Source organism: Chenopodium album, chromosome 13 (assembly GCF_948465745.1).
Source record: "Chenopodium album chromosome 13, dcCheAlbu1.1, whole genome shotgun sequence".
NCBI classification, from domain to species: Eukaryota; Viridiplantae; Streptophyta; class Magnoliopsida; order Caryophyllales; family Amaranthaceae; genus Chenopodium; species Chenopodium album.
In genome coordinates this window covers 7,551,032-7,694,141 of record NC_137846.1, presented here as the reverse complement: position 1 = coordinate 7,694,141, position 143,110 = coordinate 7,551,032, and the positions used below count along the sequence as shown (strand labels likewise).

The following is a 143,110-nucleotide window of genomic DNA, read 5'->3' as shown; positions in this document are numbered from 1 at the left end:
GATGAAGATGAAGTGTTTAATGAAAGAGTTAAGAAAAATTGTATAATAAACAACAAAAAATGTAAAACGACATGTGGCACTTTGAGTTGAAAAAGAAGATATGGAAGTGTAATAGAATGATGACACGTTTTTTTTGGTTTGCTTTTTTATAGACTAAGTATAGAAGTATAGATTAATAATTAAAATAAATAAAATAAGAAAATAGAGGCAAGGGCGAAGAATACAAAACATTCCATATGACAAAGTAATATGAATTATTAATACTATAATAAATATCGATTGTTTCGACATTTCGTATCTGTATTTAAATATAAATTGATGGCACAAATGCATACTCAACATATTGGCACTATATAAAATCCTACCACAAAAATAAAATTGATATGTGGTTCTCTGAATTCTATCAAGTAAAAAGTTTACTTGTAATAGCCATAAGAATTTGTTTAATTTTAATGAAATTGTTAGCTAGCTGTTCATGCAAACTTTTATTGTTTATTTGGCTCCTCTATTATCTGATCAACTTCTACTTTACGAAGTGATGCGCAATTAGTGGTGGTAAACGAAGGTCAATATGCATGATTAATTTCTAAAGAAGTGCTAATTAATTAAATTTTCTTCCCGTTAATTATGGAACAGCATTAATCTTCCTCATCATAACATGCAACAAATGCATTTCATAACTTATCCAAACATATCTTAATAATTAACAATTACATACTTAGAAGAGGAGTTTGGATCAATGAAATCAAACTATGTAACATATTATATACATTTTATGCAGGCATATCAACCACATGAAAAGCTATATTATTTCCATTAAATATATAGACATGCAAAATTTTCAATCATTTGGATCAAGATAACAATAAATATATATTAATAATAATAACTCAAGATCTCTAGGTTGCTTCAAATCATATAATAACTATTTTATTTAAAAGGAGAGGGACCAAAATTAATTATAAGATGGATGTATTGTGAACAAAAAGTTCTTTATCCGTTAATATATAATATAATGGAGCAATTTATAAGCAAGCAAGTTAGATGGATATATGGATATCATGCATAGCCGCATAGGTCTTCATGAAAAAGTTCGGTTACTTGAATGTGCCCTTTCAAGCCTCTCAAAGGGATAAAATTATTTGTAATAATGTGATGGATAAACCAAGGAACAAAATAAAAAGTTAAATGAAACAACATACTCAATCATTATTCAACTATATATATATGATGACGAAGTTTTAAATTTTGAATGTATAAGCTAGTAATTTTATTAAATATATATATACTCGTAAGTTAGAGTCGGTTGAAGATTAGAGATCCTCACTATCTTTAGGTACGTTAAGTTGTTTAATTACTTTTTTTTAAAAAAAGTTCTCCTAAAAGTTAGAATCATAAATATAATAACAAAAACATTATTTCTGAAAATTGGAATTATATACTCAGTTATTTATTAATAACTATGGGTTATGTACCGATGTGAATGGTTTTTACAACATCATCACATACATACATGTGTTATCATATCTAATATGCAATGATAATGAATTATGGATCGATCAAAATATATATTCAATTATAAAATTTAAAGAAGAAAATCAATACGATATTACTGGAGATAAATAAACATTATACTAAGGGTCTGTTCACTTCAACTTAATTTAAGTCCAGTTCAGTTCTGTTCTGTTCACTTCTCCTCCTAATTTCCTTCTCTCATAAAATATTCATTTCGGCTCAATTCATATTTTAGTTTAGTTCACTTCAGTAAATATGAACATGCCCAATATATATGTTAAAAAAAAATACTACCTCCGATTTTTATTATTTAATTTGCAATTTTGGAATATTTTATATTTCACAAATAATACCCCAAAGTTGCAAATAATAAAAGTCGGAGGTAGTATATGTTCTTCTCACCAAACTACATGCTTGAATTAATTGAAGTTTATAGGATGATAATACCTAAATATTACAAAAAAACTTATGTGAACCTGGTTCACAATAATATTATTTTGGACCCGAAATTCTACACGTGCACAACTGGCTTTGTATTGAACATAGTGACCCTAATAAGTTGACCCTTATGAGGTTTTGATGATGATGTCTATAATTGAGTAAACTTCCATCTAATAAGGATTTTCTAGTGTTGTGATGTTTGCAGGTCAAGCAAATTCTGGGAGTTGAAGTAAGAACTGAAACAGAGGAACTTTATAAGATCCAAGATAACAAGTAAAGTCAGAAGAAGAGTTTCAGAAAGCAGTTCTGTGAATTCACCTGATGGAATTACAAGGAGTTCCCTAACAGGAACTTATCAACGGGTTGTAACGACCTGGTTCCAGTGTAATGCTGGAACATTGCCCCGAGATCCAGAATATATCAAGACTACAGGATTCCAGAACAAGAGTTTCAGAGAAGCAACATGAAAACGGAGAAATAGAAGTATATTGCTCTAGGATTCATGTAAGTATGTTAGACATAAAAGTCGGTCTGAAACAAGTTTATATAGAACCAAGGTGAACTTCAAACAGTCAATGAAATTAGAGTTACTGACTTGTCAGGAACTCAGAGACTGTCAGAGTTCCGAACCTAATAAGAACTTAAGTATGCACGTCTTTAAAAGTCGGTTTAATGATATATATATTTACCTAATACGTGCATATCTTTTAGGGATTTGGTTTTACTGAATAAAGGTATTTATTTTCTAGTAAATCCCTTTTGGAAAAAGATAACTTTGTTTAGAAAGTATTTTTTAAACAAAAAGATAAGATTGGAATAAAATTTGATTTTATGTTAATTATATCTTTATTGTCAGTGACATATTTTATTCTTAACAAAAAGATATATTTTCGGAAAACTTATTTTCAGAAAATATCTTTTAAACTTATCTTTTCATAAAACCTATCTTTTTCAAGATGAAATGAATAATTCGAGTGTACTATAAATATGCTCAAATGTATTCATTCAAAGTTGAGGCTGATGAAGTGTAGTGGTCGTGCTTAATGGTTTTATCCTTCACCATGAAGCTAAGTCAGTCCTCCTGGTCAAAGTTCCTATCAGGTTTTGGTTACAGTACGTCCAGTGAGTTCCAGACAGATCTCGAGTGTCCAACATATTAGTTTTATCTCTTTATATTCATATATATGTATTTAGAGTTATTCAATGAGATCTTGTAATGGGAAAAAGGGTTTGAGTATTTTTGGTATTGGGGTGTGATGAGTTTGAAGTCTCTAAAATTCGTCTAGGAGTTTGAAAGTCTCTAAAATTCGAGTGGTATCTGTGAGTGCACAGTGAGTGAGCTTCAGGTGTGAAGCTGAGTGTAGGCACTCCGAGAGTGCTGAGTGAACCTAAGTGGGACTTAGGTTGGGTAGGATAGGGTCCTATCATGTAGCAAGTGTCCGCGGAGGAATTGTGAGAAAGGTCCGTGTATAATAGGATGTAACTAGGTGTTTTGCCCTATTATAGTGAAATGTTTGTGTTGAAAATCCCTTGGTGGGTCGAGGTTTTACTTCCAGTTGGGCCCTAGAAGGTTTCCTTGTAAAATCTACTTTGCACTCTTTAAGTTCCTAACTATAACTGTTTTATATTCCGCGAAAATTAGGCACTAGGAACTTACTACAATTCACCCCTGTTTTTGTAGTATATCATCTGAAATAACATTAAATATAGTAATCTTAATTTTAACATAGAAACCTTTAATAAAATTTGTGTGATTTTTAATATTGTTGCAAACTTGAAGTATGATGTTATGATCCTAATTTTAACCTAGTGACCTATATTATTCATATTTTTTTTTTTTTGAGGAAAACCTATATTATTCATATTGACCATTATTTTAAAATTTTCATTAAAATAAATTAATCTCTTATGACCTTAATAAAAACACAATCACTTTTATTTTAACATAATGACCAATATTTTAACATAGTGGCCTTTTTTTTTTAATTAATAAAATGACCATACTAACTCTACTATAAGTGGTCTACAATAAATTAATGCGAACCAGGTCTATTTAAGAGTTTTACTAAATATTATAGTCAAACCTCATCTTTATTTCCCTTTTTTATTAATTAGAAAAAAAAGAGCTCATCATTTTCCCCTTTAAAAGTGATACGAGCATAAATGAACATAGTACTCACTTCTTTAAATGTAAATTATTCCTCCTAAGTTCCAACTACGACACATTAGCATCACAAACATCATTCTCCACTAAGCTAAGCCACTCACTAACATTGTTGTTGACAGCATTTACCGACAATCACATTCATTAAAAACTTTACACTAAATTTTTTCTTCAATAAGAAAGTTAGAATGTGTATGGAACAACTCAAGTGACAAATATTGGTGCTAAAAAACCTACTTGTATTTATATGTCACACACACAAACAAAAACACGTCTCTATTACTTGTATGTTGTATTCATCAATGTTCACTGCACTACTGCACTAAAAAGGCATGCACAAAAGTCAAAAACATTAGGCTACTTTTAAGGAGGACAGATTTATCTTAGATTTGCATCAAAACTGAATATAACGCATGGACAATAATATGCAAAATCTCAATTATTTTGCACTTGGAATTGTGAATCTTGTCAGATCAAATCAAAATAGATCAAATTACTCATATGAAAAACGATGCTTGTTTATAGAAACTAGAATAGAAATTTGAAGAGTAAATCAAGAACATTTGTAGCCTAACGATGCTTGTTTTGTGCACTTAAAAGACAACCTAATCAACAATAAATAACACAAGCATAGTTTATATTGGAAGATAATTAAGGTTACTAATAAAACTTACTCCATAAATTACAAACTCAAACAATAAACAGTAAAGAAAACATGATCTATCTTCATAAATTAAAGAATACCACCAATACTGGCAATACTACTAGTCATAATGAAATAATATAGAGTAAAAGGACATACGAAGTTTTATTTATACTTGAATATAACTATATCTAAACATGTAGTTCAAACTCAAATACAAGTAACATATAAAAAAACTCCAACAAATTCAAATAATAGGTTGTCATCTCTAACTTATTTTTTGGGAGCAAGAAGAACTTTATTAAAAATAATACCTTTTCACAAATTAGCAAACTCAGTTACATACACATGTCATCAAATGAGAGTAAGGGTCTATTCTCTTCAGCTTAATTTCAGTTCAGTTTAGTTCAGCTCCAATCACTTTAGTTCAGTTCTTAATTTTCTTCTCTCATAAACAATCCAATTCAACTCACTTCAATTCAGTTCAGTTCAGCTCAACTCACTTCAATAAATCAAAACAGGCCCTAAAGGGAATAGAGTAATTAAGGAATTTCCCTACTCCCAGAGTCCCAATTTCTCAAGTATAAGTAGTTGGTGTGTTTTAAACTTATAATATCAAAGTCACAAGGTGAGTTTCTCCATCTACTCCATCAAACTTGCGTAATTAAGTTATCATTTGTATCTGCATCATGAGCAATGTGCCAACGTAAGTACTTTTTGCACATGTACACCCGAATACACCATCTAATTTGGCGAGAGCAAGCCTCAAGGAGGTTAATATTTTGTAAGCACCACAAATCAACAATAGTAGCAATGTAAGTACTTAACTATTGTCCCTCGAAATTACTGTGAACTTTAGATTTTTGGTTGTATATGGAAAAGCTAGGCATCCAGATTCGCGTGAGACATGACCTTAGTAATAAACATGGTTGATTTGCACCTAAAAAATCTCCTTAGATTTTGTAGATAAAGGAAATTATGTTCAGTGAAAAAACAATTTTTAGGATAAAAAAGCGAGAAAACAAAAGCAATTAAGTGAATAAATCAAAGAAAAGGCAAAACTAATTTCTGACTCCAATAATGCACTACGTATGTGTTACATAACTTACATTTTCGTACAATGGCTGGCTTGCTATAAGTTGGTATGTTAAATGAATTAATATGAATATATGATACAAGTTTTCCAAAACATCTTTGCACTAGTGCAAGTCTTTGTGATTAATAATCTAAACAACTAAGACATCTAATCACCTAAAATTCTATAAATTAAAGACTATGTATCGGCCATGTTATGGTATGTCTAATTAATACAAGAATATTATCACAAGTAAAATGACCTTTTTTTTTTATTTCTTTTATTTATAGTACGTTAAACAAGGTAAGTAACCTCTCTACATTATACTCAAGTACTATTTCTTCTCTATCTCAATCCTCTAACGTGGACAACTTACATGTGAACTACAATGTGGTAGTTTTCAACATCAGTGTTGATTATACCAGTCAGTTGGTCATGGCGATTAACATGTGACATGTGAATTTATCATAAAATGTTAAACTAGATCCATATTTAGAAATAAATTAACTTTTATAATAACTGAACCCTAAGAATTGCATATATCATTACCTTATTAGTTAAATAAATTTGTGTATTCTTTTTTTGGTATATATTCACCCTTGACTCCCCTTAAATTGCTAAATATTAAGCTTACATAAATTAGGGCATATAATGCTAAGCCTAATATACCTTACCTTAGCTTTATGATGGGCATACCCTTAACCACGCAAGGCACGAGTAAAATGGTCCAAAACAGACATGCAATACGTCAATGAGACTAATAATAAATAAAAATATAGTTAGTTGTTGACGACTTGTTATGGGTTGGCTGGAATCCTAGCTAGTAGAACTACAAGCCTAACTCCCTATAATCTACTACATAAGTTACACAAACTTACAATTCTTCACATAATTCAATATTACGGTGTTCTTATTGTAACGAGTCAGATCGTCAATGACCGCGACTTTTACGCGTCTTACTATCTTTGTCACCACATTAACAAATTAAACTAACTGTTTTCACATAACTACGTACATTAATTAGTCAGAGCTAGTCTTGGAAAAAGTTATACCATTAAACAAGATTAGAGAGTCAATAACTCATTTTATATCATATTATTATATGATCATTAGACTAGCTTAGTAGCCTTTGCTATGTAGCCATTTAGGTGGTCAACATTGGTGTGTGCCCCAATTGAGAGATGTTACTATTGTTACTTTTAATACTGGAATGTTTGCACATGTTGGTTAATTGAATAGGGGAGTAATTGTTTATTAAAATATATGCATAATATTACACGTTATATAAATATTCAATTCTTTTGTAGGTACAGTAAAACTATAAAATTGTACTCGTAGATGATATCATGTTGATACCAACAAAAAAATTTACTCTGTATTAATCGATCCAACTATCTCCGATGAGTTTTAGGATGAAATCCTACTAGCTAGCTAGATATTGTATTCCATTGTCCACCGTTAAAACCCAATGCATGGCAACAAGTAAGGGTCTAGGGACTAAATCATAAAAAGGGTAATCACACCGACCTCCTAAATTCCCAACCTTGTGTAGTGGGGTTCATTTTCTGAAGTGAAACATGCTCATATTTTACATACACATTCAATGCACACAACGTACTATTTTCATACTTATGATGAGATAGAGCACATATCTTTTTCTTCCTATTAATGTATTCAACTATATACTCTATATCATATGAAGAAATCACACGGTTTTATCCGTTTATATAGATCTTGACCACCATCCCCAATTAAATGATGGGGTTATATGGTAATATGGGCAGAATAATTGAACTTGATTGTGTCTCATTAACTAGCACTTGTACTATCAACTAGAAGTCTAAAGCCATTTCATTTTCAAAGAAAGATATTTAATTATGTTATGTTGGTTTTTCAATTACTTCTCACCACATGTTTCATCAATCCCTATAGTTTGTCTAATATAATAATTGGCCATTTATTAAATATAATTAAATCTTAAACATTTTCCATAGTATCCGTCCTTGGCTTGTTGTATCCTCAATAAATAATTCCAAGATTGTAATGGAATGTGGAGATGTAGATACATACCTTAACAGTCAAAGATATATACCTTAATTTTTTAGGTATCTAAATCCATTAGTATACTCCTTCAATCAATAATTCATAATCATATATTATATATAATACACAGTATTATTTATTCTATGGTATCTTTACACTGAATTTTAAATTAATAGTCGTGAACTTATCGATTTAAACTTATTGGTCTTGACCTTGACGTAATCAAACTCATTAATCGTGAACTTAATATCTGTCTTATCTAAATAATTAATTGAGAAAAATAAAGGCTCAAGGTCGGTATTGGAAACAATTAATGTAGGTATTCACCTGGTTTCATTTTTTATTATCGTTTATATATGTGTCTAACATTAAAGTGTTTCATATTTCGTCTAGTATCGACATGTTTGCGTTGTTAGAATTTATGGGTATTGAGACAACATGATAGAAGTATTACAATTAATTCTAAATAAAAGGAATTTCCACAAGGCCACAAGCTAGAGACAAACGTGTACATTTATAGATCTTAAAACTTCATTATAAAGTGCATATTTTTATACGTAGAATGTTATGTGAATCGCATCAAAAATATCAAGCAAAGCAAATCGTTTTGATTTTCAGAGACGCAGGAAAATCTTCAATGTGTCACTACAAACTGGAAAAATCTTCCATTTGTCGTATAATACTACAATATAATATAACACTCAAAGCTAACGTAATTATGGGCCCAAAAAATTCGACTGTCTTCATCAATAAGTAATCAAAAAAATATTGATAAAATTATCACCTATAATCATTGAGCACTTGAGAGGTTATCGATAAATGTTCAATTAATAATAGAATTAGATCAATTAATTAATCCAATATTATCCGTAATTAAGAACTATTTTCTGTCAATATCTTATAAAATAAAAGCATATACTATAAATGAAGATTACATTTTAAATAGGTTTTTTTTTTTTTTTGGAGGGACATTTTAAATAGGTTGTGAGATAATGACTTTTGACTAGTGTATTTATCAAATTATGTACCTTATGTTGCTACTAATTAGCCATGTGTCATGTATATGGTGGATATTTCACACAAACATTACATTACAAATAAACATATAATTCCAAATTATCACCCAAAGTTTTGTAGTCCTTTTTTTTTTTTTTTTGTGTCGGAAGGATGGCTAATGTTTAAATTAAGATTCCTTGCCAGGCTTTTTTATTTTTCTTTTTCTTTTTCTTTTTCTTTTTGGGTATTAATCTGATTTTGTTGGCCAAACAAAGATCAGCCACAAGTTTTCAAGTCAAGTTTGTTTATAAACAAGATAATTATATGACAAAATCATTTCGTTTTAATGATACTCTTATATACATTATTATAATTCGTATTTAACTTGGTATCAGAGCTAATATTAAAATATATACGTAGTATATAAATTTGGCTAGCTCGGTTAAAAAATTGGAATACAAGATTCAATTCGATAAGGGGAGTCAATAACGTAAGATTTTATTCTATTAAGCTAAAATGAATTCGAAATTATTTGAGCTGAATTAAAATAAATCTAAGAGATTGCATTACATTCCCTTCATCATCTCAAGTTAATCATCACAATTTCCTTTTACATATTTATTAATTTGATATATAATCTTATAATTCCTTCGTTTATTTTAGTTATAATGTTTCAACTTTTACGCTACCTCACACACTATGCTTAGATTATTGTATTAATGATTATATTTAAGTAAAAGTATATTCGTAGGAGATGTTGTATAAGTGTTAATGTATACTTTAAAAAATATTAACTATTACGAGTATTATTTTTACTTATTGGTAATAAGTATTATTCATGGTTGAATTCATGCGTTGACAAACGTAAAAATAAAAAGTTACAACTGAAATAAATGAACAAGCCTGTTAATCTGTTATGAGCACGACCACTTAAATTTTATAATATTTATACTCACAATCAAATATTAGGATTATTCAAACGTAAAAAGTCATCATCTTACCTCATCACTTCGATTAATATACACATTTTTTTTATTTTTTGAACAGGAAGTAATAATATCATTAAATAATAGCCATACGGCATCTACAATAATAAAGATCTGTAAACCACATATTCAGAGAAAATATCATAACTTTTACAATCAAAATCATAACTAATTTGCATATTTGGCATAGCTCATACTCTACCGCTTCAAGCTTGACGCGAGCAATGATTTTCGATATCTTTGCATCTTTCCAAGTTGAGACCTCCGCAATCTGCGTTGATGTTTTGATCGACCGGTTGATGACAAATCCCAGACCCATTGGAATCCAAATCACCTTCCCAATTATTATAAGAACCCTAAAAATAAAATTCTCATCCATGAATGAGAATCAAAATCCCAGAAAATTGGGACAAACTCTCACAAATGGAGAGAACAAAACAAAACAAACAAACCAAAACAAAAAAACTAAATTGAATTAAAGAAAAAGGGTCGGAAATAATCTAATTTTCGAAGAAATTAGACTATTTCCGGCCTAAACGGCCAAGAAAACTAAAACCCTAGAAGAGATAAAAGAGAGGAGAGAAGAGAGAAAAAATAAAAAGTCTAATATACACATTTTTAAATATACTTATTTTTTTAAAACCTAATACAAAAATGTAAAAGCTTATCATTCACCCTAAATAAAAGTGCAACATAAAATTATTAAAAAAAAAAAAAAAGTTAATTTAAGCAAATATTTTTTTTAAAAAAAAATGGAGAAACAAGTCAGCAACAACTTACAAAAGCTTAATGTGGAGACTAATTAAAATGAAACAAAGTACATGAGAATTCTTCCACACAAGAATTTATACACTACTAAAATTCGCGGATATTACGACTGTTTACTTGCGACTGGCCAAAAAACGGTCGCAATAAATATTATTTGCGACCGTTTATTAGCCCGTCGTAAATTTAATTAATTGCGACCGTTTTTTAATAAATTGCGGCCGTTGTAACGGTCGTTAAAATTATTAGAATTTATTTTTTTTTTCAAAATAATTACGACCGTTCTAAACAGTCGTAAAGACGGTCGTAACATTTTAATTTGTTTTTTTTGTTTCGCTGAATCCTAAACTAAAAGAAAGTCGGGCTTTCTTATTTTCAAAGGGGAAGTTTGAAGCAGAGAAGAAGGGGGAAGAGGGAGAACACGGTCGCTGCTCCGCCGTTGTTCTCACTGACCACCTTACTCCGGCCACCGACGCTACACACAGGTATGCCGTTCTATTTTTTTTTTGTTTTTGATTTTATTAGTTTAGTTAATTAGTTCGAAAACCCTAACTTTGGGTCTCAATTAGTTCAAAAACCGAACTGAAGCGGTCGCTGCTCCGAAGGTGTTCCCACCGGTGACTTGACTCCGGCCGTCGACGCTACACAGGTATGTCATTTTAATTTTGTTTTTTTTCTTTTAATTTTATTAGGGTCGTTATTTTGTGCGAAAACCCTAACTTAGGGTCGCAAATCAACACCACGCAGGCCCACCGTCGCCGGATTCCCCTCCTGCTCTTCCCTCCTTTGTTTTCCGACGGCGGTACTCAGGTAAGTCGATGTTAATTTTTTTTTTTTTTGAATTTCAGTTTAATTGAGGGAAAACCCTAAAATTTGGGTAAAAAATTTCTCCTTCGCAGGCCTACCGTCGCCGGTGTCCTCTTCTGTCTTAGCCTCCTCCGTTAGCTGTCCACCGTACTCCAGGTAATTCATGCAATTTGGTTTTTTTTTTTTTAATTTAGTTAATTTGGGCAAAAACCCTAAATTTGGGTCACAAATCAACTCCTTCGCAGGCCCATCGTCGCCGGTTTCCTCTTCTATCCTACCCTCCTCCGTTTTCCGTCCATTATACTCAGGTAAGTGGCTGATTTTTTTCTTTTCTTTTTTTTTTTTTTGAAATTTAGTTAATTTATGCCAAACTCTGAATTTAGTGGATGGTTTTGTGCATTTTCACATGTAAAATTACATTGGCCATTTCAATTAGTTTTCAGCATTTAAATTAGTTTTCTCCATTTAAAATTGGTGGATGGTTTTGTACATTTTCACTTGTAAAACTCTAAAGTACCTTGGCCATTTAAATTAGTTTCCTGCATTTTCACATATAAATGTATGTAGTGGGTAAAAAATTAAAGTATATTTGGATGTATTTTGATTGGAATATATAGACATTTTGTTGGTATGAACTCATGTGTTAGCTAATTTCTGTTTCCGTTTAAAAAAAGGATTCTTATAGAATTGTTTTAGCTTATCGAAATTATTTACATGATGATAATCCTTTATTAAAATGGAGAAATGTGAAGTGGGGACAAATGTATTATGCGTTTCTATGGCTTTTTTTTATTTTTTTTATTTATTATTAATTATTTTAAAAATATATGTGTTTATATGAGGGGTTTGTGATAATTTTGATGAGTAAAAAGTTGAAAGCTTGTGAAATCGACATATATATGGTTAAATCTCTTAATAAAGAATAATATTTATAACATCAACTTTCCCGTTCAAGTCATGATAAGGACCTTTGGATATCATTTCGATTCTAATTGTATCTTATGCCATTATTGTAATGAATACAAGTTCAGTGTGTATGATTAATGTGAGATGTTTTCATAGTGTTGTAGATTTTGTAACCATGAAAAGGAAAGAGCGTTGGTGGATGTATGATAGATACGATGGCCGTAATACCCGTAAACTTAGGCAAGAGTTTGTGGATGGTGTTGAACAATTCATACGGTTCTGTGAAGCTCATCCTGAGAGCCCGGGCGTAGATGAAGTAAGATGCCCTTGTCTGTTATGTAAGAATAGACGTCTTCATGATGCAAACACAGTAAAACTCCATTTGTTCAAAAAGGGGTTTATACCTGATTACTATGACTGGGTTTCTCATGGTGAAGGGTTTCCTACATCAAGTGTAGAGCAACCAAATACGTACCGTGAGATGGTTCTCGATGCTCTTGGGAGTAATCATGAACCATCGGGTGACGATAGTACTAGTGGTTCAGATGAAGAGCCAAATGCTCAAGCAAAAGCATTTCAAGAGCTTTTAATGGCTGCCGAGCAACCACTGTACGAAGGTAGCTCCATGTCTGTGCTAGAAATGGCATCTCGAATTGTATCTTTGAAATCGGAATACAATTTGCCCCATAGGTGTGTTGATGGGTTTGCATCATTACTAAATGAAGCGATTCCCGACAATAATAAGATGGGAAAAACATTCTACGATACAAAGAAGATTCTTAACGGACTTGAGCTTCCGCATGAGAAGATTCACGCATGCCCAAAGGGTTGTATGTTATTTTGGAAATCTTAGTTTATATCAAAAACAAAGAAAATGGGTAAGTTAGAAGGTCATTTAAGCCATTTTAGCTTAGTTACGACCCTATAGCCTTGTGTATGCATGGAAATGTCTATGATTAAGCAATTTGAACCTATAAACATGTTTAATATGCTGAATTTGAGATGTTTGATTGATAAAATCTTAGTTTATATCAAAAACAAAGAAAATGGGTAAGTTAGAAGGTCATTTAAGCCATTTTAGCCTAGTTATGACCCTATACCCTTGTATATGCATGGAAATGTCTATGATTAATCAATTTGAACCTATAAACATGTTTAATATGCTGAATTTGAGATGTTTGATTGATAAAATCTTAGTTTATATCAAAAACAAAGAAAATGGGTAAGTTAGAAGGTCATTTAAGCCATTTTTGCCTAGTTATGACCCTATACCCTTGTATATGCATGGAAATGTCTATGATTAAGCAATTTGAACCTATAAACATGTTTAATATGCTGAATATGATTTGTCTTGATTACAGGATGCCTACCAAAAGAAGCTTGACGAGTCTTCCACTCAAGGGTCACAACCGGACCCTAACCAGCTATACTGGGAGGTTGTTGGTGGTAGGAAAAAGGGTGTAGTGAAGGGCCTAGGTGCAAGCGCTAGTTTGTTTTACAGCCCCTCTTCTGAGAAAAGCTCGCAATCGTACAATCCTTCTATAGCTTCACAGTTGGAGGAACGTGTGCAAGCCGAGGTTGCCGAGCGAATAGAGGAGGCGAAAGTGCAGATGCAAACACAGATGGAGGCACAGTTTGCTATGCAGTTGCATGAAGCATTGAAGAAGGAGCGGGAGGAGGCGGCAATTGAGAGTAAGCGAATGATGGAGACGATGTTGCAGAACTTGTTCTCTAACTGTTCAGGTTGTCCTTCATTTCAGCTTCGTAGGGAAGATGACCCGGACATGAGTGGTGGTGGGGTTGGTCAACACACTCCAGTTTCGTAGTTTATTTGTTCATATAGCTCTTAGTTTAGTATTGTTCATATAGGCCTTAGCTTTTTTTTGGGGATATAGGCCTTAGCTTCTTTTTGGGATATAGGCCTTAGCTTTTTTTTGGGGATATAAGCCTTAGCTTTTTTTTGGGATATAGGCCTTAGCTTTTTTTTGGGGGGAACATAGTCCTTAACTTAGTATTATATTGTGCATATTGGCCTTATCTATTTTTGAAAGAACATAGGCCATTACTAATTCATATAGGCCTAACTTAGTTTTTAGTTTACCTTATAAAACTATTACTAACTAATTACTATTATTATTAACTTGACCATTGTTATTGTAAATATTGTTCAAAGTTGGACTTATTAGTATGAATTATGCGTTTTAATTTAATTATTTTTAAATTTATGAAATATAAAAACAGGTTATAGGTTCAGGTTAGGATGGCAACGTAAAATCAAATGGTATTAAAATTATAATTTTTGATGGTAATAATAACAGGTTAGAGCTTAAGCTTCCCTATAATTGCGACCGTCATACGCCTATCGCAAATACAAAAAATTGCGACCGTCAAAAGCCTGTCGCAAATACCAAAAATTGCGACCGTCAAAAGCCTGTCGCAAATACCAAAAATTGCGACCGTCATACGCCTGTCGCAAAATATCAGAAATTGCGACCGTCATAAGCCTGTCGCAAATACCAAAAATTGCGACCGTCACAGACCTGTCGCAAAATATCAGAAATTGCGACCGTCATAAGCCTGTCGCAAATACCAAAAATTGCGACCGTCACAGACCTGTCGCAAAATATCAGAAATTGCGACCGTCACTGACCGGTCGCAAATATCAGAAATTGCGACCGTCACTGACCGGTCGCAAATATCAGAAATTGCGACCGTCACTGACCGGTCGCAAATATCAGAAATTGCAACAACTAATTAACCAGTCGTTGAAAATACAGAAAACGGTCGCAAAAAAAATTGCGACCGCCATTCTGTCGCAAATTTGTTTTTTTGCGACCATCAAAATAACGACCGGCGTCTTGCGACCGTTGACGGTCGCAATTTCTGTTTGCGACCGTTTTTCCACATATTTGCGACCGGATGTAGCGGTCGCAAAAACACGTTTTTTTAGTAGTGATATATACAAGAAAATAAGGAATTAGGGTTATACCAATTTTTTCTTAAAAAAAGGAATTATTTCTCTCAATCTTTACCCAACACTAGGAATCATCTAATCTAAGTCAATGATCGAGGTGATACATTTGAAAATTGAAGCTCCATTAGATTTCGTGTCCCTCCCTCTAGCTCCCCCACCCTAATAAAGGGTGTTGAAACTTTCTTGTGATGTTGATATATAATTTACAAATTACCCTTTTGATACTTATATTCTTATGAATTTTCGATAGTGATGTACGAAATTGAATATAATATGTACTTATGTTGTTATATACATATTGATAATTTATTAAATATTAATGATGATAACAACATTGCATTATCACATCTTAAACTTAATTTAATTTTAACATAGTTGACCCTATGCCCCTTAATCATGATGTAGGCTTTTAGTTTTAATTTTTTTTTAAAAAGGTAATTAGTCATTTAGTTGTATCAGCCAATAGTATAGTAAGTTATCCACTACTTATATTTTTGAAAAAAAGTTAGCCACTAATTAATGGGCAATGCAATTCTTTTTTTTTTCTTTTTTTTTTTTTATAAAAAACGATGCAATGGAGGAAAAAAAAAAGAACAATTTCCATAACGTTTCATATAGCTAAAAGCACGATGGTTTAAAAGAATGAGGGATAGTTCGAGTGATTAAAGCTTCTTTTTCGATTCAAGCCTTCAAGGTAATCTTGAAATCAATTCTCATCACTCGCCCTTTTGACTCCTTAAACACCAAAAAATATAAACACATTTACATAATATGTAGGTCAAATAGCCCACTAGGATTAATTTATTTATGTTAATCATCCTTATTTTATTTGCCGATGTGGGATACTTCAAACATATATTTCATAATAATATGGAGTATCTCTTTAAAACTCTTCTTACTTGTATTCCTTCAAGCCAGAAAAAGTACATTCATAACAAGGGCAAATTTGATACCCTTAAAAGTCAAATAAAATTATTTAATATAATAACTTAGACTATGTTCGTTTTACCTTGCTTCTTATTTACTGAACTAAAATTAAATTATTGTTGCTAAACATAGATATCTTTACTAATCAAAATAAACCGAATATCTATTTTGTTCTGTAAAGTTTTACGTATTTTTTAATAAAATGAACTTATTTTTGCTAAATTTAACTTACTTTTTAATGAAGTGAACTTATTTTACATAATTTAATTTAATTTAATTTATTGAAATGTTATTTGCATAATCTATTAACTATTACTAAAACAGAAGTTACTGACGTCACCATACCCATGTGTCGCTTTCTCAATAAAAAAATTTCCGCCTAAATACAATGATGATGTTATTTTTTTTTTTTAAATTTTTTTTTATAGAGCTATCATATTTAACAGTTTTTAAATTTAAATATTGAAAGCTTCTACAATATTACAACTAAAACCTACTCGTATCAATTTATCGTAGGAAATTGAAACAATTTTAAATAGCACACTAATAAATGACCTCCTATATTGAAATATGAATGAGACAATGTTGAACAGATACTATATCATAATTTTGATGAAAATAAAAAAATTTAAAATTACAAAATACACGTAATTTTTATTTATATTCATGTATAATAACAATTTATTTTTAAAATGTACAAATTTAAAATAGATTTTATATAAACCTTGCATCGCACGGGTTCTAACTTAGTGTGTAAAAAATCATACCTAAATACAAGTACTTTCTTTTAAAAGTAAACATGTTTTTTTGAAGATTTATAAAAAGTAAACGTAGAAGTAAATATTGCATCGCACGGGTTCTAACTTAATGTGTAAAAAATCATACCTAAATACAAGTACTTTCTTTTAAAAGTAAACATGTTTTTTTGAAGATTTATAAAAAGTAAACGTAGAAGTAAATATTGTTAGAATTAAGTCAAAATATATTTCGTATTTAGTGTGATGAGCTGATGACCATTTCAAAGTCTTGTTGCTACATAATGACAAATTCCACATACTATACTCTGTTTTGTTGTCAACATTTTTTTAACTGTGCTTCCGTCACCTACTCACCTCACATTGATTTAAGTCTGTAACAATATTTACTATTATTAGTAACCTACTTACCAAACCTTCATTCCGTTAAATCACTTTAATCACAGTTAATGAGAACCACTCAATAATTGTAATTAAAATCTATATTAACGTTCAAATTAAGTACACCTTTTTGACGACTTAGATAGAAATTATGATAGCACAACTTTTTCAAGTCGCAAGGTGACAAGAGCTTATACACGTATATCGTTACTTTTTTTTTGTAAGGATACACTTATTAGACTCTAACTAATTACAGAGTACTTAAATTCAAGAGTCGAAAATTTACAATTAAGTGAAAGAACTTTTTACTGATTGATCCAAACACTTGTTGGTACGTACCAACTACATACTTGTATTGATATCATGATGTGCTTATACATCGCGTCCGTTTTGTAGTTTTGCTCTCTCTCTCTTTCTCTCTCTTTTCCTCAATAAAACATCCAGAAACAAAAACATAATAAGAGGGGAAACAAGATATGGACTCCTGTGATCCATTTCTTCCTTCATTTTCTGGAAATATCCCTTCTTCCCACTTTTTTCTCTTCAAATTTCACCAAATTTGCTCACTTCTTCATCACCTGCATCAACTTCCTGCTCTTTGATCTCTGTTTTCTCTCTCTTCACCCACAAATTGGAACTTGGAACAAACAGAATTGAGGGTAATTTATAGAAAGGTGTCTAATTTACTGTCAACAAAACTTACTATTTTTATCACTTGCTCTTATTTATTACTTTTTATGGAAATTTTCTCTTCTTGGTATAGTTAAGAATTATGGGTTTTGATTTTTTGAATTTCCAATTTTCATGGAGAAAGTTGGTGTCTTTTTTACATTAATTTTCTGGGCTTTAATAATGATGGGATTGAGAATTTAAGGGTATGTTTTTAAGATGGATTAACTGGGTCCCTTCTGCAATCTGGGTATTTGTTTATTTATTACTCTTAATAGAAAGATGGAGCTTTGTTTTGATCATAACTTTTATGCTTCCCCTTTGTTCAAAGTAGTAATATTTAATTATTATAAGCTTTTAATTTAAGTTAAAGATATAGTTTTCATCTCATGAATCACTAATATTAGAAATGTAATGATTCAGAATATATATATTTTTTTTAATTGTTATGTGGTTCTAGTGAATTTTCTGACAAATATTGGAATTCCATGTAAGATTCAATATTCTTAAACTTTTCTTTGAAAAAACACTTTACTCTCTTCTAGATTTATCTTCATTCTAAACCCAAAAAACCAAAAGAACCTTATTATAAATTGTTTGTGATTCTTATCTTTTTAGTTCAGAATCACATTTCTTCCAACTTTGAATTATGCAATATATACTATGCTTTACTTGATGGGTCATTATAAGTAGCAAGAATCACTTAATTTTAATTGGTGGATGTTGTTGTTACTCATTATTGCAGGAAAATAATAGAAATGGGTACTTGGTCATCAATGTTTAATGGGTTAGCAAGATCATTGTCAATTAAGAAAGTGAAGAATTCAGGAAATGGAGTTGTAGGTAGGGAAACTGCAGAGTCCATGGCAAAGGATGCTAAGAAGAATGATATGATATTAAGATCATCAGGCATTGTTAATGTCGAGGGTTCGAAGAATTTCGCCTCAGTGTTCACCAAGAAAGGTCAAAAAGGTGTTAATCAAGATTGTTGCATAGTTTGGGAGGTATACATCACTTGAACATATCATACATTTTATTAAAAGTATATGTTATTGTATTATGAAGTTATTGTATGAATTATGAGCACTTAAATGATTAGTGTTGGTATCCTTATGATTGGAGGGTATATGTTTATCGTGTACAAGATTAGGTTGTTTGATGTTGGATGGTTTTATTCTCTATGTTGGGAAGAAATGAATTGGTGAATATTGTCAATGATTAGTTATAATATCATATTATAGACTAAAATAAGCTAAGGATTGGTTTAATTTGTGTCCATGACAGGAATTTGGATGTCAACCCGACATGATTTTTTGTGGCATTTTTGATGGACATGGTCCTTGGGGTCATTTTGTTGCGAAGACAGTGAGGGAATCGATGCCACCATCGTTGTTATGCAATTGGCAAGAGGCTCTTGCTCAAATGGTGCTTGATCCGGATTTTGATATGGAGGTAGAGAAGAAGATGAATTGGTTCAATATTTGGAAGCAATCCTATTTGAGGGCATGTGCTACTATTGATCAAGAACTTGAGCAACATAGAAGAATTGATGCATACTATAGTGGAACAACCGCCCTTTCAATTGTGAAACAGGTACTTTATTTCTTTCTACCTTCTAATGGCTGAGACTGTACGATTAGTTTGTCTGTAATCAGCTAATCAAGTATGGATTACATAGCGTAAATAAAAGATAGCTTGCATTCATTATTTCATTTGTCTATTATTTTAGACGCTTACATGGTTAAAAGGAAGATAGCTTGGATTTGTTTGATCATATTCTTTTGGCTTAGATGCTTAAATGATAGAAAGGGATTTATGACTACATACTTCGAACTTTGACCAATTCTCAAAGTTGTTTCCTAAAGCTTGCAAATTATGTTCAAGCACTGATTAGGCTGAGTAAGAAGGTAGAAGTGATGAATAATTCTGCAATGAACTGTTAAACAGGATGTGGCTCAATCTTGAGATTCAAGAGTGGCTATATCAGTAAGCCAATTCCATCCGGGGCCCAAAGGAAGGGTTTGATTCTCATTCATGTGAGCTTCAGCCTTCGAAATTTTCACCTTAGGTTGCGCTCTCTCCTTTGCCGATGAAAAACGTTTCATGTTTTGATCTTTTTGCATGTTTGCAGTCACGTTTCTACACGAGTCAGCTCCTATGGTTTCCACGGTTATAGTTCGTTTGTGGTCCTGTAGTCTGTAGTTGTGTGAAGATATCATGTGCACAGTTCTATCATTTTCATTGCTTGGGATCATCTCTTCCAGGCCATGTCCCTGCATTTGAAAAAGCTATGGAAATCATTTTAGTGGAGGGTCCTACTTAGAGAGTTAAAGTTAATCACTCCTGAGAATGATGAATGGATATTATAGTTTTTGATAAACCATCAATTTGTGGCCCATAACAAATTCTTCTCAGCCTCAAATTCTCGCCTATTGTGGGTTTCGCTTTCAGTATATCTAATGAGAATCTTGTCTGTTATAACAAGTTTACAGACATATAACTTTATGAATAATCTACTTCAATATACTTAACAAGCCATCATATTTAAAAACAATGTGCTAAAGAGGGCGTCATTGGATTTCGAATGCTTAGTTAGTAGATTGGCTAATGATGCCCATCATTTTTGTGGACTTTGGGGGATTAGACTTCACCAGTCTTTTTTGTAGCATGCGGAATCTGAGGCAGATTATGTACTTTTCCCACTAATTACTCTTATTAAATCTGTATGATTATATTAATACATATATGTGACCATTAGAGGACAAATTGCTTGTTCATTTTGTCATAGGTTTCTTTTATAATGGTGATGGCTTATAGAATTGACATGAACTGACAAACAGAATTAGTGTTGGATTAGGTACCTCCCGTACATTCTTCTTTGTCGTGAATAACTGAATATAATAGGAAAGTTAAATTCGGTGATCAGTTTAATAGCAACTTGTTTAAGTTAGTGACTTCCACTTAAATTTTTTGGACTATCTAGTCTGTCAACATATTGTCTCTGTTAAGGGTAGGAGCTAAAAAATGTAGCAGGATGCTGCTTTCCTAGTCAAATTGATCTTTGTAAAAGAAATGCACCTTGCTGATCAGATATTCTGTGATAGGCTGGAATTTTATGAAACTTATACTTCAAAGACTCATTTAAATTCTTCAACTAATTAATATAACAATGTGGTCAATGTGTGAAAAGGCTTTTATGATCGAAAATCGTTTTAATCATGGATACTGATTTTAATTTTTCACATTGTTTCTCTTTGCCAGGGTGACAAAATTATCATTGCTAATGTTGGAGACTCTCGTGCTGTATTGGGTACTACTTCAGATGACGGTGACTTGGAAGCTGTACAGCTAACTATCGATTTCAAGCCCAATTTGCCTCGTGAGTATACCATAATCTCTGACCTCCTGCCATAGTGAAACTCAGGAGTAGTTAATTTTAACTACACGTCAAATCTTCAACGCATCCTGTTTATGCTATCATAATTTTTGGATTCTTATGCTCTGATATTTACTAACAGAGGAAGCTGAGCGAATAATGCAATGTAATGGACGAGTATTCTGCTTACATGATGAGCCTGGAGTACATAGGGTGTGGCTGCCTGACGAGGAGGTGCCCGGGCTAGCAATGTCTAGAGCTTTTGGAGATTATTGCATCAAGGATTTTGGCCTTATATCTGTGCCTGAAGTAACACAAAGGAATATTACCAGCGAAGACCAGTTCATTGTGCTGGCTACTGATGGGGTATGTGCATGTACTTTCTGAGTTTATTTAATACACCACTTGCACATTAGATAATAATATGCTTCTAGTACAGTATTATTTATTTGCTTCCGTAGTGAAGTCTTATAAATTCTCTAATGTGTTTGATTGGTGCATTAGTTAACACGTAAGCTACACTCGTCCAAATTAGATGATATACTTTGTATTAAATTGGAATCTTGTGCTCCAGATTATTTAAACTTTGAAAGGGCAATGAAACAACAAACACTTGAATACAATGACTCATGATTTATGTCTGATATGCAAGTATGTAACTCGTAAGCTTTACGACTTTCTTAAGTGATAGATACGAACATACGATCACTTTAGTCAGCCAATTGCCCTTCTCAAACTTTAGGAATTGTACAGCCTCTCTTTTTTTTTTTTGGAGTTTTCTTATAAGCATTTAGAATCTGAATGAGTCATCTTCATTGATATCAAAAGGGGGGATAGAATTCTGTACCTGAATTTTGTAGGTCTTATTGTCGACTTGTCGTGGCTTTGTTAAACTTGTTTAAAATGTTCTATGCTTAGAAGAAAAATCTGTTAGCTAGATTTAAGTTTTTCTTTATTGTTCGAGGGTATACTTTATAAAAACTTGCTCTAAAATACATTTCAAACACGTAGTATAATAAGCTGTAACAAAGTTAGCTAAGTAATCACGGAGCTGATTAAATTTGTCATTGTTGGTAATACCGTTGATTCCTTTATGTTCTGGTTCCGTGTTATATAATTGTGGAGGACAAGTTAGGCTTAAATCCTCTGTCTCTATGAATTAATATAGTGCAAAACATTGACAATGAATGTGTCACTTTTTATGCACCAGGTATGGGACGTGGTTTCTAATCAAGAGGTAGTACAAATTATATCTTCAAGCCCTAATCGAGGCAAGGCCGCTAAGAAATTGGTAGATCATGCAGTCCGAGAATGGAAACGAAAACGACGAGGGATAGCGATGGATGATATCTCAGCAGTTTGCCTCTTTTTCCACTCTTCACCCCAATAACTCAAAAAGCCTAACCTGCTGTATTCATTGAATAGAAAGAGATAATTGTGGGCGAAAAAAGGCAAAAGTTTGGAAAAAATCACACAGCTTTGTAATGTATGTGTCAATTGTGCTGTGGTTGATCAGTAAAATGCGTGATTCTGTGAATGTCAAAATTCTCTTATGTGCATCTTATCTTTCTTTGTGCATCTTTCTTTCTGTGGCTTCGGTTGATATTCGATTCATTGGCTTCGACCTTCAAAGGGCATTTTTTGGGGGGAAGCAGATGGAAAGTATATAGATTTGAATGATTGAGAATGAATGCAAAATTTCACTTGTGAATTACAAAATCAATGCGATATCAAATGTAATGGCGACTCCTTGAGAAGTTCAAATTTTCCACTAGTAACTCGAAAATTTGATATGAACATTTTTACTTGGACGAGACAATATTAATTCCATCAATTTGTAAGTTGTAAGTGTTGTTACTTGTTAGTACACTTAATGGCCTCTGCTTTTCCAAGCACAATCGGTGTTGAGCTTAAGATAGCTTCGTGTAGTTGGCTGCCAACCTATGCAATTCACAGATTCAATCTTTTACTTCCCTTTACACAAGACAAAACAAAAGAGCTTCAGAATGCTATAATTCAGACTACGTTCATTAAAAAAATATTCGAGTAATAAGGCGAGTGAGTTCCCTTAATAATAAACATTCTTACGTACTAGTTTGATGGTAATATGGTATGAACATCGAAATTATGCCAGTGATTGATAAAATTACCTTCTCCAAAATCAGAAATACATCTGGAGTACCCCAATGGCCCAAAACATCGAATTGCCAGAGCTGAAGTAAATTGAAACAAATTAAATTTGTTGAAGAAAGTGGCTAGAGTGATAAAGATGTAAAAGATCTAAAGGAAAAAATAAAATGAAAGAATCCCACATCGAAGAGTGAGAAGAGTAGGACACCAGAGTACTTGTTTAAATTCTGTTATTGACAAGTTAGTAAGATTTAACCCGTCCTGTCAGGGGTGCGTGGCGACTCGTTGATGAACGCCTAGTGATGGCGGGTCGTGCCGACACCACCTAACGAACACACAATAATTAAGGCGAGTGAGTTCCCTGCCCTACTTTCGGCAGGTCTTACCCGTCAATTTTTGGAAGCTCCGTAAAGGAGTTTACCACCCCAACTATTTCTAACCTTAAATTTGACTAGTTTTTGGGTGATAAATTTAAAAAAAAAAAAAAAAAACTACCAATATTTTTCATGTTCAGAATACACAGGTTCTTGCATAGAGAATTGTTTTAATCCTGCCATGTAATATAAATTCAATTTTTATACAAAAATATTTCTGAAAAAACAAAAATCAGAAACACCAATCTTATAAACGAAATTATTTTTAGTTGATAAGTAAATCTTTTTTGCCTTTACATATACTTGTTTAATTAAAAAAAAATTAATATTTGTTTTCAATATTTTCATGGTACAAGTTTCACCATTCTATTATATGGTAAAAAAAATCTTAAACAAGGAATAGTAAGCAATCTAAGCATGTAAGTTGGAACCAAAGGAACACAGTGAAATGGTATAAGAAGAATAGAACCACTCAAATCCTTTTTTGGTTAGTTGGTTGAGTAACATAAAGTAAACTGACACACCAAAAATGAAAAATTTAAAACAAAACAAAAACTAGTTATTCAATATTTCATCTCTTTCTTTAAAGTTTTTACTGATATTGGTCTATTGAATAGCTTGTTCTCAAAATAAAGATTTTAATTTTGTAAGCAACAAACTTACATATCATATATATTATAAAATGTGGGAAAATACAAAAATAATTTCCTTCCCATATTGGCCACATATGACATCTTGAGGCTAAAAGTTGTAAGTTGATTTTAATATGGTCCAGTAAAGCATCCATGTGGAATACTTTCATCACTGGCTTTTGTGTAACTTCAGGAGCTGCAAGAACCACACTGACGTATGACCATTCTGGCTACGAATGATCGAATGAAGTCCTTTCCAGATCAATATGGCTTGCATGCTTTTAGAGTCGAACAACCTAAATGATCATAGTTATCCGACAAAGAATGCAGATTGCATTCTCACTCTTTTCAAATTGTACAAAATGATTCCTAATCCTGCAAAAGCATGAATGATTTGCCCACTCAGAGCATGACCATAAAGATGGTATATCGATCACAATATTACATAATTACTTGTAAAGCCCCAGATTACCAAACACAGTAAATTGCTAATCAATGCTCATTGCTTCTGCACTCCCGCTCGGATCTTGTGGACCAACCTTCTGCTCTTCAGACTGATTTTTCATCTCTTCGACTAGACTCCTCTGTTCATCTTCAATTGTCACCTGCAACTCATCCACCTAAACAATATACAAATAGTCAATAAGATGTTATATCCCTTCTAATCTTCTTCAATCAATTGCATTGCAGCATTGCACTAACAGGGTGCAGAACATCTATAATCCCCTTTAACGTATACAAAGGGCAAAAAGTCCTTTACCTAAGGCCAACTCTAGTTTGGTTCACTAAGGAGTAAGGGTGTATTGAAAATTTTGTCTGGTGTTAGTTACCTAAATTGTTAAGCAAGCTCCACATAACTATGATGAACTGACATCCATTATCAACATAAATGACATGACTGAGGGAAAACAAGTAATACAGCAGTCCCTCAAAGGGGAAAAAAAGGGTAATACAGCAGATTTAAAACATACCACTTGTAATAACAGAGCAAACTGTTTCTTGCGAAGTTCCAGCATCCTTGTACTAGCCATATCTTCTGCTTCCAAGGCAGCTATCTCTTTCTCAAGTTCAGCTATCATCTTCTCTGTTTCTGACCTAGGGGGCTGTGTGGCAATTAGTTTTCGTATCGTCTCACACTCCTCCTTGTGCTTTCTCTCAATCTTGCTGGCTTCAAGTTCTTTCTTTAGGTTTTCTATTTCTGCATGAACCTGAAGAATCTGGCTATTAATCTCATCATTCAACTCGTTGAAATGCTCTTTTTCCCTCACATTTGCATCAACAACTGCTTTGCTTTTCAATAATGGGATCTCGAAAGTGGTAAGCTCCTGCAAAAAGGTCTTCGCAAGTCTCTCACAATCATTGTAATTATCTGCATTCTTCTCAACCTCAACGACAAAGGCAGTAAATTTCTTTTGTAGCTTCTTCAATGGAGGTTCACCTCTTGTTGTGGTTGTGCGAGTGAGAAGCCTGTGCTTTATAATTGCGTCGTCTTCATGAGGACCAAAAGCATAGTGAGCAGCCATTGCCTCTCCCTTGCCAACGACCCTTCTTCCTTTCAGCATTGAAAAAGCTGGTAGCAACATAAATGTTAAAAAGATGCATATACAAAGCCATTAGGCGTGAAGATATAACAGGCTCGGGCTGGAAAGCATTTTTAGCCAAGGGAAGACAATTTAAATTATTGCAGCAAATATCTAGCAGGTTGCATAGAACTAGGATATAAATACAAATCAGCTACGGCCTGCAAAAAGTTGAGGAAACAGAAGAAACATTTCCATTTGTTTATCCATTATCATTTATCTCTTATGTCTTTCCTAAGCTCTGGTAGAGAAGCATGGAGTAATAAGCTAACATCTAATAAGAAAATCTATCTACATAGCACAATATGCATAGTTCAAAGACCCCTTTTCACATTTAAATTGACATTACGAGAAGGAGAGTATTTCATAAGGTTAAGCTCAAATATACAAGGCATCCTCAAATTTTGACAATTAAACTGAGGATTCCTAGTAAGAGCCTGAGGGCAGGCTAATAGGCTATCCCAACAGAACTTTTCTATAACACAAGTATAACAGTAAAAAGAAGATGACCCCAAATCACTATAAAAGAGGAGTACGCTTAACATCCCTGCAAAATTAGAGCTCAAGTCCATACATGAACTTCGATGGAGTTGTTCGAATGTGACTTGACCTTGAGCAAATTTTTAAGTAACCACGCTCTTTTTACACAGCCTCTCCATCAGCTCAAATGCTCAATCAATATCCAATCAGAAATTGGTAAGCTGGCATCATTCTAATTCAGTTCTCAGCATAAGGAAAGGGAAAAGATTTTTTTTTCAGAGAAAATAATACTACCTTTTTAACCTTTTTTATTTTCCATAATCTACTCTACTGAAACACAGGGGTATAAGTTCCAAAACAAATATTGGTGTGATCAACTGATGTAGGCTTTACAGTTTAGACCCTCAGCGATGACGACAATACCTGACAAACTATTTTAAATTAAAAAGCATAGATGGTATCACTCCTATAAGAAAGATGAGGGGATAATGGAAGCATCAAAAGAAGCCAAGAGAGGCCCAAGATGACCGAGAAGGAGAGAGTTAAAAAAATCTCATGAAGAAAGCAATATATAGAAGGGAATGGTGGAAGAGAACTTATGTGGATGACAGGTTCATGCAGCCAGCCCTATCGATTGGGGAAGTAAGCTTTCATTTTGTTGTTGCGTCATTCCCCAAAATCCCCCTACTTAATGAATAGGTTGAAGATGACCTTGATTTGACAACAAAATGTGAGAAGCTGTGTGATATGATCCAATATCAAAGGATGAACCCCCACTTGTGAAACTACTCTCCAAGAACTTCAAATAATTCAGATCATATTAGCAGTTAGATCAATGTGTATCATATTGTGGATAGGTTCTGAATTTCACCTAAGACTGCAGTTTGTATAGAAGCTACTTTTCCATACCCCTTGTAAAATGTGCGAGATCTATATTTTATAGCAAAATCCCAAGGCCTCAGACCTCACAGAGGCACAGAGCTCTTAAAAAGGTTGAAGCTTGAGCACAGTCAATGTAGATAGCTTGTAAAAATGGAAAGCAAAGGGAGAAAAGAGCGAAAAATTAATGCTCATGCACTAAGTAAAGATGCTAGTGTCCCTTAATTAGGCTTTCATATAGTAGTTGACAAGCCATCATCCACTTTTCCTCATAGGGAAGGAAACAACAAATAGAAGAAAATGGAAGAAGAGAACTTGGACGACAACGGGAGATAGATTATTGGTTCATGCAGCCAACCCCATCTATTTGAGAATAAATCTTTGATTTTGTTTTGTATCAATCCCACCCCCTCCTGGCAAATGGGAAGAATAGGTCGAAGATAACTCTAATTTGACCCATAATCAATGGATGAGCCCAAACTTGTTAGACTACTCCAAGAGCTTCAACTATATAAGATCAGGACAGCAGAATAAGCTCACAGCAACCTCTCCACAGTATGACACACTGATTTAATTATTAAGGAAATTGTGAATTTCAACTAAGACAGTTCACAGAATTCGTCTGTGGACTCTGTTTGGATGAAACCTACTTTTCCATACCCTTATCCAAGATAAAAAGGCTGAAGTTTGAGCACACTCGGTGTAGATAGCTTGGAAAGCAAAGGGAGAGAAGACAGAAAAATCAATGCCCATGCTTTAAGTATAGACGCTATTCTCCCTTGATTTTCATATATCATTTGACAAGCCATCATCGACTTTTCCTCATTGATCTTGAATGACATAGACAACTATTCATAAAAGGGAGATAGCTCCTGCCTCAAACCTTACCTTTACTGTAACGGAAATTATTTCAGGTATCTTTAGGAATATCAAAATTTACAATGACATGAAAATGACTGAATTGTTATGGTGCTAATTAACAATTGACAACATTCTTGCACTTTCTCCAATCTCAATAACAAAATTGCTACTTTCTCCAACCAAATTAGATAAATTCTCAATAATTATCTCACCCAAAATCAAGCTTAAACCCTAACCCCCAAATATGAGTTTCTCCCTAAATGATAAAGAGTTCTGCAACACATTAGCAACCAAATTTGATTCAATTAGAAAATTATGCTTGAAAATTCACATAAATTCAGGAAAAAAAATCCAATTTCATCGTTCCATCCTAACATATAAGGCAAATTTGATTCAAATATCAAATTAGGCTCGAAAAGTCACAAAATTTTCTTATTTAGCAGCAAAATGGGTCTACTGAAGAACCTTAAATTGACTAAACTGACAAATAAAATTAACGATAAACCCTAGATTGTGAACATGACATTCGATGATTACCCAAAATAAATAAATAAATAAATAAAATAATAATAATAATGATAATCTGACCTTTAAAACTGCTTCAGTGGAGGATAGTAATACCAGAAGTCGCCTCAATTGAGAAGGTGAAGTGCGCTTCAACTGGAAACTGATATAGAGTGAAAACGAGGAAACCAGAGAAACGTTTTCGGTTCTAATTTCGTTTAGGAGAGGAACGTGTTTGTTGGGTTCATGGGTTGCTAAGTGTCGAGGTGACTTATTTTTTTGAGTTTTAACGCTAAGTCTCGGGGTGATATCATTATTTGGAGTTTTAAGACTTAAATTTAGCCCCAAATCTTAAGAGTTGGGGTGACATCATCATTTTGAATTTTAAGACTTATGTTTCTCATTTTTCTTCTAAAATCTCAAGCAAGTCTCAAGTTGAGTCTTGAAATTCCAAGACTCGACTTAAGACTTGAGATTGGGACCCACTTCAACCACCTCACTTTTTTTTATTATCTTTTTTTTTTTTACACTTTTCTATATATAATATGTCAAATATTTAAGTGTTAGGGTTAAAGTGATAAATTTGTGCAAGTCTTAGTGAGTTTTAACAAGAATTTGATGACATCATTTTCAATGGGGACCACAAAAAATAATGTCATATTCAAGTCTTAAGACTTAAGGTGACATCATCATCTTGAGACCCACTTCACCCACCTCACTTTTATTTTTATTATCCTTTTTTTTTTTTTTACACTTTTCTACCTATAATATGTCATATATTTGAGTCTTAGGGATAAAGTGATAAATTTGTGCAAGTCTTAGTGAGTCTTAAGAAGAATTTGATGACATCATTTTCAATTATGTTTAACACTTTTCTCATTTTTCTCTTAAATCTCAAGCAAGTCTCAAATTGAATCTTGAAATTCTAAGACTCAACTTAAGACTTGAGATTGGGACCCACCTCACTTTTATTTTTATTATCCTTTTTTATATACTTTTCTACATATAATATGTCATATATTTGAGTTTTAGGGATAAAGTGATAAATTTGTGCAAGTATTGGTGAGTCTTAAGAAGAATTTGATGATATCATTTTCAATGGGAACCATAAAAAATGATGTCACATCCAAATCTTAAGACTTTGGGCTAAACTTGTTCTAAGTGTGTAATTGTGGCGTGTGTGGAAAAGAGTAAAGTTAGGCCCTGTTCACTTCACCTTAAAAAAATAATATTAAGTAAAAATAATTTCAGTTCAGTAAAAATAAGTACACTTTAGTAAAATTAATTTCAGTTTAGTAAAAATCATTTCAATTCGGTAAAAATAAGTTCAGTTTAGTAAAATTCAGTTTTCTTAAAGAGGATTTATAATAGAAAATCAATAAACATAATTTTAGTTTAGAAAAAATAATTTCAGTTCAGTAAAATTAATTTCAATTAAATAAAAATAATTTAATTTCAGCAAATATAATTTTGTTTCTCTAAATAATTTCATTTCAGCAAAAATAAGGTGAAGTGAACGGGGCCTTAGTGAAAAATATAAATGGGAAATCACGGACTAAAATGTGAGTGGAAGAAATATTATAAAATGAGAGTTGAGTCATAAACTCATATGCCCTGTTCACTTCATCTTAAAAAATTAATATTCAGTAAAAATAATTTAATTTCAGTAAATAAGTTTTGTTTAGTAAAATTAATTTCAGTTCATTAAAAATAATTTCAGTTTAGTAAAATTAATTTCAGTTCAGTAAAAATAATTTCAGTTTAGTAAAAATTAGTAATTTTAAAGAAAAAATATAAAATAATCGGTAAAAATAATTTCAGTTCAGTAAAATTAATTTCAGTTCAGTCAAATTAATTTCAGTTCAGTAAAAATAATTTAATTTCAGCAAAAATAATTTCAATTCAGTAAAATAATTTCAGTTCAGCAAAAATAAGGTGAAGTGAACAGGACCATAATGTATGATGTGAGTGGGATTTCTAAATTTGGAAATGAAACACTTAAAAAAAACGGTCACTTTTGAAAATCAAGACACTTAAAAACAACAGAGGGAGTATTTTGCAAAATATATGGAAATAAATGGAATTAGTGAGTTACTTAGAGGTCGTTTGGTTAGTATAAAAAGTGAAAAATTCCCATGAACTTTTAAGTTATAGGAATTAAATTCCATAATCAAATTCGTGGGAATTTCTTAAAGTTGTTTGGTTAGTAAGTAAGAAGGGAAGTAAACTTACCTAAATACCTAGAGGGGACTAAGTCTTTTTCTATATCTTATGGGAACTGAAATTCTTAGGAAGTTCTCGTTCCCCCCATTTCACCAAATTTTATTCAACCAAACAACTAATACTCATTTTTGCAATATCTGATAACTCTAAATTCATATGTTTTTGATGTAAACCAAACAACACCTCAGTTGTGCATTATGTTAGGCGTGTGAATATGGAGTTATGCATCCTTAATTAGTTATACCTTTGTTTGTCATGCCTATATGGCTATACAAGACTTTTTATTATAGTTGGATTTACTTGGATTGAATTGAATACAAGTTTACATTCTCCTTTCACTCTTTCTATATTATAACTTCAACACCAAAAGACACTAATTTTCATTGATCTGTACAACATTTATAATTGACAATTAACGACAAAAAATATATTTGAAAAAATCAAACAAGATTTAACGACTAAGGAAGAACTACGAATCCAACTATAAAAATATAACAATTCAACACATTCTTGATTCATAAAATATAACAATTCAACATATTCTTAATTCATACACCTTTATAAGTGGATCCATTGTCGCCTCGCAATTTTGGGAGGAAGTAAATACCTATGACAATTTCAATTCAAATCTGAATCTGAGTAATCAACATCAATCGTAGCCCTGCATAGCCTGAGACAATTCCAAGTGCAAAGAAATAAAACCTTGTTTCCTAAGAGATCCAAAAAAACTTTGTGTTTTGAATGACAAAACCCTTTATCTCAAGGGAGCAAGCAAGTTCCTAGTCGAGGAACCATTATTATAAGCTAAAAAAAAACAAAAAAAAAAAAAAAAAAACCTTTTTTTTATTAAAAAAAAAAAAAAAAAAAAAAAAAAAAAAAAAACCTAAGATTAAGGCTTTTGTTCCACCGCTAAGATCCGATTGAAACCTCTTTAAAAATTTACAATAGAACCTAGGGTGTAGACGATAAAGTGTTATAAAGGTTTTTTCCAAATAGGAGTGGGACCCTCCTATTGTCTTTATATTTTAAGGTGAAATCACTTGATACTAAATAAATGAATACTTGCCTTCATAAATGTAGGTTTGTTTCGTATTACTTCGGATGTGTTTGGAACATATCAGTTTATTGGGCAAAATTAGCTTATTTGGCCAATATTAATTTTATCAAATAACCTATTTTGGACAGTTTGGTAGAAAGCTGATTCAAGTAGCTTATCCCATTAAATAGGCTTTTTCATTAGCTTACTCAACATCTTAAGGTGAAATTAAACTTATATTCATTTAATCTAAAACTCTATTTTCATTACCTACCCCATAATTAACTTATTGGTCATTTTTCATGCTTAAACAACTTTTAGCAATCAACTATATACTTACCATTATACTTTATACAATCAATTAATAAAACTTAATACAATTATATAGCCAAAGCCCATTAACACAATAGTTTCAGCTTTAAGCTTTTTACCAAGCACAACTTTCATCGTATTTTCTTTTATTTCAAAAGAAAAAGAAAATAGGTTTATATGAAATAAAATTATATATGTTAATATAAAATAATTCAAATTTTACCAAGCTCAGCTTTTATAAAGGAAATGATAGCACCTTCCAACCATGAGGTTGAAAATTCAATCCCCAACGACAAATTGGGTGGTGAAATTCCTTACCTTCACCCCTCTCTCCCAAATTGTCTAGCCGGGTTGATCCGTAACGGTTTTCCATTCAGTAGGGCCCTTCATCATATATGAGTACAAAATAATTAATTAAATTAAGATCATATAAAGTATAAACACAAATTATTCTTTCATTAGTTAAAACAAAAAAATATGGACCACTCAAATGAACAAATGGGGATTACTTATAGTGAATTTGGGTTACCTTTATGAATAAGGAGTTACTCTTACAGATTAATGTGTTTATTCATACAAATAAATAAAAAAAACACTTATAAATTATTGTGGCCAACTGGCCACACGTTATAAGACTTATCTAAAATAAAAATAAGTGTAATCAAGTGAGCCAAAACATAGCCTTATTCTTCCATTCATTTTTTATCGAATCATTATTGATTTTGTTATTTGCTAACGTAAGTTAGATACAAAATACTCCTTTTTTTTAATGTCTTATTTTGACAAGCATATTTGTTAATGTAAAACTTTGACTAATGAATTTTTTAATTATCAATAAAACATAAATTATAATCAATTACACGTGTTGATAATCTTGATGATTTGATGTGCAGTGTGAATCGAATCGCTAAAAGTTCTTATTAATGAGATAAGATTGCATAATATGATAGGATTAGATTTGAGGATTTATTGTGAATGTATCCACAACACACATCTATTTAACGCGTATAATTGAAAAGACAAAATATCACGAGAAGTTAAAAAGTGAGAGTAAGAAAAAACACGAGAATCACAATTGTGTATACACATAGCAGTTAAATAATTGAAAAATTGTACATAAATCACATCTAAAATACCTAAATTTGATTTTACCCTAGTTTATTTATTTATTAATTTATTTAAGGGATCTTGCTAATGAACGCCCCCGTGGAGTTGGATAAGCATTTAAAATACTACCTAAAGTGATATTAATTTGGAAAAGCATGACAAAATCACGCGTCGATCGGTGTAATTAATGTTATTTTTAATTTTATCTTTCTAATTTTAGCTGGATTATCCAACGCCCCCGGGGCGTTCATTAATTTTTGCCTTGTTTATAATAACCCCCATAAATTAAATAAAGTCAAATTTCACCACCTATTTGAAGGAATTATGTATTCGATAAATGCAATTACTAGATATATCAAGGATCACTATTATTGAGATAATAAGTTCATTCTCTTGGGTCGTCATTGTCTATTGCTATATTATGATAAATGATCTTTGAGCTAGTCAAATAGTCCAAAGCCTTCTAGAATGGATCCTATAAGGTCACATAACAAGGATATTGGGTTAAACAAGTTAGAAACCCATTAATGGGACTCGTGAGGATATGACTAACCATGAATAGGATTGGGCTAGAATAGTTATATTAGAGTTAGGATTTTGGGCTTGACATGGAATCTTATTTAGTGATGTGATCTATAAATAAGATCCATGCCTAGGGTTGCCATTAAGTCACAGTTAACTTACAGTGAATTGGACATCAAGGCAACCAATCCTAAAAACCCTAAAGCTCACTCTCTCTCCTCACGCACGCCCCTCCCCCCTCGCCGTCCGTACACACGGCCACCACCCCTTGATGGCGCGTGGTGCCTCGTGGTGGTGGTTCTTGGCTGGTTCATTCCTCTACTCTCCGTAGAAGGTTGATTGGAAGCATTCAGTCACGACTAATAGCATTAGTGGAGGTTTAATCCGTACTCGTGGACCAAGTGGAGGAATCACGCTTGAGGTTCTTTGATTCCTTGTTCGATCATACGTGGAATCACGCTTCAAAGGTATAATTACTTATTCTTTATGTGTTATGCAATGTTCTTGTTTGATAGATGCTTATGAATATGATTCATGTAATTCCGCTTATAGTATCTATATTCCTACACTATTAACTAAAAAATATCAATTTTTGTGTCGAAACATGGTCTATTAAGGTTTTGTGAATCACAAATCGATGCTAATTTATTTTTATTGTATAAATCATAAAATGTGGTCAAAGTTATTTATTTTTTACCACATGAAGGATAAGTGAGACAAACTTTATGAAACAAGGTATTATACATAATTGCAGTTGTAAATAAAGATATGATTAGGACAAATAACATTGTATTAATAGAGGAGTATAAATTTATTTAGAAATTTTAATAATTGCATCATTGATAAAAGAAAACAAATCAAGTAAATTAAGTAACAAAATCAATTTCTTCAAAAAAAAAAAAAAAAAAAGTAACAAAATCAACAGAAATGGAAATAAAACGGATCAGATTAGATACGCTGAACCTAGAATTAACTATTTTCACATATTAAAAGAAAATTAAAATATAAGAAATAAAAAAAATCAGTGTCGTAAAATTCACTTTCCCACGCTATATTCAACTCAACTCAAAATACCACGAGAAATACAAAAAAAACCGTATTTATCGCGAAACAAGAGGAGTAAAAAATGGACGTTAACAACGAATATTCAACTCTAATTGAGTTAGTGGTTTGGAATCCGGTTTACTTTTTCTCACATCACACGCAATGATAACCAAATGAACTTATCACTTTCCACTAATCACGTTATCATATAAGCACACTCACTTATCACTCTGCAAAAAAAGCATCGAAGATAGCAAGAGAGAGAGTAGAAAGAGAAACACAAAACCTTTATCTTACTTTCTCTCTCCTCCGCTCTTGTTCTAAATAAATAGTCCTCAATTTTTTTCATTTATTTTTTGAGTAGCCTTCTTTTTCAAGCTTTTGAAACCCTAGAAATTCTCGAACTTCGAGCCTCCAAAATATAAACCCTAGAAATTTCCAACTTTAATTTGCTTAAAATCTTTCTCCCTCTTCTATTTCTCTGCTCAATTCATTCATGCTCTGAGGATAATTTTCTCTCTCTAGATTTTTTTTCCTCTGGTTCTGATCTGAATTTGGGGGTTTTTGATTTTAGGGGAAATTAAAGAAATTTGATCTGTTAATTTGATCTGAATTTCTGGATTATTTCGGGGATAAAATGTCGTCGTTAAGCCGGGAATTGGTGTTTCTTATACTCCAATTCCTTGAAGAAGAGAAATTCAAGGAGTCCGTTCACAGGTATTTTTTTATTTTTTTAATTATTTTAATTTTTCTCTGTCCTAATATTTTTTTTTTAAAAAAAATTATGGTTTTTTTTTTTTTTTTTTTGTTTTCTTATTATTATTTTTTTTAATTACATGCGGAGAATTTATCCGAAGGAAGGTAATTTTAATTTTTTATTTTAATTTTTTTATTTTTTTTGGTAAATATAAAAAAATGGGGAGCCGTTGGAGGTCAATTTTTGAATTTTTGTGATGTTAGGGTTTTGATGAGAATGATTGAATAATTGTTGATGATTTTATGTTAATTCCATTTGCTTATTTTATATTGTATCATTTAATTTGTGAATTAATTTTAATTTGGTGATTGGGGGTAGGCTTGAGCAAGAGTCAGGATTTTTCTTCAATATGAAATACTTTGAGGAGAAAGTGCAAGCAGGGGAGTGGGATGAGGTTGAAAAGTATTTGTCTGGGTTTACCAAAGTGGATGACAACAGATATTCAATGAAGATATTCTTTGAGATTAGGAAGCAGAAGTATCTCGAAGCTCTTGACCGGTATGTTTGATTTCGGTTTTGGTTTCGTTTTCGTCGAGTTTGATTGATTTGTTGTCATTGTATGGAAGGAGTGAAATTGGTATTAAAATTGTGGTGTTTGTTTGAATTTGTTAGGCAAGATAAGTCCAAGGCGGTTGAGATACTAGTTGGTGATTTGAAAGTATTTTCGACATTCAACGAAGAGCTCTACAAGGAAATCACACAACTTTTAACTCTAACTAACTTCAGGTATACTTTACAAACCCCACAATAGTTCGTTTTAATGCTTTATAGGATATAGCACATGTGGACAACTGATAGACTGTTTTGTGCCCTTGACTTGTGTCTTTTGGCCTATGGAAAATTAGTAAATGAACATTGGGGTATTCTCCGGTGACGTGGAAATAATGTAAGGATTGATTTTTGTGTATCCTTTGAATTGTTTCAATGTCAATTGGGAGAAGGATATTGTATTAGTTAGGAAAATTGTTGCTGGGCTTATGTAATGATACGTTTAAGAGGGCCAATAGACCTTTCCTGTACATGCTCTTGGCTTGGTGTCTCGTTGGGCCTTTTGAAAATTAGTGCTCCTGACGTGGTCCACTGTATACTTTAATATCTTGCCACGTCTGTTGGATGAATCTCACATGTATCTAATTTCAGATGTTTTATCTAATGGAGGAATCCATCATGCAAGACCTTGTCCCCCAAAGCAAGTGGTCACAAGAGCTGTAGTAATAGTTTATCGAGTTATTGCTCCCTGGTGACATGGTAATAATTTGAGGATCAATCCTTGTATCCTTTAAATTTTTACCATGCCAGTTGGGAATAGAAAATATTGCATGCACCGGGGATCTATTGTGCAAGACCTCAACTCCCAAAGTGGAGTGGTCACAAGAGCTGTAGTATTAGTTTGGCAAATAAGTGTTACCTGCTGATGTGGTAATAATTTAGTTCTCGTCACGTCAGTTGGGAGTAGGAAATTTTGTTTGCTCCTGATTTCAAATGTTTTATCTAATGGGGAGATAACCATGAAAAATAATTCTAGTGTGCGATGTGATCTGCAGTCTTCTTTGATTGCCTTTTATAAAATTGTTACAGTACTTAGAACTTTTTTGGATACCTCAGGGAAAATGAGCAGCTTTCAAAGTATGGTGACACCAAAACTGCTCGTAACATTATGTTGGTAGAGCTTAAAAAGCTGATAGAAGCAAACCCGCTTTTCCGTGACAAGCTGGTGTTCCCGACTCTGAGATCGTCAAGACTGCGTACACTAATTAATCAAAGGTAAAAGGCCCTGCTATCAGTTTGTTTGTCTGTTGAATGGTTTTATGTTCATGGTGATATTTATGTTTATAGATTCTGTCATATACGGCAATTGCTAGAGTGACTTATTATGTCTCAGTCTCTTCAAACTTCAGATAAGGCCAATATCTGTGGGATGGCAATCATAAATCTACTATTTACTTTTTAAAATAAATGATTGAAGTGTATTTGTTTGAATTGCTGAAAATTATGAAAAGCACATAAAATAAATGGAAAAGATTAGGGTAAGGAATAGTGTTATCTCTTGTCGAAAAGGAATAGTGTTATCTAAATTGCTCTCACTCACCTAGTCACCCCCCATGAACTGGATTCTTAATTTAGTCTTCCTTACCTGAAACTTCAATTATCTTGAACCACATAACTGTAGAAGAAAATTTAAAATTAGAAGGATCAGTATTTAGAAAAGCACACCTAAGGCGCGTCTAGGCACTAGGGAGTTAGGGCAGAGTGCTTTTTTTTCCCCTCTAGGCTAGAAGTATTCAAATACCTAGTTGTCATGTATATTCTTAAAATGACTTGATCTATTTGGTATCTGATTGTCATGTATGACTGCATTAGTTGTATCAAATCAGATTTGGTATATATGTTTACTGATTTTTTAACTTTCTGATTTGTGCAGCTTGAATTGGCAGCATCAGCTTTGTAAGAATCCCAGACCAAACCCTGATATCAAGACATTATTCACTGATCATACGTGCACTCCTCCAAATGGAGCTGTTGCACCTGCTCCTGTAACTCTTCCAGTTGCTGCTGTTGCAAAGCCTGCTGCTTATACACAGCTAGGAGCTCATGGTGTATGTTGTCTACACTCATTTGCTAGTTTTTTTTTTTTTTTTTTTTTTTTTTTTTTTTTTAAAGTTTGCTGAATACTGTCAAAAATGTATGAATCTCAATTATGATGTCTTATTTTATGTTGCAGCCATTCCAGCCTACACCCGCAGCTGCTGCAGCTAATGCTAATGCTTTGGCTGGTTGGATGGCAAATGCTGCTGCATCCTCTTCTGTCCAAGCTGCAGTGGTGACTGCATCATCCATTCCTGTGCCCCCAAATCAAGGTGGGTACTGATGTATTAAGCTGTTTGTGAACATTTACTTGTAATTATAATTGAGGCCGGTGAAATTGGTTAAGAGGCTTCCTGTGTAGTTGTTCGTAACTATAGCGGCACCTAATGTAATTGGGGAACTCCCTAACATCTATTTTAGCTTAATGGTGGCTTTGTTTAATAGAGGGGGGGGGGGGGGGGGGAAGCTGATGGCGTTAAAAAGGAGCTTAATTACTCGTTTGTATCTAAATATTTCTTCTTTACTTATGTCAGCTTCTTCGTAGACTTTTTTTTCTTTTTTACCTGAGCTATATATTTATATATGTATTTTTTTTGTGTTAGTCCCAATCCATAAAAGGCCAAGAACACCGCCTACAACACTTGGCATGGTTGATTATCAGAATCCCGATCACGAACAGCTGATGAAACGTCTTCGTCCTGCACAATCTGTGGAGGAGGTAACTGTTCTGTTGTGGATTAATTTTTCATGTTGGTTCGAATGTTAAGTATGTTTATCGACAGTGCAGTTACTGAATTTTCTTTGTTTTATTTTTCAGGTTACATATCCAACACCCCGCCAACAAGCTTCTTGGTCTGTGGATGACCTCCCAAGAATGGTGGCCTTTACTTTGCACCAAGGCTCTACTGTGACAAGCATGGATTTCCATCCTTCTCATCCCACATTGCTGCTTGGTATGAAGGCTATTCAACTATTGTAGTTCCATATGTGCACTTTGTTTTCATGTCTTGTGCTAACTTTGATGTTTGGATTAGTTGGTTCATCTAGCGCGGAAATTACTCTTTGGGAGGTTGCGTCACGTGAGAAATTGGTGTCAAAGCCTTTCAAAGTTTGGGAAATGGCTTCATGCTCTTTACAATTCCAGGTTAATCTATCACCTTGTAGTAATATTCTTGTTCTTAATATTTGTCTCTCTCTCTCTCTCTCTCTCTCTCTCTCGCACTACTTTTTTCTGGACATAGAACACTTGTGACTGCATGCTCTTGTAGCTGAACCAGCCCAGTCTGTAGGCCTAATGATTGTTAATTTTTACAGGCTGCCTTTGTCAAAGATGTAATATCAGTCAGCCGAGTTGCATGGAGTCCTGATGGAAACTATCTGGGTATGTCTGCTAGCTTATTTTTGTTTTTGTAAAATTTTTTTTTCTTGCTGCTGCTGCTGTTTCTTCTTCTTCTTTTTTTTTTTAAAAAATATTTTTTTTTACAATTTTTGCTCCCGTATCCATCATATATGGTCTTCATTGTTGCAGGAGCTGCCTTTAGTAAGCACCTGATCCATTTATATGCTTATTCTGGACCAAATGATCTTCGACAACAGATGGAGGTGACTGAAGTGTTATCTTGCTCGTTTAAGTTGAACTCTGAACATCAAACCTGACCAATATATCCTTATGCTTGCAGATTGATGCCCATATCGGTGGGGTGAATGATCTAGCTTTTGCTTATCCTAACAAGCAACTTTGTGTCCTAACATGTGGAGATGATAAGATTATTAAGGTAAGAATGGAGTAGGTTTTTAATATTCAGGTTCAATTTCACATGCTGGTGATGATGTTTTTATACTCTTTCTTACTAATGCTTCTATCAAACAGGTTTGGGATTTATCAGGAAGAAAGTTATTCAATCTTGAAGGCCATGAAGCACCTGTTTACTCAATATGCCCTCATCACAAGGAGAACATTCAGGTATCTAACCAATAGCCCTGAAATTGATAGTTGTGATACATACAATAGACGTGATGTTTGGGTCTAAACTGTACCTTCTTTTCTATTAGTAAATTATGAATTGATCTGATTGATGATGAGCTGTGAACTATGCTCATGCTTCCTGTTAGTAAATTAGTAGATTATTAAATCTTGAAGACACTATCCTGCTTCCTGTTCTTGTAACACTATGCTCATTTGCTTCTGTTCCTTCTCAGTTCATTTTTTCAACTGCATTTGACGGGAAGATTAAAGCTTGGCTGTATGATAATACGGGGTCTAAAGTTGACTATGATGCTCCTGGACACTGGTGTACTACAATGCTTTACAGTGCTGATGGAACTAGGTATGGATAAATTTGTGAAATTTGTCTTGTAAAAAGGATTCAGTCCATTAAGATTCCTAATTTTAGTATCTCAGACATAGCATGGAGTTGATGCCATGTGATGTTTTTACCTACACCTGTTTTATTGTATTGCAGATTATTTTCATGTGGAACTAGTAAAGATGGAGAATCTTTCCTGGTTGAGTGGAATGAGAGTGAAGGGGCAATAAAAAGGACATACACTGGATTTAGAAGGAAATCAAATGGCGTTGTGCAATTTGACACAACACAAAATCATTTTCTAGCTGCAGGTGAAGATCATCAGATAAAGTTTTGGGACATGGATAATGTCGGTGTACTCGCTCAAACAGATGCAGAGGGAGGGCTTCCGGTTAGTATATTTGGATTTGTCTATATATCATGGGAAAGTCCCCTCTTCCCAGAAGTAGGATGTAGTGCTGTTGCTTACGTTATGATTTGAAATGCGTTTCAGAATCTTCCACGGTTGAGATTCAACAAGGAAGGGAACCTTCTTGCTGTTTCCACTGCAGATAATGGAATCAAAATTCTCGCAACTGCAGCTGGTCTTCGTTTATTGAGGACTGTAGAAGCCCCACAATTTGAAGCATTGAGGACACCTATTGAAGCTGCTGCTATCAAGGTAACCTTAAATGATTTAAATTTATTCAGGAGCAATTATTAGTAGCTGTCTAAATCTTATTATATTTCTGATCTCTTTTTGTAATGCCTCAAGGCCAAGATCACTAAACTTGCTAAGAATATAAGATTAACCATGTATGTTTCTGTGCTTGTCCTCCTAACTCTCATATGTGTTTGTCTCAATTTTCTGCAATGATTCATGAACATTCTAACAATTGTGGTGAGTGCTTTTGGAATTGTTGGTTTTGATGTAGCATGTGCTACTGAGCATAATTGTATCTGAGCAACCTTGGACAAAAAATAAACCTTTGTAAAGAAGGCCCTCCCATTTCATCGTACCTGGATTTTCTTCTCTATTCACGTTCCTTTGCATCATTGTATTTTAGCTTAGTTTTGGATTCCCTTTTTCTTCAGAATGGAAACATGGAAAAGGCTAGGATGGCCGAAGATGCAATAGAGACTAAAATCAAGCCTTGGCAGTTGGCTGAAATCGTGGAGCCTGTTCAGTGTAGGCTGGTGACTTTACCAGAAAGCATGGACAGTTTCAGCAAGGTTTGTTGATCGACTCTTTAAAATCTTATGCTATGCACAGAATTTCTCTTTCTTATCTGAATGTTGCTTGCCTCTAGGTTGCTCGACTTCTTTACACCAATAATGGTATTGGGGTTTTGGCGCTTGGTTCAAATGGTATCCAGAAAATCTGGAAGTGGAGTCGCAGTGAGCAAAACCCTAGCGGGAAGGTAATGGATTAGTAGAAGTTTCTGTTTTCATCAAATATGTTTTTGAAATTTTGAATGAACTGTTGCTAAAATTGTTGAGTTTCAATTTTCAATAGGCTACTGCCAGTGTGGTTCCGCAACATTGGCAACCAAGCAGCGGTCTTCTTATGACTAATGATGTCCCAGGTGTCAATGCTGAAGAAGCTGTACCATGTATAGCACTTTCGAAAAATGATTCATACGTAATGTCGGCCGCTGGTGGAAAGGTGTCATTGTTTAACATGATGACATTCAAGGTATTTATATTTATGATTATGTAAAGTATGCCTGCTGTTCAGCTTTATTATGGCCTTCATGGGCAACTAATTATTTTGCACTTTCAGGTCATGACAACATTCATGCCTCCTCCGCCTGCCTCAACCTTCTTGGCATTTCATCCCCAAGACAACAACATCATAGCAATTGGAATGGAGGACTCAACCATTCACATATACAATGTTAGAGTAGACGAGGTAATAATTTTCAATTGCAAAGTAAGTTCTTTATAGTGTTTTCTTATATTAGTATGCCATCTATTTAAGGTTTTTTCTACCTCTTAATTTCAGGTTAAATCAAAATTGAAGGGTCATGTGAAGCGCATAAGTGGTTTAGCATTTTCAACCAGTCTTGGTATCCTGGTATCATCTGGTGCTGATGCTCAGGTAGGCAATATTCGATCTCTTTTGGGTAGTGGAAATGATATATTGATATAGACTAAGAGTGTTTACAAATGAAGTAGCCAGGTCACCAGTGAAGAATATTTACTTGGGTTGTATGGTGTAGTTGTTCCTTAGAATTATTATTTCTTTATGTTTTTTTCTTTCCGATTTGGGCATTAGATGGCAGTGGCTCTCTATAGGTAGTTTGGATAACAATTGTTATAACTAAGAAAATTGCTCCATTCCTAGTACGTTAAATACCAAGTGTTGAAATTTTATTTACTTATTTTTTGAATAATTTATTTATTGTTTTTATGAAGCATTCATAGGCAGTCAATCTCTCTGTGTATGAGGTTCAATTGCTTTCAGATGACAATATGTTAACCTGATCCTGTTGATGTATGCTATAACTTATAATAAAGTGTCTTTTTCACTATTATAATGGTGGATATATGACTACAGCTGTGTGTCTGGAGCATTGATGCCTGGGAGAAAAAGAAGACTGTCACAATACAACTTCCAGCGGGTAAGGCAGCTACTGGTGATACACGAGTCCAGTTTCACTCTGACCAGACCCGTTTGCTAGTGTTCCATGAAACCCAGCTAGCAATATATGATGCCTCTAAAATGGAATGCATTAGACAGGTATAACAGAGTGGTTTAACTGTATTGTGCTTTGAGGTTGAGATTATGAAAGATCAGTTGTGATTCTTCTATGCCATCTTAAATTGCAGTGGGTCCCCCAGGATGCATTGTCTGCACCAATATCCTATGCAGCATACTCGTGCAATAGTATGATAGTTTATGCTTCCTTTTGTGATGGCAACATTGGAGTATTTGATGCGGACACTTTGAAACTTAGATGCCGCGTGGGCCCTTCAGCATACCTTTCTCAGGCTCAATTGAATGGGTGAGTTAAAAGACTTTACCATCTGTGATGTTGAACATTATATTTCGTTATATGGATACAATAATGTATTATTTAGTTAAAAATATAATCCATATGATCAAATTCTGACTTTTGCAATTCTCTTAATTAGTACCTGAACTATTGTTTCTGTTTATCTTGAGAGGGTCAATAACACGATAAAGTCCTGAAGTTTTAGCCTGTTGTGCACTTGAGTTTATTCTATTTCTAGGGTATGTGGTAATTTTTCTCAATTATTCAGTGAAAGACAAACCAAGTACCTGAGACGTTGACATATGGCAATGCTGCTTTGTTTTGAGTTGCTGACCACAAGGGTTATGTGGGTGATGTAGATTTTATATTTATATTAGTCTCATCTAATCTGTCTCTACCTTGTTTTAGGAGCCAAGCTGTTTATGCGCTAGTGGTAGCTGCCCACCCACAAGAACCCTTTCAGATTGCTGTAGGGTTGAGTGATGGAACCGTTAAAGTGATGGAGCCAGCCGAGTCAGAAGGCAAGTGGGGAGTGTCTCCACCTGCCGATAATGGGTTGCTAAATGGCAGAACGGCCTCATCGTCTGCTACAAGCAGCCACACTCCAGATCAAATACAAAGATGAAGCTCTCCAGAAAATCCTGTCTGTACATTGTTGAAATTCTTTATTTAGTGCACTAGTTTACTACAGTTTAGTGAGTAGACTCTAGGATTGTGATCTTCAGATAATGTTTTCTCAGCAAGGATAAAGACACACAATGTTTAGACAGAATTGGTTAGAGAGGTGCATTCTTGTATCATTATCTCTTGTCCAATTGAAATTGAACTGGGCTCTGTATTTTAGAAAATTGTATATGAGTTCTTCTGTCTTGATGACATTGTATTACTAGAAGATTTACAGATGCTTCGAGCAATTGCTCTGCAAGGAAATGAATCGTTTATCAAGCAGTATTATAAGCATGTATTTCTTTTGTGTTAGCTTGGGGTGATGTGAATCTCGGGCCAAAGAAGTTCCTTTCAGTCTGAAGGCGAAAGTTCCTTATGGTAGTCTGCTACAGCATTCAACTGATTTGGAGTTTTGGACCATAATCTTACGACTGTACTTTTTTTTTTTTTTTTGAAGAACCATAATCTTACTATTTGGACTTGTAAAAAAACAATAAACAATAATCTCAAGTATTGTTGTTTTGTTCTGAAAAAAAACTACATAGTAGTTGAAATTGTATAGGTTCAGTCGTTCAGAACTTTTTTTTTCTTTTTAATATTTTTTCTCTTTCATGCCAAACCGAATCAGGGTCCATTTGGTATTGTTGTAGTTTTCTATTTTTTTTTTGGTTTTTTAAGATATATTTGATTTAATGAATTAAAAATTGCCAAATCATTAAAATTATGATAATTTTGAAGGATCTTGCTAACCAGCGCCCTGGAGCGTTAGATAAGGAATAATTATATTGGTTGAAATGGTATTAAGTTAGAAATGCATGACAAAATCACGCATAGTTCGGTGTAATTAATGTTAATTTTACTCTAATATTTTCACTTGTAATTATCTTATCTAACGCTCCGGGGGCACTCATTAGCTTTTGCCAATTTTGAAAACTAATAATATGAATGTGAAAACAACTTAGGGGATAAGGCTTTCTTACTTATTACAATTTGAATTTTACTCACTTAAAAAGGGTAATTTATGAATAAAACGTAAATAATTTTGATATATATATTTTAAAGTACCTTTTATTTATGTTGAGGAAATATATTTATTTTTAGGGATCTTTTGATTATTAAGCTTAATTTTAGAATGGTTGTACACTCGATTTTTCAAAAAGTTTATGTTCCAACAATCACGAGTTCATGACTATCATGTGCTCTTTAATCTCCATGACTCCTCCCTACAATTTTCCTTAAATTACATCGTTATGACTATTGCGATTCATACGAAACATTGCGACTTAGCGAGTATTTTGTACGTATATATATATTTTATACACACGAGGTATATTTTGAACTGCCCAAAAAGTGAATCGGGTCGAATCATTGTATAACCCGACACCAGTAAATCGCACCTCCCTTCTTCATACTTAATCCAGGTTAGAGTCAGAAAGACCAAAAAAGTGGGGAAGAAAGGCTTTTGCTCGTCTCCGAGCTAAGCTCAAATCTAGGGTTAGGGTTTACGAATCGACCTTCAAAATTCAACAATGGCGAATCGTACGGATCCTCTAGCGAAGAGCATAAGAGGTACAAATCCACAGAATTTGGTCGAAAAGATAGTTCGAACGAAGATCTACCAAAACACCTACTGGAAAGAACAATGCTTCGGTCTCACCGCCGAAACTCTCGTCGACAAAGCTATGGAGCTCGACCATATCGGCGGCACGTATGGCGGTAATCGTAAACCTACTCCGTTCATGTGTCTTGTTATGAAGATGCTCCAAATTCAACCTGAGAAAGATATCGTCGTCGAGTTTATTAAAAATGAAGATTATAAGTAAATCTCGATTCTCTAATTTGATTCGTTTTTTGCTAATTTGAAGAAATTATGTGTGTTTTTTGAGGTTGAAAGGAGCCGATAGTTTACATAATTATGAATTATACTGTTAATTTAGTAGCATGTGATGGTTGATATTTTGTTGCAACTATAAATTTGAATTGTGTTCTGAATTTCTGGGTTAATTTATGGTTAAGTGGGTGGTTGGGAAAATTTATGGATGCAGGGGGTGTGATGTTAAATTGTTAATGTGTATATGTTTATTTCATGGTTCAATGTTGAGTGTGGTTATTGTAAATGTAGGTATGTGAGGATACTCGGGGCGTTCTATTTACGCCTTACTGGAACGGATTCTGATATCTATTTGTATTTAGAGCCTCTGTACAATGACTATCGGAAGCTGCGGATGAAGAAACCGGATGGGCGTAAGTTATTTGTTGTCCATATTCATATTAGGTTTCTGCTTACACTATCAGTCTGGGTTTTGGCTAATCTATTTGTTTGGCAACAGAGTTCTTGTTGACTCATGTGGACGAGTTCATAGACGAGCTTCTGACTAAAGACTATTCATGTGACATTGCCATGCCTCGCATCAAGAAAAGGTGACATTCTCTTTACTTGATTGTTTAATTGAGCTCTCTTTTTGAGTAATGAAAGGCTCAATGTATATTTTTAACATGCATAGTAGGCTTTGTCAGTTTATTATTGTTGTTTTGATAATTTGTAGGATGTTACGGACTTATGGAGTACTAGTTTGTGTCCATGCGATGCTGATTGAATCCTTGTAATTGTTTTGATCAATTCTTGGTTAACCTAATATTGATTTCCCAATCTTGTGCCTAAATGATGTCGCTGATACACTGCCTAAAATTTTGACAACTAGGAATAAATAATAGTTCTATGTCTTGTGGCCTTATGGGTAGTAAGAATGACAAATTCATACTAGAAGAAAGGCTGTGAAACTCATTTTGAGAAGGGATAATTGGTTCTTGAAGTGCCCATGACTAGTGATAAGGAGCCTCGTTCAGATGTGTTTTGGGGATTCAATTAGATGCAAAAGCTGTCAGCTCGCATAGTGATTTTTTTTTAGAGGTAAGGATAAGGCCCTACCAAGCCAAAACCTCTCATAGGTCAATCTGATTTGGTCTAGCAGGCAAGGCCCCTTAGGAGTTAGGAGTAGGGGGTGGGGTGGGGGAACACGGAGTCCCCTAGTTGGATTTGATCATACAATCTCATGGTAGATGCAAATCTTTCCACTAATCCAAGCCTTGCTTGGTTCTTATTAGTGAATAGTAACGGGCTTTTGATGAAGATAATATAAACATATAGCGATTTAATTTTTGAAAGAGAGGGTACATTGAGCTGATTAACAGATGATACAGGCTAACAAGTAACAAACTAACAACTATTAATGTCTGGCAGATTTGATTGTGTAAATTAGTTGAATTTCTTGTCAGAATTGTATAATACTTCGTAATATATAATGTATATTTGTTGCAACTTACAAAACTTTTGGTGTGTTCAAACTTGTAATTATTCTGTATCGATTATCCCAGAGTATATGAATTTATTATGGATTTAAATATCACCGATAACCGTTTTGTTTTTAAATCAATTGCGTTTTTATTCCTTGAAAGAAAATTGCTATCTTATGTTGTATGTGTTTGTATATGTTCTGCACTTCGCGTTAGCACATGTCCTGTTTTATTCTCAGAGGTCTTTTGGTTTGTATAGGATAGTACCTAACTCATCAGTTCCTGACGAACAGATGGAATCTTGAGAATGTTGGTGCTCTGGAACCCAGAAGAAGTGCCCTGGAAGATGATTTTGAAGAGGAGGAAGAAAAAGAAGAAGATGAGATGGATGTAGATGTTGATGAACATGAAAAGGTTGAAGTATCCTTCCTCATCTGAATCATCTGTTTCAAATGACTCTTTATTTATTCCTTTTCTTACTCAGTTGTTTCTGTTACTGTTCAACAGGATTATCGCGGTAGGAGTCCTGTGAGAGATAGGGATAGGAGGCGTGATAGTCACAGATACAGGTTTGTACTTGAGACATTATTTAAGTTGTCTTGTCTCTGACAGACTAGTCATGTTATTCCAATATTTCTTATTACTAGTAAATTTACTCATGCTAAGATTCTCTGTTCGATGCTGCAATATGATGTCTTTTCAATCAACTTGTTTTAGCTGCAAATTAAAATCACTTCCTTTGCAGCCATCTTAATATTGTGGAAATATTAATTTCACTGTAGTATATTACATATTTCTGATGTATCCATCTTTATGGATATTGGAATATTTATGTTGTCCATTTGATATTATTGCATGTAGATTATTTGTGTCCCAAGACTAAGTTGTGTCTTAAGTTCCCTATTCTTTTATGCATCATCTTTTTGTGCAACATGTGCTTTACTACTCTCATGCGGAAGCTGCTCTCCACTTTAAGTCACAACTCACTAATTACACACTAATCACACACTCACAACCGTATAGATCGGTAGAATAAATTAAACTCTGTGGAATCTTCATGGTAATCAATGTCATGCTGAGGTTTAGAGCAGCTTCCAAAAGTAAAATATGATGATCCTGCCAGGTTTCTCTGCATTGGCAGTGTGCAGTTGAGAAGTATGATGGGTCATACATACTTAAAAATGTATTTTTCATCCTCATTTGTCTGGTAAACAAAGATACTACTGTTTTGATCTCTTCTCCAACTGTAATATATGAGTTACAGACTAAAGAATCAGTGATGCTCACAATCTTGTTTTTGTTCTTTAGGGATAGGGACTATGACCGTGATTATGATCGTGACTATGATAGAGAACGTGGAAGAGGGCGAGATAGAGACCGAGATAGGGATAGGGACCGAGATAGAGATCGGGACAGGGATAGGGATCGAGACCGAGATCGTTATCGCATTAAAGATGAAAAGGATTATGGCCGTGATAGGGATAGGCGTGACAGGGATCGTGGTAGGCGGAGGAGCCGCTCAAGAAGCCGGAGTAGGAGTAAGGATCGCAAGGACCGTGAGGGTTACCGTAAGAAGCATGGTAGGAGTCCCAGCCCTAGAAGGCACGGAGATGAGGATAATGGTGCACGTGAGGAATCAAAGAAGACGAAGAAGAAGAAAGAGAAGGAGAAGGAAAAGAAGGATGATGGCACAGACCATCCTGATCCAGAAATTGCTGAAGCAAACAAGCTTCGAGCTAAACTTGGGTTGAAACCATTGAAGTTATAGATACATATGATTGTAAATGTATGTATCCATACTTTCTTTGTCAATGGTTGATTGTATAACCCATTTTTTAAATGTTTATACTTGGTATGATTTCTGTTTCAATTGGCTATCATCAATTTATACAGAGTATAACCCTGTTTTCGGTCAGCCCAAAGTGTTGCACATTGCATTTGATGCTATTGAGAAAGACCGCATTCTTTTAGACTGGAGTAATTATCTGCACTCAGCTGTTTCATGACACTACAGTAATTTATCTGACTTGTCTGGCAGTTTCATGCTGAAATTCATTCGCTAGTTTTTGATGCAGTCTTACTCATCAAAGCTGTGATTCAAGACAAATTCATAATATGAATGATAGCAGCTTCAATTTCATAATAACACTACAGTTATAACATACGAAGTAGAAAACAACATGAATTACCACTAATTTTATGCATATGAAAGATCAAAGCTAAGGATAATACTTCGTATTTCCCATAACAATCACTGGAAGAATTAACCTTCTACTGTCAGGCAAAATCTTCAGGAACCAGAACACCATTTTTGTCGTACTGAAGGCTACCATGAAGAGGCCTACACTTCTCTCCCATCAGTATTTTCTTCTTGCAAAGCTCGAATCGTTTCTCGGCCCTCCCTCGTTCTCTGATCTTCACCTTTATAATCCTTTTGATCTTCAACCCTCCTTTTGCCTCCACCTTCTTCTCCCCTTTATTTCTCACAGATTTCACCTTATTTATCCTCTCACCATTTACTGTAAGGCTTGCAACATCACCAGCACCACACTTACAATTTTTTGATGTATTAGCAGCACTAGTAGGAACCTCTTTCAAACTCGATTTTTTCGAGCCTTGCTTATCCAATTCACGAGGTTCATGATCCTCGCATTGGTTATCTTGATCCCGTCGTGTGTTGTTCCTAAACAAGATAGACATCTTGGAGGTTACTCGTTTAACAGGCGGTATAAGCTGCATGAGTTTATTCTTTTTTTGAAAAAACTTGTTAATCCTCTTGAATTTTTCTACCTTGATCTCACCATTCTTGGCACCAGAATCTTTGAGATATATGCTGCCACCAATATTGCTCGAACCCGACATGGAACGACGGTGGCTCGGCTTCCTCCTGTGGAGAGTCTTGAGGAAAAACTTTGGCATGAAGCTGATACTCTTTTGGTGGTTTGGAATGGTAGAAATACTGCGAGAATGTGAAAGAACTTTTGGATTTGATGGGGTTTTTCTGTGGCTTTTGAAGAGATTTTGTACCATTTTATTCAAACTAATTATGAAATTAAATTTTAAATAGATAAGAAATTGAGGAATTTTAGCCTAGAAGAAGGGAGTTTATGGGTTGAAATGTGGGAGTGGTGAAGATAGTGGGTGTGACTAAATGGTAGTCATTATTTTGCAGTTTTGGATTGCAGTAACTTCTTGTTTATGACTACAAAAATTAAGAAAAAAAATGCTAACTTATGACGAAATCAGATAGGATTTGACTTAGTAACATAAATTAAATCTGAAGATACTACTTTATTGTGATACTTGATTTTGTGCCTAGTTTGGATTCAGAATTGATTGACCATAGTGGGTTATAAGGTAATTTTAATACTTTGTTGATACTTTCCCATAAATGTTTAATTACACCTGTGGAAAAAGGAGATATATAATTTTTGACAAGTTCATGAAGATAGTCCACTTTTAAAAATTAGTTCATACTCCGTATAGGTATAATCGAGGAAAAATAACTATTCAATATTAATTCCCAATAAAAGAGATTTTAATCTGAAGGGAAGGAGGAATATTTCATTAATTAATGGATAAATAATTCATGAGTACATAAGGGGAAAGCTCGGGTGGACTGTCATCTGTCTTACAATGGTTTACCAATACTTATTCATGACCAAAGGACACTAATTAAGCAACAATAATTAAAATAATAGGTGAAAATGCATCTTCATTTTATAGTTTCAAAATGATTTAAAAAAGGTGTCAAATGAAAAAAAAATCATTAAATTAATTTATTAATTAGGTGCTATTGTATCTCTAAGTATACTTAGATGCATAATACCTACAAATTAACAAAACATTAAGCATATGTAATAGGAGAACCAAACTAGACAAGAACCACGAAATCAACAAATTAGAGGTAATCATCAAGTATGAGTATGAATGTATGATACATCCTTTTAGTTTTACATGATACTAGTTGAGATTGGTTTGCTATTATTTGTGTCGTGTAATTATCTTTTTGTTATTAGTCTTATATTTATGCCCCAAACAATCTAATTGGGGTCAAGCAAACCTTTTTCACCTTTTTCAATTTGATCGACAACAAAAGATAAATTTCATTACATTCAAGTCATACAATTAATACATACATTGCCTAAGTATCAAAATTCTATCCTAACAAGAGCATACCTAAACATTAAAATTAAATTTATGGAGACAAGGTATGTGTGTACCATGAAAGAAATCAATGTCATAGCTTTCTACTGTCAATTGAAAGAAATCAATGCCATAGCTTTCTACTGTCAATTGTATGAAGACCAATGCACTCAATGCTACAATTATCTTGAAATTATAATCCGATTTATAAATTTAAGTAGATCTTGAACAACATGGACATATATGATGACACAAACTTCCGGCGACTCAATTCAAAATATGTACCAAAAAAGAGAGATTAGATAACAAAAACAATATCAAGTATTTCTTTATTGAAATTGAAGGGAGCATTTAAGCAAATGAGAGATAAAGAGAAATAGTCTTAAAATATACTTTTCAATAGATCAAGTGGTTAAAGCTCCCCTCCCGATTTCAGGTAATCTTGGGATCGATTTTCATCGCTCACTCTTGTGACTCTCTCAACACCAAAAAAAAAGAAAAAGAAAAATAAAAATATTTTCCTCAATTATTCATTGAATATCACTAATTTGCATATTCAATAATATGAAGTATTATATACACACATATAATATAATGCATATTTAACAAAAGTACATCAACTTCTTAATAATGCATTCAAGTCAATTCCTTTGTAGTTCTAATACAAAGTACGAGTTTAACTTTTTGGTATACTAGGGTATCCTACGCGCGCGATGCGCGCGAAAAAGTTAGCTCTTGCATAGAAGTTGTATTAGTGAGTAGTTACACCTTTGGTTTGGGTGGTAGATCTGGTAGTTTTAATACGTACTATTTAGTTATGTGCCTATATAGTGGTTTTGTAGAAATATAAAAAAGCCACCAAAATCTTAAATGATAATTATTGTTTAAAACCCTCAAAAGTTTGGCAGTGTTATTTCAAAATTATCATTAAATAATATTTAATTGATTTGCATCCCTTCATATCTTAATCTAGTTTAGAACTCTTAATTGATTTGCATGATTCAATACTTAACGTATTTTTCTTCATACGATTTTTTTGTGAGCTTGGTCATACGGAGTAATAATATGTGAAATGTTCGTAGTAGCTAAAAACTTAATAATGTAAGTTCAATGTTCTACAACCATCTAATATCTATATCGATATCTAATAATAAAGCAATAACCACTTAGTTATATTTTTCCTCTTAAATTCTCTCCATATTTAATACATTTTTTTTTCTATCATCGATTTCCTTCGATTTTAGGATTTTAAAGTTATTTATACCTCTTGATAACATCTGCTCAAATATCATTATTTAATATGAATGTCATTTAAATTCCACGTTGTTTACGTGCGTACCATCAAATAATGTACAATTAAAAAGCTAATAAACAATAACAATATTTGTAATAATTAAAGGACAACAAAATTGTAAATAAGAAGAGCAACCACGAAGGAGTAAAAATAAATCATCTCGTGGTAATAAACAAAGTCTTCGTAAAAAGGCACTACAAGTTTTTGTTAAAAAAACTTTGTATTAATTGATGGTATGTTTGATGAAAAAAAAACCTAATTAAATATATTAATGAGAGTAAACATATTAATGAGGGTAAAAAAGTAAATATACATTTTTTACACAATTTTATACATATTTTTAAGGGTATATTTGGTAGCACACTATTTCTAAGAGTTATTTTCTACTTTTTATAAGGTAGGGATGTAAAAGGCAAACACTTTTGTATATATCCGATGTACAGTAATATTACTATATATCGGGGTAACTTTTGTTGAATTTAGGGTAACTTTTACACTTTTTTGGATAATTTTTTATCAATAAAGCATAATAACTTTTATTTATATATAGGGTAACTTTAATTTATTAAAGGGTAACTTTTGATCCTTTAAAGATAACTTTGTAGCGGATGTACAATATAATATTGTACATCCGATTTTTTTAAATGTTTGTGTATAAAAGGTAAGAGAATTAAAATAGGTTGTGTAATTTATTTATTTGTTTTGGATTGAATTAATTAATTTATTTATTTTAAAAATCATAGATAATTAATTGTACTCCTATTATTATTATTATTTTTTTTTTGAAAAAACTTGTACTCCTATTTTAATTCTGTGAAGAACTTGCCAAAAAAAAAAAACACATGAACTCATTGAAAATTACTCTCTTTTTTTTTTAAAAAAAAGACGAAAAGTACTCCTATTATAATTACTTTTACTCCTATTATAATTCTGTGAAAAACTTGCCAAAAAAAAAAAACTAGAATTATCTTTAAAAACCACTTGCCAAAAAAAAACCTTTCAAAGTTACTAGTAGTGTATATAAACCCGAATATTCACAAAACGGGTCGAAATTTCCTGTGGTATAGGAAAACTTAAACGGGCCGAACAATTAGTGTTAGGCCGCTCTCTTCTCGTTCATCATCCTCCTCAGTAGCCCGCGTAACCCTAACACACACTCTCTTTCTCTCTCCTCTTTCCGCCACTCACCACTCACTTTCTCTCTCCTCTTTTCCGGCGAAACTGCTGCCGGAGACACCCCGCCGCGGCAACAAGCTTTAGGTAAGTTTCATATATGTTTTTATGATTTTGCATTGTTTTGTAGGTTTTTTTATTTTTATGTTTTTGATTTTGTTGATGTTTGTCTATATTCATCAAGATAAGTTTGTTAAACGCATAAATTTCTATTTTGGTTGAGTTTTGAATGTTTTCTGTGTTTTGCATGTGATGAATTGAGGAAAGTGTTTAAAAATCTGATTTTTTTATTTTTATTTTTTATTTTTTATTTTTAATATAGGATTGTAAATTGTGGGTTAATTAAGAAATTGTGGGTTAAATCGACTGATTTTTGTGGTCTAGGGTTTTTATTTTTCAATTTTGATTAGTGGAACAATTTCGTTGTGTAGACCATATTAATTGACAGGATAAGTTAGCTTGAAGAATATTAATTTTAGTTTTTAAAGATTTAATCTTTTGATTGTTGCACTCTGAATCAATCTCTTAGTCTGTTTGTCGTGCATTGTCTTCCCCACTATTCGATTGTTTCTGGCTCTGTGATCTTTCTCGATACGATATCTAGTTCACCTTATCTGTGGTTCTGTGACATTGTTTAGTCTCATTACTTGATTATCAAGGATTGATTGATTGCCTGAAATTTCGAGTATGTCACCTCTATTTGTCCGCTGGTTCGTAATGTCGTGTTAATTTCATTCTTTTGCTTTGTTGAATTTCAATTTAGTGTTTGATGTAAATTCGCCATCTGATTATATTTTGCTTGTGCTGAAGTTTTGATCCGAATTATAATATTTTAGATGTTTTTCATAGAGACTTTATTTGTCACGTTAATGGAAGAAAATATGAAACAGCTTTTATTAATTTATTTTTGCTTACAATACAAGTACATAATCTTGTGACAATATAAAATTAATCATCTGTTTGGGACTTCGGCTTTTGTGAGAATGAGTGTGTATCATTGTATCTATATGATAGATCACCTAATAATCCGCTGTGGTGTCCTATGTAAATTGTTTTACTGGTGATGGACTTAGAGTCGAGTGATAAATGTTGGTGGAGCTTCACCCACCCTGAATGACCTCTATCCATCTTTGGGTACCTAATCTAAATCATGCCGAAGGAGAGAGATTATTTTGAGGGCATACATTTTGCACTGTAGATGTTTAAATTATCTCCTTTGTAAATACTCATGATCATAAGTTTTCTTCTGTATTCATTGCAAATAGTTTCTAGTGCAGAGGAAGGTACCTGTTGATCAACATGTCTACCTTTGCGAAACCAGAAAACGCTTTGAAGCGAGCAGAAGGTTGGTAACAATTTTTCCTGTTTTATATTATTTTTCAAGCCTTTTCACTTCACCCCCCCCCCCCCCCCCCCCCCCCCCCCCGCGCTTATTTTCTTTGACATGTGCCACTTATAGATGTAGCCGATACTCAAATGCTTCTTTGTTACACGTACTTGTGAATTTAGCGTACGTTTGGTTGACTTATATATGGAAATAATTTTATAGGAAGTAGATATATGTGCAATTATTTGGTTGACATTTACATAAGAAGTGTTCGTATATGTTCCTATGTTTAACCCCACAAAATTTGGCAATTTCAAGGAAGTAAATAATAATCATGGGAAGTTTTCAAAAAAAATAAAAATAATAATAGTCATGGGAAGGTGTAAAATTTATCTGTGGATGTCTGATGTATTTGCTGTTTTCTTTGTTCTCATATTCTCTATAACATTCATTTCATGCAGAGCTGATTAATGTTGGTCAGAAGCAAGATGCCCTACAAGCGCTTCATGACCTTATTACCTCCAAGAGGTACAGAGCATGGCAGAAGACGTTGGAAAAAATTATGTTTAAATACATAGACCTTTGTGTGGAAATGAGGAAGGGTAGGTATGCCAAAGATGGTTTAATACAATACCGCATTGTGTGCCAACAAGTGAATGTGAACTCTTTAGAGGAAGTAATCAAGCATTTCATGCACTTGTCAACTGAGAGGGCTGAGGCTGCTCGTAATCAAGCTCAAGAATTAGAAGAAGTACTTGATGTTGATGATCTTGAGGCAGATAAGCGGCCTGAGGATTTAATGCTAAGCTATGTTAGTGGAGAGAAGGGAAAAGACAGGTCTGATCGTGAACTTGTTACACCATGGTTCAAATTTCTGTGGGAGACATACAGAACTGTTTTGGAAATATTACGTAACAATTCAAAATTGGAGAATCTTTATGCTGTAAGTGTCCTATTAATATTTTTCATATATTTACAAAGTCAATATTGTTGTATGCTTTCCTTGTTTTGCAACATACTTTATTTTCCTTGGCTATGTTATATATGGGCTTTGGACTGTTTGGAGATTTGAATATATCTTATGCTTGGATGGGATTATAAGAGTCTTGTTTGTAGATCTTATCAAGTTGACAAGGGGTATATTTGCTTAGACTCTTGATCAATCTTTAATTCTGAGAATGCAGTCAAAACTAGTTGAGTGTAATAAAGTTGGCTTTTATCCAAAAATAAGAGGATGTCATTGATTTTTATTCATGATTATTAGTAGGCATTCCATGTTGTGCTCTATTTGGCTTTAAAATGCTGCAGTCGTCATGGAAGATAGATTGTGATTTGTATGTATTATGTAAACTACTTTGGCTCTAAAATTTGCTCTATTCTTTTGCAGATGACAGCACATCGTGCTTTTCAATTCTGCAAGCAATACAAACGTACCACAGAATTCCGTAGACTCTGTGAAATAATTAGGAACCATTTGTCAAATCTTAATAAATACAAAGACCAACGAGACAGGCCTGATCTGACAGCACCAGAAAGCTTGCAATTGTATCTGGACACAAGATTTGAGCAACTTAAAATTGCCACGGAACTTGAACTTTGGCAGGTAAGACAGGCCAATCCAATTTTTTTTTTTTTTCAAGCACCTATTTCTTTTAGAATTATATGCCTGCTTTTCCAACTCACAAATTAACGTGGTCAATTTTAAACACGCACATGTTTCTGTCCCTTAAAACATGCTCTCCATTTATCTGTGACTGCTGATGTGAATTATAAGGTTGATAATGTGGAAAGGCAGTTGATGATTTTTGCTGTCATCATCAACAGGCTACTGCCTCTGTAGGGTGCTGTTATCAAGGTGAGGTAACAGAGGGTCAGATGTATGCTAGTTCTGCAACTATGGAGAGATTTTTTTATATTTAGATCTACAACGGATGATGTCTACTTCACAATGCACAAGAAGCGCATAGAGTTTAAGGATTCCTTTTGATGTAGTTCATTATGATACACAGCTGAAAATTGACTCTTAAAGTTAGAGCCATACTACTCAGTGCTGATAGTGTTAATATTTTTCTTGCTATCAGGGGTGTAGTTGTCTGTTACAAATTTTTCTTTGCTCCCCTGACATGTGATCTCATTAATCTTTTATTGTAGATAAATCATTTTTCTGATTAAGCTTTTGTTTTGCATTCCAGGAAGCATTTCGTTCAGTTGAAGATATCCATGGCTTAATGTGCATGGTTAAGAAGACCCCGAAACCTTCTTTGATGGTCGTTTACTATGCCAAGCTCACTGAAATATTTTGGATTTCTGGAAGCCATTTGTATCATGCATATGCTTGGCTGAAGCTTTTCTTACTTCAAAAGAACTTCAATAAGAACTTGAGCCAGAAGGATTTGCAGACGATAGCATCATCTGTGGTTTTGGCTGCCCTCTCTGTTCCTCCGTATGACCATACACGTGGTGCATCTCATGTTGAACTTGAAAATGAGAAAGAGAGGAATATGAGAATGTCCAATCTTATTAATTTTAATCTTGATCCCAAACCTGAGAGCAGAGAAGTGGTAAATAGTTTGTTTATCCATTAGTTTATATTGTTTGTGATTAATGTGTTTAATCCACCTTTTGCCATTCTGATAGTTCTATTTTCCTTTTGCGTAAATAGTTTGTTTATCCATTAGTTTATATTGTTTGTGATTAATGTGTTTAATCCACCTTTTGCCATTCTGATAGTTCTATTTTCCTTTTGCCATTCTGATAGTTTTTTTTTTTTTTTTTTTTTAAAACTTTGACAGCTATCACGCTCAGCTCTTCTTTTGGAACTGGTAAGATTCCCAACTGATCATTGTTGAAGATAACTAGTGCTGAAAACTTAAGTGAGGGTTCTAGGCAGTAATTTGGTCTTTTTCACATCATCTTATTTCTTTTATCTTATTTTGTAATTGGCAGGTCTCTAAAGGTGTTATGTCTTGTGTCCTTCCGGAAGTGAAAGACCTTTATCATCTTCTAGAGCATGAGTTTCTTCCCTTGGATTTGTCTCTGAAAGTTCAGCCCTTGCTGAACAAAATATCTAAGATTGGTGGGAAACTTGCCTCAGCTTCTTCTGTACCAGAAGTGCAATTGTCAAAGTATGTTCTTTCCTTGGAAAAGCTAGCTACCCTGAGGTTGCTACAGCAGGTGCACTGTTTATAATCCTTTTGTATCTCTGCCATGTGTATTTTGTAATTGTATCTTAGCACACTTTGTCAGAGCAACCCTCAGTGTTATTAATATCCTACTTTTGGCATTCCAGGCTTCCCAAGTTTACCAGACAATGACCATTGAGAGTTTGTCCCAGATGGTTCCATTTTTTGATTTTTCTGTGGTGGAAAAGATTTCAGTTGATGCTGTGAAACATAAGTTCTTAACCATGAAGGTTGACCATATAAATGGTGCTGTTTCATTTAGTATTTTGGTAAGCTCTTGGGTCCAGCATTTATGCATTGTGTCTATTAGCTATTGCTTTGTTATAAAGCTTGTCTAATTATATTCTGATGTAAATACAATTTACTATTTACTCCTTTTTCCATCTTTTATTCTGTCCTCTCTTGGATTGTATATTTTGTTGTGCACTCGTGCGCGTGCACACACACACACACACACAGGTATTTATGTGTGTATTTTATTCCTGTATTTTATTTGGGGGTGGGTGGGTGTTTGTGAATAATCAGGTTTAGAATTTTGCTGAAGTACATTATTTCTAAAGATTTGTTGTCGTCTTTCAAGGGAGAATCTATATATGCATAGAGCAGTTTTTTCTGACTGGCTTTCATTTGATTCATTTGATGAATCATCTTTAAGAGACGTTTAATATATGTTATTTCAACTAGTGTTTTTGTTCTAACTCTGTTGCTGAATTGAAAATTCCTTTTAGTGTGTATAGCAAGTACAGATGCTTTTCTCTTGGGTTATTTTTCAACCATCATGTACTTCCTGTTTGAGGCCTTTAAGCTGTCTAACATTCAGATTTATCAGATGTTCTTTTATGTTCTTTACCCCAGTTAAGATTAAGGTGTCCAGATTACAAGGGTCACTAGGTAAAGTTGATTAACTGATCATGGTGTTTAATGCAGGATCTTGAATCTGATACATTGAGAAATCACCTTACAGCGCTTGCTGAATCATTGAATAAAGCAAGGTCTATGATATATCCTCCCTTAAATAAAGCATCAAAAATTGGAGATACTTTACCTGGTTTAGCTGAGATTGTGGAGAAGGAACACAAGAAGCTTCTTGCTCGTAAAACAATTATTGAACAGCGCAAAGAGGAACAAGAACGCCAACTTTTGGAGAAGGTTTGTCCATTACTTGCTTTACCTTTTAATGGGGTACTTTTATTGATTTAGAGACTTGACTTCTTTGTTGTCTGTAAAGGAACGTGAGGAAGAGTTGAAGAGAATGCAGCAACAGAAAAATAATGAAGAAGCTGAACAGAAAAGGCTTGCTATCGAAATTGAGAAGAGAAAACTTCAACGCATCCAAAAGGAAATCGAAGAGCGTGAGATGGAAGAAGCCAAAGCTCTACTTAATGAAAAGTTTTCAAAAAATAAGAAGAAGCCAATCATAGAAGGGGTGAGTGCTGTGTTCTGAAAATATATTTTGATTTTGCTGGAAGGTTAGTGCTCCAATTGTGTGTTATGTGTGTAATTTCAGGATAAGATGACAAAACAAGCATTGTTGGAGTTGGCTCTGAATGAGCAGCTGAGGGAGAAACAAGAAATGGAGAAAAAGCTGCAGAAGTTGAGCAAGCAGATGGATTATCTTGAGAGAGCTAAGAGGGAGGAGGCAGCTCCTTTAATAGAAGCTGCATATCAACAACGCTTGGTTGAGGAACAGCTTCTGCATGAGCGTGAGCAACAGGTACACCTAAAATTCTCTTAATTACTTGGTACTGTATTATGTAGATCACCCACTGACCCACTACTTAGAAATAACTGCTCAGAGCTAACAGGTTCTCCTTTCTAAACTTATTATGATTTGGGTCTGAGTATGGTAAATCAGTTGTGAAAAGATGTGTCTGAATTTGAGTGGCATTCTCATCATTTTAAATAGAAATGTATGAAAGACAGTTTTACTTGAAACTCAAATATATGGTTTTGGAGTATGTTTGACGTTTAAATATTTGGCATTTAAGAATTCAAGATATTTATTGAAATATTGTCTGTTTAGTGCAAATTTTGGCTTTTTTATTCGAGTAGTGACTATATTTTGTTAACATAAAGTGAGGTGTTGTATTGGTATATTATTACGTTTTTGCTCTCATTCTGCCTACTAATTGTATTTGGGAATACTGTACACGACTCGCCTTAACGTATGGTTTAATCTTGCCTTAATCTATCACTGTTTGTCATTTTCACATATATGAAATAATTTTGTTGCTCTCTTTATTTTTCTAAAATACTGCTTTTTTAAGTACTCTAAAAATTTGGGATTTATGGGGTTAGAAATTTGAGGTTTGTAGAGCGTCTTAGAGCAATTATCAAAAGTAACAGAGCCTTGTGTGATACACAGTAACTAAGAATAAAAAAATTGGACTGAAAGAGCACAGTTAAATTTCTGTCCCATACTGTACTAAAACTTTATTGCTTGCTCAAAGTGCATGTGCTGTTTATTCCTCATTTAAAATAACCTAACCAGTTAAATATTACTTTTCAGCTTGAGGTTGAGCTCAGCAGACAACGCCACGATGGAGACCTTCAGGAAAAGAATAGATTAGCTCGTGTGATGGAAAACAAGGTTAGCAGCTCATATCCCGAGGGGATGCGATTACTTTATTTGTTCTCTGCTTGTTATCAAACACATATTAAGTAGATCTATGTTGGTTTTGCTCTTCCTCCCTAGATATCGTTAAAATAGATAAGTGGGTTCTTGTCTTTATTGGCCAAGGTTATATTAGGTATATGGTTGTGTCTCACCATCCATCTTATTTTCAGAGGATTTTCCAAGAAAGAGTGGTGATTCGTCGCCAATCTGAATTTGAAAGATTGAGACAAGAACGGGCAGAGCGTTATAACCAAATTCGCCAGTCACGTAGACAAGAAAGGGTAGCCAAGCGGAAGATGATTTTTTATTTGAGATCAGAAGAGGAAAGATTGAACAAGCTGCTTGAAGAGGAAGAAGCACGGAAGCATGAAGGTAGGCTTACATCCTCTTCTTCAGTTCACTTCTGGCTTCAGTTTTCTCTCAGCTTATGACCCTAGGATTTTTTGCTAACCTTGGACCTTGTCTATATATTTAATTTGATGACCAGTTACTTATTATATATTTACCATTTTGGTGTTCAAACCTGCAGAGGCTGAGAGAAGAAGAAAGGAATTAGCTGAGCGCCAAGCTAAGCTGGATGAAATAGCTGAGAAGCAACGGCAACGAGAGCGGGAACTTGAAGAAAAAGAGAGGCTGAGAAGACAGCAGATCCTTGCTGGTGAGGCTGCTCGGTCTTCTGAGACTACTCCTCTTGCCAGGCCCCAGGCAGTGGCTGCACCTGCTGCTGCAGCAGCTGCTGCCCCTGCCCCTGCCCCTGCTGGTCAAGCACCTGGAAAATATGTTCCTAGGCACTTGAGGGAGAAAGCTGCTGGGTCTACCCCAGCTCTGTCCACTGATAAATGGCGATCTGATGATCGTCGTGGTTTTGGTGGGGGTGGTTCAAGGCCCACTTGGTGATGAGTGCCGTGTTTAAGCTGTTGCGGTGTTGGTCATCAACTAGTCCTTAGGGTTCGTTCATAAGATCTCTGACCCCTGCTGCTGCAATTAGATAGTCCAGACAGCGCATGGTTTTGTGCCTTTGTATACTTTTTGTGGCAAGTGGCTATTTCTCAGAGTTAATTTCAATTTTGGTTATATTTTTCGTATTTATGCTGCTAGTCATGAGTTAGTAGATTGTTTAGAGGGATGTTGCTGCTACTGTGAAATGGAATTTTGTTGAAATTTCTCGAGGCATTTCTTATAATTGATCTTCATAATTTTTCTTTGGGCTTTTGTTTGCCTACTTGTCGAGGATGAAGGACTTCTGAATATTTGAGCATTGTATACTTTGAATAACAGATTCTTTATTGCTTGTGCTTAGCATCAAAATATGAAGTCATTCTCAGATGTGTTCGGTTTTGTTACTGCATCTTTAGCTTTTGGTGCTTAGTTTTTCCTTGTGTACCAATCATAATATGCAGTTGAAGAAAGTTTGATAAAGCGCAAATAATGTAACATTGTAACACTATGTTGACTTATGTATTTTGACACAAAGTTGGTTGGATTTGTTTCAAATGCAACATATTATGCAGAAATCAAAATGTTTAAACCAACAAGTAAGACTACTAGGTGAAAATAATTCATATATGTTTTTTTGTTCATTTTAAAATCTTAAAATGAGCAAGGAAATATAAAATGAGTAAAAACCCAGCTTGAGTGCACCTACGTTTGTATGCATCCAGGTGTATATAAAAGGTTATGAACTTCTGACTAGTAGAGGCTTGTTATATTCGCCTATTTGATCAATACGACCAGACCTTTGCAATTCAATTCTTATTTCCCATTTCCTCCATTTTTGTTTTTTCTTTGTATCAATCTAACAACTATGCAAAATGCTACTGGTCGGCCCGAGTTAGGAAGTGGAGAGGAGGGCAATTGAATTCTCACCCCAAAGTGCCTCTTAATGGGGTATTATCACCTAAACCTTTTGATTGTGAGATAACAAACCTTACAAAAGCTCATTAGTGATTACTAGATTTACTAGTGGTCCATAGTAAATACTCCGTAGAGCATTAAGTGATAAAACGCAGCGCTTCACTTATTTAAAGAACAATGCGCCGCGTGTTGGCGGTGAAGGTAAACCCTGGTTAAACCCTCGACTATTCTCCATTTTCGATCTTTGTGTTTGAGTTTGATAACAATGTCTTCCCTTGCTGCCAAATTTGCAAACCAAATTACATCCTCTGCAAGATCGACTTCTGCTCTCCGTAAGTTTATTTTCTCTCTCTTCCTCATTTTCTGTAATCTTTGAATCATTTTATCATCAAGTGTTTATCTTTTGATCTTTTCTATTGCAATACTAAGAATGGTCTTTGATTGGAGCGTTTTAGTTGCAAAAAATTGTTAATTGGTCATATGGGTTTTGATTTAATTCAATAATTAGCTTGAATTTCTCAAAATATTTGATGGTTAATCATATAATTAGAAATAGGAGTACATTTTCTCAGAGGCATTTTATAAAATGGGTGGTGTGCATTGTGCAATGCGTGATTTAACGCTTTTGTGAATGTTTTTTATGAATTGGGGGTGTGTAATTATTGTAAATGACTAGTGTCTGGAGTTCAAAGAAGCTCGAAGCTATGTTACTCGACGGTGTCGCTTGATGGTGATAATGATGGTGCAAAGAACAGTGGAACAGATGATTTCCATGATGATTTTATTCCTGAGAAGCGAGAATCGATACCGCAAGGCGTAGATCCCAAAAGGGGTTGGAATTTCAGGGGTGTTCATAAGGTGATTCACTAGTTATTAGAAGGCATTGAAACAAGTTATATTTCTGTAATGCTTGGAAGGTTGAGGTGTTGTTAGATAAATGGTTTTGACTCATGTTGTTAATCAGGCAATCATATGTGGGAAAGTTCGTCAAAGCCCTGTGCAGAAGCTCTTACGAAGTGGAAGAACCTTGACCATCTTTAATGTTGGAACAGGCGGCTTATGGGACCATAGAGTAATGGGTGCAAAAGACTTGCCAAAGCCAGCCCAATGGCATCGTGTCGTTGTCCATAATGAAATGCTTGGTGCCTATGCTGTTCAGCAACTTGTGAAAAAGTATGTTTGTGTAACTTTAGGTGTATAATTTACTCCATTGTATATGTCTATGATGTTACTAATTTGTTGGGGATTGTTGCAGCTCTTCAGTTTATGTTGAGGGTGACATTGAAATTCGAGTTTACAATAAAGGCATCACTGGCGAAGTTGTGAGAATGCCAGAAATTTGTGTTCGCAATGATGGTATGTCTTTTGTTATGCATTTATTTTTGTATTATCAGTTTGAAATACATCCTTTAATAGACTCCTATTTGGTTATTGCACTATCCTTTTTCTTTGCTTTACATTTATTTTATGCTGGTAAACTGGTTGTGTTTGGTTGGGTAGAAAATGAATATGTTGAACTCCCAAACCTGTACATATGTTTTGAAATACTGAAATAGTTGACTCAACTCAACCTATGATTATTCAACTCATATTTGTACCGTTAGTTTTGAAATTTAAATATAGAAAGTACTATATGGACCAAAATTTATGGAGTAAGTTGTACGTAAAAAGCAAACATGTTAGCAGTTTCTTAAAACCATGATCTATCTTTACCATTTGGCATAGCTTTTTTTGGCCAACTTTCACATTGACCCTTGTTGTACTTTTGGGTGCTTATGTAGTTACGGTATATATCTTAGTGAGTTAAAGTAGGTTATTTTCCAGTAGGAATCGTCCACTCTAACCTGACCCATTGAGTTGAACTGTCTTTTTATGTCCACTTGATTATGACTTGTATCATTGCAAAGCTGCTGCTATCATGTTTGGTTTTGGGTTAATTCTGTTTGCTCTACCTGTTATAACCACTGATTGATGTTTCATCTGGCTGCTGCCCCTGTCTTGCACATCCTATAGATTTATCTAGGAACCATTCATTACTCATTATTATGAATTTGTGATGGTGTGTCAAATGCAGTTCTTGGGATGTTCTGCAATCATAAGTACAGGAACTTATTTTATATCTTACGTCAGGAATCATTTGATTTAGCTATGGGTGAGAAACTGAGAATGTTCAGAAAGGGTACCATTTGGTAGAGAATACCTTGTATTTGTTAGTGATTTTAAATCTACGGAGTATAATAAACTGAAATGTTAGATATATATGACATTTGTATATTTGACTTTTGGATAGAAAATTCTAAATCTTGCATAAGAGTGGTGCCTGCTTAATGTTCGAAGAACTTATAAAACATAGGACTAGAGAGTGATTCTTACTTATTATCTACTAGTGAGCTGCGAGCCTTGTGAAGCCAACAGTGGTTGAATAGAAAGTATGGCATCCTGATCCCTGACATTTGTACCAACCCAATATAAACACAAACCCAAAAAGCTATGCTGTATCTTAGGTGGACTTTGTGCAATACCTGGAGCCCTCAATTGTCTTTACTTTTTGTTTTGTTTTCAACCCAATCCATTCAATTATCAACACATACATCCTCCAACAATCCAACTTGACCTCTCTTATATAAAAACCTATGGGCTATGGCCGTTCTTTTTCTCTTGATTGCTTGTCCACTGATATAAACAATAAGCTAAAGTTTATTATTATCTATGTTCATGTGTGCTCAGGCATTTAGATTATGGCTTTGTTGGAGGGTGTCATGTTTCTAAACAACTAGATTATTGTTCCCTCTGTAATTTTTTTTTTCAGTTTATTTTTCAAACTTTAGAAAGGAGCTTTTTGCCATATCACAAATTGCTAGTTGTGAATTATTATGCTGCAGAATGCATTTTGCCTTCTAAGACATGCTTATCTTCCAGAGTCTTATGCTACTTTTCACAGACTGCTTCCTTGTACAAGATATATATTGAACAGTCTAGCAAAATACTTATCTTTCTTCTGCTTTTGTCTGAATTTGTTAGGTAAGGTTCGACTCATAAAGCCTGGAGAAAGTACTACCAGTATTCCCTTTGAAGAACTGCGTAAGTTTTGCTCTTACTGTGTTTCGAGTAGCAGCAAGCCAGCAAGCAATGAAATAGTATTCATCTGCTGATTTATCTCTAATTGACAGCTGTTTCTTTAATTTAATATTCTTACCATGCATGTCTTCGCGTTTGCAGGGGAAGGATTGCAGTGATGTCAAATTATTTACTGATTGTAGAAATATGACATCTTCATCTTGGAGCTTCGCCTCTTGTAAGATATATGTATGTGCGCTTTAATTGAATATCTTGCAACTTCTGGAGAGAATTGTTCGAATTGCAATTTGCTAAAGAAGCACTCTCCAACATGGAATATTATTTTGTGCTCTACATTATTGAAGTATTTTAGTGTATCTGTCTACCACCCTAAATTATGCTCTTTTTCTTTCGATTCGCATTAGTTGTATTACTTGTATAATCCTGCCATTTTTTTTGAATGTTCGGTTGCTGGATGTCCGAGAAACAAAGTGGTTTAGTTTTATGATGATGATGATTAATATTACGCTAATTATAAGATACACTATGGTGCACCTTAAATTGTGTGCACCACCAATGAATTGACGCCACGTACTTAGTAGTTGCCAGCTGTAGCTTTCTTCTTTCAAATTCTCAACGTTCTTCCCTTTTCTATTTCATGTGTTCTTTCCTTTTTTTTTTTTTTTTTTTTTTTGGCAATAACTTTCCTTTTTCAATTATTCCTAATTTCTCAATTCCTTTTCTTCAATTTTTCTTCTTAAACTTTCCTGATTTTAAATCATCATACATAATTTCTCTCTCTCCTCTATTTTTCTCTCTTCGTTTTCATTGAATGTGATTATCACCATTGTTGATTCCTCTGTTTTGATTGAATTTGTCTGGAATTAACTTCGTTGTAAAAGAAAATTCAACTAATGAAATAGGATCGAGAGTAAAAACCTTGCATTTAATTTAATAGTTTGACTGGTTTTGTCCCGGGGAAGATGATTATGATTGGACGTTGGACGGAGTAGTTGAGGCGAAATAGGTGGCGGTGGATTTTAGCTATATGAGGAGATTGATTCAGGAAGAAATTAAATAGGAAAAGTATATCTAACTTGCAGAGTATGTGGAGCTTCATTCATGGTGAACATGTGTAACTTGGAGAGAGAAAGTAATGAAGTTAATGTATAATTGTATATATCCTCATATAGTCAAATCTGACTTACTTTGGTTAACTTTTATTTTTTTTTTTTTTAAAAAAAAAAAAAAAAAAAAACTAAGCTTGGTATCAGTTAAACAATCACGCATAATTTTCAATACATGAACCCCTTTTATTTAGTTCATGTGTATAGAATCGATCATTTTCTCATTTTATTATGAACATTGTTGTATTCGTTTATATTTTGGTAATTTTGAACATTTTTGTTAAAAATATGAACATATGATACATATCCTTTGAAAATAAATTTTTACCGTTACATATTTTGGAATTTTGAACATCTTCATTATAATTCTGAACTGATACATTTCTTATGAATATTTTTTTAGATCTATGAACATTATGAACATCTTAATTATAATTCTGAACATATATTTCGGAATTATGAACATCTTAATTATGAAGATTGGTTATTAACATTTTTTTTTATTATTATTATTTTTTTCAGCGAGTAAAGAAGAAATCTATTCTAACTCAATAAAGAAACGAGTCAGAACTGATAAAAAAGCCTTTTGAGCTATAATGGTTATGATTTTTGATTTGAACTTCTAATGTAATTTCATGAACATATGTTACTTATTTATGAACGTACATTACTTATTTATGAACATATGGTTACTTAATTTTATTTTATTTATTTTTTTTTTTAAAAAATAAGTGGTTAAGAATTTGTAATATTTTTTGTTATTAATTAGGTATATGAACCTATGTTACATTGGTTTTGAACATATATTCTATATACGAGTGCTAAATAATTTTATACAAGTAGATACGAAGTCTGGAGTATTAAGTTTGAACATTCTACTTTCATAAATTGAACAATAAATTTTTTTTAAATTAACATAATAGATATATTTTCTTATTAGTTGTTATTAAGAACATATGATAAATGGACATATTACTACACCCGTATAATAACTTTTTTCTCACCAAGATACTAATAACTCCTTGTATAATAGGCTAATAGATTCAAATAAAAAACAAAAGTGGTAATATATTACTATATATGTAGATAGCTGGTTTGTATGAGGTGAAAGATTTATAGACAAACTCGTACTTTAAAATATGTAAAATAATAATATAGATATTTGGCATACAACATACAAGTGACAAATAAATATTAAGTACAACATAATCAAAATCAACTAATAATAAGAAATTTAATATGAACGAAGAACCATGAAAATAAACCTAGGTATATATAATGTTGAAAATGAATATGACAAATAATGAACAATTAGAGTACAATTTATGAACATATTTTGTCACATGCATATATAGTACATGAACAATTAGAGTACAATTTATGAACATATTTTGTCACAATTCGATGCCCTTATTATATTGGATTTTTAGCTAGCAACACAGCTCATATTTCGTAACCTTGCCTCCTTTTTTCTCCAATTCATTTTATTCATTCATGTACCGCCCATACAAAATTGATAGGGTGAGCCTTTTTGGATGTAGAATATTTCACATTTGAGCACGAACTCATCAAAACAACTGTATAATATGAGCAACAAGCATAAGAATATCAACAATAAGTATTTAGAATGAACAAATTAAACAACATTAATTAATATGAACAATAAGCATAAAAATACGAACATAAGCATTAGAATATGAACAATATGCATTAGAATATGAACAAACAACACAATATGAATAAAAAGCATAAGAATATGAACAATGAACAATAAGTCAATAATAAGACTACGAACAAAAACTTTCTTCAAAAAAAAAGACTACGATAAAAAAACTTAGATTATGAACAACAAGCATAAAAATATGAGCAGTAAAAATAAGAATATGAACAAACAATATAATAATATCAATTGAGCATGAAAATATGAATTGAAGAATTAAGATATATGAACAAACAACATATAATGCGAACAACGAGCATAAAAATATGCCAATAAGAATAAGAACATACATCATATTAAGTAAATGCATATTTTTATTTAGTAAATGAACATAATATGAAAATAAAAATGAAAAAAAATTACATAAAGATTTTATCTCTGAGATGGTTGTGAAGACTTTACTAAAGGTTGAGCAGCATTTTGAGCAGTGTATCCAAGTGCAAAAGTTGTTTGAGGTTGTTCAATGTTTTTTGATTGGAGTTCAGAAGTTTTTGTAGGTGATTTAATGGATTTTGTAGGGGGTTTCCCGTTTTCTTTTTTTTGGTGCAAGAGAGGGCAAGGCCTGAAACAAAGAAGAAAAATACGGGGTTCCCTGTTTTCTGATTGGGGTTCAGAAGCCTTTGAAGTGGGTTCATTGTTTTCGGTGGCTTATCAGAAAACTTTGGTGGCTTTTCACTTGATTCTGGTGGCTTATCAGAAGTTTTAGAGGGTTTTCCTGTTTCTTCTAGTGGCATATCAGAAGTTTCAAGGGGCTTTTCTATTTCTTCTGGTGGCTTATCAGAAGTTTTAGGAGGCTTTTTAGTTGCTTCTGGTTGCTTCTCAGAAGTTTTAGGGGGCTTTTCAGTTGCTTCTCAGAAGTTTTAGGGGGCTTTTCAGTTTCTTTTAGGGGCTGTTCTATGGCTTCTGGTTACTGGTCAGATGTCTTTGAAGGCTGAGCAAATGTTTGTTGTGGTAGTTCAAATGTTTGTGGGGGTAGTTCAGATGTTTGTGGGGGTAGTTCAAATGTCCTTGGACTGTTAATAAAAAAATAAACATAATGAAAAACAATGAACACCCAAACAAATTTTAACTTCATAAAGCAGAAACTATATGAGCATAAAGCACATTGAATATGAACATAAAACATAAAATATACGAAAACAAATATTGAAGTGGGGGTTGTTCAATGTTCTTTAGGGGGTGTTCAATGATTATTTTGTGTTGTTCAGAAGTTTTTTTGAGGATGTGCAGTAGTTGGTCTGATTATTAAATATTAAACAAAAAAATAAGGAAATACACAACATTCAAATAAATTATTATTTCATACCAAAATACTTAATATAATTTATATACAAATTATTACTTCATAAAGCACATATATATGGACATAAAAGACAACGTATATGAACATCAAACATGAATTATATGATAAAAAATATACCCGTTTCTGGACATTCTGAAATTTCTTTGTTTAATTCTTCCAATAGTTTTTAATCAACAATTGGACTTTTCTTAAATATACCATCTAGTTGCTTTTTTTTTTTTTTTTTTGTGCTCTGACCTTGAACATTTTACTAATTGTACTGTTAAAAAAATTTAGGGTTTAATTAAGTAATCAATTCTAAAAATTAACAATTTAAGATAAAATTGCGATTTTGAACAATAAATTACTTACATATCACCATTTTCTTCAGTAGATACTTTCGATTTTCTACCAAAAAAATGAAAGAAAAAAATTAAAACAACAATTAGTAGTAGAAGATAGTTTCAATTTTAAAATTTGTTGATTTATAGCATAATCATAGCAAATTCAAAGAAGTTTAAGTAATATTCACCTTTTCGAAGGAGTTTTCTTGTTTTCTTCATCTTTAGCCATGGCGAAATGGTGCAGTTTTTAGAGAGAGAAAAATGGTGAAAGGAGAGAGAAAATAAAATGGATTAAATGAGGAAGGTTTTTAATTTATGAGAGGAGAGAGGAATTTTTTAAAATAATTAAAAAAAATAAAAAAGGCTGTTGGAGATAGAAGGAAATTTTATTTTCATTAAAAAAAACTTTCTGTTGGGCGTGGATTCATGTGCGCATGTGGGCTTCTTCTGTTGGGTGGTGGATTGGGCCTGGTGCACCTATTTCTAGGTGCACCAAGGTGCATGTAATACTAATTGCTTAATATTATTAAACTAAATGGTTAAGATCAGGGCCGTTTCTGAGATTTCGGAGGCTCGGGGCAAACTAATATATTGGGGCCCTATAAACAAAAGTGCATAACTATAATTTTGTTTAATATATGAAGAAAAATTATTTTTTAATACGGGTATTTTGAACAAATTGTCTAATTTAATTAGTTCATCTATTTAAAAAGAAAACCTTATAAAAATCGAATTACTACCTCCATTAAATTACTAAATTTTTTTGACACTTTGGAATACGTATCCAAAGTCGGTAAAAATTATTTACCATAATTTCTCATTATTGTATACTTTTATATATAATTATGTGGGATCTTGTTAGACGTGTCTCGATTTATATTTTTCAAATATTGAATTATAATAATTTTTTTCAAGTACGAAATTAGATAATTAATGGTTTAATATCGCTATAGAGTCTGTGTAAATAGCAAGTGTACAAAAATTTCGAAAACGAAGGTATGTATTATATCATTAGTATTATAATACATGAATTCATGAAATACAAGAAATCATTCACTCTATGTAGATACGTCAATAGATTACAAATTTGTTGAAATCTATAACGAGTACCTTTTTCAAATGAAAGCGTTTTGTGTGAGACTGGACTCACGCGAGACCGGGCTATTAATCAAAAGGGCGCGGGCCTGAGATACCCGACCTAAGCCTGGCCATTTTATAAAATGTGTGAATTTTTTATCATTTATCCTTTTCCTCAAATTTCGAGTGCCTCATTTTCTATCAAAATTGCGAACGCATTAATTTCGCGAAACTAAGAACTCCATTTACTCAAATTTCAGAGCATTCAAATCTTCAAATTTCAGAAAATTGAAATCACAAAAATGGAGAAATCAAACAACAGAATGATAATTGAAGAAGAATCTGATTCACCTATAGAATCAATTTCGAGCTCAATTACTACTGAAAAAGGTACAATTTATTTCAATTTAATTTCATAATTTTAGATCATATTTAATTTCAGATTGTATTTAATTTCAGATTATACTTAATTTCAGATCATATTTAGTTCATAATCAATTTCGAGTTTATAAATTTTCGCAAAGAATTAATTCAATTTTGGATGCAATTTAAATTTGCATTCAATCAATTTCGACTTATAATTTGCATGCAATGTTAATTTAATTTTAGATCGTATTTAATTTCGAGTTAATTTCGACTTATAATTTGCAACCAGGCTAATTTCTTTTCAGATCGTTGTTAATTTCGACTTATAATGAATGAATGCAGCAGATAATGTAATTATAGAAGAGAACACCAATCAAGAAAGAGATGATGAAGAAAAAGATGAAGATGCTGCAAATAAAATAGGTATGTTTGTTTGAAAATTATAAATATTAGAAGATTTATGAAGTGTTAAAATAATCTAAGTCCTGAGTAAAGCATATCAATTAATGAGCAATATTATCTTAAACCTGATTAAAAATAATTAGATTCCTGAGTAAAATATTGTAATACCTAACATAAATTATCTAATTCCTCATTAAAACATGCAAATTCCTGAGACTTTGACTTTCAAAAAAACAGTTTAATTCCTGAGAAAAATATTTTAATGCTTACAAAAATAGAGTAATACTTGACATATATAATGTAATTCCTGACTAAAAGATAAATGAAGAACAATGCGTTTAGGGTAAGAATAAATGACTCTCAACCAACTATATTAAATATTTTACCTGCTCAACCAACTAATAATTAAATGCTCTGTGATTATAATGATGTTATTGCTGAAAATAGTATAACTATAATTCCTGATATGTAAAATCTAATTTCTGACTGTATATCTTTAATTCCTTACAAACTATCTAAATTGATATATTTCTTGAGTTAAATATTCTAATTCCTGACTGAAATTTATAATTTCTTACACCAAAAATATTTTAATTCCTGACTTTTGTATAATTTATATTTACTTTTGCTGCAGATTATTACAAATATGACAAGGATGAAAACATAAGTAGATGTTTAGCAGGTTATACAGTATCAAACTATAATGATGGATATTTTTTATACAAAGCTCATTCAAGATCTGTTGGTTTCAGCGTCAGAAAATCAACAAAGAGAAGAGATAATAATGATTTACTGTATGAGTTTTATTTTAGATGTTCTAAGGAAGGACAGACGAAGGGTAAAATGAAGATTGCGGGTGAATAAAATTCAGTAGAAATACCCATATTGGGTAAAACTGATGAAAGAAAGAGAAAAGAAAGGGAAGTAAATGAGACAAGAACTGGATGCAAAGCTCATATTCGTTTCAAGAAAAATGCAGAAGGTAGATTTGCTGTTCTTACACATGAGTTGGAACATAATCATGAATTGGTAATAACAGTTCAACGACATCATCTAAGATCAAAAAGGCAAATATCAGCTCTAATAGGTGAGCTAATTGAGAGCATGATTGAGAGTGGTATTCAACCAATGGATGCTTATAATTATATAAGCAATGAAGCTGGAGGAGAAGAATGTGTAGGTCATACTAAGAGAGATCACCTTAACTATGTATCAAGGGTGAAAATGAGTATGGTTGAAGGTGGAGACATGCAGAATGTATTAGACACCCTTCAAGAAAGAGCAGATCAAGATCCTTCATTCTTTTATAGACTGAAATTTGGAGAAGAAAATAATGTTGTGAGCTATTTTTGGCGTGACTCTCAAATGCTTGAAGATTTCAAAGCTTATGGTGATGTTTTAATCTTCGATACAACATACTGAACAAACAAATATGGGTTGATATGTGCTCCATTTGTTGGTATAAACAATCACTGGAGAACAACAATGTTTGGATGTGCATTCATAACTGATGAAAAGACTGAAACATTTGTTTGGTTGCTTTCAATTTTCAAAAAATCAATGTGTGGAATTGAACCAAAATCAATTTGCACTGATCAAGATCTTGCAATGAGCAACGCCATACCAGAGGTAAGCAGTTTTAGCTTCATAATATTTGTGTTGTATAATTTAATATGTGATTTGTATTCTATAATTTAATGTAGGTTAATTCCTGACAAAATAATATAATTCCTTTGAAAAATAATGCAATAACTGACTAAGATATTAATGACGGATTTAAATTTATTAATTCCTGACTTCAAACTTTTTAATCATGATGAAGGCAATCTTATTCCTGATAATAAAGTTTTATATCCTGACAAAAGTAATCTAATACCTGAATGAAACTATCTTATTATCAATTTAAAATGTATTTACTTACAAAAATAAATATATTTCTGACATATATTCTTTAATTCCTGACAATTATAGATTAACTCCTGCCCTACATAATTGAATACCTGAATAAAATGTTATGCCTGACTAAAATCGACGAATGCCTAACATGAACGAAATTATATCTGACTAATAATATCTAATTCCTGATTAAGATAATCTTATTTCCGAGTTAAAAATGTTAAATCCAAAAATCTAATTATTCACAACCAATCTAAATAAACTCTAAAACTATTTAATTCCTGACTAAAATATAGTTATAGCTGACAAAAATAGATCAATACCTGACAAGAATTATCTAATATCTGACTATAAAATACTAATATCTGACTTAAATATTATAATCTTTAACAAAAATACAACAAAAATAATTTCTGACAAATATAATTTAACTCCTTCCCTAAATAATCTAATACCTGACTAAAAGGATAATAATACTGAAATAAATAATATTATTCCTGATTAATATATATTTAGTTACAAAAATAAGTTAATTTCTGGTTAAATTAGTATAATTCCTGACTAAAATGTACTTATTCCTCATTATATTCATCTAATTTCTAACTGAAAGAATTTTATTCCTAGTTGTGGTAATTTTTTTCTTGAGAAAAATAATATAACATAGTCCAATTGAGGGGTGTTTTTCCATTCACCAACATTATGAACAAAAAAGAATAAACAATAAAAAGATACAAAATATAAACCAAAACCAAAACAAAAAATTAAGTCAAAATCAGTACTTCAATTTCTTCATTTCATTAATGATTGTCAAATAAGTACATTAACACTTTGTCATACTGGTGACATTGTTTTACAAAAGCAAAAGAACAATGTCACACTAAACTATGACAAGAGCAAAAGATTCCATGCATTAATTACTTAGAGTCAGTTACTATACAAAAGACTGCCCTCTAGTTAAGCAAAAACAAACTCACAGGGCAATTAACCTAGCACTATCTACATCACTACTCTAGTCTAATCTTCTTCTGCTGCCCACCAGGTTGAATAGCTTCCTCCCTCTTCCTTTTCTTACTCCACATATCTTCTTCATTCCTAAATAGCCATCGCAAACCATCCAGAAACTCAGCCCAATCCTGAACCATTGAATTATGGAAGCCATACCCATTATGCATCATAATAACAGTTGCAATCCACCCCCTTTCACTGGCTGTCTAGCTCTAACAACATGAGGAATCCAGGATTTCCAAAACCACAGATCATTCCGGTGCTTACACACGCAATTACACATCGCTTGGGCTCGAGGGGCGCACTTAGGAAATATATACATACATAAGATTTCAGGAATAGATAAAGCATGTGGGCATCCTCTAGAGCAGCCATGTAGTGAGGGTCGTCTACTGGATCCATTTAAACTAACAAAACACCCAACAATCATGGTGTTAACACAACCACAATTTAAAATAATTCAAACCAAAAAATACTCTGTTTTCAAAAATACTAACAACGAACATAAACCAATTTTAAGCATCTTCACAAATTATAGCACTTTATGTACGACTTCACAAATAACAAAATACATAAAATCCACACATTATAACACTTTGTGTACGACTTCACAAAAAAACTGATGATCAACATAGCATTCTAAATCCTACAATACCAATAATATTTTCAACTTAATTTCAATATTAAAACAATAAAAATAACAGAGAAAACAATGTACCTTGCAATTTATTTGAATTCGAATAAAAATTGAATAATAAGCTACTAAATCTCCTTTGTTGAAGCTCTGGAAATGGATGGTTTTTTTAATGAACAGAAGAGAAATATGGAAGGGTGGATAGATTTTTTTGGGAAATTAATTTTTTAATACTTTACTTAAATCAATTATTATTGCGCGCTTTTCCAAGTAATTTTATTCTAAATCAATCAATTCATCATTTCCTGGCTTTTAATTTGTCCACGTATTGTACTTAGCCCTAATACAAAATATTGTAATATAAGAAATTTAGTGTAATCTAATTTCTGACAAAAATAAACCATTACATGAAAAATTAAATCTAATTCCTGACTAAAATATACTAATTTTTGACCAAAGAGTATTATAGTCTGACTATTATAATTTAATTCCTGAAAAAAAGACAATACATGACTAAAGTAGTATAATTCATAAATCAAACATACCAATTTAAACATAAAATAATATATACTAACAAAGCAAAATTAAATTAAAATACGATACTAAATAAATACTAAGTAATGTATAGACTATAGATTTCATATATTTCATAATCAATTCAGCGAAATGAGGAAATATATCATAAAATATAATATCTTGGTGTTTAAGTTTTAATTGTTCCCCTATAAATCATAACAATTGCTGATTAATATTATCTTATTCCTGACCTATATTATGTTAAACCTGATTAAAAAATCTATTTAATTCCTGACCTATATAATGTTAAACTTAAAAATGTTAAATGTAAAACTCTAACTCTAAGACTCTTTAATTCCTGACTAAATTATTATTATGCCTGACAAAAATAGATTAATAACTGACATGAGTTATCTAATATATGACTAAGACTCTTTAATTCCTGACTAAAATATTGTTATGCCTGACAAAAATAGATTAATACCTGACATGAGTTATCTAATATCTGACTATAAAATGCTAATATTTGACTTAGATTGTCTAATTTATGACTAAAAATTGCTAATTCCCGATCAATATAATTTAATTCCTGATCATAATAATCATATTTCTGATTTAAAAATGTTAAAAAGTGAAGAAAATAATCAAATTGTTCTATCATTGTTGCAGGTGTATCCAAATTCAAGACATAGACTGTGTCTATGGCATTTACAAAAGAATTTTGTATCACACTTTGGAATTCTAAAAACAATCCTGAATTCAAGAATATGTTTCACAAGTGCTTAAGTGGCTGTGATTCAAAATCTGAATTTGAAGATTGCTGGAACAAGATGGTTCAAAAGCATGGATTAGAAAAAAAAGAATGGTTTGATAGGTTATTTGGGATACGAGAAAAATGGTGCACAGCATTGAGCAAGGATATTTTCTCTGCTGGAATTCTTTCATCTCAAAGAGTAGAAGTAACAAACAGAGCAATTCATTTAAGGCAAACAGAACCACTAAACTTTTGGAGTTCTTTCACATATTTGAAGCTACTGTGAGAAGATGGAGAAGCACTGAAAAGAGTGACAACTTTAGATGTACTACTGAGAAACCAAAAACAACAACAAAAATATTAAAACATGCTGCTGAAGTTTATACTTTAAACTTATACAAGGATTTTAAGTTGGAATTTGACACAAGTCTAGGAGCATATGCAAGAGAAAAGCCAACTTCAATGCAATATGTCAAATTCTTTGATGTTTCTCTTGAAGAAGATTATAAGCACACCTATCAAGTCATACATCACTGTCAAAACAATGAGTTTCTGTGTTCTTGTATGTGCTTCACAGAGACCGGATTGCTGTGCTTTCACATCCTCAAGATAATGCAAATGTACATCATACATGCTATACCAGAGAGATACGTTCTGAAACGTTGGACAAAGCTTGCTAAATCAATGATATGGGATGAGAATGAATAAGGTACGTACATACTTTGTTATTTTAAAATTTATTATTTGTTAATTAAATACAAAATAAAAGTATTATTATTCCTAATTATAAGAACTTATTCCCGACAAATATTATGTTATTCCTGACAAATATAGTCTTTTTCCTGAAACAAATATTGTTACTTCTAATAAAACAATTTAATTATGACAAACATAATCTTATACCTGATACAAATATTATTATTTCTGATAAATATAAACTTATTTATTACAAACATAATCTTAACAAATAAACTTATACATTAATACCATTTTCTGCTTCAGTAGGAACCCTCTCATTACCATCAGCATTAAAAACTCTAATGTAAAAATTTGAATCATTATCATGACAAATATCTAGTCTTTCTCCTTCAACAATATTATTGGATGATACAAAACTTGTCCATGCATCATCAATAAAACAACCACCACAAGTTCCTGTATTTTGTGGTACGCTTAATACTCTAACCTCCCAAAATTTGTCATTATTCCCACGATAGACTCTAACTGGACCTGTGAATTTTAAAAGAAAACCTTTCCAATCTGCAGGAAGTGGCTGAAATTAAAAAAAAAAAAAACACACAAAAAAGAATGAAAACATTAAATATTTACTAAGACACAAAACAAATGTATAAGTATAAAGCTTAATGTATTTACCAAACTAAGCCGATAAATTGATCTGAACTTAACAGAACATTTTGCCAAATTTTCATAAAAATCAGCCATTGTCTTCAAGATTGTGTAAAAGAACAAAAATATAACTTAATGCAAATTTAAAGATATAAGAGTCAACCTTATATAGAAACAATAGAGGTTGTTAATTTAAGTCTTTTTATAGAAAAAACTTGATTTAAACAGCCTTTAAATAGAAAATAGTTATGTATGAACAGAAATAATTAACATGTAATTTAACAGAAGAAATGTTGACTTTTGTCTGTTTTTATGACTTTTTCATGATGCAATAAATTACTTTGAAATAATATGACTTTTTCAGTTTTTTCAGATTTGTATGACTTTTTGAAGTTGCAATTAAATTCTTTTTCAGTTTTATATGACTTTTCCATGACTTTAGTTAAATTTGTATGACTTTTTCATAATGAAATATATTAAATTTTCATATTTTTATAACTTTTCATGATGCAAAAACACTTATGGCCCAGGAGAAAACAATATTGTTATTCCTGACCAAACATATCTTATTCCTGACATTATAATTTTATTCCTGATATATATATTGTAATTACTGACAATTATAATATTATTCCTAATATTTATTTATTTATTCCTGACTAATATTATCTTATGACAAAAATGTAGTAATTTTTTTTTTTTTTTTTTTTTTTTTTTTTTTTTTTTTTTTGGTTTTAGGAAATGCAACTACGGATCATTCATTAATAAACACTCCTTGAAGGCAATCAATAACAAAGAATTTCTACAACCTTGTAACAATATGTCAAGGGAACGAAGAAGCAACAAAATTATGTGACGTTGCTTTGGAACAAATGTACAAATCTTTAAGAACAGTGTTCCAAACAAATGAAGAAAAAATTCGTGAACTTGATGAAGAACAAGAGAGAAGGAATGCTGTAAAAGATCCAAAACGACCAAAAACAAAAGGAAGGCTGAAGAAAAACAAAAGAATTAGAGGACATTTTGAAAGAAGAATTACAACAACTAGAGATCCAAATGAGTTTGGTATCAAAACTCTAAATCCACAACTCATTTAATATTGAGACATTCATCAAATAATTTTTATTCATTAAAAATATTTGTAAAAAATATTATATTTTCTTTAGGTATATTTTGATTTTAATATTTTATATTTATAATCAAAATTAAGTTTTGATAAATTTTATTATTCTTGACAGAATTAATCTAATTTCTGAACAAAATAATGCTATTCCTGACTAATATGATTTATTCCCTGATAAAAATCACTTATTTCTTGAATACTATCTCCTAACTGTCTTTTGTTTTTCCTGATAAAATTAATCTAACTTATACAAAAACAAGCATGTATACCTAACTGATAATATTAAAGAAAAGAAAATATATACATATATAAATAACTGTAAAAACAAAATTTATCAACCAAAACAAACCTAATATTTAACTACAAAAAGGAAATATATATGTAAAATAAAATTATCTAACTATTGTCTATGTTTTCTTGTTCTTCCATTTCCTTTAGTTTCTGCTGCTCCAACTTGTATCTTCTCTCTTTTTCTTTCTCTATAGCAGCTTTTTGCTTCTGATATTGAGCCTCAAGCTTCTTCCTTGCAGGCTGAGCTTTGAAAATTTTGTCTTTGGTAATAGAGAAGGCAATGCAATCATTCCACAATTTCTTGCGTAAAAAATTATCTTCTCTATTAACCAAATCATAACCTATTCATCATCTATACAACTTCCGATTTTGCTTCTGCAAATTTATACAAAAATAAGAACACTAAAAAATAATTAGTATAATCACAACAAATATCAAAAAAAAAAAAAAAAACCACTTACAAGTTTTAAATCAAGAAGTCCTCCATCTAGTCCAGTGTACTTTTGCATACACATTAATGCAAAAAGCCCACAATCATAATTTTCTATGCTCATCTTCCAAGAAAAAGATGGAGTATGCCATGGCAAATTAGTAACCTTTTTTGCTAATGGATGTTCATTCTTTTGCAAATAAATAGAAACAGCTCTAATCTTTAATATATATATATATATATATATATATATATATATATATATATATATATATATATATATATAAGCATCTAAAAGTGTAATTTTCAATAAACAGAATGAGATAGTTAGTTTACAAAACCTTACCAAATATTTATCTATTCCATTCAAATGACTTCGATCAATATCGGTCCTGTTATTTATCCAATCTATACGTGGAGTTATACCAGAAATAAAATTGAAAACCATCAGAGTATAATGATTATTGTACCAAATGGGAAAGGTTATCTACAAAATAAAAAAACAAAATAAGTTAAACTATTATATCTTATAGACCAATACCTGATATAATTCATCTAATATCTGACTAAAACTTCCTAATTTCTGACTTTTAGATTTTTATGCCCGACTAAATACAACGTTATATGAGATGAATTATCTAATACCTGACTAAAGCATGATAATTCCTGAATAATAATATCTAATTCCTGATTATAATAATCTAATTCCTGAATAAATATTGTAATGTTTGATTCCTGACCTATATTATGTTAAACTACAAAATCTTAAATCCAAAACTCTAACTCTAAGACTGTTTAATTCCTGAATAAAATATTATTATGCTTGACAAAAATAGATTAATACCTGACATAAGTTATCTAATATCTGACTATAAAATGTTAATATCTGAGTTAGATGTTATAATCCCTTACAAAAATACACCACCTGACTTAGATTGTCAAATTCATGACTAAAACTTTCTAATTCCTGATCAATATAATTTAATTCCTGATTATAATAATCATATTTCTGACTTAAATTGTTATGCCTGAAAAAATACAACAATACCTGAGATGGATTCTCTAATATCTGACTAAAGCATAGTAATTCCTGACTAATAATATCTTATTCCTGATCATAATAATCTAATTCCTGACTAAATATTGTAATGTTTGATTCCTGACCTATATTATGTTAAATTTAAAAATGTTAAATCCAAACTCTAACTCTAAGACTGTTTAATTCCCGAAGAAAATATTGTTATACATGACAAAAATAGATTAATACCTGTCTATAAAAGCTAGTACCTGAAAATAAAAATATATTACCTGAGTAAAACAAGAAATAAAGTTAAAAACTTACCAACTCTACTTCAGCTATTTTGAACGTTGGAAATCGTTTAACCCACTTATCAATGGAAACATAAACATCTTGAGCATCATGTTTTTTCAATTCTAAATCAAGCTCCTTTTTTGTCAACTGATCCCTAAACTTTGCATATTCTTCTGGATCATTTTCCAAAGAATTCAAATTTTTTCCTGTTCTTTGATGTACTTGACTTGTTTTTTTTTTATATTTTTCTCTCTTTGTTATATATCTCTGTATAGTCTCCTACAATACAAAAAATTAAAAAATACATTACGTTATATAAATAAAAATTCCAAAGATAATAAGTAAAGAAAAAGAAAAAACATACAGCAACTCCAGTATGAAAAACAAATTTTTTGTACTGAAAAATATCTCTGTCAGTTATTTTGCTCTCTTCAATATTCAGCACAGAAGCCCAAGCATCATGAATTGCACTATTAACCTAGACAGAGGGATGCAGTGAACAGAACTCCTCTTTTACCAAAATAATATCGCTTTGGGAAATATCTTCAGTGGTAAATTAACAGATAACAATACCAGTATCTTCCACATACCGGCTGTTGTTACGCGACTTAACTCCCTCGTCTTCTCCTATAGGATCTAACTCTTTCTCCTCGTCATATTGCCTAAAAAAGAGAAAGTCACACATATATCTTTCATGCTCACTTAAATTTTTCAGATGCAGAGGCTTATTTTCCTGCAAATCCTAGAGATAAGAATTTCTCGATTTTGAATCGGAATCTTATCAATAGGGGGATATACCCAATCTGAATCACCAGCTGCTTCCAAATTAGCCTACAATTCCAAATGCTGTTTATCTATTAAATATTGCCATCTCTCAACCCTTTTTTCAGCATATGTATCAGCAGCAATAAAGGTAGTTTCAGGTGGATCATTTGCACCAGTAGAAATTTTGTCTACATCAATTAACTGAACGTGTGTTTTAGGAGGCTGAATTCCTATTTCCATAAGCTAATCTTGAGACAAATCAACAGCAGTCGGAGGAGTAGGAGTTTAATCTATTAGAATTAGGTCAGCATTAGGAGCAGTAGGAGATTTTAAAACTGCAGTTGGAACAGATTCCTTTGCAATAGATTCCCTTGCAACATATTTACTTCTCAATAAATCTAAAACTGTAGTTGTACCTCTAGGCTGAGCTTCCTGCATTAAATATAAAATGTATTAAAATCAAACAAAAGTAATCTAAATACAAACAATAATAACCTATACTAATATAATATGAATCCTGAATTAAAAATTCTTATTACTGACAAAGGTAATCTAATAGTTGAATGAATACATCTTTTTCCTGATAAAAAATGTATTTCTTTTAAAAATAAGTTAATTTCTGATCAAAAAAAGTTATAATTCCTGACTAAAGTATTCTTATTACAAGTAAAAATAATCTAATATCTGACAAGAACAACTTTATTCCTGATTGAAATAATTTACTTCCTAACAAAAATAATTTAATTCCTGCCCAAACTGATCTAAAACCTGCCTAAAATATTCTTATTCCTGATATATTTAATCTAATTTCTAACCCAACCAATTTTATTGCTTTCAGACATATTTTAATTCCTGACAAAAATATTTAAATTGCTGACAAAACTTATATAATAAATGACAAAAATAATCTAATTCCTGACAATAACAAACAAACAAATTTATGATAAAATGAATTTTATTCATAACAAAATAAATCTAATTTCTAACCAATATATTTTAATTGATGAAAAAAATAACATAAAAAATTATCTGATGCACCTCATCAATAGGTAAATGATGTTCTTCTGTAACTTTACTATGTATTACATCATCAGATTTAGTAAAAATCTGAAAACATATGTATAACAGAAATAAAAAATATATACATTTATTTATATAAAATATCAAATTAAATACAATAATTATTTTAATAAATTATTCAAATAAAATACAGATATTAGACCTTAGATGTGATGTCATCATCCTTGTCATTTTTTCTTTCTTTTTCATTAGTTACTGGAACTTCTTCTTCAGTAACTTCAGCATTTTGTTCTTGGGATGGTAGTAAAGATGATTGAGGAGAAGGAGGAGTAGGAGTAATTAATTGAAACTTTGGCATAGAATCAGCTCCCGTGGAAAAACTCTTACCTTCTTGCACAACCCTAGCTTAATTATCATTCAAACCAGCAGAATAAAATTCATTGAATCCCCTGGCTTTCCTTGGTGTTCTAGGAGGTGATGTTGAAGTTTCTAATGATCCTGTAACCAGCTCATGACCAACCATGGTTGTAGAACCAAGAACACCCTCCCCACCAACTGAGCTAACCATATTTTCTGATGGTGATGTGTCAGGTTCAGAATATACAGCAGCAGCTTCTACACCAACTAAAACAGCAACATCAGTTCCTTTGTCAATAGCTGCAGCTTCTACACCAACTGAAACAACAACATTAGTTCCTTGGTGAATAGTCAAGACGTTGCCTTCATCTGTATTTTTCTCTGGTATATCTTCAGGCATACCACTTTCAGGTATATCAGTTTCTTCTTCTACATTGAATTCTTTTACTTTATTAGCATCCTCTAAATTATCTCTTTCAGGTATATCTTGACTTTGGTCTTTCTCCAAATCAAGATCAGCAATTACATTATTCACCTATATAAAATCAACATTAATATCAAACACAAATCTTAAATTAATTTCATATATAAAATGATGATAAAGGTAATTAAACTTACAATTTCATCAGGCTTAGGCTTAGGCTTAAGATCAAAATTATCCAAATCAGTGGCTAACTTTTTGCTCTGCATAGCACCTAACACTATTTCATCAATTTTTGCTAAGAACTGAGGATTGGAATATACATCATCTTCTCCTTGAGATTGAGATTCTTGTGAAGTTTTTATTGCTTCATCCTAATAGCAAAGTGAATTTAGTTCTCTGATACGATCTTCAAGTCACAGCCAAATTTCATCATTTTCTTCTTCACAGCCTAATAAAAAATAGATTAAAGAGTGAATGAGTAAATATAATAAAATATCCTACCTACAAGTGAATTACAACATTTTAATTCCTGATAAAAGTAATATAATTTCTGACTAAAACAATATTATTCCTGAATGAGATAACTTATTTCCTGACTAAAAAAATTCATTCTTGACTAAAATTATCATATTCCTGACTAACATTTTGTTATTCCTGATAAAAGTAATCTAATTTCTGACTGAAATAATGTTATTCCTAATTGAGATATAACTTATTTCCTGATTAAAATAATTTCATTCCTGACCAAAATTCTCATATTTCTGACCAAAATTCTCATATTCCTAATAAAAGTAATCTAATTTCTGACTGACAATATTAATGCTGATTGAGATAATTTATTTCCTGATATTAAATTTCTTACTCCTGATAAAACTAAACTAATTTCTGACTGCAATTAATCCTCATTCTTATTATATTCTATTATATTAATCACTTAATTCCTAACAAAAAGAGTTAGTACATAACAGCAGGTTATTCAGTATGAATTCTTGAATAAAAAACTTTACAAAATTAATAAAAAGATGAGATTTTAAACTTACATCAATATCCATTTAATCAATCTCATCATTAGTGGGGTACTTTTTAGGAATCCTGTACATTACATATCTAGCTTTGTCATCTTCAACTTTCAAATCAATGGTAGCAGATTGTACACCCTGACCTTCCTTATTTTCACCAGAATCTTCATCACTAGTATCTTCAAGTTTAAACTCAATGCTATCCAACTGAAAAGATTTTAGAAGCTCTTGTTCACTTTTCCCAGCATACTGTAGTGGTAATGTCTGAGGATACAATTTCACAGTACCGTAATTGATATTTTCAGCAACGGCTTTAATCCTCTTATTCAGACTTTCACAAGACCAATTCATTACAAATGGCTTCCTATCTAAAGTGGTCCCAAACTCAAACTTTTGCAAAAATTCAATTACAAATGCAACCAGACAACCATTTACTTGTTTTGATTTAGTTTTCAATACCTCTCCCGCCTTCTTCTTCAAAACAAAAGCCTGAAAGTCTGCTATTGAATCACATAACCAATCCATCACATAACCAGCCCAGTTGTAAGTCTTTATGAAACGTACATCTTCCAAAGACTTGATGATGTTAAAATTGGGGGACTTATCACCAATTGGAGCCAAAAAATTAGATACAACAAACATAACAAAGAGTCTCTTGAATTCATAACCTCCCTCTCTATATTTCTCAAACAATGTTTGATAAGTAAGAAAATTGACGTATGTCTTCTTCTTCTTACTTTGAACTGCTCTTTGAAAACCTTTTTCAGATTCATCACCAGTTTTCCTCTTCTTTTTCTTGTTAGTTTCAGAGTCACTTCCTTTTTCCAATTCATCTTCTATATCCAAACACAAAAACTTCCTCCACTCTAACTTCAAACTGTCATCAGGATTAAATCCTTTACTGTTTTTTGAAATCTCTTTCATAGCTAGATCAGTATAAGGAATACCCAAAACATCAGCAATATCAGAACTATCAACATGTGAATTGCATGTTCCTTTTTACAACCAATCACATTTATTGCCTTAGGATTATAATGAGTTACTATATAACCGTACAACTGATGGCTAATATTATCCTTCAAATTCATATGAAGCAATCCACCAAAATACATCCTTCTTTTGCTTATCACTTAAATCTTCCAGAATTTGACAAAGATGATTAGGAACAGATTTATTACCAAGCTCTAAGTCTGAAAATCATCTTCAGTAAGAGAACTGAAAAATTGAAAAGTAAAAAATGACATTAAAATTGAGAGCTATATGAAACATTCTTATTCATGATAATAATTATGTTATTCCTGAACTTAGTAATCTTATTTCTGAGCATAAATATCTTTTTTCTGACAAAAATAAACTCATTTTTGACCAAAATAATCTTATTCCTGATGAAAAAATTATTATTCCTAACTAATGTAATGTGTCACATATATATCTTATTGCTGATAAAAGTAATCTTATTTCGGATTGAAGAAATATTATTCCTTACCGATGTAATTTAAATACTGACAAAAAGAAATTAATTTCTGACCAAAAAAACCTAAATGCTGACAAACATAAACTATTATCAAAATAAAATAATCAAATTCAAGACAAGCTAATTTGCATATATATGATTTATCACAGAATAATAAGGTAATTTCTGATAGAAAAAATAAAATTCCTGACAAAGTAATTGTAAATCCTGACAAAAATAATGTATTATCAAATTACAATATAATAACCAGATATGGTATGTTTCCCAAGAAAAAAGATTCTATATAAAACAACAAGTACATAATGCTATGTCTTTTTGCGAATTAAATAGAAACAAAATTTCATACCTAACAGGTAGACTTCGTTTAAAACCAGGTTTAGGACCACGCTTCTTCAATGGAGGTTTTGAATCAACCCTACAGAACGAAATAATAACTTATAAAAATGGATTTTAAAAAAAACAGTATAACCTAAAAATAACTGAAATATAATAAACCTTTCAGCCATTGCAACTGTCTTCTGCTGTTTTCGTGCTTGTTTACTTCGTTTAACATAAACTTTGAAAGAAGAAGAATCTTAATCGACGGAATGTCAGCCATTAATGGAGTCGAAAATGATGAAAGTTAGGGTTTATATAAAAGAAGTAAAAATTAAATACATGCAAATAAAATTAAAGATGGAAAATGAAGTAGTGATCCGAATAATTCGGAAACGTGAAGTTAAGTCGATAGTAATGGAGTGTAACTGATGAAAATGGAGTGAGAATGCAGAAAACGTGGGTGAGAAGACGAAGGAGAAAGGCGGGACGTTGGGTTTGGGTTTTTTATTTTTTTTTGAAAAAAAAAACATGGTTATTTAAAGATCGGGCCGCGCGCGGGCTGAATTTTAAATAAACAGGCCGAGTAATAGAACGGACTCACATACACAATATTTTTTGTTTTCAAATTTACCATATTACCAATATTTTGGGTGCAATTGTATTAAAAATAAAAGAAAGTTAAGTATAGTAGCTACAATAGTAAAATAATTAACTTACCAAATTAGTATATGAATAGAACTACAATTAATTTGTGGATTAAGTTAATTATAAAGTTCAAATATTTAGAAAATATGTTGTAGTAGTCCGTATCTAATTTTTATGGGTCTTACTTAGAGATAGAAAAAAAAGGTGTGGTTATCTAAGCTTTGAATCCGTGACATCAGGGGTAAGTTTAGCTTTCACAAAATGCATCTACCACCAAGCTACAGAAACATTAGTGCTGATATATGGATCCTATATGATTTATATCCATTTATGATTCTTTGTTTTGGGACCCTGGGCAGCCGCCTCGGTTGCCCCGGCTCAGATACGGGCCTGGTTAAGATGTTACGATTATTAATAGTTAGTGACTTGTTTGCAATTTTAAATAATCCCTAGCTATTAGCTTAGCCATTGAAGCTGAAAAATGCAATTAGTTTGGTCAAGCAAATTAGTTTTGAATTAGCTTGGGAAAAAATTTGCCAAAAAATAAAAGAATATGTAAAATGAAATATAAAAAAGTTAATAAAGTAAGTGGGGTACATTTAAATAGTAAGCTAATAGCTAGCCATTAGAGTTCAAAGTTGCAAAAATGACAATTAGCTTAAAAGGCTTATGTGGCATGGCAAGTCAAGTAGAAAAAATTTACAATTTTATTGGAAATTCGTTTTTTTTTTTTTTTTTGGTCATTTGTCAACAACATTTTATGTATTTGATGCATTTTTTTTTTTTTCATATTTGTTAATGACACATTGAACAAAATTATATCTAATTATAAATGAGTTAAGAATATAAATAGTTCATTTTATGATATTCAATAAGACAATTCTAATAAATATGACAATTGTTTATAAAATATAAATCACAAAAATTAGTCAAATTAAAGTTTGTGATTAGTGTAAAATGTTTATAGTCAATAAAAAAGAACCAACGAAGTATTTTAGTATACATTTTTTGTTTAATGAAAACAGTTAAAATTTCAACTATATTACAAATACTCTGTAATATGTCCATTTAAGTATCTAACTCAGTAAAGTTGGCAAGTTATAAAAAGTGTTAATTTGGGTAATGGGCCAGGCTCACTAGAGTCGGGTTTGATCTAGTCTAAGTTTGAGTCATGCTAAATTAAGGGAAAAAAAAAGTCATGCTAAATTATTGGGCCCATATAAGTCGAGATATGATTGAGTTAATTTTGACACCTTAATATTGAATGATTTCTATGCTGAAATTTTGATATATTTCCCTTTTTGAAATTGTTTGGTTTGACACAAACTTTCATAAGTGGGCAATGTGGCTAGCCACATCGTGTGGCCAACCACATTTTTTTAAAAGAATAGTCGGGGTTAATACCGGGTCAGTCAAGGGTTACTCTCACGATCAGAGGTTACTTGGTCTAGGGTTACTCGGTCGATCAGGGGTTACTTGATCAGTCATGAGTTAGTTGGTCAGAGATTACTTGATCAGGGGTTATTTGTGTGTTAGCTGGCCACACACACGACGTGGCCAGCCACACAAAAGTTGTTGTTTGTTTGAACATCTAAGGTAATAAATCATGATGATTTTGTTTTATTTTAAAAAAGGTAATAAATCATGATGTGTTAAAATAAAAAAGTAATAAATCATGAAAATTAAGGATAATCAAGATTTGGATATCAAAAGGCCAACTTTTCTCTTCAAGTATTGTTACATTTAGAGTACTGAGTGTCCAACTCTATACATTAAAATGTTACCCCCCACCCATTATATACTGTCTATTTTCATCTATACAACCTTTAATTCGGACATTTGACCATCAATCAATATCTTTAATTTTACAATAACTATAATTATTAATAGTTGATAGAAGTTTTATAAAACTACACATTGAGACATCTTTCGAAAAGAGAGAAAAAAAACCTACACATTGACACAATTCTAGTTAATTACCAACACATCAATTTTTTTTTTTTTTTTTTTTTTTTTTTTTTTTTTTTTTTTGTACAAGTATATATCTTAATGAGAAATTTTGGTCAGTTTATTATGTACCTCATACAAAAAACATTTTCATGTCATCATGTGATATGTTGTGACGATTATTTCAATTTTCCGCATTATTATACTTTCGTATTAATGATTTTAATGTGCTTTAGTACATAATCAAAAATATTGATGATTAAAGTTATGTTTTAAGACGTTGTAAATAGAATAACTACTCGCATACTCGTATTATATTACTATGGGCCAAAGAGTATTATATATCTATTTATTTAATTATTTATTCATTTATTACTAAATTTATATTATATAAAAAATTATTTAGTTATTAAAATTTCTCACTTTTAAAAATTGGCCTATGAAAACAATGCTTTACCCTCCATCCAACATTCCAACCTCTATATATACCCTTTACTCTCTAGGGCAAAACACACTCACAAATAAAACCTCCCTAAATTTTTAGGGCCGAAAAAAAAAAATGGCTAGGAAAAAGCTGAAGCTTGAGTATATAACCAATGACTCAGCAAGAAAGGCAACCTTCAAGAAGAGGAAGAAGGGTCTTCTAAAGAAGTTGACCGAGCTTACCACCTTATGTGCGGTGGAAGGTTGTTTACTTATTCACAGCCCTTATGCTGCACGTACCGAGGCATGGCCAAGCCGGTCTGAGGCACGTCGCGTGCTTGAGAGGTTCAAGGACCTCTCCCCGGAGGATCAGGAGAAGAGAATGTTGGACCAAGAGGCGTATCTAAGGCAAAGGATCGCGAAAGCCAAGCAACTTTTGGAGAAGCTAAGGAAAGATAACAAGGAGAAAGAGATCACTCAACTCATGTATGAGTGTGTGAATGGTGTAAGAAACCTTGGAGAATTGAATTTGGAGGATAGGAAAGATGTTGTGTTGATGGCTAAGAAGATGTTAGAGGAGGTTGATGAAGAAATTGAAATTAAAAGCCTTGAGATTCATGAAGGAATTGATAATAATTGATTAGTATGCATGAATGTTTAATTAATTATTTGAGGGAAAATGCTTGTAATAGGGATCCACATCTATTTTCTTTGTTATGTGATTTACTCACAACTTGTTTGTTATGTGATTTTAATTTATATGCAAGGTCCCTATTAATTAAATATGCAAGGATTGGAGTATGATACTAAAAATTATGAACCATTTATAAGATTTTTAATTTGTAGTGGTTTTATTCTTTTAATAAGTTTTCATCTTGCTCTCAATTTTATTTCATGCTCAAAATTATAGATTTTTTTTTTAGTGTCAATGTAAAATATAATCTAAAGGGTATACAAATTGGCAATATGGGTGTAGAATTAATTTTTTTAAAATCCGTGATTCTAAGATGAACTCAACACATATATAACAGTATCGTTGGTGGAAGTAAGGGAATGACCATTTTATAAGAGAAGGAAATTTGGAGCTGAATTGAACTGAACTGATTGGAGTTGAACTGAACTGAACTAAAATTAAGCTAAGTGAACAGGCCCTAAGTTGTTACTTTAGGGGATGTCCGATCCCAAAAAAAAAAAAAAAAAAAAACAATAACAAAAGAAACCTATCATACAATATGAAAGTTAAAAATTGGTTTATCAATAATTCATGGTGAAAATTTTGTAGTAGAAATGTTTTCCGAACACAGATTTTATGAGTATGAAAGTGAGCTCAAATGCGAGTTACATTTGGAGATCGATTCTCTCAACTAGGGAGTTAATTTCCAAGGGAGCTGTTAATATTGGGGGTGGGGGTGAGGGTGAGGGTGAGGGTGAGGGTGTGGGGGGGGGGGGGGGGGTGTCATACTATTGACACTTTGAAGGATCATTGGGTTTTTCTCTCTCTTTTGATTTTATTTTACCACTATTAAAAATTTAAAAATTAAATTTCACCACCAACTAACGTATTTTATCCGTTTCCTTTTTTTTTTTTCTTAATAATTATTCTATTAAACCTAATTATTGAGTAATAAAATCTCATAATTTAGGAAAACAAAGATTAGGAAACCTAGCTAGCTAAAAGCCAGCAATTACTTTCAATAAGTATTATCTAATACAGAGAACATATGTAGCTACATACATTGAATTAATACTTTCAAAGTTTCAATCTACCTCGGTCCTCACTTATCCTTAAACAAAAGACTCATTTACCTTTTGCCCAAGTTTTTAGGATAGTAAATTATAAATAATAAGACGGTGCGATTTGGTTGATTAAAGATGAATATATTGATTAAAAGTGAATTTAAAAGAAAGCATATTGTAGAGTTTGATTGATTTAAAGTGAATAATCAAATTAATATAGGTGATACAAGATTTTTAATAATTAGGGATAAAACCTTTTTGATGAAACGAGACTTCTAATTATTTGAGGTATTAAAGATCCAATATACGCCATTTAAAGCTTCAATCATTTCCCCTATATAAGAGATTACCGAATATCACTCAAACGGTATAAAAAATAATTCATCTCTCAATTATTAACATTACTATTATTGTTAATATTCATATTATTTATATTTACTTAATTAGACTATAAAAGTTGGCCAATGAATATAACCCTAATCCCTCCAAACCTCTATATATACCTCTTAAGTCCTAGAGCAACACACTCACAAATACTCCTCTTACTTTGGTTAACACCCAAAACCTCCCTAGAGTTCTAGAGAAGAAAGATGCTTGATCAGGAGAAATACCTGAAGCAAAGGATCGCGAAAGCAGAACAAGTGTTGGAGAAGCTGAAGAAAATTAACAGGGAGAAGGAGATTACCAACATCATGTATGAGTGTCTTAATGGGACAAGGACCCTTGAAGGGCTGAATTTGGAGGATACCATGGATCTTTGTATGCTGGCTCGTAAGTTTACAAAGGAGATTAATGAGAGGATTGCTAGCCTTGAGAAGAATGCAGGAGATAATTGATTTGTATGCTTGCTTATCATATTAATCACTTTTATGAATAAATATGTTCCTATTATTGTTGCTTCTAATGTAAGATCTACATTAATCAATCAGTCACAACTTGTTTGTGATGTGATTTTTATTTAGTTGTTCACATTAAGCATCTATTCAACCAGAAACTATGATGAATTTCAGTTGATTGATCTATTTTGTTTCTGCTGTTTTATTTTAGATATTGTCAGTGTAATCTCAATTAAAAACTAGTTTCCCCCTAAAATTCCAGTCCCTGTGTCCCTAATTGTTTGTTTCATTTGACTTTTTACGATTTTGGACACAAGTATAAAAACGCACCTATCTCTATTTTCATAAGCGAAGAAATTACTTTATGAAACTTGATATTTCCTACGTTTTTTTTTAAGTTGACATGTTTTGACTTTGACACTATTCACAAATCCTATTTTGACTACCTTTGTAACTAAAAAAAAAAACAAATGAAATATTGATTCAATATAAAATTAGACGAATCCAACAATATACCACATGACCATTTTATCTCGTATAGATTAATGAATATAAAATTGAAGTTATTAATCTATACTTACATGAAGCCAACAAATAGGGACAAAGGGAGCAATAAGCTTGTATTATGTCACAAAAAATAACAAATATAGACAAAAATCATCAACTTAAAAAGATATTGTAATATCAATCAAGAAATAAAGCATACAATTACAAATTAGAACTAAATACACTAAAACATTAAGTAATTGTAATTATTGACCAACTCAATCACATGCTGGGTAAGAGAAATTACACCAATAAATAACCAATCAATCAAATCTCACTTCTATGTATTTTTTCATTGTTCTAAAAAACTACAGCAAAAGAAAAATCATACCGAAAGGATGGATCACAAGTCTATCTGACTGATAAAAGGATTAACAGGTTGTTAAAACAGCAAGAGGGACAACAATACTATGATGAGCATTGAGCCATGGACGCATATGTAGGCTCAATGTTCAGTCAGCAAAAACCTCAATAAGAAACAGAGCACAACAGAGAAAAATATTACTCAAACGACAAAGAAACATCAGACACCTCAATTACTGGACTGGTAAAGCCGCATATTAGAAGCGCCAGGCCTTAGGAGGCTACAAGCTTTAATTCCAAAAGATCAGTGCATCTTTCAAAAATTCTGATGCAGGAAATTTACAAGCCTCAAACTGCAATACTCTTTACTTGATAAAGACAGAGAGCAAATAATAAGCATAAATAATATCTGCAAAGCTTTCATCTTTGAACCTAGCTAAGCACTAGAGAATGCAGGTTATATTATTTAAATATCATTATAAATTCCATAACCAGTAAATCAGACCCTAACCATACAATCATACATCACAGTTTTCATGTCTTAAAAAAATTTCGTAGTAAAGCCTTGTCAGAATCACAGAGAGCATGATTTGAGAGTAAGTTGACAAATAAAGAAGAAGTATGAGCATCGGCTGCAAAGTTCTTGCTTCTCATGGTGGAGACTAGTTCCAAAGCCTTGCTTATATTCTTGCCGTAGATAGATCCTTTAATAATAGTGTTGTAGGTACACTCATTAGGTGAACATCCATTGTCCTCCATTTCCTCTACAAGTTTAGTAGCTTTATCCAGCAAACCCTCTCTGCAATATCCTTTTATAATTATATTGTAACTAAATACATCGGGCTGTAAGCAATTTGTTGGCAGAGAAGTGAAAATATCCACCGCTTCTCTAAGGCGGTTAGCTTCACACAAACCATCCATTAGGATACTGTATGTAACAATATTAGGGACCACTCCTGTATTCTCCATTTGCTTTAGTGTTGAAATCGCCTCGTCAATTTGTCCATTCTTACACATGCCGTCAAGTAATGAATTAAAAGTTATTACATCTGGCTTTTTTTTTTTTTTTTTTTTTTTTTTTTTTTTTTTTGAGGAAACATATATTGAAAAATTTAATCTAATTACTCTACACCATTTATGCAATGTGGTTATCAAAATTAAAATAAAAACCTCTACTACTCACTAAAATTATATTTTAAAGAAGTTGATTACAGAATACTAATTATCCTAAAGTAATATAAAATCAACTAAATTTTCATATTATGCCGGTCAAAGTGTGTCAACAAAGTTTAAGGACAAATGTATATCAGTTCATATATGGGTACTAACCTAAGCTAATATTTTCATTTTCTTATATAAAAACTCATATCTTATATATATATATATATATATATATATATATATATATATATATATATATATATATATATATATATATATATATATATATATATATATATATATATATATATGTATGTATATGTGTGTATGTGTGTGTGTGTGAGAACCAAGGTGAATAATAGGAACTAAGAACCAATCTTAGCCTTTGATCGCACTTAATCTGATGGCTCACGTTTCACCCGCATTCATTAATGGCTCGTAATTTTGCGATTTTTGTGACTTTTTCCCAGTTTTTTTAACTTTTAAGGCAATTTCATTTAATTTATGACTTATTTCATTTACTTTTACTAACTTTTTATTTACTTTTTAGAAATAAAACTGGAAAATACTTTACAAAGTTGAAATATTACGAAAATGCCATTAATGACACGGAAAACATGTGAGCCATCCGATTAACATGATTTAAGGGCCTAGATTAGTTCCTAGTTCTTTATTATAGCCTTGGTTCTCATTATAACTTGATTATATACATATATATATATATATATATATATTATATTTAATTCAATAACATTTATGCATTTGATATTGGTATAAATTAAAATTCAAGTTATTTTGTTACAAATATTTTTTTTGAATAAATTATTGTTGAATTAACACCATTCTTTATAATTTTTGTTGTAAAGTTTAATTATGACCGTGCATGGCACGGGACTTAACCTAGTTGGATTATAATAAAGTAAAAATTTAGACAAATCTAAACATGGTCCCAAAGGTATAAGTTGTCATAAGAGAGAGCATGTATAATGTCAAAATCTTAATGGTGCAAGCCAAATAGAGTAGTGATGTGAGGAAGCGATGTGAGCATCAGTGGCATACCTTTTGCTTCTCATAGCTGAAATTTTTTCCATGGAGGCGGATGCACAATGCTTCGTGCATCCCTTTTTTTTTAAAAAAAAAAGGCGGAATGAACATTTAGTTATTCAGTAAAGAACATACAGTTGTTTTGTAAAGAACATATAACTATTTTATAAAGAACATCACATATAGTTGTATTGTAATGAACATACGGTTGTTTTGTAAAAAACATATAGCTATTTTGTAAAAAAAAAAAACCCCGACTTTATGTTCTTTATATATATCTAAAGAACATTCATAATATTAAAATGAACATGATAATTAGAGGTGATCAATTTCGGCCTGGCCCGAAAATAGGGCAGGTCTGGACAAGCCTAAAAATGCATTTTTAGTTAAAAATTCAAACCCAACCCGAAAAAAGCTCGAAAAGCCCTCAACATTTTCCGGGTTTGGGCACGAGATATTATGTTAAGGTCCTGCCCGACCCGAATTTTTGATCACCTCTAATGATAATATAATGTAATCAACATTATTTTTTTTATTGAATCACCATAATCTAAAGACAAAATTCAAAGAACATTTCAAAATAAACAATTAACATTATGTCACAAATAAAAGTACATTATACTGACAATCAAAGAACATGAAGATAAAGAACATTATTTAACAGCATATTATATTCTTTACAATTCTATAACATGTTTTTTTTCACTTTAACTGAATGTTCTTTACATTTCTATACAATGTTCTTTACAATTCTATAACATGTTCTTTTCAATTTAACTAAATGTTCTTTCCGCTTTTTTTTTTTTTTTTTTTTTTTGGAAGGGATGCACCATGCGGATCGTGTATGCGCCAGCAGAAACCTTGCTAATACCCTTGGCTTTCAAAAACCCCCTGACAGATAATTAGATTGTATGTACATTCATCTGGAGGATATCCATACTCCTCCATTCTCCCTACCAATTCAATGGTGTCGTTCAGAAAACCATTTTCACAAAGTCCTTTGACAACTATATTATAAGTATAGACAGTTGGCAGTAAGCGCTTCTCTGTGAGCAGGGGCGGATCTATTCATGTGCATGGTGAGTCACGTGACTCACCAGCAAAAAAAAAAAAAAAAAAAAAAAAAAAAAAAAAAAAAAAAAACCTCCTATCTGAGATAGGCGGTCTCTTTGCTACTGGTATTGCTGTCGCCTACCTGAGTTAGCACTTTTCATATTTTTTTTTAAATATCAAAAAGACCTGTTATTCAGATAACCGGTCTCTTTTCTGCTAACATTGAATTTGAATATTTGTTGCGCTGCTTTCTTTTTTCATTAAAGAGACTAATTAAGTGATCAATTATTGATGGTGACTCACCAGTTCGAAAAAAATAGAATTGTACGGAGTGAAAAGAACATGTTATAGAATTGTAAACAGGTCCCTTAAGTTATTCACTTTTTTTTTTTTTTTTTTTTTTTTTTTTTTTTGTACTCCGTATAATTTTTTTAATAATTCTTGTTTATATTTATGCAACCAATTTTAATATTTTCCCATAAAGCTTATCAATTAAGTAAAAAATCATAAAGTTAATTTATGTAATAATTTTATAATACCATTTGTTTGTAACATGTTATTTATTTGGAGTACGTACTTTCGACTTGTAAGATTGAATTTTTAAGTACTATTGTACTATGGATTTTTATGTCCTATTTTTGGATTGAAATCATTTTGGTGAAATATATTTTTTATATATACACAATTTTTGGATTGAAACAAGTGATCAATTATTGATGGTGACTCACCAATTTGAAAATCCTGGATCCGCTACTGTTTGTGAGAGATGAGAAAGTATACAAAGCTTCTTGAAGTTACCCTGCTTCACACAAGCCATCAATTAGGATATTAAAAGCCTTGAGGTTAATGAAGGAATTGATAATAATTGATTAGTATGCATGAATGTTTAATTAATTATTTAGGGGCAAAATTATTATGATTATTTTAATAGGGATCCACATCTATCTTGTTTGTTGTGTGATTTATTCACAACTTGTTTGTCAAAAAAAAAGAAAAAAAAAACTTGTTTGTTATTTGATTTTAATTTGTATGCAATGTCCCTATTATTAATTAAATATGTATGGATTGGAGTATGATACTAAAAAATTATGAACTATTTATAAGATTTTAGTGGTTTTATACTTTTATGTGTTCATCTTGCTCTCAATTTTATTTCATAGGCGTATGATGCTTGAAAATTATGACCGCAATTTATTTCATGATCGAATTAAAGATCTTTTTTGGTGTCAATGTAGAATATGATCTAAATAAAGGGTATACAAATTGACAATATGGATCTTTGTTTGTTTCATTTGACTTTTTACGATTTTTTTTTTTTTTTTTTTTTTTTTTTTTACAACAGCAAATCACAAAACAACTAAGTGACAAAGCTATAAAGACTAATTCTACAAGAGTTTGCTAGATCGTGGGCCTTTTCTACCTGGTCCCTTCCTACCTTCCAGACAACACACGTCCTAAAAGCAGAAGCCAACTTCTGGATGTCCCTGATAGTCCACAAAATACTGACATCCGCTGATTGCTGATTACCAAGAATATGAACTAGAATTGAGGAATCAGAAAGCAAGAAGATACTAGGAAAACCTTTTGAAGTCGCCCATCTTACAGCCATCAAGCAAGCAAGCGCCTCCGCATGTAAAGTCGAGACCGCTTTGCAAAAATGACCTCCCCCATCTTGGAAAACATTACCATCCAAAGAAAAAGCCCAGCCTATCCCTGCATTGCCAGTTCCTTTCTTCCAAGAATCATCAAAAAGAATTGTTACCCCTTGTGTTGTGATCGATATATGGAGTAGATTATAGACCTCTATCCCCAAAGAGGCGTAGGAAAACCCCAGGGGTCCACTGTTCGCATTGTCTATCGCATGGGAGTCACTACCCTGTTTATCACGGAAAACATCAAGCTCCTCCATAGCCCTACCCATATGTTGCAGCCATACATCACCATCACCATCTTCCCCTCGGAAGACCCGGCCATTCCTGGTTATCCATAGGCACCACAGGATCACTATCATCGTGGTGATCCTATTGCTATGAATGTCATCCTCGCTATAAAAAAAAGCAGGATATAACTCTGAATCCATTGTCGCACAGGAGTAGATTCAGCAAGATTTAAGTTGAAAATAAGGGAACAATTGTTCCATGCGAACTGTGCCACTTCACACTCTCTAAATAGGTGTTGGAAGTCCTCTTCCTTCGCTCCACAGAATTCACATTCCATCTGAACTGGAATCCCCTTGTGGTGGAGATTGGCTTTGACTGCCAACCCATTCAAGAGCAGTTTCCAAAGGAAGAGGCTCCACTTTGGAGGGATATTTAACCTCCAAAGAATCTTCCGCACCTCCTTATACACAGAATGATAAGACTCCTTGACTTTCAACCCCTATAGAAATGCATACCCTGTCTTAGTTGTGTACCTTCCTGACTTATGATGAGGCCAATATAATAAGTCTTCACTCTGGTCATTTGACAATTCCATGCTTAAAATTTCCCTAGCACTTTCCCACTCAAAACTTGTCCTTACTAAGGGAATATCCCATCTTCTAGGACCATTGAGTAGGAAATCACTTACAAGACCCGCACCCACACCACTCAAAGGTTGGTTGGAAGCCATGACCGGTACCTTTCCATTGACCCACCTCATATTAGCAGACTTGATCCTTTCCCCAGAACCGACCTTTCAGGCAAACCCCTCAACCAAACTGTTAGCCACTGAGAACAAACCTCTCCTCCCCCAAGAAGGCGAAGGACCTAGCTTTAAACCCTTCCGGCCTGTAGTCAGAGAACTACCTTCTCTTTAATAAAGCACCCTCGAGGCCAACAGTTGAGGGTTGCAGTGCATTCTCTGGACTTGTCTAAATAACATTGCCTTGTTTAACGTACTCATTGATCTAATCCCCAAACCACCCATCCCCTTTGGTAGATGAAGAATGTCCTTCTTTATCCAATGCATTCCCTTTTCCCAATTTGAAGCCCAGAAGAACCTTGCGATGATGGAGTCGATTGCATTTGCCGTTGAAGCAGGTAATTTGAAGCACTTCATCACATGAGAGGAAATACTAATAAGGACAGAATTGATTAAAACGAGTTTAGCTGATTGTGAGATCCTGGCTGAGCTCCACTGCAAAATTCTGCTAGCAACCTTATCTACCAGAAAACGAAAATTATCCGCTCTTCTACTTGTGAAATCAACAGGGGCCCCCAAATAAGTCCCCAAGTTTTCTTTCTGTTCCATTTTCAGGATGTCTTTGAAACATTGTCGCTCCTGACTTGTAGTCGACGGACTAAAACGTATGAAAGATTTTTGAAGATTAAGTTGTTGACCTGATACCTTTTCAAAACGCCTTAGTAAGTCAGCTAAGTGGCTGCAAGAAGAAGACGTGGCCTTAAAGAAGATCATCGCATCATCTGCAAAAAACAAATGGGAGATAGATGGAGAACGTCTTGTTACTTTTATCCCTTTGATCAGATTAATGTCTTCCGCAAGCATAAGCATTCGTGACAGAATATCCATACAAAAAAGGAAAAGGTAAGGAGAAAGAGGATCTCCCTGACGAAGACCGCACTCAGGCTTAAAGGACTCTGAGACCCTTCCATTTACCAAAGACTTGTACGAAACAGTAGTAATGCACTACTCCACCATCGTATCCACTGGTCAGGAAAACCATAAGCTTTCAAAATTTTGAGGATAAAAATCCAACTAACTCGATCATAGGCCTTTGACATGTTAATCTTTAAAGCGGCCATTGGTGCCTTAATTCTTGTGCTTGAGATAACATGAGTAAGCTCTTGGCTAAGAAAAATGTTGTCTTCCACATATCTACCAGGGATGAAGGCGTGTTGAAACTCTGTAATCATGGACGGGGGAGAACCTTTCATTCTATTCACCATGCATTTCGTAATGCATTTATAAATTGTGTTGCAAAGACTAATGGGGCGGAAATGAGCTGCAACCTCCGGGTGATCTACTTTTGGTAGCATAACTAAGAAGGAGGCATTAAGCTCCTTCAACAAGAAACCAGTGTCAAAGAAGTGCTGAACCGCCTCAATAACCGATTTTCCGACTAAATCCCAATGAACATGAAAAAATTCGGCTATGATTCCATCCGGCCTTGGGGATTTGAGATGGTGAATAGAAAACATCGCCTTCCGAATTTCCTAACCAGTAAATGGTCTAACCAAAGCCAACACCTCTGAATATGCTAGTTGTGGAAGAACCATTTCACGAAAAAGCAAATCGATATCATCCTCAATCGGACTACCATACATCAAACTTGGAACAAAAACTTTTTTCAGAGAGCCTTGAATTAAATTTGCAATATCATCATGACCACTAAGCCATTCCCCATCATCATTTTTAAGGGTTAGAATTTCCTTTCTTTTTTGTCTCTGCTTAACCCTGTTGAAGAGTGTCGTCGAGGACATATCACCTTCTTTTACCCATTTATCTTTCAAACGTTGCTGCCAATAATGGAAATCCAATTTGCATTCAGGGATAATGTCATTTACCCCTTTAACATACTCCTCCCCTTCCTGGACTGATAATATGGCTTCTCCTTGGGTGCTTAAAGAGTTTGTGATGCTCCGCCAATTAACACCCCAAAAGGTGCGGTTATCTAAACACCATTTTTGAGCACTAGTCTTAAATAAATGAAGGTGTTTAGCCAAGACAAACATACTGGAACCATTCACGGCAGTGTCCCACATGTCAATAGCCATGTATAAAACCGCACCTATCTCTATTTTCATTAGCGAAGAAATTACTTTATGAAACTTGATACTTCCTACGTTTTTTTTAAGTTGATATGTTTTGACTTTGACACTATTCACAAATCCTATTTTGACTACCTTCGTGATTTATAGTTATGATAAAATATAGTATTGTAGAGTCTTGTAGGAACCATCTCAAAGTTTAATTTAATTTTAACTTATTCGGTAATTAGAGATGTAATCATTGAAATAGTGCGTTAGCAAACGTGAAAAACGATATATGTCAGCTAAAAAAACAAATGAAATATTGATTCAATATACAATGAGACGAATCAAACAATATAACACATGACCATATTATCTCGTATAGATTAACAAATATATAATTGAAGTTATTAATTAATACTTACATGAACCAAACAATTATGCACAGAGAATACGCTCAATATAGACAAAAATCAACATAAAAAGATATTGTAACACAAACATTAACTAAGTAATAAAGCATACAGTTACAAATAAGAACTAAATACACTCAAACATTAACTAAGTAATCGTAATTATTGACCAACTCAATCACATGCTGGGACGCTGGGTAAGAGAAATTACACCAATAAATAACCTTTAATCAATCAAATCTCACTTCTATGTACTGTATTTTTTCATTGTTCTAAAAAACTACAGCAAAAGAAAAATTATATGTAGGCTCAAAGTTTATCAGACTGATAACAGGATTAACAGGTTGTTAAAGCAACAAGAGAGACAACAATACTATGATGATCATTGAGCAATGAACTCAAATGTAGGCTCAAAGTTCAGTCAGTGAAAACCTCAATAAGAAACAGAGCACAACAGAGAAAAATATTACTCAAACGACAAAGAAACATCAGACACCTCAATTACTGGACTGGTAAAGCCGCATATTAGAAGCGCCAAGCCTTAGGAGGTTACAAGCTTTATTTCCAAAAGATCAGTGCATCTTTCAAAAATTCTGACGCATGAAATTTACAAAGCCTCCAACTGCAATACTCTTTACTTAATAAAGACAGAGTGCAAATAATAAACATTAATTATATCTAACGGGATCTGCAAAGCTTTCATCTTCGAACCTAGCTAAGCACTAGAGAATGCAGGTTATATAAATTAAATATCATTATAAATTCCATAACCAGTAAATCAGACCCTAACCATACAAGCATACATCACAGTTCTCATATCTTAAAAAAATTTCGAGGTAGAGCCTTGTCAGAATCGCAGACAGCATGATTTGAGAGTAAGTTGACAAATAAAGAAGAATGAGCATCGGCTGCAAAGTTCTTGCTTCTCATAGTGGAGACTAGTTCCAAAGCCTTGCTTATATTTTTGCCATGAATAGATCCTTTAATAATTATGTTGTAGGTACACTCATCAGGTGAAAATATCCTTTTATAATTATATTGTAACTAAACACATTGGGATGTAAGCACTTTGTTGGCAGAGAAGTGAAAATATCCACCGCTTCTCTAAGGCGCTTAGCTTCACACAAACCATCCATTAGGATATTGTAAGCACAAATATCAGGGACCACTACCGTATTCTCCATTTTCTTCATTGTTGCAATCACCTCATCAATTTGTGCATTCCTACACATGCCATCAAGCAATTATTGTGTATTCTCCGTATTCTCCATTAAGGCGGTTAGCTTCACACAAACCATTCATTAGGATGTTGTTAGTAAAAATATCAGGGACCACTCCAGTAGCCTCCATTTCCCTCATTGTTGCGATTGCCTCGTCAATTTGTCCATTCTTACATATGCCGTCAAGTAATGAATTAAAAGTTATTACATCTGGCTTTAGTCCATGAGCTTCCATTTCCTTGAAAAACTGGTGTGCAAGCTTGAGCTGATTGTCTTTGCACAAAGCATCTATAAGAGTGCTGTACGTGATAACATTAGGGGTTAATACGTTATAATACATATCTTGGAGCAGACCAAGAGCTTTGTCAATCTTTTTAGACTTGCAATAGCCATTGATTAAGCTGTTGTAAGTAACTACATTAGGTTTGCAGCCATTATCAACTATCAAATCCATAAGCTTTTCTGCCTCACCCATCTCACCACGTAAACAATACCCGTCTAACAGAGCACTGTAAGTGATGATATCGGGAACCAAACCTATCTGAGTCATGTATTCAAAAATGTCCCGTGCTTCACCAACCTTGCCATCTTTACAAAACATATCAATCAACATGTTGTAGGTCTCAACATTAGGAGTAATGTTGTTCCTCAACATCTCGGTCAGCATTTGTTGAGCCTCTTTCTGTTGCCCCAAAGTGCACAAACCTCGAATTAAGGTAGTAAAGGTGACAACATCAGGGGAAATTCCCTTGACTTTCATCTCCTTGAAAAGGCGGAGAGCCTGAGGTAATAACTGGTCTTTACAGAGACTATCAATGATGGTGTTGTAAATGACAACATCAGGCATACAATGGCCATAAGACTCCATATTTCTAAGGAGTTTGAGAGCACCGGCATTATCACCAGACCTACAGAGACCTTTGAAGATAGAACCATAGGTGACCAAATCAGGTTGGAAGCCAAGTTTGGGAATTTTATCCAACAAATGAACGGCTTTGTCAAATTGATGAGTATGAACGAAGCCGTTGATGAGGGTAGTAAAGGTGACAATATCAGGTTGATAACCAAGCTTAATGGTGTAAGAAACAAGGGATAACCCAAAATCAACAAAGTTCAAACGACAGTAGCAATTAGCAAGGATGTTAAGGGAGTAAATATTTGGAGGAACACCTAACCAATGGAGTTGCCTAGAAAGAGAAATGAAAGTGGAGAAAGGGGGGTGGGGTTTGATCTTACACATAGCACTCAATAAAATACAGAAATCAATAATAGAAGGAAGAGGTCGCATTGATTTCATATGATGGAAATGGGAAAGGGGGATTTCGACATTAGTAAACCCTAATTTGGATTGTTTTCTAACAAATTTCAGAAACAATTTGGGGTCATCAAAATCATGAGTAGCGTAATTAGAGTAATTTCGGCAAGGAAACAGAAATGAAAGCTGAAAAGAGGGGGAATTGAAGAGGGGAAAACTGAAATTGAAAAGGGGGAAAGGAATAGAGAAATGGGGAAGCTTACTTGTGAATCCGCCATGAAAGTGAAGAGGAAGAAGCTTGTTTGAAGTGGCGCCATGAAAATAAGGACGAAGAAAACCTTTGGCAACAACAACAGATCGAGACATCATCTGGAAACAATTATTCAGTTGGTTTATCCTTCTTCAAATGAAATGTTTCTGGGTTTTATTCTTGTGAACTCCTCCGTTGTTCCATATGGCGTAATACAGTAATTGCTAATTGTCACACTGTTTCAATTTTCAAAGTGTTAAGTTTGTTACAAATTTTAACAATGGCAAAGATTTGAGAGTGTTAATTTCAGTAAACATTTTATTTATACATAAAATTATGTATAAAATCCACTAAATTCTATTTTATACAAATTTAGTGGATTTTATACAAATTTAGTAGATTGTTTAATTTTTTTTTTATCTTAAAGCATATTAAGAGCATATTTGTATCATTAGTTACGAGACATATTCTTATGTCTCAAAAAAAATAAAAAAAATAAGGAACGCTTGAAGTAATAAATAGATCAAGCATTTAAAATTCTACCTAAAGTGATATTAATTCGAGTTTGCATGACAAAATCACGCGCCGATAAGTGTAGTTATCTTATCTAACGCCCCAAGGCGTTCTTTAGCTTCTGTCATCTAATAAATTTTCATCTGATAGTTTTTCATCTTACAAATTAGTGTACAAATAAGGTCAAAGTTTAATTAAAGCTAAAGATCGAATTTAATAAGGTAAACTAAACAGAGTACTTGTTTGAACTTTATAGTAAGATGGACGGAGAAATGGATTATAATTATACTACTCTACATCACCTAGCATTTCTTCTTTCATCAAGAGCAGACAGACGATAGTGGAAAGAAAAGCTATTTTCATATTAGAGTACAATGATCTTATATACTCCCTCCGTTACTTTTTACTCGCAACAAATTAGTAGTTTGCGGACTCCTAGGCAAAAGATGGTAAGTGTAATTAACAAAAAATAAGGGCATGTGTTTAATATTAATCCAACCCAAATAAATAAATAAAAAAACAACATCAATTACAACCACCTATCACTAGCAGCAGCACCACCTAGCACCATACCACCACCACCACCACCTAGCAGCACCACGACTTCGACCCAGCCCCACCCCCGATTTCGCCCACCTACAGCCCCGAAACCCACAACGTAACCCACGAACCCAGAACCACCATCCACAACCCCGAAACCACCACCTACAACCCCGAAAATTCGAACCACCAACCCACGAACCCAGAAAATTCAAACCACCAACCAAATCAACCCACGAACCCAGAAAATTCGAACCACCTACCCACGAATCCAGAAAATTCGAACCACCAACCCACCAACCCAGAAAATTCGAACCACCAACCAAACAACCAAAGAACCCAGAACCACCATCCACAACCCCGAAACCCACAACCCACGAACCCAGATCCACCACCCACAAGTCCACAACCTCGAAACCCACCACCCACCACCCACAACACTGAAACCCACAACCCACGAACCCCCAATCCCAAAATCCACAACCCACGAACTCGAACCCAAACCCATAACCCCAAAATCCGAAAATCCGAAACCCACAACTCTCTATCATCAATTAAAGCTTTAATTGGTCAAATTTAACCATCAAAACTCCAGATCTAGAGTTTTTATGGTTAAATTTAACCATAAAACCTTCAAATATGTGCTTCACCGCAATGACAAAACAACAAGAAGAGGAAGTGAGAGAAAACGGAGGCGGCCACAACAAAAGGGACATCGGCAGCAACTTCCGACGACGGTGGTGTACTGAGGTGAATTTCTGGGTGATGAACAAAGAATGGAGATTGGTGGTGGACTAGTGGTGGTTCCCAATCAAGATGAGAATGAATTTTTTTTTTAACAGAAGATGAGAATGAATTTAGATGGGAGAGTAATGATTTTGGGGAAATAATTAAGTTAGTTAATGTTAAGAGTTTAAATTATTAAGTTAAAATCAATAGTTTAATTAGGGTGTTTAGAAAAAAAAAATAAGGGTAATGTTGTAAAATAACACAAAAATACTTACCATAAAAGAAAAGAAATAAGTTTTGTTGCAAGTAATTTGTACCGGCTATTTTTAGTAATTGTTGCGAGTAAAAAGAAACGGAAGGAGTAGATTGGAGGGAAAAAAAAAAAAAAAAAAAAACCACATTCATCCGCTCCGCATGATCTTTCCATCACCCCCTAAATTCATCACCTCAGTTCATTTATAAACTTATTCATCATGTACGAGTTGTATCATGAAAATTCATCCGCTCCACTTGGTCATGAATCAGATTGCTCGAGTTGTATCATTAAAATTTTGTATAGTTATATCAACACTGGAGTTGGATAGGTCATCAAAGCATGGAACGGAGCTCAAAGGTACGAGCAGAGTGAACAGTCTCGGCGTTTCAAAGTGAATTACTGGCAATTCTGCATGGACTACAGAGAGCTACATCAGGCAGATTACATTCACAGAGAGCTACCTTTCATTTTGCCGCCTAAACTGGTTCCACTGGAAACCGAAAACACCATCAAAAGTATTTGGAAGTTCGCCTCACTTTCATATTGTAATATCAATGCTCAACATGTAGCGATAGTGATAAAGAAAACACTTTGTTACCTTTGTTCGCGGATCACTGAAACATTTTGCTCTCACAAGTCTTTTAATGTTTAACCACGTCTCTTTCAAACATTAGACTTAGAGGTCAAGAAAAATTAGACATTGTTGAATATCAATAGTCTAGCATCTAGCTAAAAAAGCCAAAGAAATTAATTACCATAGAACAAATCACTATCATTCACTGGTTAATTACATGTAGAAGATGTTAGCAACTGATCTAAATGCATACTAGATCACACAGTAGTCTGAGTCTTTAGTCAGGAACTCCAAAAGCCAGGGATAATTGATAGCTAATAAGAGCTGCTTAAAAACTCTAGGGAAAATCAACTACTGAACTTTCTTCCACCCTCTTACTTCTTACACACATCTACAGCACGCACAATAGAGAGATGAAAAGCATTCTCACACTTCAAAGACAAAAAGAATATATAGACAATTGATTATATTACCAGATAAATTGTTAGATTGAAATTGTAGGCTTGATTGGCCTCTTTCCTTCCATGGCATCTTTCTTCCTACGGCAGTTGGCACAAAGAAAGGGTCCCTCCCAGGGCTTTGATGAAGGAGAAAAGAATGTCCCAGAATTAAGAGATAGACCTTCATTTGCGGGATGATCTACTTGACAGATTGCACATCTAAAAATGCCAGAATCAGGGTTCATGGGAAAATCCTTCCCAAGCCTGTAGAATGACAAGGTAAACAGAATTAGTATATTTTTATTAAGACAAATTTTCAAGAATAAGCTCATTTTTTAGGCAAGGAAAAGGCACTACTAGGACAGAGCCTCTTGTAGGTCAACCCGGCACGGGTTGTAACTTATAAGCTAGGCCCTTTGAATTTTAATTTATTTTTGAAGAGAGAGGGGGGGGGGGGGGATAAGGAAATGTCCACTTCAAAAGTGTCCCCATAAGCACCATTATTGCTCTTGTAATAAAACTTAAAACATGTTGAACAAATCAAACCAACTAAACTTTGTGAATTATAAAACATTCAACCAAGATAATTACTAAAATAGTGTGGCATAAACATTCATTTTATAAAAGTGATTTTATAACATGCTAAATGGGTTCAGATATACTTGTTTTCCCCCTTTTTTTTTTAATCCAGAGACAAGTGCATTAAAGAGTGCAGGTAATCCTTACTTTGTCCTATCCCACGACAAATAAAATAATACTACGTATAAAACCTAGGCAAACCACTAAGTTTTGTCTTTGCACACACAAAAAAAAGAATATATTAGATTATTACAACACCTATAAAATTTGACCAGAATGTAAAATCGCTTCCTCCTAATTATTTATAGTGGTGGAAGGGCTTTCTTCTGTAGACATGCAATTTCAAACCAATATGATAAAGCAGTACACAATGATGTGTGATGTCAATTGTCTTGGATAACTGTGGAAAATGATACAACTTTCAGTAACAAGAGCTTATTCAAGTCAACTGTGGTAACCCTAACAGGTATGTTCATCTTTTCACTTATCAGGAACTTCAGAGCCTATCATCACTTTAGTTGGCCAAAAGTTCAATCTTTATCTAACCAAAAGAAAAGCAATGAAGCTAGAACTACTTGATTATCATAATATTCAAGCATATTTGAAAACTAATGAATGCATCTTCAATCTTGTTTAATGGAAATATTGTAAAAACCACAGAATTGCACTAATCCTATGCGGCATATTAAAGGCATTACACAACAAACGTTGTGGCACTACAATTTCTCCTAAAACTCATGTGCCACAATTACGATGTTGTCCTCGTAAGTTAGGACTACAAATCATAATGCAGCACCCAACTGTTTTGTTTGATGGAAGAGAGTTCATAACAACCATAGCAGCAAATTAGCATAAGATAGGCAAATTCAATGGAGTGGAAATTCTACGCACCCCTCTAACCCCTAGGTGTTGTCATAATATGTGATAGCTCCAGCAAAATATTCAAATCAGATAGTGAAAATATTCAGAAAGCAAAAGAAAGTGAAAGAAGGATAAACCTTTCTGCAAGCATAGCAGACCCCTCTTCAAACAACTCCTCCACAGCTCCCACGGCAGAAAGCTTAGATGATTTGCTTGCTAAATTATGAGATTTCTTTCCAAATAGCAGTCCACTCAGTCCATGATGCTTCTTTTGTGGTGCTGGGGGCAAGACGGGGTGCACAGAGGGAATAATGTCAACAACTACGCAGGTTGTATCATCCTTCAGACCTCTTGACCTTAAAGCTTCCTGTACAGTGCCCAGTGTAAGTTTACTTAAAAATATGTCATCAAAATACGTTAATTGAACCAAAAACAAGGGAGTAAGTAACCTTAACAACCAGCTTTGCGGCAAGGTCAGCTGGAAGGCCTCGACAAGCTTTTGCAGCAGCATCAGACGATAAAGCATCCCAGATACCATCAGAAGCAATAATAAGCCTTCCTCCAGCATCAGAGAGCTGAAAGCACATAATGTTAATATGTCTCTGACAAAGATTTCAAACAAAGATATCAGTGAGGACTCAACACACACTAAAGACTCACTTTCACTTGTTTAACATGTGGTACAGGGACAATAAACTCTCCTACATCCGTATCACCAATTGATCTAGAAAGGCACAATCCTCCAGGCCAACAGCGGAGTGGACCAACCTGAAAAATTCCAGAGAATATCATTGTCAGGGGTAATAAAAGCATATTCTAGCTGACAATCTCCAGTACATGGACACCAAAAATATAACATCCAGAAGTTAAACCTCATTGCCCCCAAAGACATTAAGCCTTCCAACTTCACCCCCACTAGCTGTCACACGTGCCCTCTCTTCTTCATTTTCTTCCAAGCGATGATCCACAGTCAAGTCAGAAACAACACCGCCTTGTGTGTCTAGTATGCATCTAGAATCCCCAACAGATGCAACAGTCACAGTCCACCCATCTACCACGACAAAAGTAACTGTTGTCCCTGAACTTTCACCTAATAATTGAACAAGAATTAGATTGCCAGCACAAACATACCAACAGCAGTCTTATATCAACTAAAAAATTACTCAAAAAGTCATTACAAAACTAACCTTTCTGCTGGAACTCAATATCAGTTTTGACAAACCCAGCGACCAGGGCACGAGGAAGTGCCTGAAGCCACTCTTCCCTACTAGCACCTTCAGGAACAGCACTCAGAACATTGTTCAACAGGTGCTCCTTAGCAAATATAGCAGCTGATATGCCATTGTGACCATCAAATATCTACCCAGAAATCCAAAGTTCAGTAACTTTCAATCCATATCAACTGCAAAAAATACATTAACTAGTAACAATCCTAGTAATGAGCAGCAGATTACCGCAAAAACCGAAAAAGACGTAGAAGGATTCCCAGGAATTCTCTGGCAGTCAGTCTTTACAAGAAAATAATCCTCCCCTTTCTTGGCTAAGGCCGCTTGTCCATACCTAATTATCGGTTTCTCAACCTTCTCAGACCTAAGTTCACGACCGATCAGTGTCCCAAGCGGAACAAGAGGAGAACTTGCTGTAGATACTTCAGTCTGGCTCATTATAGTCTAAGTTTCAACATCTGTCAGCTCCCCTTTTACAACCCTGATGATTATACAAAATAATGTACATTTCAGTTATATCATATTTATTACTTCATATTCCGTATTATTGTAGTTAATATTCCTATTTTCGATACAATCAACACAAATTTAGTCTAATAAACAGCACAAATTGAATGAATTTCCACTGTTAAACTAAATGTTCCATAAAAGGTTATGACAGATACAGAAAAACTAGGCAAGGATTTCACCAGACCAAATTTTCAGTCTAATTGCCTGATATAGAAATTTCGCAACAAAATATCGCAGCATTATACTACAAACTACAATTTGCATTACACAGTTAACCTAAAAAATCAAAATGGTGAAAAAATCATAAACCCTAACACTTCCGAAATGGAAATTAATTAAACAGGCAAACAAAATTAAAGTTATCTTTACCCCTAAAATCAAGCAAACATCGAAAAAAAACAAAATCAATTCCTCCAATTACAACCAAAACACAAAAAATTAATCTCACATTCAACAGCAAAACAACATTACACAGCAATTAATCAGCGGAAAAAACATATCACCAAATTCGAAAGAAAAAAAAAAAAAAAAAAAACTTACAGATCGAAGAGAGATAAAGAGAAGTAAGTAGCATTTAAAGGAACTAAGAATTGAGATATTGAAGAGAGAGAAAGAGGAAGTGCGACATTGGCAAGATAGAGAGAGAAAGTAGAAAAGAAGCCAAAAAGAATGTAGAGAGAGAAAATGAGGGAGGTTGGGGTTGGGTTGGAGAAGACGCGGGTGTTGGGAGGATATTGAGGAGGTGGTGAGGTGGGGTTGGGTTAATGGATGATTATTTGGGCAAAAGTCAATTGATTTATGACATTTTTGTGGAGAAAATGAGTTGTAATCAGCTAATTATTTTATTTAATGGGGTTTAATCCAACTTTGGATCATCCATTGTTGTTCTCCAATATGTATGCCCCACCGCCAAAATCAATATACGCATTTAGAATGCGTTTAATTCACTTTATTTTTACTTTTTTAAAAAAAATATTTTATTGTACTTATTTTATATTTCCTCATATTACTAATGCTTACTCGGTTAGGGTCTGTTCATATTTACTAAATTGAGTCGAATTGAGCTGATATAAATATTTTATGAGAGAAGGAAATTAGGAGTTGAACTGAATCAAACTAAACTGATTGGAGCTGAACTGAATTGAACTGAACTAAAATTAAGCTGAAGTGAACATACTCTTAATGTAGAGATAGAAAGTATGGAATTTTTCAAACAAAATCAGGCTGTAAATGATGAGAAAAATGTATAAAAAAAATTGTCATTAAAAAAATAAAGTAAAAGTAAGTTGAACTTGAAAGAAAAAAACAAATGAAAAGTGTTAGATTAGAAAAATAAAATAAAATAAAATTGATCATATGTCATAATTAATAAAACTTTATATAACACATAAACATTGGCTGGCTAAGAATTAGGTGAAGGATCAATGAAATCAATTACATAATACTAAAGGCGAAACTTAGAGAACACTTGGCAAAATATTATAAAAAGTTTTCCCTCCAAAATCACTTACTAAAAAAAACTTATTGTAAATTATGACTTTTAGTTTGTATAAAATCTAAAATAAATGTCCTTAAATATCAAATTGTCCATTATAACTATTATATGTTTAATTAATTTCTTTCACAATATTTCATACTTTTTACTACTAAGTCTATTTATAATATTTATATCCATTATTTTTGGTAAAATTTATTGTCATTAGAATTATTTAATAACCGTGCAAGTTTAATCTAGTAAACAAAAAGGGTGGGTTTTATTATTAATCCAAAAAAAGGAAAAACCTGCCATCATAGTCGTTTATGGAGTACCATATTTTCTTGAAGAATTTTTTTCTTCTGTCTTTAATACTACCTCTGTTTCATAAAATCTGCAACAAAGGGGCTTGCACAATTCCCAAAGCAAAATTTCTTAAGCAAAGATTAGTAAACAAAATGGCATGTGATTAATTGGATGAGAGAGAAAATAACCCCACCACAACCACCCAAAACCCAGCCGACCAACTCACACCACCACCAAACCACTGCACTAGACCACCAACACCACCGGACCACCAACGAACGAAGCCCCACCTCACCACTACCAATCAACTCGCACCACCACCCTAAACCCATCCAACCAACTCGCACCACCACCAAAAACCCACCCAACCACCAACGAACCAAAACCCCAACTCACCACCAAAGAACCAAAACCCCCACTTACCACCACCAATGAACCCACCCCAGTCGCACGACCGCCAAATCGCACGACGACGACTTTGAAAATGGTGAAAGAGGCGGCGAACTGGCAGGGTGACGTGAAAGGGGTGAACAATGACGACGACTTTGAACAGGGTAACAGAGGCAGCGGTTGGTGGTGGTGGTGGTTTCGTGCTGTTGGTGGGAAACAAAGAGACTTGATTTGAGTGGTGGTGGTGGTTTCGTGTTGTTGGTGTGGTGGTGGTTCAGAGGGAGGAGAGATAAAAAATGGTGATGTTGGTGGTGGATGTGGTTGCGAGGGAGGAGATAGAGTGTGGGTTAGGGTTTTAATTATGGATAAATTAATTTGGATTAAGAGTTAATTTGTTATTTATTGTAGTTAAGTAAAATTTAGTAAGGGTATAGTGTTAATTTTACACAAAAAAAAATTTACTAAAAAGGAAAACTTTTGGTTTGTTGCACATAATGTGCAGTTTTTGTTTTAGAAAATTGCTGCAAATTTTATGAAACGGAGGTAGTATAGACATTATTTACTCCAAAATAAATTTGGTTGGAAATTGCAAGGCTAGTAGGTTCTAGTCTTCATATTACCCTGATGAAGGCGATGATGTATCTTAAAATAACAATTGTCTACTCCGTACTAGAATTTCGATTTATATATATATATATATATATATATATATATATATATATATATATATATATATATATATATATATATATATATATATATATATATATATATAGGGATTTGCTAAAATGAGAAATAAGAAATGAGAAAAGAAATCTCCACCCTTAGATTTTAGTAACCACCAACGGCTCAGATTAGAACATTAAAAATTCACCCTTCTCTTTCATCCCCCTCCCACGTTTCTATTTCATATGTATGGCTGGTTTCCTTTCTTTCTTTCTCCTCTCTTTTCTTTTACCCTTATTTCTGTTTCCTTTAAACTTATCTTTTTTTTCATTTGCATTGGCTCTTAATTTATGCAAGCAACAACTCCCACCGACTGAAGACCAATTCAAGGTAAATTTTTCCCTTTTTTTCACAATTTTACTTTTAGGGGTTCCCAATTAAAGTTATTGGGGTTTCCAATTAAACGTTTCTTATTGCTTTTGATCAATCATAATTTTAGTTTCAGGGATCTGCAATTAAATAAAGTTTTTGATTTTTATTTTACAAATTCTACAATATTAGTTAATTATGGTTTTTAAAAATTGTTCTTTTTTACCCAAAATTTGTGTTTTTTGATTCATTTGTTACGAAACCTATGATACTCTTGGAAATGGTTAGTGGCCTAGTGCCTTGATATATTGGTTGTTGTGCTTACTGATTAGTGGAATAAGAAACATATTAGCTCCTTTTATGGTTTTTAAAAATTGTTCTTTTTTACCCAAAATTTGTGTTTTTTGATTCATTTGTTACGAAACCTATGATACTCTTGGAAATGGTTAGTGGCCTAGTGCCTTGATATATTGGTTGTTGTGCTTACTGATTAGTGGAATAAGAAACATATTAGCTCCATTTTTTGAGATCTAAATATATAATAGGCAGAGTTACTCTTGGTTGTATCATTTTTTTTTTTTTTTTTGCATTCATAAGTTGAATTTTCGGATATTATTAGATAACAAAAAATGATTTTGTGAAACCTATTAGCTCAAACGGTAGAGCATTGTGCATTTGCACAAGGTGGTGGGTTCGATTCCCTCATGGGTTATCAGTTAATCTTAATTTGTTGTTTCCTGAGTTATAGTTTTGGCATTATTGCATTAATCGTATACTGAAATCAATATAGCAATGGAGCATGTAAAAATGGAGCTGAACCAAATAGAAATGCAGATAATAATTATTCAAGATATATCTGTCATTCAATCCCAATTACAAAATCAATTACATGTCCATGTGAGACAAAAAATGGAATAGCTCTGCAAACATGCAATAGCCAAATTAAACCCAACACCGTCTAAAGTGCCTATATCTTGATAAGCATCACAAGCACCAACTTGTAAGGGCAAAAGGTAAAATTATAAAATAGTTTTACATAAAAAAAAATAAAAAAAATAATGCTAACATCATAAATAAGAAATTATATTGTTAATAAGGAATAACTAACCAAAGAAGAGAATCAAGCCTCTTTCATAGGGCAATTGCGACTATCATGTTGTGCATATTTCCCACATGATTTACAGAGTCTCTGTCGCTTTTGCTTATCTTCAATAGCCTTCTCTTTCCCACTTGGAATTCTCTTGCCACTTCCTTTAGTTATTGAATGCTTTGGTGGATGAATATCAATTTTCACTGGAATGGTAGACTCCACATATGCTTCCAAATCATTTGTCTTGTTATCTACACAAACATTGGTACTCTCGAGCAAAGATTTTTTTAAATCTATGATCCCATTCCTTAAAACACGAATTTTATCAATATCATAACCGACCAATTCTGCACAACCATGAAAATCTTTCCATAACTCAGATATTTCTATATTAGCAAGTTGAATTTGAGAACAACCTTCATCTACAACAGTATCCATATCAAATATAAGTGAGCAAGTTGCACTTTTAGTCCATCTGTGAACAATATAATATGATGGTATTGCATCAATTCCTCTGCCCTTGAAAACACAAAGAATATGACGACATGGAATGCCATCTTGTTCAAATAACTTACATGAGCAATGAGCCACATTGTCCAAAGTATTATAAGATACAATTCTTTGCTTTGGTTTCCAAGGATTATTGTCATGAACTTCAAATATTATACTTCCATTTTCCTCTTTGGTCTCCTTAACTCCACAATACATACAAGAACACCAAAATTCCTTTTGAAAGACATAAAAATTTGCATGAGTATAAATATCTCTTGCATGCTTTTCTATATTATGATTTGTCTTCAATATAGGAAGTGAATGTGATGTGTCATGATCAGATTTTTTTTGGTTATGCCTCTGCCTGTCAATAATACTTTCATATCGAACCCAAAATTCAACCAAATTGAGCCACTTATCTGTAAGACTACCAAATACTGAATTTTCACTTTCAGAAATAGAAGTTGTTCTAAATAAACCAGCCAAGAACAAGTCTTTGAAGTATGCAGGTATCCATGAATGTCGTATCTCGTACATAGAAGAGAACCACTCGTTTTTTGTGAGCTCAAACTCATTAACAACTTGTGTCCAACTATGCTCAAATTCCTCTGGAGTCTCTGATTGCCACACACATGATTTAAATTTATGTTGAAAATCCTCGTTACTATTAAGACTTCCACCTACCTTCTCAGAAACTTTTTTTAAAATATGCCACATGCAAAATCGATGAGAAGAGGTATCAAATATATTTTTTATTGCAGCTTTCATTGCTGGATCCTGATCAGTGATTATGCATCTAGGTTTATGACCACCCATTGCTTCTAAGAACTTCTCAAACAACCAAGTAAATGATTCAGTTTTCTCATCACATAAAAATGCAGCACCAAATGTATGTAATGCATTGTCGATGATAATTTCTTCCGGTAAATGGAGCAAATATCATTGAGTATTTATTTGTTCCATATGTCGTATCAAAAGAGACAATATCACCGAAAGTGGCATAATTTTTTCTCCCAATGCCATCAGCCCAGAAAAAATACTTTAACCGATGTTCATAATCTACCTCATATGCAAAATAATAAGAAGGATCAAGTTCTTTTTTTCTTTCAAAATTCTCTTTAAACATATGTGCATCATAATCACTGATCATAATTTTAAGTCCTGTTTGATAATTTTGAAGGTCTTTTTGCGTACATCCAACTTTATCATATCCTCCAACTTGATGTTTAATCAACTGATATGCTTTGGCAGGTCCTATATTGGCTCGACTACATGTGAATAAAACAGCCTTATGCATAGAATTAACCTTTCTTGCCGATCTCAAAAGGTGTCTCTTTGTAGGAGTTGCAAGTGCATGGGTATGGTGCTCAACAAACTCCTTAATCTCATATTTACCCTCTTCCGTTCGCTTGATTTTGATTTTGGCACCACACCCTTCTCTTGTTTCTTTCAGCCTTTTAGATTTACCCCCATTCATAGATTGATTTGTAGGTTGATTATAACCTTCTTTAGAACACAAAAAATATTTCCATATAACAAAACCAGTCTTCTTATCTTTCACCTCCGTCGAAGACCTAACGCTAAAACCAATATTATGTGCATACCGTTTGTAAAATTCTGCTCCTTCATCTAAGTTATTAAATATCATTCCTAGTGATGGCTTGACATTATCCATTGCCTTGATTGCCTTCATAAGGGGTAACAATAAACATGTATCGAATAAGTAAAAGATATTATAATTGATGATGTAATTAAAAAATACATTATTATAATTGATGATGTAATTAAAAAATACATTAATGGTGTGCTATTGTTAGATACTACAGAGTATGAAATTTTAAGCATATTTTATTAATGAAATAAAAATTGAATGTATGTACCTATTCTATATAAACACACAAAGACAATAATCAATCAAAGAAAACCCAAAAATCATGTACTATCTAGTTAACCACTTGATTTGATATTAATAAAAAAAAATGCAAACAAACGAACAAGAATCATTCAAGCCAACAATTATCAAGTCTAGGTATTATTAAAAAAAATAAAAAAAAAACCAAATAGCAGTCCATACCTCAATTGTGATTGAAATTGTTGGTCAAAGCAGCAAGATAATACTATTGTAAAGGTGCAATTTTTGTCGTTTTTGCCGATCACATAATTTTTTGGTCAATTGATCAATTAAAGGAGAATGAAGAGCTTATTGAAAAAAAAGGAACTGAAATGGAAACGTGGGAGGGGGATGAAAGAGAAGGGTGAATTTTTAATGTTTTAATCTGAGCCGTTGGTGGTTACTAAAATCTAAGGGTGGAGATTTCTTTTCTCATTTCTTATTTCTCATTCTAGCAAATCCCTATATATATATACACTCCGTGTCTTCGTATTTAAGTTAGGTCAAGTTCTCTCCAATTGAGATGAAACTTTTTAACAATGTATGTGTATTTTACTTTTTAATTTACAATAAAAATTCATTCTTTTTATCATCATTTATTATTGATTATCAAACAGACCAATAATTCTTTATTTTTGGCAATTGTCATTCATATTTATGTCAATTGAAAAAACTTTTTTATTTTTTGACAGGAAAAACTTTGTTAGGTCAATAGAATTGTTATATATTCTTTAACAAAAAATGGTCATATATAAAAGCTTTTCTTATCTTCAAAATCATTAGTGACATACTGTACATTGTATAATAGACTATTTAATTTTAATATTTTCTTAAAGAAATTCACATATCTTTATACAATAATAATAAATTATGTCTTTAAAAAAAATGAATGAATTATGATTTTATTAAATTGAATATTACGGAGTAAATTCAATAAAATTATGATTTCAACATAGGACAATATTCAGTATTCACAACTTGATAGAGTTATGAGAAAGAGAATGTTGGAAAACTTTGATTATATAATGTGATTCCATCATTCTATGAGTATATATAGTACATGAGTAAGAAATATAATTCGACTAGATACATCAATGTATTTGTCTAGATGCATTAGCTAAGAATAAGGGACATCTTTGACTATCAAATCTAAAGAGTAAATCAAGGATTACTATGAGTAACTATAAACAATCACAAAGTGTTATATGTGGCTAGCCACATGGTGTGGCCACTTCAAATAATCACATACAACACAATTAATGAATTAATTAAGTAATAGGGGGTTACGGTGATGAGCAAATAGGGTTACCTTAACGCGTATGTAGGTTACTTAAATGAGAAACAGGGGTTACTCTCTTAAATAAGTGGAATTATTCTTTCATTTTTTTAAAACAAAAGAACAGGGGATTAAACAAATGGAGTTGATTATTTCTAAATTACTTGAATTCACTCGTATAATGAATTTTGCCAATACATAGGACCTATTCTGATTGACTGAACTGAGCTGAAATGAGATGAACTGAACTGAAATGAAATGAACTGAACTGAATATTTTATGAAAAAAAAAATTAAGAAATAAACTGAACTGAACTGAAAATAATCTAAAGATAACATGCCCATAGTCAAGATCAAGAAAAAAGGCGAGTCAAGTGATTGATTGAATCGGAAGCATAAAAACTGGTCCAAGTAAATAAGTAATCGATCATTTTATTTGTTTAACCACTCAATTCTTATTCAAGGGATATGAGTGTATGACATGTAAAGTAATGTAACCCAGCTAGCAAATTGGTGTGGACGTAATTGGATTATGTCCATTGTCCTCCATGTCAAACGACTTGCTAATTTATATGGTTTAATTCATTTTATAGAATCAATTTGTGTAAAAAAGAAAAATAGTGAGTCATCAATAACTCTTTACGTTGAATTTGAAACAAATTTATGGAAAACCTAAGCTACAATACGCCAACAAAGTCTTTGCCTATAATTGTTCTAGCAAGTAGAAATAAATGACAAGGGTCTAAATTTTTTTTTTTTTTTTTTTTTGAATTGGATTTGTTTTAAAGTGTTAAGATTTACTAAAAAATACATTTAATCAAACTAGGGCAGTTAATGCACGTGCCATATCTAGCCATATTCGAAATTTCTTTTGATTTGACCTTAAATCATGAATTTAGTTGTTGATATAATGATATGTAACAACTATGTTTAGGGGTTTGATTGTCCAAAACAACGTTCTTAAAAAAAAACACCATGGCTATTAGCATTTATGATAGAAAATAAGTAAATAAATATTTTTGAGGACGTAATTATCCAAATACTTTTCATTAATGAGGGTACATATGTAAATACACTTTTTGAGGGATAAATTTGGCATTACACTATTCATAAGAGTAGTTTTATACTTTTTATAAGGTAGGGATACAAACTTTGTTTAAACCGGAACCTTGACAAGAGATTCAAACTTGAATTCGAATTTTGTTTTAGCGAATTAAAGTTGGTAGGCTTCATTTGAGTCAAATTGGCATAAGAAAATTACACATATTTGAACCCAGAAGTGGACAACACAATCAAACAGTATATAATGTACAACAATTTCATTAACTTTCATTGCATCAAATCTTTGATCCAAGAAGACATATATATGTGATATATGTACTACAAGTATATAGTTTATATACCTTACTCGATTTTCGTCTTTGGTAGAACTAACAAAATCAAACCTTAGCTTAGGGTCATTTGAATCAAACACCCATATACACAATGTAACACAACAAAAGACAATCACCATCAATTTGGGCCATTTGGCAGGACTGCATATACTTGAACCCATCACCACCAAAATCATGCATCAGGTAACTGAAATAGTTGCCATTTTTGCACTGCAAAATCAAATAAAAAAGAAGCCTTTTTCTCAACTCCTTCACCCTCCCTCTTCTAACTACTAAAAAAAATTATATGGAGGATGACAAGCCATCATCACATAATATATGCATAGCATAATTAGCTAGTTACTCATCACTTTGCATTCCCTGATTTTCGCTTCACATACACCGCCTGTCTTCCATTCTTGATTGCCGGTGTATTCACCCCATTCGATAATCTTCTCATGGGTGGCATAGGTATCAAACTCCTAATCATAGCAAAAAGACATTATATTAGATTTGCAAACGCGAAACTGTATTAACTTTTCTAAGGACTGCATCAATGAAAATTGTTACAAATGAAAGTATATAACAATGAGAAACTGTCAAGATACCTCTTTTCCGGGCTCTTAGATGCCTTTATTGGGGTAGGTTTCTTGATTTTTGATCCTATAACATTAGGCAAGCTTGCTGTTCTTGGAAGAAGAACTTGAAAGTCTTGCTCAGAAGAGTCACTGGTTGCTATCTCAAGCTCATCAATGCTGTCAGGAGTAAGCAAGTCACATATACTAAGTTGTGAGTCGTTATCTTGGCAATCCTTTTTGTCAGTTACCAAGATATCGAAAGGTTGCTTCAAAGTGTTGCTATCATCAGGATGACAGTTCTCAGAAGGCTTCATGTTTTCATCCACTAAGTTTTCTACTACAGACCTACTTCTATCTACTTTACTTTGCTTCATCATCACCTTTTCCATCCAATCTCCTGCAGTCAAATTCTTCTGTCCTGCTTTGTTAACAATAAGGGGTGGCCAGATAGAGTTATTTGATAAGAGATCATTTGGATCCAAGCTTCTCCTTCGTGGCTTCGATGAGTTGTTTTTCACCTTTAAACCACAAATTTTAATTAATCAGCTGTAATTCCTTATCAAAGAATCATTTTATGATAAACAATGCTATTGATTTATGTTAAAATCTGTTATATAGGTTAACAAAGTTGCTGATACAATGTTATTTTTGCAGCCTTGTTGGTGTGCAGAAAAAAGTAACCTACCTTGGTGTTACTGACATCCTGCACTAGACTCTTTCGACCACCTAAAAGGTCTCTGGATCGAGAGGATGGACGAGTAGGTGAAGAAGCAGTAGACCTTACATTTGTTGTTTCTGGAGTGCTTGTTACTGAACGAGTAAGATGCTCCATTTCTTCTTCCTTCCTGGCTAAAGCTGCTTTGAGATTGGAAACCTTACACAAAATAATAGAATGCTTCAACTGTTAATTCAGAGATTGCAAGTTAACTGGAAGAAAATCAAGAGGACAAGGGAACTGTAAAAACCTGCTCTTTTAAGTCTTTTGTATCTGCAGTTTCTTTGTTTGCTCGAGCAGCACCGAGCTCCACGGTTGATACACGCTCAGCAAACTTAAGTGTACTGATCGTCTCTGAAAGGGCGTCTGCCTCTGGACTTATGTGAACAAACATCAATGTTTTCGCTTGTCCTCCTGTTGAAATAAAAATACAGGACTTCACATTTAACAGAAAAAAATGAAACAGGAGAATAAGCCTCTTTAAGTAGTGAACCCCACAAGGGTAGGTTCATTTCACCTGAAACCATGATTTGAATTTATGGAAACTTAATAGCTAACCAAAACTTAATTTGTATGAAATCAAGTTTCATTTGAACTTATTGAAAATTAGCGGTACTTAGTTTTTTTTATACTTATAAGGTAAAGAGAACGAAACAAATTTACCTAGGGAGTCCTGGAGCAATTGCGTGAGTTTACTGTTTCTGTAAGGAACATGTGCATTCTTCGTAGAAAGTGAAGCAATTACATCTCCTAACGCAGCAAGGGACTTGTTGATATGCTGTGCTTCCTTCAATCGATCCCCTGTCACCTCTGATTTGTCAACCCTTTCACTTCCAGCGAGGTCAACAAGATGCATACAACCTCGTAGAGCAGCTCCTGAAGCCAAGTCTTTCCCTTGGACATGAACTGTCATGCAACTGAAAACATACAATTTTAAGAGTTGTTTGAAATTGTAATGTTAATTTTTGAGTATGAATATGTAATAGCAAGTTTACCTGTGAGAGCGACTGCTTCGGTCATTCATAGCTGTTGAGCTCACTGCGCGATTCTTATGACCAAGATTCATCAAACTGATTACATCAGCTGTTGTTGAGACTGGTAACCTACTTGCATCTAGTACATTTATCCCATTCTGAGAGCTGTTACGAATCTCTAACGTAACTAAAGCATTAAGGAATAACATAGATGTGTAATGGCAGTAGACATTTGGCAAATGAAAAATCATAAAATCCTCGTAAATTGAAAAGAGAAAACAAGACGTAAAAGAAGACAAGGAAAGGATATTTCTTGTTTGATCCGTCAGTAGCTAGAAGATCTCTGACTTGCTCATTATATATCTCCATCATCTGAACAGAAACCTCGTAAGTGAAAGTGGCTTTTCTTTCTTCTGCTAGACAGAACAAATCATTCAAAGCTCGGTAGTTCACCCCATATGTTTCTTCTGTGAGATTGTCTGGTCCACTCTATATAATAGCAGAAGTTTAGTATTAGTAAGACTATAATGTACAGAAAACCATCAGTTGAATGGTTGAATCAATTTAGCATTCACCATTGTGTAAGTCTTTCCAGATCCTGTTTGCCCATAAGCAAAGATGCAGACATTGTAACCATCAAGACAAGACCGAATAAGAGGTTGCATGTCCGTATACACCTCAGCTGCAGTAAGATGTAAGAATATGATGCTGAGATCAATTCCAAAATGTTTAGGATATAACCAGAATTCCAGAAATATCAAATGGTAATGCAACTAACCTTGTGTTGATTCGGGTCCAAAAACCTTGTTAAAATTGAAGGATTTCTTTCCGTCTTTACAATATTTTGCTGGGTTCATAAGAGTAATGTTCCCTTCTTCAATGTGATCCACAGTGGTAAAACCATTAGCTTGGCCAGGAAGGAATGGACGCACTCGACAATACACCCTAATGTTCCCTATGGTTCAAAGGGAAAAAAAGTTTCTCTTAATTAGAACTAATTAGAAATAGGGAGATCAGGCTAGACTTTTTTCCCGTGTCCATCATACCTTTCAGATCTTGCACTAGGTTGTACAGCTTGCGGTTTTCTTGAAGAACTCTCTGATATCCTGAGGCAGCATGAGTAAGACTATGGAGGTGCTTACCTATCAAAACAATTTGTTAGGATACAAAGATAATGTTCATAGGGAGTCAATTAGTTACTTAACAATTAACACGTTCATCACACGAAAATATCAGTAATTATACCTAGATTGCTGAACTCTTCATGATATCTCATTTGCAATAACCTCATGCTTTCTTTTGTAGTGTGGACAGTTCGTTTTAAATCCTGAAAAAAAAAAAAAAAAAAAAAAAAAAAAAAAAAAAAAAAAAAAACAGCTACAATGATTAAAGCATGTAATTTTTTTTAAAAGCAAAGGACTTCAATGAAACATATTGCTTTCAGTTACCTGGATATTACTCTCCTGCCTCTCAAAATGTTCATCATGCTTCCTGAAGTTGCTTTTAGGTGCTGCACATGGGACACAACTCCGAATATCTTCACTTTCATTAACTTGCTCTGGCTCATTAATGTTGTTGGTGGCATTATCATCATTCTTTAAAATATTCATATATGTATGAGGAAATTTTCAACAACTCAAGATCATAGTCATCAAACTGTATTCCAATTCATAGTTTACCTGTGTTTCTTTCTTAGGGGACTCAGCAGGAGATGTGTTTTGTCTTGAAATTGACATTGCTTCTGGAGCGGCCTTCTCCTGCGAAGTTGTAAAACTTAATTGTGGTCTTAATTTCTCTAGTTTTATACAACTAGACATTTAAGTAAACCGAATTTTAACAAAATGAGACAGTTCTACCAAATGATGTGATCATATAACCAAAATGCTGATTGTACTATATATATAGTAGGTCACCATTCAAAAGAATAAGATTTCAAGGGAAGGAGAGGCTTTGCAATAACACTACTCTTAGTCTAGTACACTGCAGCAGACAGCTATGAGCTACTTACAGATTCAGCTTGACTTGTTAAGCGACATTCAAACTCTTCCATGACTTTGCTGAGCATAGATTCAACAATCTGAAAATCAGTAGGAGATCAAATAATTACAAAAAACAGGAGTTTGATGCAATCACAAGACTAGCAGGAGTGTGAAATCAGTAAAGAACATAAGTCGAATGTTTGAAATCTTGATCTCTATCAAACACTGATTTTGAGAATATTTAGGTTGTTCATCATTAGTCCCATCAAAATGCTTCAATTAGCTCAAAGAAAACTTACATTTGGGATTTCTTCTTGCTTCTTATCAATTAGAAGTGCACGAATCATCATATTTAAGGAACGATTGTTACTCTGCAGATAAAAATTAAATGTTATTTATATTTGCTTCTTCCTTCGGAATAAAATACCAAACAAACAATCATATGCAAGCACTAACCGTGTCACTTAAATCTACACCAAGATCACTACACTGTTCGGTGTCTAGAGACTTCTCACTTATTGATGAAGTCCTCGAAATTGAATTCATGAAGGGTTCTGAATTCTTTCTAACAACAGTTTTGCCAGTAGAGCTGGTAGAACTGGGTGTTTTGAAATTTCCTGAGTATTTCCAAGTTCCGTTACCTCCTGCAATCTTCCACTCGCTAAAAGATTTTAAAGCAAGAACACAACTCACAATCCTTCCTGTTTTACCACCCTAGCCATTATAGTTGTAAACCAAAAGTACATATTAGTACACTAGCAAGCAAAATTTACATCTTAAAAGGCACACATCATCTATAATCAAATTCTATGTCTGTCAGTCTCTATTCATAAGAGCTTAAGAGGGGGCAAATTCTATGTGTCATTTTGACTTTATTACATAAGACTTAATATTGAGAAGTGTGGTTTATTTCAATCCCAAGTATGATTGAGAGACTAACCTGTTCTAAATCAGATGCCTCAAAAGTAGGAAGTCCCAACTCTTCTACAGCAACTAGGAAGTTTCTCACATTTTCAAAGTATTGGTAGGCCATTAAAGCCGCGCCATCAGGGATGATCACGGTATCATTTGGAGCTTCTACCACCTAGAAACACCAGAAAACATGTAATGTGTGCATGTAACATAAACATAACATACAAATAATACAGAATTAATATCTAATATAACAAAGAATTAGTGAATGCTAAATACCTTTGGAACAACACCAGGTTGAACCCTGTTGATAGCTGTACAAAGGACTATCCCACTCCTCAACCCAAGTCTAAAATCTTCTTCAGATGGCTCAGCAGGCAAATCTTTTGAACATACAACCCCCACTATCTTCCTTAGCCACCTCGCCGCCTCATATCGTCTCGATGCTACAAAATTAGCTCCCCTTATGAGTCTTAAACATCATCCTTAATCACAATATTACAAAGAAGGTCCATTTTAAAATCCAACATCAACCCCCCAGCAAAATAATAAAAATTAATAATAAAAGAAATAAAATAAAATTGATCAAAATTGGATATGCATATGCATATTAATCCAAATTCATCTAACTAGTGATTGTCTCTCATTTAACAGGCATTATGTGAGAATCCCAGCAATAATTCAATAGTTTTAGTATCCTTCACAATAATCAATCATAAAATTCAACCTACATTATTATCAATCATAATATATGATGCTAATAAACCCAAACAATATGAATATATGTAATCAAGAACGAGGAATAAAATCATACAAGCTTCCTCTGCTTTTCTTGAAGCGAAATCGATGTCGCTCAATCGAGTTCCATGCTGTCTAAGGACATCTTCAACAACAGAAACCACCGAAAATGGCAACATTCCCTCTGATTCCATGGACACCATCAGGCAAAAAACCAGGAAATATGATCGTTAAAGAGCAAAGACCAAAAAAAAATTGAAATTTTGCAGGTTTTTCAGAATCCAAGAATTTTAATTGATTTCTGAACTTTATTGATGATCATTTCAAAAATTGAAACAAACCCAGATAAATTCTTCAAGAAATAAAGAAACCCTTTTAATAGAATCAATTAAAATTTTGAAGACTTCAATGAGAGAGACAGCGGAAATGGAGGAGAAGATATAAGAAGGGGAAAAAATAAGGAGATGATGTTGATTATTTTAAAAAATTATTTCCCCCCTTAGTTTTTATTGTTTAAAAATTCAATATTTTTTTATTTTAATATTTTGCTAAAACATTAATATTCGCCATTGTTGAACGTTCTTACTACTACTTTTTTCTTCAATTTTTTGTTTATTTTTTTTTTCTCTCTCTGAAGTTGTTGGTAATATCCCACAAAAAGCTGCTTCCGAACCTCTCGCTTCGGCACCTGAAGTTTTGTGTTCTTTTTTGGATGTTTTTATAGGAATATTTTACAGAAAAGGGCTATTTTTAACTTTTTTGACAACATTATTTTTTTCATTTTCATTTTTAGCCTTGAAGTTGTCTTGGATTTTAGTCATTTTACTTAGGGCCTGTTCATATTTACTGAATTGAGCTGAACTGAACTGAACTGATTGGAGCTGAACTGAACTGAACTGAAATTAAGTAAATGTGAACAGGCCCTTAACCATGTAAATAGTGACATAGATCTTTGATTCTTTGGTGATATTTTGTGCAATTTTTGTATGATTCAAATGATGATTTTTTTTTTATAGAATCTTTAGTGATATGATGCTTAATATATCATGATTTAATAATGGGAGTTTCAATTAGATCTCCAATGATATTTGCGCGTAATTTTTTCTGATTTGATAGCGGGAAATTTTGTTGGATTCTCAAAGATATTTTACTTTTTAAAAATTCTAAACCTTAGATGTTTTTTTTTTTTTTAATACGTAATGACATATCTCGAATTTTTACAAATTTTGTGTTTTTTTATTAATAAAGTAGGGATTTCGATTTGATTATTTTAAACTTTTAGCAATTATTATAATTATTATAATATTTTATTTAAAGATGAAACTTTTAAGACCATAGAGAGAGCTACATAAATGTGTTTTAAAGCCCAAAACAATGTTTAGCCAAAAATAATAATAATAATAATAATAATAATAATAATAATAATAATAATAATAATAATAATAATAATAATAATTGGACAAAAATAGAGTTTGATGCTCATGGTTAAAAATCAAGTTAATGAAATGCACCTTTAAAATATGACTATTGGATAAAATTATAGAAAAATTGACGGGAATAATCCCAACTTTGCTCGATTCGCCCAAAATAATCCCAACTTTTGATTATTTTTTAATAATCCGAACTTTAACATGAATTTGCTTCTAATAGTCATAGGTGACTAGTAACTTGTTGAATAGGTAAATTTTTTTTAAAAAGTTTAATTTATACGTGTCATAATAATTGATCAAAAATAAGTTTAATTTAATTTTTATTTATATTATTGGTTTAATTATTTATTTAATTAACTTAAAAATGTTTTTTTTTTAAAAAAAAAAAAAAAACCACCCATCCAACCGCTGCCGCCCTTAGTCCAACTTGACCACAACCACCAACAATTGGCACCTAGCTGGCCCATTCCCCCCATCCCGCCAGCTTAGTTCCTCCCTCCACCGCCGGCAGAGCCCACCCTATCCCCCTCCCCTTTCTATTTGGTTTTTAGGTTCGTTGTTTTGGGTTTTCTATGTTGTTATGGGTAGGGTACGGTTTATGGTTTTGGGGGACAGCGAATAGGGGAGGAGGTCGTTTCGGAGAAGGAGGGGCGTTTATGCGATGAATCGGGGAAAGGGGAGGAAGGTGGCACGTCGCGATGGGGGAATTTGGGGAAGGAGAACCAGCGGCTGCCAAGATTGTTCGTGGGAAGGGAAAAGCGGTGAGGTGGGCTTTGCCGGCAAGTGAGGGAGGAAATGAGTCGGCGGGGGAGGGGAGAAATACGAAGGCGGGATTCGCCGGCCGGGGAGTGTCCAGCTAGGTGCTGGCAGCCATGGTAGGGGTCAAGCGTTGGGCAGCGGTGGCTAGGCTACGTTGGTGGAGGTTTTGTTTTAAGTTTTTTTTACTTTTTAGTTAATTATTTCAATTAAATTTTTAATTTTTTTTCAAAATTTTTTTGTCCAATCATGTTCTGACACGTGTCAGATGACTTATTATAACAAGTTTTGTAACCGATTGGGACCGTTAGAAGCAAATTCAGGTTAAAGTTCGGATTATTAAAAAAAAAATCAAAAGTTGGGATTATTTTGAGCGGATCAAGCAATGTTGGGATTATTCTTGTCAATTTTTCCTAAAATTATTATGTAAGGGAGCTTAAAATTTCTAAACATATTAATGTTTTTCTCATTATGATAAAAAAAGTAACAAAGACAACATTTTACAAACTCATACAACTCAAGCCATGAATAAAATTAACAATTAATTACATGTAAAAATTTTGAACGACTCAAGTCAAATTTTAAGTTTAGTTAACTTGAGAACTATGATCCTAAAAGGCTTGTGCTTGGATGTAACTTATCTAATATGAGATAAGCAAATCAATTTCAGTTAAGTTTGAGCTTAAATCAGCTTGTTATCGATCACTCCTCACATCAAAAATTAATTTTGGCACATCTATTGTGAGAGAACAATTTTCAATGCTTTTCTCATATAGAGGTGTGCCAAAATAAATTTTAATGTGTCTAAGGGCCTGTTTTCTTCAGATTATTTTCAGTTCAGTTCCAATAAGTTCAGTTCATTTCTTAGGGTCTATTCATTTCTGCTTAATTTCAGTTCAATTCATTTCAGTTCGGTTTAGCTCCAATCAGTTTAGTTCAGTTTAGCTCCTAATTTCATTCTCTCATAAAATATTCATTTCAGCTCTATTCAGTTCAGTTCAGTTCAATTCAGCTCCAATCAGTTCAGTTCAGTTCATCTCAGTTCAGTAAATGTGAACAGGCCCTAATTTCCTTCCCTCATACAATATTCAGTTCAGTTCAGCTCTAATAAGTTCAGTTCAGTTCAGTCAATCAGAACATGCCCTAACATTTTCTTCTCATTTTGTGTGATTCCACTAATACTAGAGTAACATATACAAAGTATAAAAATACATTTTATCTCCATGCTTATTGATCCAACTTATCCTACTTGAATTTGCCCGACATTTAAGCTGTGACTAATCTTTTTGATTGATTTGTAATTTTGCATTAATAAGTTAGGGCCTGTTCACTTTAGCTTAATTTCAGTTCAGTTCAGTTCAGCTCCAATCAGTTCAGTTCAACTCTAATTAGTTCAGTTTAGTTCAGCTCCAATCAGTTCAATTCAGTTCAGCTCCAATCAGTTCAATTCAGTTCAGCTTCAATCAGTTCAGTTCCAATTAGTTCAGTTTAGTTCAGCTCTTAATTTCCTTCTCCCATAAAATATTCATTTCAACTCAGTTCAGTTTAGTTCAATTCAGTTCAGCTCCAATCAGTTCAGTTCAGTTCAACTCAGCTCAGTAAATGTGAACAGATTTTTAATTAACAATTGATTTAAATAAGACCATATTTGCTAATATTAGTGTAACTTTGGTGGATAATAATGTAAATGTTAGACAACGTATAAAGTTCAGGTTTATCCAAAAATAATGGAATTGAGCTCAATTTCAAAATGAAAAATATTTATTAATTATTCATATAAAATTCATCACCAAAGTAATTTTTTTAATCCCAAATTAAACACAATATGAACAATATGTTTTCCATCTCTAGTGTCGCTCTATTAATGCCTAGTTATTTAAAATCGATTGTTATGATCGAAACTGATGTTTGGTTAGTTGTGGACTAAAATGCTATACATAGGAATGAAGTAATCTCTTGCCAACAAGATTCTTAATCATGATTACGAACTTGAGCAATCATAAAGTAGAGACAAATCACATTATCTTTTCTCTATATAATAATAGGCATACGTGTTCACTAAAAATAAAACTAGTACTATGTGTTACTCTTTATACTTTGAAAGTTGAATCTATAAACGACAAAATTATCCTAACATCTAAATTATGCAATTAGTAGGATCTAGGAAGACAATTAGACAATGAAGTGATACCAAAGAAAAAGCCTTGAGTGTGAAGCTCCCACTACAATCTATCAATGTAAAGGAGGTAGTTGCCAAGTCTTATAAGCAAGTTGTGCTTTACCATGATCCGATTGAAAGACGATGGAGATCTAGCAGGCAAAAAGCAAATTGGCATTGTGCTTCATATATATACCTCCTATAGAGCTTGGGGCCAGCATCGTGCCGACGTTAAAGGTGTAGAACATATTCCGGTTGATTAGCTAGATTGATACTCCGTGTAAAACTATAAGCTTTCGCACTTTTTTTTACTTACATTCATTCATTCATGCATGTCGGTTCAAAATGACTCACTCTTCCGCTCTACCTTATTTTGTACAACTACGGTGAAAGGGAAGAGTCTATTTTTTCTTTTGAGATGGTGTAACGTCTTTGAAAAAGTTATTACATAGCATTTATTTAATGAAACAAACTAGTTTAGACTTAAAATAAGCAATTAATCGTTGTGCACAAATCTATCAACTTTCCTTGTGCTTAAAAACTTACTTCGATGATATTGAAGTATGACTAAAACCTAATACCCGAGTCTTTAATAATAGGCCTAACATTTTATGTGGTTGAAGTGTAATTTGATATGCATGGTAAGTGTAAAATTCCAAATAGGAGTAATAAGTTAGTCATTGAGCCCAAATACAGAAAGTCTCACCATTATACTGAATTCCTAATGAGACATTTTTCACCTATTAGGCTAATAACTTCTCTTCGATTGTTGTTATATATATATTCATTTATCAAAATTAGATATTACGATTAATAAATTGGCCACAATAAAGTTGACAAGCTATGTACGTAGCTATGAGCCTATGATATATACAATTGGTCAATTGACAATGTGCATGCAGGTATAAATGAGGTATAGCCACCAATTAGCCATTGCACCTCTCATTATTACTTTCATCACCGTAATTATTCCTTATTGTAGTAATCTAATCTTTCTATATGGAGAAGATTTGCTTTGTATTTAAGGCTAAACATGAAACCATAATTAGAAGAACCGCTAATGGTGATAGCGGTTCTATACAATAAAACCGCTATCATCATTAGCGGTTCTATACAATAAAATCGCTATCATCGCTAGCGGTTCTTCACTAAACTAGAATTAAAAAAAAAAACGAAACTACCACCAATCCTACGTGGACAATACGGTGTGAATTAATTTTAAAACCGACACAAATATGGAATTATTTTATCTTAAAGCAATTTTAAGGGAAATCGTTCTTTCAAAATAGCTAGCCTACATAAGTAAGGTTATTAATGGTATTATGTGTAATGTTAAATAGTGAGGTTTTAAGTGGTCAAATATCACCTAGATTAAAATATAGTTAAATTTCAAGTGGTCAAAAATTCAAAATATAACTAATATGTGGTGGAGGATTTCATATCTTGGTCAAAACCATCATGTACTATTTGGCAAAGCAAAGGGCATATAAAGGGAGTTGTGTACTCATATTTAATTAGTTAGATTTAAAAAAAATAAAAATAAATTAATGTCAGTGATTAATAACAGAGAATATACACAAAACAACTCAATTAGTAAGTCCGATTTGAAAATGGATGTATTTGAGCGAGATTATTGCCTTTATTAGGTCAAAATATTTTACTCAACTCCATGTTAAGCATTGCTTTAGGCTTGTTAAATTCAAGTCCTTTTTCAACCTACTTTTGAGTTTTCAGTTCAGTTCAATTCAATTAAACTCAATTCAGTAAATCAGAACAAGTCCTTAGATGTGTCAAAAATTAACCCAACTAACCCGATTCAATATGACTCGAAAAAATTTGATTTATATTTTGACTTGTATAGACATAATAATTCAACTTAAAATAAATTTAAATATTTAATTTCACTCCGACTTAATTTCCCGAATTGACACCTCTATTTCCGCCCATGACTACTTGTACGAGTACTAGACCACAAAAAGTAACATTGGCGGGGGAGCGCCAAAAAGATGAATAGTAATCCGTAGTACATTTAAAAGGTTGGTCAAGTTCCAAGCCAAACAGGTTCGGAAAAATGAACGATGTTGTTGTTGTCCCCTATAGGCCTACACACCACCTAGGTGAAAAAGCACAAGTTAACAATATTGTTAGATGGGACCCACTTTTATACACAAATAATGCCGGCATATTAAGTTAGTTAACGTGCTAAAAGTATGCCGGCGGTAGTTTATGTTCGCCGGCAAATTAGGACCCACTACTCTACACTGCCTTTTAATCTCACTATACGTTTATACACTATTACTTTCTTTGTTCCATTTTACTTTTATATATGTCGATACATAATTATATTTTGAATAATTATATTTTGAATTATGATTATATTAATATTAAATTTATATTATGAAAATGTAAATTTAACAAAATTTCAATCATAAAAAATAGTCAAATAAAAACATGTAACTAGCAACCAATCTCAAACTGTTGCTAGTAGAAATTATGCATTAGTAACTGGCAAAATTATTAATAAATTGCCAATCTAAATGGACTACATATCACACACCAAAATTTTTTGATGATTAAACTAAAAGAATAATACAATATATGTTTAATTTTTTTTTTTTGAAACCATATGTTTACTTATTTAATTGATTGTTAAGAATAATTAAATATGAAAGATGATTAAATACTATACATGGTAAGAGAGGGAGTGATAAAATTAGACCAAAATCCAAAGAAAAAGGAAGATGTTGTCAATAATTGGTACTTTACATCCTTATCAATTTGTTACTCTTACTACATTTTAACAGTGACATCTGCTACTTAATGTTGATGAGTATATGAAATTGGAGAAGCATACACGTTACATTACTAACAATACATCTTTATTTATTTATTTATTTCTTTTTTTTTTTTTGGACATTTTGAATTCTTCTCCTAGCATCCTGTCAAAAGACAGCTTGACTTTTGAAGTTTTTTCATCTTGGGTTGACATTGTCACATTTTTGCGAGTGGCATTGTAATGTATTATTATATTTTAAAATAGTCTAAACTAATTAATACAACTATACAAGTATATTGCCAAAACATCTTGATTTAATATTTTCAAAATTACGTGATTCTACAAACCTTTGTAGGTCAGATTTTAACAAATCTTATACTTCTGTAGAATATTCCGTACATATTTTCAAATATTTTAAAGCAAAATTGTGACAACAAAGATTTAGCTAGCACAATTTGATATATTGTGACATTTAGATTCGGGGTTAAAAAAATGTAGTGTTTTTGTCCTCGTAGATTTGATAATTGTTATGATTATATTACTACATCCGACACCTAAAAAAGGTATAAAACTTCAAAGATTTATAGTCTTTAAGATAATTTTACTTATTTTTAATGAATATTGTTTTTAAGAGAGAGCTTACCATCATTGGTAACTCTTTTATCATGTCTTATGACTCTTATTAGAGTTTAACATCAAATTTAGTAAATAGTAAATATCAACACTTAGTGGGATACAACAAAATGAAATCTAAAAAACAAACATAACATAAAATATTAAAATAATTATAAATATAAAATAAAATAAAAAGGAAAAAAGAATGGTGGCACGTTATAATAAGTGAGAGTGTATCAAAACAAAAAAGAAATACTTGGTACAAGTTTTACAACTGTTTGGGATTGAAGTGAGAATCTTGGTCTGCCTTCAATAGTTCAATTAAATCTAGCAAAATGAAGCAAATTCAAAAGATATATCCCTTTCCAAAATAGGTAGGTTTATCAGAAATAAATTAACTTTAAACATTTCTTTTCTAGTCACAATCTTGTCCATAAGTTGTAAGACATAATAGTACTTGTCGTAACATTGCAATTAAAATGGAACTCTTCGTTGTTTAACCCTACCACTCAAAGCAGAAACCACATGTACATCTGAATTTCGACTAGTTGTATTTAAGTAATCCAATTTAGATCCGTCAGATATTGTAAATACTCGTTTTAGACCCTTATTCCGTGAATTGTTTAAATGCAACATGTCAACATGTCTATAATACACTCGGGTGTATCAAAAAAAAGAAAGGACGGAATAAAACCATCTTATACACGTAAGAAAAAATGTGTGCAAAGCAACAAAATCATGTTAATGTTAAAAAATCGAACAAGAAAATGAAGGTTAAAAATAAAGGATGGAATCATAGCAGCAAACTCTCCAAACTTGGATACAGGAATGATGACAGCAACAGGAGTCATCGCTGGCATTGACTATAAAGTTGACAGCTTCATGCAAAAAGATTATAATCAATTGGGTAATTGTCCACCTGAATACACTTTAGAAAACCATAGACCTGTACTTGGTAGAATTTAATAAACTAATCTAACACCCTAAAGAACCTACAAGAATTTACCCAGGATCCAGGAATTAGATCTGAATGATCTTTCAATTATAAAAATATACAGAAACAGAACATCAGATCAGGAGCTCAGGTTCAGTAGACTTACTTTCACTGATCTGAATTCACTTGATCATTAAGTCTCGTCGCTGAGCAAAGTCAAAAATTAGTTCATATGATTAGCACGTATTAATGAAAAGAAGTGGAATCATGATTATATGCTAATTTTTAAGATTCATAGAAAACAATCCCCATTCAGTCCATGAAATCATTACAGCAGCTTCAGTAGTTATAATTTTACGCAGACTTGTATGAATGGTGGCAGATTAAAGAGAAAACCAATATATTTAATTAATGTTACTTTACTTTTTTTTATAATATGGAGTCAATTAAATCTATAATGATTCAAACATGTCAGCACTCCTTAGATCATTATCAAATGCATTCTCGAGAAAGGCGGAAGGAAAGAATGCTGCTCCATAAAGCCCCTTACATGATAAAACAAGATAAGATTATTGAGAGAAATCATTGCTTAAGTAGTTTATTCAAGCTTTGCAAAATAATCAATCATGAATCTTGGCACAGAATAATCTGCAAGGCGCTTTTCAATACAGCCCATGTGTCTAAGTCATTTCTTGAACTAATATTCATACCCCCTTATTCATACCCCCTCTCTCTATTGATATTGGTGAGCCCCTAAATAACTTTCAGGTATAATACATAGATCAAGAGTTGATAGGTCACCTTTTAAGGTATGCATTGGAATGTCCCATCCTCCTAACAATGCTTCAAAGTGCCAAGTGACCTGTTACATTTTATCATCTCAATATAAATATAGTCATCAACCAGAAAAAGAGGTACATAGATAAATAAAACAAGCATCACGACCCAGCATGTTAAAGATGAGATAATCGCTTTCATTAACCACCTTTATCTTGAAGTAGCAGATAAATCTTAGCAGTTAGCACTCTTCAGCAGGAGATAAAATAATCAAAAAAGAGGGAGGGAGGGTGGGGGGGGGGGGGGGGGGGGGGGATTATGATCTTAAAAATCTCACATAATTGCAAAAGAAAATGGACCCTCAAACAAAGTACTGATATTATGAGGTTTGGAAGAAACGACAGACTGTCAAGAACAGTATATTAAGATATTCTTTATCCAAATGTGTAAATATTTGGAGGTATGGGGAGCAATAGAGCTCAAGTGTCTGAAACAGACAAGGGTTTCAATTCTGACATTGACATAAGAACTACAATAACAAAGCCGTGTCCTCATAATGCAAAAATCTTCTATGCAATCTCATGATCACCCAATCAATCCCAACAAAGAGTCCACCATAGATAAGAAATCAATTCACTGAACAGCTTTGGCGTTTTCCAGATCTAAGACAGTGATGACATATACCTAGAAACTACAGTCCTGTACAACCTGCAAACTGCAGTCTTTGTTACAAAGGAACAGTATGGAAATGTATTTCAATATTCAGCAATTAATTAAGCTCAATACATCCAGTCGCCAACTTGCCATACCAAAAGTCACTACCATATATTTTTCATGCCCAACAGAATACAGAAATTATAGAATTTCAAATGCCTACACAATTTACACCTGTGAAAGGCCTCTAGGATTGCATATGAGAATATTATTGGGTAAGAGTTTAAGAAACTCACCTCACTCTAGATAGTCCTAAATTTGAGATGAATGAGATCCACGAGTATGTCCTACTAACCAAGAGAATGCTACTCTAACCTACCCAAAATGACCTTAAATTGACCTTAAATGAGAAGTCAAAAGTTAAATTCATTAAACTTTGATCAGTAATATATACACACTTTGTTGATCTAGCATGTACAGTTGTACAATTTACTTGTTGGATTTTTTTTTAGAAATTGTTATTAGATATATAATATTGAACTTTTAACAATTACATTACTTTTAGTTATTGCTATTTAAGGTATGTCCCTTCAGTATTGCAATTCTTCAGAATAACCATTCTGTATTCACTATTCAGGACAAATTACAGTTAGAACTTAATAGTGCTTTCATGTAAAATAATGCCTACAGCTATTAGACATAGAAACTTTAACTACATAATGTAAATATATGCATCACCCATCAAATGTTATGCCCTCCAATATCCTAAACTGTGTATGGCTGATTAGCTGTCAATAGCACAATTTAGATGACTAGATGCCATTGCAATAGACACCTAGTAGGCTAGTACTTAGAGAGTGCAACAACTTTTAATTGCATACCATTACTTCTTTCTTGAGGAGGAACAGAAAGAGGATATGTACTTATGTAACGAGCCCTAAAATTATTGCAGGCAATTCTATCACAGAAATCAAAGCGCCGGGCAACCCCCCCCCCCCCCCCCCCCCCCCCGGCAGCTCTCATAACTCCATACACAACAAGGTTGAGTCTAGCTAAAATACAATAACAAAGAGCGCATTTCCTTCCCTTATGAGAGACAAAACCAAGAAATTTTCAGGGGTGGCTTACATCATGATCATCCATTTCACCCATAGAGGGCAACAAAAAAAACTTCTTCCTTCGTCTTGAGTTAAAAGTATAACTGTGGAAATAAATTGAGTTAGATAACCAAATTGTACTAGCTACAGATAAATGACAACTCTGAAATCTTGCTCAGCCCAATTGAGTTAGATAACCTAACCAAAGCTGTACACCAATATCTTTAAACAATAAACACAGAGATTTTGTGTACAACAGAACAAACACATAATCCTAGGTTTTTTGGCAAGCGCCTTCACATATTAATCGCGCAGTATACATGCATATATCATAGATAAATGGAAAATTTCGGAAATCAAGCCAAAAGATTGACATGAATAAACTTTAAAAAGTAAAAGATCCCATGTTTTATAAAGCACCCAAGCCTGATATCAACATTAAGAATTGTCAAATTAGGTCACAAGTACAGAGCTTTCTGATAATGCTATTCCACCACTAGAGCACATACCTGTATTCAGTATTCGTGTAGCCCAGTGACACAGGAGCACGTAAGACAGCCTTAAAACCACATATTAATCTATAGCTTGTCATGGCGATGGAATATATTCTTTTGCCACCTGCATCCAACCGCAACTTAAAGTGAAATTGGGGATGGCTTTTGTTGAAAGTCCAAACCAAACACATACTCTACTCAAACTCACTTTGTTACAGTTTAGGGGAAAGAGGTAGCAGCCTAGCTCAGTCAGGGATACTTTATACATGTAGCAACAGCCAGCATATTACTCCATAATATGTTAAACCAACTACATTAGCAACAATCCATTAAAAGCAAAAAAAAACAATAATGGAAAGAAGACCAGGGCGTCATTAGTTCATATATTTATATGATTGTATATAATTCAATTCACACAAAGAGAAAATTGTTGGGAATACCTGCTATAAACTGCATTTCACTCTACATAAATTCACCTCCAAGTTCCACAAAAGCTTCTCAATTATCAACAGAAACCAAGCTTTTAAGAATGCCAAAAGCTGAATCAAACAATGAATCCAAAGAAACAGGGCCTCAGAGACAACAAAATTTGAACTCTAATCAAGTTAGCCAATCTTCTCTAAGGGTTAAGTTTCATAAAATGCAGTATATTAGATTATTAGTAGCAAACAAGTCTCACTTGCAGAGGAAAAAACTTAATTCATTGATCTGAACGGATACAAAGTATACCATAGTACCATACACTATTACAACACTTAAGGTGGATTACAGAACTAGACCTGCTTAGGATATATTTTTTACAATCAAGCATTGGATGAATAAATTCATTGACAAATTGTAAATAAACTGAAAACTTCATTGCAGAGCCATATTAGGAGATTAGTGCTGCTTTATGTCAATGCTGGAAAGCACAACTTCCAGTAGTAACATAAAGCATTTCTATATCTTCTGGATGAAGAACAAAGAACATATATAAGTCAGCCTTCTTCTGACTCGCGTATAGCTTCCATGTTATCTTCTTTGTAGACACCGAGGGGGGATCCATGTACAGAAAGAAGCATCTCCCCATGTTTAGGCAATCTACGGGTTTTAGGTGTCATCCCCACAGACAATCTCTGGCTTTCAGCCCCAGGAGTTTGAAGACCATCTGGTATCCCAAGCATCATGTTATTAAGTGACTCTTGAGTCAAGTATGTCCCCATCTGCAGATCATCAACACCCACAAGGCTTTTCATAGCCTTGCCCGAAAACTGAAATCCACCAAAAGACTGCCTTGCATCAGAACAGGCAGGATAAGCCATACCCATGTGTTGGAAAAGGGAGGCATGAATATCTCTACCACTAGGGTTATACATGGACAAATTAACATCATCATCTTTCCATCTTAGATCAAAATGCTCATCCTCATCATTTCTAACTACTGAAACATTAGGAAGATTCTCCCTAAAAAACTCCAGGGCAGGTTTTTGCAATTGTTCCTCATTGAAATATGAACGAATCAATCGCAGCTCGGTAAGGAGATGTTCAACTTCCATTTCAGAAACAGCCTTGATTGCACCAATCTGGCGTTCGAGTTCTCGGTGTGTGGACGAACCCCCATTCATCTCCTGTTTAGGTTGCCTATCATCAACCGCAATCACATTATGTCATTATCATTGGATGGTAAACAGGTCCGTCCCAGAGCCGGGGCAGCCGCCCTCGGCCTAGGAAGTAAAGATCCATTTTCATAGTTCCTTCTTAACATTAAAGGGTTATAAACTAAGCTTGCAACATATTTGCAACTACATTTGACTCAATTATCAACTTAGGCTCCAAAAATCACATAAAATTCATCTTGCTTAAGAATATCAACCGAAATTGCACGTACGAAATACTAGCTACAAAATCGTTCATTGTAATCTTTCAAAACTGCAGTAATTACAACAAATTGTTCAATAATCCACCAAAGAAGAACCCTAAATTGATTACGCAGACAATTAAATTAACGATAAGTGATACTAAACCCTAGATTGAGAAATTGAAATTCGATGATTGATAAAAACATATTACCTCAGAATCTGCTTCTTCGATGAAGAAGAAAAAGCCGCTTCAATGGAGAATTTAGAGTGCGCGCTTCAATTGGAGTAAAGTGAGAGAGGGGATGACTGAGTGAGGGGTACAGAGTAGAAGTGAAAAACTTCAAGGGGGAAGAAAAAGATGAAGATTTTTTTTATTTTTTAATTTTTATTTTTTTTCACGGGAGATTTATCGATATTTGAAATTTAAGTATGCTTCGTAATTTATCGCTTTGACTTGGACGACTTTCTATAACCCCTTTTTTTTTTTTTTTTTTTTTTTTTTTTTTTTTGACGAGTTATAACCCCTTTATATAATAAGGGATTAAGGATAACATAATACTTCGTATCATAAATAGTCATAGTCCTCATAGAGATTATTACAGAAATATAATTTTGTCAGAAAATTAGAATATATATACTATGTATTTCGTATGTAGCAAAACTGGAGTATTATTATTACGTAGTACGAGTATTTTAAGTTGTAATAATTGTTGGAAGTTCTTGATATAAAATAAGAGAGTTGGGGAAAAACAAGAGAGAGGGAAAAAAAACAAGGGAAATTCCCATTGATACACTCCAGGTATTGACTTTTCCCAGTGGTACCACATTTTTTTTTGACTTCCTGCTGATACACCCAAGGTTTTGACTTTATAATTGACGTGATTAGTCTGTTAATCAGACGTTAATAACTTAGTAAATTTAGGTTAATAGGCTTAGTAAAAGATGAAATGACTAATATACCCCGTTTTTAATCCATTCCCTCCAAATTTCCCCCCTTAATTTGTCTGTTATTTCCCTCCAACTTCTCAAACCCTATTCCCTCCCTATAAAATGCCACTTTCCCTCTTCTATTCTCCATTAAAGTTCTCCTCCATTGCTGCAAACTTATCTCATCTCCTTTTTTTTTTTTCTCTTCTCTTCTAACATGGCTGGTTCTGCAGGTAGTGGTTCATCTTCTGGCAGCAGATTTGGAGGTCCATGTGGGTCAGACGAATTCAATGCAATTGCAATCCACCAAGACATGCTGATATTAGGGTTTCTGACTCAATTTCGAATCCAAGGAGGACATATTACAAGTGCAGGAATTGTGGGTTGTTCATGTGGGTTTCTAAAGATCAAATTATAGGAAACCTTGATGAATCATCCAATTTGAGATTATTAAGAGAGGAATTTATTGATTTCACAGACAGAGCATATGAGTTTGCAAGCTACGTTTATATGGTTGTTAGGATTGGTCTTGTTATGTATCTAATTTTACTGTTTGTGGCTCTGAAATCCTAAAACTGTGTATTTAGTTGCCATTGCCATGTACATCAGAGAGTAAGAGGACTAGAAAGGTTGTAGTTTCTTGGTTTATGAATGGAAATTGATAAATAAAAGGCATTGAGATCATTGACTGTGTATTTTTAATGTGTATTTTTAATGTGTTTAATGCTCTTTGATAAGTTACCATTGAATCACCCATTGAGATCAACTAAAACAGACAAATTGACCAAAATGTGGGACCACTTGAAATAGACAAAATGGCATCAGTTGCCAACATTCATTATTATATCCAAGTTATTTGGGAACATTGCAAAAATCCAACTTTCAATAGTAAAGTTGTCTACTAAATTACCAAATAACAACAAAAAAAATCATCCAAAATGACCAAAAAACAGAGTTAACTACAAACTTTGACTTTCTATCAAATTAGCAAAATGCATATGCTACTATACTGCAGAACAGAACACTTAGGAGCTTGGAGAATTTGAGTTTCATTGAGACATAGGCACTGGTTGGCTAGGCAACTGTGAAGCTGTCAGTACTGTTGCTTGCTCAGCTGAGGGTCTGCCCTTCTTTCCCTTTGCTTGTTTAGATGAAGCTGCAGGTTGAGTTGCTGCAGACTGAGATCCAACTGCTTCAGATTTCTTTGCTGCCTTAGTTGCCTTTGCTGCATTACTTTGGTCTTTGACCCTAGGATTCTTGATGACAACCGGCTCATTTGACTTCAGTTCTTTCCCAGTTAAGCCTCCCTTACAAGTTGTCTTATTATGGCCAAAGCAACCACATTTGCTACATTTGACTGTTTTTGACCTTTTTTCAGGTTGCTCTTCACCTTCTTCCCTCTTTCTATTCCTACTTGGTCTTCCAATTCCCCTCTTCATCTTAGGAGGCATGATGATTGTACCTGACTCATCTGCAGGCCATTGCTGTGTGTCAGGAATTGGGTTAATGCACACACTATAAGCTTGCTTGTAAGTCTTCACAGAATACCAGGAACTGACAAAGTCATGTGGGTCAAGCTTTGCATCAATGTAGGCCCTAATGGCATGCCTACATGGCACACCTGTCAGTTGTCATGCCCCACAGGAACAAATCTTCTTGTTTAAGCTTAGAGGAAATTGTGATCTTCCCTCATGAATTTCATATTCTCCTGGGCTGGACTTGAAAGCTCTGCATTTTGATCTAGCTTTACCTATCTCTTTCACTAGCTTCACAATTTTAGGAGTAATGTCTTCATCTTTCCAAGATCTTGCATTCTCCATCCTTGTTGCAATTCTCACCATACAAACCCTTCTTATTCCTGCATACATTATCTTAATTAACATATAACCACATAAATTAGAAATGACAATGATAACAGAGCAAGTGGATAGTTAATACCTTCTAGCAAAGTCAAAATAGGCCTACACCTATTCACCCCAAGTGTAGAGTTGAAGCTCTCTACAAAATTAGATGTATTGGAGTCATTGCAAACATTAGGCTCAAATGCATGCTTACTCCATTTTGACTGCTCTCCCAAGTCTGCAAACCAGGTCATGACATCATCACCTCCTACTTTCTGCAACTTCTCCATAGTTTTCCTGAATGTGAAAGCTGAGCTTGCATTGCAAGCTCTCCAAAATAGAACATACATCATTGGCCCAGGAAAAACTTTCTTGAAATTTCTACTGAGATGCCTACAGCAAAACCTCCTGTCAGCTTTTGGCCAGATTTGTTCTAATGCAACTTCAACTCCCTAATACAATGATTGCACCATAAGCATGTGAATATTTACA

At 33.0% G+C, this 143,110-nt stretch overlaps 13 protein-coding genes, 1 long non-coding RNA gene and 1 pseudogene across 20 annotated transcripts; 7 read left to right on the top strand and 8 right to left on the bottom strand.

Moving 5' to 3' along the window:
• The first annotated feature begins 12,501 nt into the window (after positions 1 to 12,501).
• On the top strand, positions 12,502 to 14,207 carry LOC145576172 (uncharacterized). Its single transcript, XM_081633953.1, has 2 exons — positions 12,502 to 12,958; positions 13,703 to 14,207. The coding sequence occupies exons 1-2, from the start codon at positions 12,517 to 12,519 to the stop codon at positions 13,723 to 13,725; spliced, it is 465 nt and encodes a 154-aa protein (XP_081490079.1). The 5' UTR covers positions 12,502 to 12,516; the 3' UTR covers positions 13,726 to 14,207.
• Positions 14,208 to 17,786: 3,579 nt separating this feature from the next.
• On the top strand, positions 17,787 to 23,001 carry LOC145574485 (putative protein phosphatase 2C 73). Of its 2 annotated transcripts, none has more exons than XM_081632291.1 (6): positions 17,787 to 18,037; positions 18,793 to 19,051; positions 19,332 to 19,640; positions 21,309 to 21,426; positions 21,566 to 21,789; positions 22,634 to 23,001. In XM_081632291.1, exons 2-6 carry the CDS (start codon positions 18,806 to 18,808, stop codon positions 22,811 to 22,813), a joined length of 1,077 nt encoding a protein of 358 aa, XP_081488417.1. In that variant the 5' UTR covers positions 17,787 to 18,037; positions 18,793 to 18,805; the 3' UTR covers positions 22,814 to 23,001. The 2 variants fall into 2 exon arrangements, with proteins under 2 accessions (XP_081488417.1, XP_081488416.1); XM_081632290.1 differs by having other exon boundaries at positions 17,787 to 18,052.
• A 1,774-nt stretch (positions 23,002 to 24,775) lies between these two features.
• Positions 24,776 to 29,102, bottom strand: LOC145576171 (THO complex subunit 7B-like). Its single transcript, XM_081633952.1, has 4 exons — positions 28,948 to 29,102; positions 25,531 to 26,129; positions 25,032 to 25,179; positions 24,776 to 24,934 (listed from the first exon to the last, which is right to left on the bottom strand). Exons 2-3 carry the CDS (start codon positions 26,119 to 26,121, stop codon positions 25,048 to 25,050), a joined length of 723 nt encoding a protein of 240 aa, XP_081490078.1. The 5' UTR covers positions 26,122 to 26,129; positions 28,948 to 29,102; the 3' UTR covers positions 24,776 to 24,934; positions 25,032 to 25,047.
• A 6,312-nt stretch (positions 29,103 to 35,414) lies between these two features.
• Positions 35,415 to 44,610, top strand: LOC145574484 (topless-related protein 3-like). The gene is made up of 24 exons (XM_081632289.1): positions 35,415 to 35,824; positions 36,183 to 36,362; positions 36,477 to 36,590; positions 37,470 to 37,628; positions 38,287 to 38,461; positions 38,587 to 38,722; positions 39,053 to 39,168; positions 39,268 to 39,403; positions 39,485 to 39,594; positions 39,765 to 39,831; positions 39,979 to 40,052; positions 40,130 to 40,225; positions 40,321 to 40,413; positions 40,650 to 40,777; positions 40,913 to 41,147; positions 41,250 to 41,417; positions 41,831 to 41,968; positions 42,046 to 42,156; positions 42,252 to 42,431; positions 42,519 to 42,647; positions 42,741 to 42,836; positions 43,296 to 43,478; positions 43,568 to 43,743; positions 44,143 to 44,610. The coding sequence occupies exons 1-24, from the start codon at positions 35,745 to 35,747 to the stop codon at positions 44,357 to 44,359; spliced, it is 3,297 nt and encodes a 1,098-aa protein (XP_081488415.1). The 5' UTR covers positions 35,415 to 35,744; the 3' UTR covers positions 44,360 to 44,610.
• Positions 44,611 to 45,824: 1,214 nt separating this feature from the next.
• LOC145576170 (uncharacterized) lies at positions 45,825 to 49,609 on the top strand. The gene is made up of 6 exons (XM_081633951.1): positions 45,825 to 46,219; positions 46,523 to 46,644; positions 46,731 to 46,821; positions 47,988 to 48,108; positions 48,202 to 48,263; positions 49,003 to 49,609. The coding sequence occupies exons 1-6, from the start codon at positions 45,930 to 45,932 to the stop codon at positions 49,460 to 49,462; spliced, it is 1,146 nt and encodes a 381-aa protein (XP_081490077.1). The 5' UTR covers positions 45,825 to 45,929; the 3' UTR covers positions 49,463 to 49,609.
• Positions 49,610 to 54,216: 4,607 nt separating this feature from the next.
• On the top strand, positions 54,217 to 62,614 carry LOC145574483 (eukaryotic translation initiation factor 3 subunit A-like). Of its 3 annotated transcripts, none has more exons than XM_081632288.1 (14): positions 54,217 to 54,394; positions 55,585 to 55,652; positions 56,096 to 56,577; positions 57,022 to 57,237; positions 57,827 to 58,195; positions 58,427 to 58,456; positions 58,581 to 58,808; positions 58,924 to 59,085; positions 59,744 to 59,965; positions 60,045 to 60,242; positions 60,324 to 60,530; positions 61,326 to 61,406; positions 61,604 to 61,805; positions 61,963 to 62,614. In XM_081632288.1, the coding sequence occupies exons 2-14, from the start codon at positions 55,607 to 55,609 to the stop codon at positions 62,328 to 62,330; spliced, it is 2,811 nt and encodes a 936-aa protein (XP_081488414.1). In that variant the 5' UTR covers positions 54,217 to 54,394; positions 55,585 to 55,606; the 3' UTR covers positions 62,331 to 62,614. The 3 variants fall into 3 exon arrangements, with proteins under 3 accessions (XP_081488414.1, XP_081488412.1, XP_081488413.1); XM_081632286.1 differs by having other exon boundaries at positions 55,580 to 55,652; XM_081632287.1 differs by having other exon boundaries at positions 55,573 to 55,652.
• Positions 62,615 to 63,478: 864 nt separating this feature from the next.
• Positions 63,479 to 66,651, top strand: LOC145576169 (single-stranded DNA-binding protein, mitochondrial-like). Its single transcript, XM_081633950.1, has 6 exons — positions 63,479 to 63,619; positions 63,964 to 64,145; positions 64,252 to 64,460; positions 64,543 to 64,643; positions 66,309 to 66,368; positions 66,507 to 66,651. The coding sequence occupies exons 1-6, from the start codon at positions 63,553 to 63,555 to the stop codon at positions 66,521 to 66,523; spliced, it is 636 nt and encodes a 211-aa protein (XP_081490076.1). The 5' UTR covers positions 63,479 to 63,552; the 3' UTR covers positions 66,524 to 66,651.
• A 23,847-nt stretch (positions 66,652 to 90,498) lies between these two features.
• Positions 90,499 to 91,002, top strand: LOC145575130 (agamous-like MADS-box protein AGL80 pseudogene; annotated as a pseudogene).
• Positions 91,003 to 94,318: 3,316 nt separating this feature from the next.
• Positions 94,319 to 105,094, bottom strand: LOC145574481 (uncharacterized). Its single transcript, XM_081632281.1, has 2 exons — positions 103,518 to 105,094; positions 94,319 to 94,774 (listed from the first exon to the last, which is right to left on the bottom strand). Exons 1-2 carry the CDS (start codon positions 104,988 to 104,990, stop codon positions 94,319 to 94,321), a joined length of 1,929 nt encoding a protein of 642 aa, XP_081488407.1. The 5' UTR covers positions 104,991 to 105,094.
• On the bottom strand, positions 105,016 to 111,876 carry LOC145574482 (putative protein phosphatase 2C 5). Of its 3 annotated transcripts, none has more exons than XM_081632285.1 (9): positions 111,640 to 111,876; positions 110,818 to 111,070; positions 110,551 to 110,722; positions 110,236 to 110,453; positions 110,024 to 110,131; positions 109,813 to 109,938; positions 109,501 to 109,730; positions 107,957 to 108,187; positions 105,016 to 105,107 (listed from the first exon to the last, which is right to left on the bottom strand). In XM_081632285.1, the coding sequence occupies exons 2-8, from the start codon at positions 111,025 to 111,027 to the stop codon at positions 107,968 to 107,970; spliced, it is 1,284 nt and encodes a 427-aa protein (XP_081488411.1). In that variant the 5' UTR covers positions 111,028 to 111,070; positions 111,640 to 111,876; the 3' UTR covers positions 105,016 to 105,107; positions 107,957 to 107,967. The 3 variants fall into 3 exon arrangements, with proteins under 3 accessions (XP_081488411.1, XP_081488410.1, XP_081488409.1); XM_081632284.1 differs by lacking the exon at positions 105,016 to 105,107 and adding an exon at positions 107,636 to 107,874; XM_081632283.1 differs by lacking the exon at positions 105,016 to 105,107 and having other exon boundaries at positions 107,636 to 108,187; positions 111,640 to 111,875.
• Positions 111,877 to 115,424: 3,548 nt separating this feature from the next.
• Positions 115,425 to 116,702, bottom strand: LOC145575129 (protein FAR1-RELATED SEQUENCE 5-like). Its single transcript, XM_081633042.1, has one exon. The coding sequence runs from the start codon at positions 116,700 to 116,702 to the stop codon at positions 115,425 to 115,427; it is 1,278 nt and encodes a 425-aa protein (XP_081489168.1).
• Positions 116,703 to 116,751: 49 nt separating this feature from the next.
• Positions 116,752 to 117,561, bottom strand: LOC145575128 (protein FAR1-RELATED SEQUENCE 5-like). The gene has a single exon (XM_081633041.1). It carries the CDS (start codon positions 117,559 to 117,561, stop codon positions 116,752 to 116,754), a length of 810 nt encoding a protein of 269 aa, XP_081489167.1.
• A 2,898-nt stretch (positions 117,562 to 120,459) lies between these two features.
• LOC145575127 (kinesin-like protein KIN-14G) lies at positions 120,460 to 126,515 on the bottom strand. The gene is made up of 19 exons (XM_081633040.1): positions 126,398 to 126,515; positions 125,863 to 126,029; positions 125,612 to 125,755; positions 125,128 to 125,385; positions 124,971 to 125,042; positions 124,701 to 124,769; positions 124,372 to 124,449; positions 124,141 to 124,287; positions 123,938 to 124,019; positions 123,739 to 123,834; positions 123,471 to 123,647; positions 123,268 to 123,374; positions 123,003 to 123,181; positions 122,714 to 122,875; positions 122,382 to 122,635; positions 121,969 to 122,132; positions 121,689 to 121,877; positions 121,034 to 121,521; positions 120,460 to 120,907 (listed from the first exon to the last, which is right to left on the bottom strand). Exons 1-19 carry the CDS (start codon positions 126,513 to 126,515, stop codon positions 120,793 to 120,795), a joined length of 3,066 nt encoding a protein of 1,021 aa, XP_081489166.1. The 3' UTR covers positions 120,460 to 120,792.
• An 8,234-nt stretch (positions 126,516 to 134,749) lies between these two features.
• Positions 134,750 to 138,549, bottom strand: LOC145576168 (uncharacterized). Of its 2 annotated transcripts, none has more exons than XR_014098336.1 (4): positions 138,453 to 138,549; positions 138,028 to 138,136; positions 135,792 to 135,852; positions 134,750 to 135,196 (listed from the first exon to the last, which is right to left on the bottom strand). It is a non-coding gene; the product is annotated as an uncharacterized LOC145576168 (long non-coding RNA). The 2 variants fall into 2 exon arrangements; XR_014098337.1 differs by lacking the exon at positions 134,750 to 135,196 and adding an exon at positions 135,275 to 135,535.
• Positions 138,550 to 138,691: 142 nt separating this feature from the next.
• LOC145576167 (uncharacterized) lies at positions 138,692 to 140,237 on the bottom strand. The gene is made up of 2 exons (XM_081633949.1): positions 140,062 to 140,237; positions 138,692 to 139,632 (listed from the first exon to the last, which is right to left on the bottom strand). The coding sequence occupies exon 2, from the start codon at positions 139,614 to 139,616 to the stop codon at positions 138,990 to 138,992; it is 627 nt and encodes a 208-aa protein (XP_081490075.1). The 5' UTR covers positions 139,617 to 139,632; positions 140,062 to 140,237; the 3' UTR covers positions 138,692 to 138,989.
• Positions 140,238 to 143,110: the final 2,873 nt, after the last annotated feature.

Coding starts and splice junctions, on each gene's coding strand:
- LOC145574485 (XM_081632291.1), top strand. CDS start 18,806: ATGGGTACTTGGTCATCAATGTTTAATGGGTTAGCAAGATCATTGTCA. Junction 19,641..21,308: donor CCCTTTCAATTGTGAAACAG/GTACTTTATTTC, acceptor TCTCTTTGCCAG/GGTGACAAAATTATCATTGC. Junction 21,790..22,633: donor TTGTGCTGGCTACTGATGGG/GTATGTGCATGT, acceptor TTTATGCACCAG/GTATGGGACGTGGTTTCTAA.
- LOC145576170 (XM_081633951.1), top strand. CDS start 45,930: ATGGCGAATCGTACGGATCCTCTAGCGAAGAGCATAAGAGGTACAAAT. Junction 48,109..48,201: donor ATGTTGATGAACATGAAAAG/GTTGAAGTATCC, acceptor ACTGTTCAACAG/GATTATCGCGGTAGGAGTCC. Junction 48,264..49,002: donor CGTGATAGTCACAGATACAG/GTTTGTACTTGA, acceptor TTTGTTCTTTAG/GGATAGGGACTATGACCGTG.
- LOC145574483 (XM_081632288.1), top strand. CDS start 55,607: ATGTCTACCTTTGCGAAACCAGAAAACGCTTTGAAGCGAGCAGAAG. Junction 56,578..57,021: donor AATTGGAGAATCTTTATGCT/GTAAGTGTCCTA, acceptor ATTCTTTTGCAG/ATGACAGCACATCGTGCTTT. Junction 59,086..59,743: donor CTGTTTCATTTAGTATTTTG/GTAAGCTCTTGG, acceptor TGTTTAATGCAG/GATCTTGAATCTGATACATT.
- LOC145576169 (XM_081633950.1), top strand. CDS start 63,553: ATGTCTTCCCTTGCTGCCAAATTTGCAAACCAAATTACATCCTCTGCA. Junction 64,146..64,251: donor ATTTCAGGGGTGTTCATAAG/GTGATTCACTAG, acceptor GTTGTTAATCAG/GCAATCATATGTGGGAAAGT. Junction 64,461..64,542: donor GTTCAGCAACTTGTGAAAAA/GTATGTTTGTGT, acceptor GGATTGTTGCAG/CTCTTCAGTTTATGTTGAGG.
- LOC145574482 (XM_081632285.1), bottom strand. CDS start 111,027: ATGAGCCAGACTGAAGTATCTACAGCAAGTTCTCCTCTTGTTCCGCTT. Junction 110,723..110,817: donor CGTCTTTTTCGGTTTTTGCG/GTAATCTGCTGC, acceptor ATTTCTGGGTAG/ATATTTGATGGTCACAATGG. Junction 109,731..109,812: donor CCGCAAAGCTGGTTGTTAAG/GTTACTTACTCC, acceptor GGCACTGTACAG/GAAGCTTTAAGGTCAAGAGG.
- LOC145574484 (XM_081632289.1), top strand. CDS start 35,745: ATGTCGTCGTTAAGCCGGGAATTGGTGTTTCTTATACTCCAATTCCTT. Junction 42,157..42,251: donor AGCAAAACCCTAGCGGGAAG/GTAATGGATTAG, acceptor AATTTTCAATAG/GCTACTGCCAGTGTGGTTCC. Junction 43,479..43,567: donor AAATGGAATGCATTAGACAG/GTATAACAGAGT, acceptor CTTAAATTGCAG/TGGGTCCCCCAGGATGCATT.
- LOC145575128 (XM_081633041.1), bottom strand. CDS start 117,561: ATGGATAATGTCAAGCCATCACTAGGAATGATATTTAATAACTTAGAT.
- LOC145576172 (XM_081633953.1), top strand. CDS start 12,517: ATGAAAAGGAAAGAGCGTTGGTGGATGTATGATAGATACGATGGCCGT. Junction 12,959..13,702: donor CGAGCAACCACTGTACGAAG/GTAGCTCCATGT, acceptor TCTTGATTACAG/GATGCCTACCAAAAGAAGCT.
- LOC145575127 (XM_081633040.1), bottom strand. CDS start 126,515: ATGGAATCAGAGGGAATGTTGCCATTTTCGGTGGTTTCTGTTGTTGAA. Junction 126,030..126,397: donor AAGAAAAGCAGAGGAAGCTT/GTATGATTTTAT, acceptor CTAATTTTGTAG/CATCGAGACGATATGAGGCG. Junction 125,386..125,611: donor AGGCATCTGATTTAGAACAG/GTTAGTCTCTCA, acceptor TATAATGGCTAG/GGTGGTAAAACAGGAAGGAT.
- LOC145575129 (XM_081633042.1), bottom strand. CDS start 116,702: ATGGGTGGTCATAAACCTAGATGCATAATCACTGATCAGGATCCAGCA.
- LOC145576171 (XM_081633952.1), bottom strand. CDS start 26,121: ATGCTGAAAGGAAGAAGGGTCGTTGGCAAGGGAGAGGCAATGGCTGCT. Junction 25,180..25,530: donor TTGCTCTGTTATTACAAGTG/GTATGTTTTAAA, acceptor TATATTGTTTAG/GTGGATGAGTTGCAGGTGAC.
- LOC145576167 (XM_081633949.1), bottom strand. CDS start 139,616: ATGAATGGGGGTTCGTCCACACACCGAGAACTCGAACGCCAGATTGGT.
- LOC145574481 (XM_081632281.1), bottom strand. CDS start 104,990: ATGATGTCTCGATCTGTTGTTGTTGCCAAAGGTTTTCTTCGTCCTTAT. Junction 94,775..103,517: donor AGAATGGACAAATTGACGAG/GCAATCGCAACA, acceptor CAAATTGACGAG/GCGATTTCAACACTAAAGCA.